This window comes from Coregonus lavaretus (genome assembly GCF_964263955.1).
Source record: "Coregonus lavaretus genome assembly, chromosome: 34".
NCBI lineage: Eukaryota > Metazoa > Chordata > Actinopteri > Salmoniformes > Salmonidae > Coregonus > Coregonus lavaretus.
In genome coordinates, this window is record NC_140021.1 from 22532844 (window position 1) to 22677022 (window position 144179).

General features: G+C 43.8%; 1 protein-coding gene across 1 annotated transcript; it reads left to right on the top strand.

Moving 5' to 3' along the window:
- Positions 1-7946: 7946 nt before the first annotated feature.
- Positions 7947-100306, top strand: LOC311109409 (zinc finger protein 438-like). Its single transcript, XM_084152272.1, has 5 exons — positions 7947-8035; positions 67134-67234; positions 88514-88607; positions 96150-98060; positions 98680-100306. The coding sequence occupies exons 4-5, from the start codon at positions 96190-96192 to the stop codon at positions 99281-99283; spliced, it is 2475 nt and encodes an 824-aa protein (XP_084008398.1). The 5' UTR covers positions 7947-8035; positions 67134-67234; positions 88514-88607; positions 96150-96189; the 3' UTR covers positions 99284-100306.
- The last annotated feature ends 43873 nt before the right edge of the window (positions 100307-144179 follow it).

The window sequence follows — 144179 nt, forward strand, 5'->3', positions numbered from 1 at the left end:
AGGCTGCTGAGGGGAGGACGGCTAGAGATAGAAAGAGAGGTACAGAGCGAGAGAGAGCAAAAAACATTAGCCCCTGCCCCCCCTCATTTGTTCATCCCTCCAGGCCCCAGCTGTTTGAGCCTCTCTGCCATAGAAACATAATTTCTAGAATGGACATCCCCATTCAAGTCAATGGGCTGTGATGGGTGGGTGATTATATTTCTATGCTATTTCCTTCAGTACCTCTAGATCTGTTAGTTAAACGGCTCCACAGAAAATGTCTAATGCTCAACATTCCTTAACAACATGGCTTGGTTGGGACTAAACAGGCATAGAACATACTTAAAAATTCAACCATCATCTCATGAATTGTTCCACCCATATTTCTAGAGTAAATGACTTGTTCCACCCAAGTACTGAAGGATTTAATTAAAAGGGGAAAATGATGTATTTCATTGCACCTACAAAGGCCTTCCTTTCGACTTGTAAATTGCTTGCCTGACTGATGTTGTTGCTTCTGTTGTTATTATTGATTGATTTATATTTATATCCATGGTGTGGATGGCTTGGTCCCACTGAGAATCTGCTACCATACTGTCTGTATAACTCTGAGCTGTGCGTCTTGGTCCTGGCCCTCGGGACCCATTGAACCTCTCATTGGGGTTGGGTGTACTCTAATACTAGAGTAAATGGGTTGTTCCACCCATAATACTAGAATAAATGGCTTGTTCCACCCATAATACTAGAGTAAATGGCTTGTTCCACCCATAATACTAGAGTAAATGGCTTGTTCCACCCATAATACTAGAGTAAATGGCTTGTTACACCAATAATACTAGAGTAAATTACTTGTTCCACTCATAATGGTCCTCTGTAGCTCAACTGGTAGAGCACGGCGCTTGTAACGCCAAGGTAGTGGGTTCGATCCCCGGGACCACCCATACACAAAAAAAATTATGCACGCATGACTGTAAGTCGCTTTGGATAAAAGCGTCTGCTAAATGGCATATTATTATATTATTATAATACTAGAATAAATGGCTTGCTCCACCCATAATACTAGAGTAAATGACTTTTTCCACCCACAATACTAGAGTAAATGACTTGATCCACCCATAATATCAGAGTAAATGACTAATAATTGAGTGCATTACAGTATATTCCATGATGAATTATGAAAGAGGGGACAACATTTTGCCGGCCGACAAAGACCTAATAGAATGTGCATTAAGAGCCAAACATTCACATTAGAGGATGCTGAGCAGGAGAAACACTCACACAATGTGTCCAGTGAGGTGTGTTATGCACTCTCCTCATTTAATATTTCCATAAGGTTGCCTACGAGTTTACCTCAGAACTCCTATAATAAAGGGGCAATGTATTCCGCAACATTGGCATAAACATACGCCTGAAACATCCCTCACAGGAGCATGAGTTTCAACTTGACAGTGGACACATACATACATAATTAACCAATATAAAAAAATGAATATTTCATCTTAAAGCATTTCATCTCCAAACATCAAACCCCCTCACTACACTGACATAATGAGCATAGTTCTGAAGCCTAAATTATTTTGTATTTGTGGTAAGAGAGAATTGGCATGGGAATCTTTACAAGATCACCCTCTATCTCCATAAAGCTGCAAAAAAATGACTAAGAAATGTAACCCCTTGTTTTGGGTCAAATTAAATGACATGAATGGCTGATTGCATATACAGTTGAAGTCGGAAGTTTACATACACTTAGGTTGGAGTTATTAAAACTCGTTTTTCAACCACTCCACAAATTTCTTGTTAACAAACTATAGTTTTGGCAAGTCAGTTAGGACATCTACTTTGTGCATGACACAAGTAATTTTTCCAACAGTTGTTTACAGACAGACGTTTTCACTTATAATTCACTGTATCACAATTCCAGTGGGTCAGAAGTTTACATACACTAAGTTGACTGTGCCTTTAAACAGCTTGGAAAATTCCAGAAAATGATGTCATGGCTTTAGAAGCTTCTGATAGGCTAATTGACATAATTTGGGTTAATTGGAGGTGTACCTGTGGATGTATTTCAAGGCCTACCTTCAAACTCAGTGCCTCTTTGCTTGACATCATAAGAAAATCTAAATAAATCAGCCAAAACCTCAGAAAAAAAGACCTCCACAAGTCTGGTTCATCCTTGGGAGCAATTTCCAAACGCCTGAAGGTACCACGTTCATCTGTACAAACAATAGTATGCAAGTATAAACACCATGGGACCACACAGCCGTCATACCGCTCAGGAAGGAGACGCGTTCTGCCTCCTAGAGATCAACGTACTTTGGTGCGAAATGTGCAAATCAATCCCAGAACAATCAAATCAAATCAAATTTTATTGGCCACATGCGCCGAATACAACAGGTGCAGACATTACAGTGAAATGCTTACTTACAGCCCTTAACCAACAGTGCATTTATTTTTTAACAAAAAAGTAAGTGTTGAGAAAAAAAGAGCAGAAGTAAAATAAAATAACAGTAGGGAGGGTATATATACAGGGGCGTACCGGTGCAGAGTCAATGTGCGGGGGCACCGGCTAGTTGAAGTAATATGTACATGTGGGTAGAGTTAAAGTGACTATGCATAAATAATTAACAGAGTAGCAGCAGCGTAAAAGGATGGGGTGGGGGGGCAGTGCAAATAGTCCGGGTAGCCATGATTAGCTGTTCAGGAGTCTTATGGCTTGGGGGTAGAAGCTGTTGAGAAGTCTTTTGGACCTAGACTTGGCACTCCGGTACCGCTTGCCGTGCAGTAGCAGAGAGAACAGTCTATGACTAGGGTGGCTGGAGTCTTTGACAATTTTGAGGGCCTTCCTCTGACACCGCCTGGTATAGAGGTCCTGGATGGCAGGAAGCTTGGCCCCAGTGATGTACTGGGCCGTACGCACTACCCTCTGTAGTGCCTTGCGGTCGGAGGCCAAGCAGTTGCCATACCAGGCGGTGATGCAACCAGTCAGGATGCTCTCGATGGTGCAGCTGTATAATTTTTTGAGGATCTGAGGACCCATGCCAAATCTTTTCAGTCTCCTGAGGGGGAATAGGCTTTGTCGTGCCCTCTTCACGACTGTCTTGGTGTGTTTGGACCATGATAGTTCGTTGGTGATGTGGACACCAAGGAACTTGAAGCTCTCAACCTGTTCCACTACAGCCCCGTCGATGAGAATGGGGGCGTGCTCAGTCCTCTTTTTTTTCCTGTAGTCCACAATCATCTCCTTTGTCTTGGTCACGTTGAGGGAGAGGTTGTTATCCTGGCACCACACGGCCAGGTCTCTGAGCTCCTCCCTATAGGCTGTCTTATCGTTGTTGGTGATCAGGCCTACCACTGTTGTGTCGTCGGCAAACTTAATGATGGTGTTGGAGTCGTGCCTGGCCATGCAGTCATGGGTGAACAGGGAGTACAGGAGGGGACTGAGCACGCACCCCTGAGGGGCCCCCGTGTTGAGGATCAGTGTGGCAGATGTGTTGTTACCTACCCTTACCACCTGGGGGCGGCCCGTCAGGAAGTCCAGGATCCAGTTGCAGAGGGAGGTGTTTAGTCCCAGGATCCTTAGCTTAGTGATGAGCTTTGAGGGCACTATGGTGTTGAATGCTGAGCTGTAGTCAATGAATAGCATTCTCACGTAGGTGTTCCACTTGTCCAGGTGGGAAAGGGCAGTGTGGAGTGCAATAGAGATTGCATCATCTGTGGATCTGTTGGGGCGGTATGCAAATTGGAGTACACGTCCTGGTAATCCGTCTGGCCCTGCGGCCTTGTGAATGTTGACCTGCTTGAAAGTCTTACTCACATCGGCTACGGAGAGCGTGATCACATAGTCATCCGGAACAGCTGGTGCTCTCAACAGCAAAGGACAGCAGCAAAGGACCTTGTGAAGATGCTGGAGGAAACAGGTACAAAAGTATTTATATCCACAGTAAACCGAGTCCTATATCGACATAACCTGAAAGGCCGCTCAGCAAGGAAGAAGCCACTGCTCCAAAACCTCCATAAAAAAGCCAGACTACGGTTTGCAACTGCACATGGGGACAAAGATTTACTTTTTGGAGAAATGTCCTCTGGTCTGATGAACCAAAATTGAACTGTTTGGCCATAATGACCATTGTTATGTTTGGAGGAAAAAGGGGGTTGCTTGCAAGCCGAAGAACACCATCCCAACCATGAAGCACGGGGGTGGCAGCATCATGCTGTGGGTGTGCTTTGCTTCAACTATCTCAACTAGCCGGTGCCCCCGCACATTGACTCTGCACCGGTACCCCCCTATATATATAGCCTCCCTACTGTTATTTTATTTAACTTCTGCTCTTTTTTTCTCAACACTTTTTCTGTTGTTGTTTTATTTTTTTATTTTTTTGTTAAAAATAAATGCACTGTTGGTTAAGGGCTGTAAGTAAGCATTTCACAGTAATGTCTGCACCTGTTGTATTCGGCGCATGTGACCAATAAAATTTGATTTGATTTGAAAATTTGATTTGATTTGACTGGTGCACTTCACAAAATAGATGGCATCATGAGGAAGGAAATGTATGTGGATATATTGAAGCAACATCTCAAGACATCAGTCAAGAAGTTAAAGCTTGGTCGCAAATGGGTCTTCCAAATGGACAATGACCCCAAGCATACTTCCAAAGTTGTGGCAAAATGGCTTAAGGACAACAAAGTCAAGGATTTGGAGTGGCCATCACAAAGCCCTGACCTCAATCCTATAGAACATTTGTGGGCAGAACTATTATTCTGACATTTCACATTCTTAAAATAAAGTGGTGATCCTAACTGACCTAAGACAGGGAATTTTGACTAGGATTAAATGTCAGGAATTGTGAAAAACTGAGTTTAAATGTATTTGGCTAAGGTGTATGTAAACTTCTGACTTCAACTGTATACTGCATTCAGCATAAGTAGCGGGGCTGCAGTTGGGCTGAGACACAAGCTCCAGATTGGAGAGAGATATACAGTAGTGGTGAGATAAAGAGCAGAGAAAGATACACTGCAAGATGGTGCTCTATCAGTCGGCTATGTACAGTCGTGGTCAAAAGTTTTGAGAATGACACAAATATACATTTTCACAAAGTCTGCTGCCTCAGTTTTTATGATGCCAATTTGCATAATCTCCAGAATGTTATGAAGAGTGATCAGATGAATTGCTATTAATTGCAAAGTCCCTCTTTGCCATGAAAATGAACTTAATCCCCAAAAAACATTTCCACTGCATTTCAGCCTTGTCACAAAAGGACCAGCTGACATCATGTCAGTGATTCTCTCGTTAACACAGGTGAGAGTGTTGACGAGGACAAGGCTGGAGATCACTCTGTCATGCTGATTGAGTTAGAATAACAGACCGGATGCTTTAAAAGGAGGGTGGTGCTTAAAATCGTTGTTCTTCCTCTGTTAACCATGGTTACCTGCAAGGAAACACGTGCCGTCATCATTTGACATATTGCTGCTAGTAAGATTGCACCTAAATCAACCATTTATCGGATCATCAAGAACTTCAAGGAGAGAGGTTCAATTGTTGTAAAAAAGGCTTCAGGGCGCCCCAAGAAAGTCCAGCAAGCGCCAGGACCGTCTCCTAAAGTTGATTCAGCTGCGGGATCGGGGCACCACCAGTGCAGAGCTTGCTCAGGAATGGCAGCAGGCAGGTGTGAGTGCATCTGCACGCACAGTGAGGCGAAGACTTTTGGAGGATGGCCTGGTGTCAAGAAGGGCAGCGAGGAAGCCACTTCTCTCCAGGAAAAACATCAGGGACAGACTGATATTCTGCAAAAGGTACAGGGATTGGACTGCTTAGGACTGGGGAAAGTGATTTTCTCTGATGAATCCCCTTTCCGATTGTTTGGGGCATCCGGAAAAAAGCTTGTCCGGAGAAGACAAGGTGAGCGCCACGATCAGTCCTGTGTCATGCAAACAGCAAAGCATCCTGAGACCATTCATGTGTGGGGTTGCTTCTCAGCCAAGGGAGTGGGCTCACTCACAATTTTGCCTAAGAACACAGCCATGAATAAAGAATGGTACCAACACATCCTCCGAGAGCAACTTCTCCCAACCATCCAAGAACAGTTTGGTGACGAACAATGCCTTTTCCAGCATGATGGAGCACCTTGCCATAAGGCAAAAGTGATAACTTAGTGGCTCGGGGAACAAAACATCGAAAGCAGCAAACTTTGTGAAGACCAATACTTGTGTCATTCTCAAAACGTTTTACCACGACTGTAGGCATGTATGTGACTCGTAATGGGTAAGGATTACCTGACTAAATGGGCAAACCACATGTCTGTCTGTCTCACTCCTCCTTCAAATCAAATCAAATCAAATCACCCTATCCCTCCATCCATGGAAGCCGCTTTGTGATTACCAGCCTGAAAGGGTTTCTGTGAGCCGATCAATACTGTCATTACTGCCACAGCACAGCCCATTCTTAATTCTATTTAGTGATGAAGGTAAATAGAATTAACTTTACCTAGCGGTTAAGAGCGTAGGGTCAGAAAATCGAAAGGTCTCTGGTTCGAATCCTTGAGCCGACTAGGTGAAAAATCTGTCGATGTGTGCTTGAGCAAGGCACCCTAATTGCTCCTGTAAATCGCTCTGGATAAGAACATCTGCTAAATGACAAAAATAAAAAAATGAAGCAAAGATTAAGGTATTGATCCCAAAAAGTAGAGAAGTGCCACCTACTTTTCAAATTGTTTAAGTCTATTGTTCATTGGCACAGGACCTCTATGCCAGGTCCTGCTCAAAATGGTAATAGTAACCTAGAATTACATACTAGAACATATTAGTAATTTAATAGGATATCTGTGAATAGTTATCTATTCAATGTCAATAATACAGTATGTCTGAGGGAAAACTGTATGCTTCCTCAGTATTTCATTAGAAGCTAGTCACCTATGTTTTTCCCTTCCTGCTTTGGGAGCTGTGAAATATTGATAAGCTGCCTCTGGTCCGCAATCAGCATGAAAGATAACAACACAGCACCACATCATTCATTATACACTACCTGTAACTGTGTTGCACCAACACTAACAACATCCTATAGGAAGAAAACCATGCAACAGCATGTAATATGTGTATTCGATAATAACATCTGTAACACAATATTTTGCATGTTGGATAGAGCGAGAGAATGTCTGTGTGTGTGTGTCTGTGAAAAGCCCCCTCTCTCTGCCTCACTACAAGGCCACAGCAGTGAGCAACACCACCTGCTTTCAGAAGCAACATGGTGTGCTTCTATAATGGAAAGTGTCATCAGAATAGCCTACTACTATACTACTACTACTCCTACTACTACTACTATTACTTGTATTACTAATGTAACACAGAAAAATATGGCTTCTCATAATTTGATAACCTACTGTATTGAGTAATTTAAAAAACAATGACAGAGAATGATGACGCCCAAACTGTTTGCGGTCCAACTACAGTCCATGCCTATGTGAAACCCACATCTAACTCTAAGATAGGACAGCATAGGCTATTTATTATATTGTGTGTGCACAGATCTTGACCGGGAGCACAGAGCATTGCAGAGCTGTTCATCATGGTAAATTCAAATACTGATTGAAGATTTTAAAAACGGTCTGAAACGTATTCTCATCATACCTCTACTGTACTTGCAAGCGTCAAATCCCCTTTCTCTTGACAATATTGGAGGGTTACATTTCAACGCCGCTGATTGGCTACATTTGACGGGATAACCCAGTATTCTAAGAGTCATACCATTTCACTCAAAAGGGGGTTTTTGTGAACTATGCGATTGCAACACATTCCATTCTTTACAAAATGCATGAAAAATATCGTAATGAAATCATACTAGATTTTCAGTTTCTATTTGTCTCACTATTACCAACAGAAATTTGACTAACATTTTGATTGAAAGTGCAGCGACTTATTACTCTCTCCCCCGCCGTTCTTGGCTCGAGGTCCAGCTCAAAATGGCTGTAGAGAAACAGTTATGAAGATCCGCGGTTGTACAAGAAATGAATATGTCGCAATTGACAAATTAACAAAGAAGCCTCCAAAACAACCCGGGATACAGGTGAGATGTCTGAAAGTAACTCTGCAATTTCGTCAAAGCCTTTCACCGTTGGCTATAGAAAATAAAGCCCAATAGCAACGAACTTGCTGTGCAATGATATTACGATGGTAATTTCAGCCAATAGGAAAGTAACGATACAGAGGGAGCGATAGCAGGCTTTGGCCTTTTCATAACATTGCATATCAGGAAAAACACAAGCTACCGGTGTTCAACCAGTGTGTTTAGGTGTGTGAAATAGCTGTGAATGTGTGCTTTCCACTGATTTGCAAACACGAAAGTCGTGCATCTATTTTTTGGGCCATGCATTTAACTACAGTAGACTAAGTAATGTATCAGCCCATGTCATTATGTATATTATAGTTACCACAGCCACAATGCCAAAATTGGCTATATCGTAAAATTTCATGAAAACTAAAATGTTTGGTCTTAATTTTAGGTTCGGCATAAGGTTAACAGTGTGGTTAATGTTAGGTTTAAAATAAAATGTTAAGAAGATAAGTTGTAGAAATAGGCGGGGGATTATGGCTTTGTGGCTGTGGTAACTAGTGACGACGGTCATATATGTCAGTGTGTTGTCCTTGACACCTTCACGATCAGCCAACATAAGAAAACGACTAGCTTTATTTTGTCATTCGTAGTTGCAATTGGAAAAGCAATATGATAGGAATCATGTAACTGCGTAGATGTATACAGATGCTACATCTACCTGTCCAGGTGCCACAGAGATACAGTGGCACTGATAGTGGCCTGTAGACAAATCCCCTGTGCCACGGTTGAAAAGGGATAATTTAATCATTTGTTGAAAAATTAAACACAGAAACGTTCCCTACTTGTACCAAAAATAGTTTTCTAAGAAGAAGAGAAAATAGGAAGTACACCTGTTTTATGGCCTTTCTCGTGTGATGATTTCACTTTCTCACTTCAGCTCAGGCTCAATTAGTGAGGACAAGGTTACTTTTCAAACATTGTTGGATGTTCTCTTAAAGATTGTTTTAAGGTGTACTGCTATTTGTTAGCGCAGTGTTATTATGATGCACTAGTGGTGGTAAATCATTGGATCTGATCAATTAGATTAATAGCAATTCAATGTTTGAAATACATTTACATTTTAGTCATTTAGCAGACGCTCTTATCCAGAGCAGACGCGCTTAAACATTATTTTTATTTATTTATTTCATACTGGCCCCCTGTGGGAATCGAACCCACAACCCATGCTCTACCAACTGAGCTACATCCCTGCCGGCCATTCTCTCCCCTACCCTGGACCAATTGTGCGCCGCCCCATGGGTCTCCCGGTCGCGGCCGGCTACGACAGAGCCTGGATTCGAACCTACTTGTACTGTTAAATACAGTACAAGTATTTATACTTATTAATAAGCCATTGTCAACTTACCGTCTATGGTTATTTTGCTCACTGCTCAATGTCAATTGCTCGCTGTCAACCTATGTTTACATTTTATTGATTTTGTACATAAAAAAAATATTTGTTTACAAATGCAACTGGGGCCATGTAAATAACTGTTAGGCTACTCATTTTGAAACCACCGGTGGCACCTTGTGTGACCATAAAAGTCTGTGTGAAACTGGGCGGGCACAATAAAATAATTTGGTTGCAAAAGTTACTGACCTGCCCTACACCTTAGAAAGCCTTTGCCTTCACCATAGAATAATACTATTATGATGCATTGGTCTCCCGGTTGCGGCCGGCTACAGCAGAGCCTGGATTCGAACCAGGATCTCTAGTGGCACAGCTAGCACTGCAATGCAGTGCCTTAGACCACTGCGCCACTCCTTCAAGACTGTTGGAAAAGCATTTCAGGTGAAGCTGGTTGAGAGAATGCAAAGAGTGTGCAAAGCTGTCATCAAGGCAAAGGGTGGCTATTTGAAGAATCTCAAATATAAAATATATTTTCATTTGTTTAAAAAAAAAAACTTGAATGAGTAGGTGTTGTAAAACTTTTGACCGGTAGTGTACAAGGATGTCTCGCAGCTAAAATGGCAAGGGAACTCCTCACTCAGTGCAAAACATGGATTTAATATCTCTGAGTTTTCGCAGTTTTTTGTAGAACTACCTGCAACTGGACACACACATTAATAAGATGCTTTTTTTCAACGATTCCTTGCGAGGCTTTCCATTAGCGAACCTGTAACAGGTATGGAGAATCACATATCCTGTTAACAATTCTGTAGCAAGGTTAATGTAGCCATCATTCTACATATTCAAAATTGGCCCACAAACGCTTATATCAATTGCATTATGACAGCTGAATCTCCCATAATAACCGTGCCATTCCAAATACAAAAACCGGAAAAAACATAATAAATACAAAACACAGCCCATTATAAAGTGGCCAGTGGAATGTAAGAGGATGGCACGCTTCTTTTGATTCTAAAATGAAGGAAATCGGCGCAAAATTATAGAAGTAGATCCTCCCGCAGCTTAGAATGCCCAGCATATTATAATATAGATGTTGTAAACATGTTATTGTTAAACATGCTCCCCTTAAAACATTGCATTTCCTATTTCATGATGACAGAGAAAAGAACTGCATGCAGTCTGATGAATGGCAGTTGGCCTAAATGTGAAGAGAAACACTGAATATGCACACTCAGTGTTTCTGAGGACACACCAAGGCATGGAGTCCTATGAAGTGATTCACTGAGGTGGATTTATGATGGCAGGATGGAAAGGGGGGAACATTCCACTAAGGAAGAGCCATTTAAAATCCTAGCCCTAGACAAAATGATGAAGATGTCTGCTTCCATGTTTGTGTTGTGTTCTAGGGTGATTTCCTTACCATATCACATTTATTTTGCTTTCCCTGAAGCAGCATATGGACAAATACAGTGGCTTGCGAAAGTATTCATCCCCCTTGGCATTTTTCCTATTTTGTTGCCTTACAACCTGGAATTAAAATGGATTTTTGGGGGGTTTGTATCATTTGATTTACACAACATGTCTACCACTTTGAAGATGCAAAATAGTTTTTATTATGAAACAAACAAGAAATAAGACAGAAAAAAAAGAACTTGAGCATGCATAACTATTCACCCCCCCCAAAGTCAATACTTTGTAGAGCCACCTTTTGCAGCAATTACAGCTGCAAGTCTCTTGGGGTATGTCTTTATAAGCTTGGCACATCTAGCCACTGGGATTTTTGCCCATTCTTCATGGCAAAACTGCTCCAGCTCCTTCAAGTTGGATGGGTTCCGCTGGTGTACAGCATTCTTTAAGTCATACCACAGATTCTCAATTGGATTGAGGTCTGGGCTTTGACTAGGCCATTCCAAGACATTTCAATGTTACCCCTTAAACCACTCGAGTGTTGCTTTAGCAGTATGCTTAGATTGCACACAGGTGGACTTTATTTAACTAATTATGTGACTTCTGAATGTAATTGGTTGCACCAGATCTTATTTAGGGACTTCATAGAATAGGGGGTGAATATATATGCACGCACCACTTTTCCGTTATTAATTTTTTAGACTTTTTTTAAACAAGTTATTTTTTTCATTTCACTTCACCAATTTTGACTATTTTGTGTATGTCCATTACATGAAATCCAAATAAAAATCCATTTAAATTCCAGGTTGTAATGCAACAAAATAGGAAAAACGCCAAGGGGATGAATACTTTTGCAAGGCACTGTAGGCCTACTCCGATCTCTATCGAATCGACCACAGCCTGTATGTTTTTCATAGCAACGAATAGCATGTGTTGCTAATGATACACTATATATGCAAAAGTATGTGGACACCTCTTCAAATTAGTGGATTCAGTTATTTCAGCCACACCCGTTGCTGACAGGTGTATAAAATCGAGCACACAGCCATGCATTCTCCATAGACAAACATTGGCAGTAGAATGGCCATACTGAAGAGCTCAGTGACTTTCAACGTGGCACCGTCATAGGATGCCACCTTTCCAACAGGTCAGTTCGTCACGTTTCTGTCCTTCTAGTGCTGCCCAGGTCAATTCTAAGTGCAGTTATTGTGAAGTGGAAACGTCTAAGGAGCAACTATGGCTCAGCCGCGAAGTGGTAGGTCACACAAGCTCACAGAACGGGACCACTGAAGTGCGTGGCGCGAAAAGATCATCTGTCCTCAGTTGCAACACTCACTACCGAGTTCCAAACTGCCTCTGGAAGCAACGTCGGCACAAAAACTGATCATCGGGAGCTTCATGAAATGGGTGTTCATGGCCGAGCAGTAGCACATATGCCTAAAATCACCATGCGCAATGCCAAGCGTCGGCGGCTGGAGTGGTGTAAAGCCATTGGACTCTGGAGCAGTGGAAACGCGTTCTCTGGAGTGATGAATCACGTTTCACCATCTGGCAGTCCGATGGACGAATCTGAGTTTGGTGGATGCCAGGAGAACACTACCTGCCCTAATGCATAGTGTCAACTGTAAAGTTTGGTGTAGGAGGAATAATGTTCTGGGAGTGTTTTTCATGGTTTGGGACCCCTAATTCCAGTGAAGGAAAATCTTAACGCTACAGCATACAATGACATTCTAGATGATTCTGTGCTTCCAACTTTGTGGCAACAGTTTGGGGAAGGCCCTTTCCTGTTTCAGCATGACAATGTCCCCGTGCACAAAGCGAGGTCCATACAGAAATGGTTTGTCGAGATTGGTGTGGAAGAACTTTACTGGCCTGCACAGAGCCCTGACCTCAACCCCATCAAACACCTTTTGGATGAATTGGAACGCCGACAGCGAGCCAGGCCTAATCGCCCAACATCAGTGCCCGACCTCACTAATACTCTTGTGGCTGAATGGAAGCAAGTACCCGCAGCAATGTTCCAACATCTAGTGGAAAGCCTTCACAGAAGAGTGGAGGCTGTTGTAGCAGCGAAGGGGGACCAATTCCATATTAATACCCATGATTCTGGAATGAGATGTTTAACGAGAATGTGTCCACATACCTTTGGTCATGTAGTGTAAGGTATTCTTGATTAGGCTTAATGCATTTCTTATGTATCATGTAACACTAAAAAGGAATTCCCTCTGTTTTATTTTATTAAGCAAGTCCAATACATTACAGTGATATCCAGTGGAAGTGTGGGACTCTGATCTAGTGTAAACACACTCTGTTTGAAAGATGTGGAGCGCTTACTTTGGCATGTTAGGAGCTACAGTGTGGTTTCACATGTGGTGTGAGGAGAAGACGGGTGAGGAGAGAGGGGTGAGGGGGGTGAGGGGTGAGGAGGAGGGGTGAGGAAGAGGGGAGAGTGGTGAGGATGGGGGGGAGAGAGGGGTGAGGAGGAGGAGGGGAGAGAGGGGTGAGGAGGAGGAGGGGAGTGAGGAGGAGGGGAGAGAGGGGTGAGGAGGAGGGGAGAGAGGGGTGAGGAGGAGGAGGGGGGAGAGGGGTGGGGGGGGGGAGAGGGGTGAGGAGGAGGAGGAGGAGGAGGGGGGAGAGGGGTGAGGAGGAGGGGGAGAGACGGGTGTGGAGGAGGGGAGATGGGGGAGAGAGGGGTGAGGAGGAGGGGGGAGAGGGATGAAAGAAACTTCCGGTCAATTATAATCATGTCGGTATCGCTCATTTGTTGCAAGAGAGAAGAGATGGAGATAGTGAATTAATGCTTAGCTCTACTCATCTCAATTCTGTAGACTTTTAAATTATAAAGCTCACCCTTGTGTTTATTGTTGAAAGAACAAGAAGGTATGTTAGACATGTGCCAAGTCTTTATGATAGAAGATAGGAGGTCGGTTCTGGAGAATAGTTAGGCTGTACAGGATAAGTATAATATCATGGTATAAACTGAGAGCTGCTATGCAAGGTGAGACTAGGCCTACATGCCAAAGGATACACATCCATATACAGTACATACTGTATTTCATGTGTAATGTATTCTCAATGTTATGGTCATTGAGGTTGTAATCTTGCTGTCAAAAGGGATATCCATTTTTGATGAAAACATCTGTAAAAGAACTTGACCAACCTGACCTACCTCAAAATGTATAGATTATCCTGGAAGGTGTTTCATGAAACATTATAGTGACTCAGCCCTACCTTAATCAGAGGGCCTTAATATCTATTCAGACCTGCAGAAGAACAGCTTGTAAGAGGAAAAGGAACAGTGCATACCTATTAAGGAAAGTGCATATAAGTCTGAATAATGAATAAGGTCCATATTGTGGGTGGCTGGATGTGGTACAGGTACAGAAATAGGCTAGTGAATGTTTCAGTCACTGGTTAGGCCGTGGTTTAACTTTCTGACAAGAACGTGGCTGTTTTTGATGCGCACTTTTAGTAGAGTAGCCTTATATACTGAGTATACAAAACATTATGAACACCTGCTCTTTCCATGACAGACTGTCCAGGTGAATCCAGGTGAAAGCTATGATCCCTTATTGATATCACTTGTTAAATCCAATTAAATCAGTGTAGATGAAGGTGAGGAGACCTGTTAAAGAAGGATTTTTAAGCCTTGAGACATTTAAGACATGGATTGTATATGTGTGCCATTCAGAGGTTAATGGGCAAGACAAAATATTAAAGTGTCTTTGAATGGTAGTAGCAGGGTTTCTGTTAGGAAAATGTTGCGCCGGACGTTTGACTGGCAACATTTTAATTTACCGGAAATTTTAGAAATCTGCCGGACCTTAATGCATTGGGTGCATAACCTGATTAGAGCAACCACCCACGGTGCTCAGAATGACAGAAATCACATTTAGATTATAGTAATTAATATTAACAGAACATGCAAGTCGAGGATGCAATGATGTGCGGTCCTTCTTTCTGAATTCTAATGTGCCCTTTGAAGATGTTAGAATAACTGTCCATATTTACTTTTCCTCAGCCAACAAGACGAGTAACGAACAGCAAAATCACTAGCCTATGTCAATCTACTATCCCCCATAGTAGAAACGTTTACCTATTCTGTTGGTCAGCATGTCGAGAAAGAAACTGCCTATTCCAAACAGACTCTGGGACAGTTGTGGGAAGATGGATCCTACATTCATCCAACCAGTAGGCCTAGGCAATATCAAAAATAAACTTAAAAAGCAATGAGTCTGATGCAACAGATCAGAACGTTTAGCTTAAAATGTTGGTAAACTTTTTTTTCTTAACATTATAAGCACAGCAATGCAGTAGGCTACGCACAAATGTTCGTTCCATAATGCAATTAGTGAGAAAACACCATTGTCAAAGGGCACTGCACATGCAAGCGGTTTCATGTGAAAGAGCTGAAAATATCCGTTAGAAATTTAGAAAGAGAGGAGATCTAAAAGGCTACTTTGAAACAAGGTAAGACATGCCTCAGCTCTCACACTGTCTGACAAATCAAATACATTACGAATATACTATAGACTAAACACGTGCCAATTTAATTCCACTACATAATGCAAATTAACCTATAGACCGATAAGCATGACCAGTGAAATGTATTTACATTGACTGGCATTTCCATCAATGAGTAGGCTAAAAAGTATTATTTCGCAATGGGATTTTTTTATCTTCTCCCGGACAATTGGGCCGGCGGCAATTTTATTTATCGGCTTTTCAAATTTGTTATAGGCCAAAAGCTGGCTATTACTGGCTAACGGAAACCGTCGGTAGTAGGTGCCATGCACACCGGTTTGTGTCAAGAACTGCAACACTGCTGGGTTTTTCCACGCTCAACAGTTTCCCGTGTGTATCAAGAATGGTCCACCACCCAAAGGACATCCAGCAAACTTGACATAACTGTGGGAAGCATTGGAGTCAACATAGGCCAGCATCCCTGTGGAAAGCTTTCAACACCTTGTAGAGTCCATTCCCCGACGAATTGAGGCTGTTCTGAGGGCAAAAGGGGGTGCAACTCAATATTAGGAAGGTGTTCCTAATGTTTGCTATACTCAGTGTATATGAGGCGTTATGCTTAGTAAGCCATTTGTTATTCATCGTTATTTCAGTGGTTAATTGTCCAGTTATAGGCTGAACATACTGTATTTCAATGTAATAATCACGTTCTCTGGCGCCAGTTCTGAGCCACAGTCAGTTGATGAGAGGGAAACCGTGTGTCCGGTGTTCAATAATGAAGTTGTAATAATAACACGAGAAAGCTGAAATGACGCCGACTCACGACCTCATGATATCCTGTTTCAGTCATAAAGGCACCTAGCTGGACTGATGGCACGTGAAATGAAACCATCTTTCATAATGTAAACGGGAAGCTGTGTTTAGTAAGGAAGCAGTCAAGGGAAACGCTGTAATAATGACAGAAAAGAGAATACCTTGTTTAGTTAGGATACGATAAGAAAGACAGAGGTCTAGACTCAGGTCGACATTGGTCCATATAGGCTGGTAGAGACGCACATTAATAGCCTACACGTGCTGGGCTTTCCCCCTCTAACTCCTCATAGTTTTATTTATTCATATTTTTCAAATCTATGCACTTAATTGCGCAAGCGTTGGAGAAAACGTAGATCTAGCTTGTTTCATGTGGGCTTTTTGTATTGAAATATGTCCATGACATGGCATGCGGTAAGGTTGAACTCCAAGCCCACTCCCTGTCATCTCTCGGTGTAACTCCCTAGCCCAGCAGTGGGTGTGGCACATGCGTATCCTCAGAGGCAGGAGGGAGAAGTTTAGTTTACTTTTATCCTCCTGTCTCCAGGCCTCCCAATCTCTCCCTCCTGTTCCCTCTCTCCCCCTCCCTACCGCCTTCCCTCTGGCTGGATCAGGTTACCCTGCCATTACTCAGATGTTCCCCAGCGCGGGTGCTCTGTGTCAGGGGCGGGGAGGCGGGCGGGGAGCCTGCCCTGCCGCAGTGCCTCACCGGTCCAGTCCTAGACCCAGACCAGGCTGACTGCCTGGCGCACAGAGCAGACCACAGACGCCCCTGGTCAGTGGAGCCGCTCCAGCTATGGCATAGGCTCAGAGGAAAATGACACAGTCGGGTGAATGGTGGCTCAGCTGACTCTCCATAAACCCCAGAGCTGTATTTCATGCTCTATTACAGAGTAGGATGTGGACCTAGGAGCTAGCTAGGTTCTTTCATCCTGCAGTTTAAGAAATTATGATCTTAGATCTCTTGGATGGTTTTATTTTATTTGAAAGATACTTTTTGTTCTTGAATATAATTTTCTGGGTTCATTGTTAAAACTCCTAAAAATGTATTTTCTTATTTTGCTAGATATTTTGCAGCTCATGTAGGCAACCAAGAATCTTGGCTCCAGTATTCTATTTAGAGGCAATGCCGTACATCGAGGACCCGAATGCACAACAAGGCCTGCTTGCAACGTCAGACAGAGATTTGTGGACCTCATCGTTTTATGGTTGTGTAATGTCGGGTCTCTTGACGAGTAAAATGTCTTGTTAAACCTTACACCACCCTACTCCCATAAAAGTGAGTGATGTAGGCCATAGATGCGGGCCTTCCTGCCACTGTGTTAAGGATGACCCTGCTGTAGTGCTGCTGCTGTGGGATGTGGGAACTGGGAAGGGATGGGATGTGAGTGGTCGGACGGTCTGGACAGAGGCTTCTTGGTCAAAGCATGACGCTGCAGGATTTTCACTGGCTGATATTTATCGGCTGATAAATGGATGCTGAATGAAACTAAAAATCTGAGAAGCTGTCTGGAGAATATTGTAGTGTGTGTGTGGGATCTCTGGTGTGTGTGTTTGCTTGCATGTCGTGATCGTGGGTGTTACTAACAAGACTTCCAGGTCAGGCTAGACCTGGGCCATTCCATTCCTCCATTCCTTATTCTAGTCTATGATTGACAAATGCCTATGCATTATAGTCTCCCTAGGCAGATGGTTACCTAGGGTGGGGTTCACCAGACTATATGCATTATGTCAACAGCCAAGTTGAGCCAACCGCATCACAAGACACAGTAGCTATAGCAGCATCTGATGACACAGGTCAGCCAGCCTATCAGAGGTAATCCAGTGTAATTGAGAAGGGAAGCCATGTCGTCGGGGAGGTGGAGGGCTCGGGGCAGTGATCTGTTCGTTCCTCATCTCTCTAGTTGTTTTATAGTAATTAGACATCTGTGCTTGGGAATGATTGTCTAGTAGCAAGGGAGCGAGGGACGGCTCCTGTGCCTGAGGGGCTGTTGTTCTGTCACAGACAAAACAATGGGGCTGCAGACAGACTCTTGTTTATTGCAGCCTGTTTCATTGCCTTCCACTCTGTCCTCCCTCCCTGTGCAGTGTGTGCTTGCATTCATGCAGCATAATGTATGGCACAGCAGCATTATTTGCACAGGAGAGATGTTTTATGTGATATTTTTTTCTCATGTAGAATTATAGATGGGGTTTGGAATATTTAGGACAACCTATATCCAGGGCGTCTTTTTGCCCTGAAGAGTTCAATTAGACAGCAGGATGATTATTCTCTCTCTCAGATCTTAGAATTTATAGGCAACAAGGAGATCTTCTATTTCTCTGATCTTATTCCAGAAAGTCTTTCTGATTACGGTGCATCTTTCTGCTGATGTTTTGAAATCAGGCTATTAATGTCACTAGGAATGAAGCGGACAGTTTAATAGATACAAACTGCTGCATCTGAACATTTTGGTGATGAATTTTGAGATGAATAGTCCCTTGCCTTGTTTTGTTAGAAGCGGGAGATCCCACTCTTGGGGCCTCATTTATCAACCGTGCGTAGGCACAATCTGTGCGTAAACCATGCATGGGATCATTTCCACGCAAAGTGTGAAATATCAATATGAATGTTTGCTTGAGAGTGTGCGTAAATTTACGAACAGCCATGACCATGCGTAACACAGTGCCATGTGGTGGAATATGGGAACTGCTTGTCAAGCATAGAATGGGGAAATTATATGTTGAAAATGTATGAAATTGTGAGAGTAATAATTAAATGATTTTTCGATTTCATTGTATTTCCATTGTGAATTGAACATAGTGTATCTTTTTTATTTATTTTTATTTTTAGGGGGTAGATCAGCTCTAATATTGCAGATATATTGTAACTTCCATCAATGTAATTGTCTGCATCACTTCCAATCCCCCATATGTTTTTTTGTCTCGCAAATATACAGCTGTCGAAAAAATTAAGAGACCACTTCAAAATTATAAGTTTCTCTGGTTTTACTATTTATAGGTACAGTGAGGGGAAAAAAGTATTTGATCCCCTGCTGATTTTGTACGTTTGCCCACTGACAAAGACATGATCAGTCTATAATTTTAATGGTAGGTTTATTTGAACAGTGAGAGACAGAATAACAACAACAAAAATCCAGAAAAACGCATGTCAAAAATGTTATAAATTAATTTGCATTTTAATGAGGGAAATAAGTATTTGACCCCTCTGCAAAACATGACTTAGTAATTGGTGGCAAAACCCTTGTTGGCAATCACAGAGGTCAGACATTTCTTGTAGTTGGCCACCAGGTTTGCACACATCTCAGGAGGGATTTTGTCCCACTCCTCTTTGCAGTTCTTCTCCAAGTCATTAAGGTTTTGAGCCTGACGTTTGGCAACTCGAACCTTCAGCTCCCTCCACAGATTTTCTATGGGATTAAGGTCTAGAGACTGGGTAGGCCACTCCAGGACCTTAATGTGCTTCTTCTTGAGCCACTCATTTGTTGCCTTGGCCGTGTTGCCTTGGCCGTGTGTTTTGGGTCATTGTCATGCTGGAATACCCATCCACGACCCATTTTCAATGCCCTGGCTGAGGGAAGGAGGTTCTCACCCAAGATTTGACGGTACATGGCGCCGTCCATCGTCCCTTTTGATGCGGTGAAGTTGTCCTGTCCCCTTAGCAGAAAAACACCCCCAAAGCATAATGTTTCCACCTCCATGTTTGACGGTGGGGATGGTGTTCTTGGGGTCATAGGCAGCATTCCTCCTCCTCCAAACACGGCGAGTTGAGTTGATACCAAAGAGCTCGATTTTTGTCTCATCTGACCACGACACTTTCACCCAGTTCTCCTCTGAATCATTCAGATGTTCATTGGCAAACTTCAGACAGGCCTGTATATGTGCTTTCTTGAGCAGTGGGACCTTGCGGGCGCTGCAGGATTTCAGTCCTTCACGGCGTAGTGTGTTACCAATTGTTTTCTTGGTGACTATGGTCCCAGCTGCCTTGAGATCATTGACAAGATCCTCCCGTGTAGGTCTGGGCTGATTCCTCACCGTTCTCATGATCATTGCAACTCCATGAGGTGAGATCTTGCATGGAGCCCCAGGCCGAGGGAGATTGACAGTTATTTTGTGTTTCTTCCATTTGCGAATAATCACACCAACTGTTGTCACCTTCTCACCAAGCTGCTTGGCGATGGTCTTGTAGCCCATTCCAGCCTTGTGTAGGTCTACAATCTTGTCCCTGACATCCTTGGAGAGCTCTTTGCTCTTGGCCATGGTGGAGAGTTTGGAATCTGATTGATTGATTGCTTCTGTGGACAGGTGTCTTTTATACAGGTAACAAACTGAGATTAGGAGCACTCCCTTTAAGAGTGTGCTCCTAATCTCAGCTCGTTACCTGTATAAAAGACACCTGGGAGCCAGAAATCTTTCTGATTGAGAGGGGGTCAAATACTTATTTCCCTCATTTAAAATGCAAATCAATTTATAATATTTTTGACATGCGTTTTTCTGGATTTTTTTGTTGTTATTCTGTCTCTCACTGTTCAAATAAACCTACCATTAAAATTATAGACAGATCATTTCTTTGTCAGTGGGCAAACGTACAAAATCAGCAGGAGATCAAATACTTTTTTCCCTCACTGTATGTGTTTGGGTAAAAATAACATTTTTGTTTTATTCTATAAACTACTGACAACATTTCTCCCAAATTCCAAATAAAAATATTGTCATTTAGAGCATTTATTTGCAGAAAATGACAACTGGTCAAAATAACAAAAAAGATGCGGTGTTGTCAGACCTCGAATAATGCAAAGAAAATAAGTTCATGTTCATTTTTAAACAACACAATACTAATGTTTTAATTTAGGACGAGTTCAGAAATCAATATTTGGTGGAATAACCCTGATTTTCAATCACAGCTTTCATGCGTCTTGGCATGCTCTCCACCAGTCTTTCACATTGATGTTGGGTGACTTTATGCCACTCCTGCCGCAAAAATTCAAGCAGCTCGGCTTTGTTTGATGGCTTGTGACCATCCATCTTCTTCTTGATCACATTCCAGAAGTTTTCAATGGGGTTCAGGTCTGGAGATTGGGCAGGCCATGACAGGGTCTTGATCTGGTGGTCCTCCATCCACACCTTGATTGACCTGGCTGTGTGGCATGGTGCATTGTCCTGCTGGAAAAACAAATCCTCAGAGTTGGGGAACAATGTCAGAGCAAAAGGAAGCAATTTTCTTCAAGGACAACCTTGTACGTGGCTTGATTCATGCGTCCTTCACAAAGACAAATCTGCCCGATTCCAGCCTTGCTGAAGCACCCCCAGATCATCACCGATCCTCCACCAAATTTCACAGTGGGTGCGAGACACTGTGGCTTGTAGGCCTCTCCAGGTCTCTGTCTAACCATTAGACGACCAGGTGTTGGGCAAAGCTGAAAATTGGACTCATCAGAGAAGATTACCTTACTCCAGTCTTCTATGGTCCAATCCTTATGGTATTTTGCAAACCTCAGCCTGGCTCTTCTTTGCTTCTCATTGATGAAGGGCTTTTTTCTAGCTTTGCACGACTTCAGCCCTTCCCCTAGGAGCCTGTTTCGAACTGTCCTCGCCGTGCACTTCACCCCAGCTGCCGTTTGCCATTCTTATTGTAGGTCACTTGATGTCATCCTACAGTTGTTGAGTGACATTCGAATGAGTTGGCGGTCATCCCGGTCAGTAGAGAGTCGTTTTCACCCTCTGCCGGTCTGTAGCTTTGTTGTCCCCAATGTCTGCTGCTTGACCTTGTTCTTATGAACCACCGTCTTTGAAATGTTAAGGATGGAAGCAACCTGACGCTCACTGTATCCCTCTGCCAGTAAAGCCAGAATTGAACCCTTCTTTTCCTCACTCAAAACTTTCCTTTTCAACTCTTTTGGCATGGTCAATAGTTATTTTTTGATTAATTTTACTTTTGAGGTACTATTAGCACTGTTTTTGCCATCCAGCTGGTCCTATTGCAAGAGGGTAGTGATGACCACAGCAGTGGTTTTTATACTTTTCCTCGTTAAATAAGATTTGGTTCATGTGATCACCTAATCAGTACCTAATTCAGTAGAATGAGGTGTGCCTGTGTTGGAATTCAACAGACACTGGAATGGAATGGCTGTCATACATGTAGAGATGCTGATTTAAGAAATATTTGCAGTGGTCTCTTACATTTTTCCCAGAGTTTCGGGTATTTCGGGTATTTCTAATTGTACTATTTCACTGTAGTTCCCCCAGCCCAGCTAAACCTGCCTTAGATAGCTCCTTTGTCCCACCCCCCATACACGCCGAGACTGACTCAATTGGTGCCTCCAGAGATGCTATCTCTTTCATTGTTACCCAACGCTTAGGTTTACCTCCACTTTACTCATATCCTTCCATATCCTTGTCTGTACATAATGCTCTGAATCTTTTCTACAACACCCGGAAATCTGCCCCCTTTATTCTATGTACCCAACGCACTAGAAGACCAGTTCTTAAAGCCTTTAGCCGTATCCTTATTCTAGTCCTCCTCTGTTCCTCTGGTGATGTAGAGGCTAACCCAGGCCCTGCAGCCCTCAGTATCACTCCAACTCCCCAGGCGCTATCATTTGCTGACTTCTGTAATCGCAAAAGTCTTGGTTTCTTGCACGTAAATATCAGAAGTCTACTTCCTAAGTTTGAGTTATTCACTGCGTTAGCACACTCCGCCAACCCTGATGTTCTAGCAGTGTCTGAATCCTGGCTCAGGAAGGCCACCAAAAATTCTGAAATGTCCATCCCCAACTATAACATTTTCCGTCTAGATAGAACTGCCAAAGGGGGTGGAGTTGCAATCTACTGTAGAGATAGCCTGCAGAGCTCTATCATACTATCCAGGTCTGTGCCCAAACAGTTTGAGCTTCTACTTCTAAAAATCCACCTTTCCAGAAATAAGTCTCTCACTGTTGCCGCTTGCTACAGACCCCCCTCAGCCCCCAGCTGTGCCCTGGACACCATATGTGAATTGATTGCCCCCCATTTATCCTCAGAGTTCGTACTGCTTGGTGACCTAAATTGGGATATGCTTAATACCCCGGCCATCCTACAATCCAAACTAGATGCCCTCAATCTCACGCAAATTATCAACGAACCTACCAGGTACAACCCTAAATCCGTAAACATGGGTACCCTCATAGATATCATCCTGACTAACATACCCTCTAAATACACCTCAGCTGTCTTCAACCAGGATCTCAGCGATCACTGCCTTATTGCCTGCGTCCGTAACGGGTCCGCGGTCAAACGAACACCCTTCATCACTCTCAAACGCTCCCTAAAACACTTTAGCGAGCAGGCCTTCCTAATTGACCTGGCCCAGGTATCCTGGATGGATATAGATCTCATTCCGTCAGTAGAGGATGCCTGGTTGTTCCTTAAAAGTAATTTCCTCTCAATCTTAAATAAACATGCCCCATTCAAAAAATACAGAACTAAGAACCGATATAGCCCCTGGTTCTCCTCAGACTTGACTGCCCTTGACCAGCACAAAAACATCCTGTGGCGTACTGCATTAGCATCAAAAAGCCCCCGCGATATGCAACTTTTCAGGGAAGTTAGGAACCAATATACACAAGCAGTCAGGAAAGCAAAGGCTAACTTTTTCAAACAGAAATTTGCATCCTGTAGCACTAACTCCAAAACGTTTTGGGACACTGTAAAGTCCATGGAGAATAAGAGCACTTCCTCCCAGTTGCCCACTGCACTGAGGCTAGGAAACACTATCACCACCGATAAATCTACAATAATCGAGAATTTCAACAAGCATTTTGCTACAGCTGGCCATGCTTTCCATCTGGCTACCACTACCCCGGCCACCAACTCTGCACCCTCCGCTGCAACTTGCCCATGCCCCCCCCCCGCTTCTCCTTCACACAAATTCAGACAGCTGATGTTCTGAAAGAGCTGCAAAATCTGGACCCCTACAAATCAGCTGGGCTAGACAATCTGGACCCTTTCTTTCTAAAACTAGCCGAAATTGTCGCAACCCCTATTACTAGTCTGTTCAACCTCTCTTTCATAACGTCTGAGATCCCCAGAGATTGGAAAGCTGCCGCGGTCATCCCCCTCTTCAAAGGGGGTGACACTCTAGATCCAAACTGCTACAGACCTATATCCATCCTGCCCTGCCTTTCGAAAGTATTTGAAAGCCAAGTTAACAAACAGATCACCGACCATTTCGAATACCACCGTACCTTCTCCGCTATGCAATCCGGTTTCCGAGCTGGTCATGGGTGCACTTCAGCCACACTCAAGGTCCTAAACGATATTATAACCGCGATTGATAATAGACAGTACTGTGCAGCCGTCTTCATCGACCTGGCCAAGGCTTTTGACTCTGTCAACCACCGCATTCTTATTGGCAGACTAAATAGCCTTGGTTTCTCAAATGACTGCCTCGCCTGGTTCACCAACTACTTCTCAGATAGAGTTCAGTGTGTCAAATCGGAGGGCCTGTTGTCTGGACCTATGGCAGTCTCTATGGGGGTGCCACAGGGTTCAATTCTTGGGCCGACACTTTTCTCCGTGTATATCAATGATGTCGCTCTTGCTGCTGGTGACTCTCAGATCCACCTCTACGCAGACGACACCATTTTGTATACATCTGGCCCTTCATTGGACACTGTGTTAACAAACCTCCAAACGAGCTTCAATGCCATACAACACTCCTTCAGTAGCCTCCAACTGCTCTTAAACACTAGTAAAACTAAATGCATGCTTTTCAATCGAACGCTGCTGGCACCCGCACACCCGACTAGAATCACCACTCTCGACGGGTCTGACCTAGAGTATGTGGACAACTACAAATACCTAGGTGTCTGGTTAGACTGTAAACTCTCCTTCCAGACTCACATTAAGAATCTCCAATCCAAAGTTAAATCTAGAATCGCTTTCCTATTTCGCAACAAAGCCTCCTTCACTTCTCATCGACGGGGCTGTAGTGGAACAGGTTGAGAGCTTCAAGTTCCTTGGTGTCCACATCACCAACGAACTATCATGGTCCAAACACACCAAGACAGTCGTGAAGAGGGCACGACAAAGCCTATTCCCCCTCAGGAGACTAAAAAGATTTGGCATGGGTCCTCAGATCCTCAAAAAATTCTACAGCTGCACCATCGAGAGCATCCTGACTGGTTGCATCACCGCCTGGTATGGCAACTGCTTGGCCTCTGACCGCAAGGCACTACAGAGGGTAGTGCGTACGGCCCAGTACATCACTGGGGCAAAGCTCCCTGCCATCCAGGACCTCTATACCAGGCGGTGTCAGAGGAAGGCCCTCAAAATTGTCAAAGACTCCAGTCACCCTAGTCATAGACTGTTCTCTCTGCTACCGCACGGCAAGCGGTACCGCAGTGCCAAGTCTAGGTCCAAAAGACTTCTCAACAGCTTCTACCCCCAAGCCATAAGACTCCTGAACAGCTAATCATGGCTACCCGGACTATTTGCACTGCCCCCCCACCCCATCCTTTTTACGCTGCTGCTACTCTGTTAAGTATTTATGCATAGTCACTTTAACTCTACCCACATGTACATATTACCTCAACTACCTCAACTAGCCGGTGCCCCCGCACATTGACTATGCAACGGTACCCCCCTGTATATATAGCCTCCCTACTGTCACTTTATTTTATTGTATATATAGCCTCCCTACTGTCACTTTATTTTACTTCTGCTCTTTTTTTCTCAACACTTTTTTGTTGTTGTTTTATTCTTACTTTTTTGTTTAAAATAAATGCACTGTTGGTTAAGGGCTGTAAGTAAGCATTTCACTGTAATGTCTGCACCTGTTGTATTCGGCGCATGTGACCAATAAAATTTGATTTGATTTGATTTGATTCACTCATGCTGCCAAACATGCCCTCGTAAAACTGACTATCCTACCGATCCTTGACTTCGGCGATGTCATTTACAAAATAGCCTCCAACACTCTACTCAGCAAACTGGATGTAGTCTATCACAGTGCCATCCGTTTTGTCTCCAAAGCCCCATACACTACCCACCACTGTGACCTGTACGCTCTTGTTGGCTGGTCCTCACTACATGTTCGTCGTCAAACCCACTGGCTCCAGGCCATCTATAAATCACTGCTAGGCAAATCCCCGCCTTATCTTAGGTCATTGGTCACAATAGCAGCACCCACTCGTAGTCTGCGCTCCAGCAGGTATATCTCACTGGTCATTCCCAAAGCCAACACCTCCTTTGGCCGCCATTCCTTCCAGTTCTCTGCTGCCAATGACTGGAACGAATTGCAAAAATCTCTGAAGCTGGAGACTCTTATCTCCCTCACTAACTTTAAGCATCAGTTGTCAGAGCACCTTACCGATCACTGCACCTGTACACAGCCCATCTGAAATTAGCCCACCCAACTACCTCATCCCTATATTGTTATTTATTTTGCTCTTTTGCACCCCAGTATCTCTATTTGCACATAATCTCTTGCACATCTAGCATTCCAGTGTTAATACTATTGTAATTATTTTGCACTATAGCCTATTTATTGCCTTACCTCCATAACTTGCTACATTTGCACCACTGTATATATATTTTCTGTTGTATTTTTTGACTTTATGTTTTTTTTACCCCATATGTAACTCTGTGTTGTTTTTATCGCACTGCTTTGCTTTATCTTGGCCAGGTCGCAGTTGTAAATGAGAACTTGTTCTCAACTGGCTTACCTGGTTAAATAAAGGTGAAATAAAAAATAAATAAAATAAATAAATAAAAGAGCTGTGTGTGTGTGTGTGTGTGTGTGTGTGTGTGTGTGTGTGTGTGTGTGTGTGTGTGTGTGTGTGTGTGTGTGTGTGTGTGTGTGTGTGTGTGTGTGTGTGTGTGTGTGTATGTATGTATGTATATGTGTGTATATATATATATATATATATATATATATATATATATATATATATATATAATGCAATAATAAAATAAAAAGCAAATTAATTACTTAAAAATCATACAATGTGATTTTCTGGATTTTTGTTTTAGATTCCGTCTCTCACAGTTGAAGTGTACCTATGATAAAAATTACAGACCTCTACATGCTTTGTAAGTAGGAAAACCTGCAAAATCGGCAGTGTATGAAATACTTGTTCTCCCCACTGTATATGTGTGTATATATATATCAAATCAAATCAAATTTTATTGGCCACATGCGCCGAATACAACAGGTGCAGACATTACAGTGAAATGCTTATTTACAGCCCTTAACCAACAGTGCATTTATTTTTAATAAAAAATTAAACAACAACAAAAAAATTGTTGAGAAAAAAAGAGCAGAAGTAAAATAAAATAACAGTAGGGAGGCTATATATACAGGGGGGTGCCGGTGCAGAGTCAATGTGCGGGGGCACCGGCTAGTTGAGGTAGTTGAAGTAATATGTACATGTGGGCAGAGTTAAAGTGACTATGCATAAATAATTAACAGAGTAGCAGCAGCGTAAAAGGATGGGGTGGGGGGGCAGTGCAAATAGTCTGGGTAGCCATGATTAGCTGTTCAGGAGACTTATGGCTTGGGGGTAGAAGCTGTTGAGAAGTCTTTTGGACCTAGACTTGGCACTCCGGTACCGCTTGCCGTGCGGTAGCAGAGAGAACAGTCTATGACTAGGGTGGCTGGAGTCTTTGACAATTTTGAGGGCTTTCCTCTGACACCGCCTGGTATAGAGGTCCTGGATGGCAGGAAGCTTGGCCCCGGTGATGTACTGGGCCGTATGCACTACCCTCTGTAGTGCCTTGCGGTCGGAGGCCAAGCAGTTGCCATACCAGGCGGTGATGCAACCAGTCAGGATGCTCTCGATGGTGCAGCTGTAAAAATTTTTGAGGATCTGAGGACCCATGCCAAATCTTTTCAGTCTCCTGAGGGGGAATAGGCTTTGTCGTGCCCTCTTCACGACTGTCTTTGTGTGTTTGGACCATGATAGTTTGCTGGTGATGTGGACACCAAGGAACTTGAAGCTCTCAACCTGTTCCACTACAGCCCGTGTTGAGGATCAGTGTGGCAGATGTGTTGTTACCTACCCTTACCACTTGGGGGCGGCCTGTCAGGAAGTCCAGGATCCAGTTGCAGAGGGAGGTGTTTAGTCCCAGGATCCTTAGCTTAGTGATGAGCTTTGAGGGCACTATGGTGTTGAATGCTGAGCTGTAGTCAATGAATAGCATTCTCACGTAGGTGTTCCTCTTGTCCAGGTGGGAAAGGGCAGTGTGGAGTGCAATAGAGATTGCATCATCTGTGGATCTGTTGGGGCGGTATGCAAATTGGAGTGGGTCTAGGGTTTCTGGGATAATGCTGTTGATGTGAGCCATGACCAGCCTTTCAAAGCACTTCATGGCTACAGACGTCAGTGCTACGGGTCGGTAGTCATTTAGGCATGTTATCTTAGAGTCCTTGGGCACGGGGACTATGGTGGTCTGCTTGAAACATGTTGGTATTACAGACTCAGTCAGGGACATGTTGAAAATGTCAGTGAAGACACTTGCCAGTTGGTCAGCACATGCTAGGAGTACACGTCCTGGTAATCCGTCTGGCCCTGCGGCCTTGTGAATGTTGACCTGCTTAAAAGTCTTACTCACATCGGCTACGGAGAGCGTGATCACATAGTCATCCGGAACAGCTGGTGCTCTCATGCATGCTTCAGTGTTGCTTGCCTCGAAGCGAGCATAGAAGTGGTTTAGCTCGTCTGGAAGTCTTGTGTCACTGGGCAGCTCGCGGCTGTGCTTCCCTTTGTAGTCTGTAATAGTTTTCAAGCCCTGCCACATCCGACGAGCGTCAGAGCCAGTGTAGTACGATTCAATCTTAGTCCTGTATTGACTCTTTGCCTGTTTGATGGTTCGTCGGAGGGCATAGCGGGATTTCTTATAAGCGTCCGGGTTAGAGTCCCGCTCCTTGAAAGTGGCAGCTCTACCCTTTAGCTCAGTGCGGATGTTTCCTGTAATCCATGGCTTCTGGTTGGGGTATGTACGTACGGTCACTGTGGGGACGACATCATCGATGCACTTATTGATGAAGCCAGTGACTGATGTGGTGTACTCCTCAATGCTATCTGAAGAATCCTGGAACATGTTTCAGTCTGTGCTAGCAAAACAGTCCTGTAGCTTAGCATCTGTGTCATCTGACCACTTTTTTATTAACCGAGTCACTGGTGCTTCCTGCTTTAGTTTTTGCTAATAAGCAGGAATCAGGAGGATAGAGTTATGGTCAGATTTGCCAAATGGAGGGCGAGGGAGAGCTTTGTATGCGTCTCTGTGAGTGGAGTAAAGGTGGTCTAGAGTTTTTTTTCCTCTGGTTGCACATTTAACATGCTGGTAGAAATTAGGTAGAACGGATTTAAGTTTCCCTGCATTAAAGTCCCCGGCCACTAGGAGCGCTGCATCTGGATGAGCGTTTTCCTGCTGATTTATGGCCTTATACAGCTCATTCAATGCAATCTTAATGCCAGCATTGGTTTGTGGTGGTAAATAGACAGCTATGAAAAATATAGATGAAAACTCTCTTGGTAAATAGTGTGGTCTACAGCTTATCATAAGATACTCTACCTCAGGCGAGCAAAACCTTGAGACTTCCTTAGTATTTGATTTTGTGCACCAGCTGTTGTTTACACAGACCGCCACCCCTTGTCTTACCGGTCAGCCGTTCTATCCTGCCGATGTAGCGTATAGCCCGCTAGCTGTATGTTATCCATGTCGTCGTTCAGCCACGACTCGGTGAAACATAAGATATTACAGTTTCTAATGTCCCGTTGGTAGGATAACCGTAATCTTAGGTCATCCAATTTGTTCTCCAATGATTGAAGATTGGCTAATAGGATTGATGGAAGAGGCAGTTTACTCGCTCGCCGTCGGATCCTTACAAGGCACCCCGCCCTACGTCCACGATATCTCTGTCTCTTCCTCACGCGAATGACGGGGATTTGGGCCTTGTCGGGTGTCTGTAGGATATCCTTCGCGGCCGCCTCGTTGAAGAAAAAATCTTCGTCCAATACGAGGTGAGTAATCGCTGTCCTGATATCCAGAAGCTCTTTTTGGTTGTAAGAGACGATGGCAGAAACATTATGTACAAAATAAATTACAAATAACGCGGAAAAACACACATAATAGTACAATTGGTTAGAGGGCTGTAAAACTAATTGGAGTAAACTAGTGAACAACAATGCTTAGGCCTCTACTTCCAGGTTATACATACTATATAAATTTTATGGACACAGTCAATTTTACAATAATTATATTTTGTTTGTTTTTACTCCTGAACTTCCTCTACCCTCAACCTCTCCAATCATTTTCATGATGTCCATCCGGTTTCCTTCTATATACCATATCTTTCTGTGCTCTTTCACAAAAGCTCTCAACTTATAACCTATATACTTATTATGGACACAGTATGCTTTACATTAGTTAACTTGTTGTTATTAGTTCCATCCTTCAACTTCATTCAACACCACCCATCTATCTCTTAACACCATCCATATTGGATTTCTATTTGCTATATATTTTTCAACTGTACTGTGATGTTTTACAAAAGTTCTGGACCTTTCTATTCTCATTGTTTCTACAGATTGTAAATTGAAAATAAACATTTTTGCTAAAAGTATTATTATATTATTGATCGATTGATTATGACTTTTCAGATCACCCAGTAGTGCTATCTGCATGGTTAGCTCCAGGTAAATATTGCAATCCTTTAGCCAGTCCTGGACCTGTGTCCAAAAACAAGCTACAAATGGACAGTACCAAAACAAATGATCTAATGATTCTGTCTCTTCGCAGCAAAATCTGCAGAGCTGGGAAGATTGTATCCCCCATATAAATAACATTATATTGGTAGCAAGAATTTTATATAATTTAAATTGAAAAATTATACGTTCTGAATCCAGTGTCGTTTTGCACATCAGTTCATAAACACTATGCCATGGAATCGGTATGTCAAAAATCTCTTCCCAACTATTTTTCAAACTATATGGGACGGCTGTCAATCCTTTGGTCCTTAAATGAAACTGGTATACTTTTTAATTTATCACAATTTTCTTTAACCAATTATGTTATTTAATGCAGGGCCGACAGACAAGTTCCTTACTTTTCCCCCTTCCACTTTCCTCTTCCATTTTTGCGGTAATGCTGCAATTATTTGGTTGTAATTTTGGGTATAGCAGACATTTTCATATGTTTTTGTTAGCTGCATGTGCGACATAACTCCACCAGTCCTAACTATAATCATCATTTATGAAGATTATACCTTTTTTAAACATTTTGTCAAATTTAAAAAAAATTTAATCAATTGGTATATTTGAGTTTAACCACAATATTTGTTGCATTATTTGTTCTGTCATTTCTGGAGGATTAAATAGAAATTGCAACCAACATTCTATGGCTTGTTTTAGAAATAGTGATATTTGGGAGATGATTTCCTTTTCAAATGCCTGATAGTGAGAGGTTGTAATCTGAATAAAGGGAAAAAGGCCATTCTTGAACATTGGGTGAGACAATCTTACTAATTTGCTAGAGAACCAGTTCGGATTTAAGTATAACTTTTGTATGACTGAAGCTTTTAGTGATAGGTCTATTGCTTTAATATTTAATAATTTCTGTCCTCCGAATTCATATTAATTATATAAATAGGCCCGTTTAATTTTGTCTGGTTTGCCGTTCCAAATAAAATGGAATCTTTTTTTCTCATATAATTTTAAAAACTGTTCGCTAGGCGTAAATACTAAAGAGTTAATCAGGGTGATTTTTCCTTTCCATGGTAGCAAGATCTTATCTATTTTTACTAACTTTCTATTAAAAGTTATTGGAGTGAGATCATTTATTTCATTTGGGATATGTACTCCGAGTATATCCACATCACCATCAGACCATTTTATTGGTAAACTACTTGGTAATGTAAAAATTGTATTTTTTAATGATCCAATATGTAATATAGTACATTTATCATAATTTGGTTGTAATCCAGAGAGGTTAGAACATGTATCTAGATCCTCTATTAGGCTGTGGAGGGATTCAAGTTGTGGATTTAAAAGAAAACATAAATCATCAGCGTACAATGACACCTTTGTTTTTAAACCCTGGATTTCTAATCCCTTGATATTATTATTGGATCTGATTTTAATAGCTAACATCTCGATGGCCATAATAAATAGATATGCCGATAGTGGACAACCTTGTTTCACTCCTCTTGACAGTTTAAAACTTTCTGAGAAATAGCCATTATTTACTATTTTACACCTAGGGTTACTATACATGATTTTAACCCAATTTATAAGAGATTCTCCAAAATTGAAATGCTCCAGCCATTTATATATAAACCCCAGTCGTACTTTATCAAATGCCTTTTCGAAGTCTGCTATGAATAGCAGGCCTGGTTTCCCAGATTTCTCATAGTGTTCTATTGTTTCCAGTACTTGCCTTATATTATCTCCAATGTATCGTCTATGTAAAAAACCTGTCTGATTAGAATGAATAATGTCCGACAATACCTTTTTAATTCTATGCGCTATACATTTTGCTAGAATTTTTGCATCACAACATTGAAGTGTAAGGGGCCTCCAATCTTTTAAAAGGACTGGATCTTTATATTTTCCACTTGTATCCTGTTTCAGTAATAATGAAATCAGACCTACTTCTTGAGTGTCTGATAATCTACCAATTACATAGGAGTGGTTAAAACATGCTAATAACGGTCGTATATGCCATCCAACCCTTGAGTTTTCCCAGACTTAAAGTCTTTAATTGCATCCAGAAGTTCCTCCTCTGTAATTTCACCTTCACGTGAGTCTTTCTGTATGGCTGTTAATTTTACATTATCAATAGAAAAAAAATCTCTACAATTTGCTTCAGTTAGAGGAGATGGAAGGGACTGAAACGAAAACATATGCTTAAAGTACTTTGTTTCCTCCTTCAAAATATCATTTGGTGAATCATGGGTGACTCTGTCATTTGTAACCAGTTTCAGTAAATTATTTTTGGTAGCATTTCTATGTTGAAGATTAAAAAATAATTTGGTGCATTTTTCCCTGTATTCCATCCAGTTTGCTTAATTTTTATAATGTATTACACTTGATCTTTCTTGAATAAGTTTCTCCATTTCTTTTAGTTTTTCCTCTAATTTATTCTGAGCCTCTATGTTACAGTTTTTATTGCTATCTATCTGTTCTGTTAGACCTTCTATTTCCTTTGTTAGTATGGACTCTTTTGACCTAAATAGCTTTTGTTTTCGAGATGAGTACTGAATTGCACGGTCTGTAAAGGCATATTTAAAGGTGTCCCATACAATAAGGGGATTTGCTGTACCTATGTTATGTCGGAAAAAATCAGTTATAAATTCCTCTGTCCTAGTTAAAAACAAGTTATCATCCAATAGGCTTTGATTAAATTTCCAATATCCTCGCCCACGTGGAAATTCAGTAAGAGTAATGTATAGGCCAATTATATGATGGTCCGACCGCATTCTGTCCCCTATCAACACTTTTTAAACTTTTGGTGCCAACGAGAATGACATAAGAAAGAAGTCAAGACAACTAGCTTGATTGAGTCATAGTGTATCTTGACATGCTTTATAATCTGACCACATCAGTGCATTTGTTACAATAATAATCCATATAAAGTACAGTCATTTGTTAAATGAGATGTACCTGTGGAAGTGAAACCATTGTTGAAATACTATAAAAGATTGAGATAATGGGAAATCGAATGAGAGGTGGCTGGTCTTGCTCTGTTTAAATATTTGGCCAAAGCTGCATTTTGGAGAGAGCACGTTTTCAGAGACAGTTGGGAGTTTTTCTGCAGAAAGTACAGATTGGCTCATCAGATATCGTTTCCAAAAACCAATCTTATAGGATTTTTGCAAGGATTTCAGAAATACCTACTTTAAAAAGGCAAATGCCATTCCGGTTCACATCCAAGTGCTATCCACCCTCGGGTATTTGGCAACAGGCACTTTTCAGCAGGATCTTGCTGACCGGGGCTGAGCCAATGTTTTGGATGCAATCATTAGTAAAACAAACAGTAACACATACAATTTCCATACACCATCGCACAACAGGTTAAAGTCAAGAGGTATTTCTTTGCCATGATGCCATCAATGGGTTCCCAAATACGAACGGAGCAATAGACAGCACCCACATCTCCATATAATCACCATCCCAAAACGATTTCAATTATGTGAACAGAAAAGGCTTCCACTCTTTGTGTGCAGATGATAGGTTATGTGATGCACAAAAGACGTTGCTGAATGTGGTGGCCAGGTGGAACGCAATGTTGGCCTATATGCCTACAGGAGGGAGCTGTTGAGAATGGATGGCTTATTGTTGACTGTTGCCTACTCATTTGAAGTATATTTCCCATTGCTAAAGTAACTTGAAATGGTCCTCTCTTTTTAGTGTTTTTATTTTTACTCGTCAAGCCACAACTGAGCGAGCCAACTAAAACATTTTGGTTGTACTCAATCTCTGACACTAGCACCTCTATTTCAGTTTTGGAATGTAACATTTTTCGTAGCTTTTTTTGGTTGCGCTGTTGTATTTCATGGCCTTTGTATATTCCCCACGGGTTAAAGGGATTATTTTCACCATAAATGGTTAAGGTCGTGCACGAGCACTGAGGCTGAGAACAATTGTTATTTACCAATGGTTATCTCCTACCAGTGTGCGTATGACACTCGTAGGATTGTTTGATAAATCACACTTTTTCTATGCATACGTACGACCATTCTAAATTCCATTCGTAAGTAGTATTTTAGAATAGTTTCTACGCAATATTTTTAAGTGAGGCCCTTGGCCTCTTGTTGTGATGAAGTGTGATCACTCCCTAGTTGTGGTTAGACTCATTCACCCAGCACTGTGGAGAGAGCAACTGAATAGTCCCTCAGATCCAGTACCTGGCATGATAGCTCAGCCTCTCCCTCCTTAAAGTGAGAGACCTGGCAGTGCATTAAGGTAGGCTTTCAGCTACACCCCAGGTCAAGTTGGACACGCTAAGCCTTCTACAGCTCAAATGAGACCTCTAAATTACTGCTTTTCACGACCAGAAAAGTGATTCAGATGTTTTAGTAGTTTTTGTCTGTTATGTTTTTCCTGTCTCAGAGGCTCCCGAGTGGCACAGCGGTCTAAGGCACTGCATCTCATTGCTAGAGGCGTTACTACAGACCCTGGATCGATTCCAGGCTGTATCACAATCCGGCTGTGATTGGGAGTCCCATAGGGCGGCGCACAATTGGCCCAGCGTTGGCCGGGTTTGGCCGGGGTAGGCCGTCATTGTAAATAATACTTTTTTCTTAACTGACTTGCCTAGTTAAATAAAGGTAAAAAAAACAGACTCTTATAGCGTGCGTACACACACACACACACTGTAAAGGTATGAGACCAACCTTGAAAAAGGGTTAATGTTAAACTGCTGTAATAGATTATTTGGTATGTTTTAGAGCAGAGATGGCGAGGCTCATCATGTACCTGTCAGTACTAAATGATGCTCATTTCCTGCGGAGGGGGAATGGGGTAATAGCATGCAGCTGGCTCAGCTGGACCTTACCTTTCCTTCTCCTGCACTCTCTCTATCTCTCTCTCTCTCTTACAATGCATTTACACATAACATGTTGGGTGCGATGAAACAACGGCACCCCATTCATTTTCAATAGGGGGAAGTGGAGTGGGCAGGAGGACCGTTCGGCAATGCGAGCATGGGCGAGGGAGCATGAACAGGGCGGGACCAAAGTTGGGGAAAGCTGAACTTTATGCACATACTCTGCGATATCGCGACGCTATTGACCAATCGAAACTCATAACTTCCAGAAGCGACTGGATTGGCTGTTGATACAAGCACTACCTAGCCTGCTTCCTAGCACCCACATGAATTATGGTGTTATGTGGAAATCCCCTCTTACTCCTTCTCATTCTCTTGCTCTCCGCTTGTCTTTCCCAGTCTTTCCAGTCGTTGGTAGCTCTCACCATAGCAGGCCATGTGACCAAGCATGGCACACCTCTTGGTCAGGTCTTTATTGGAAAAGGGAATGTTTTCTCAATAACCTTCCTGATTTTAAGTAAAGGTAATAAACACCTGTCTCATGCTAATGGTGTATGCTGCTAGTCTGTGACCAACAGACATGGTCAACTTACTGAGACAAGTAACGTTGTTTTGGCCTGAGAAAGGTAACTCAACCTATCCATCTGGTCCGTTTATCCAATGAATAATAAACCAATTTAGATTTACTTAACACCGATCGCTCCAAGGTCTCATGCCTTTCCTTATTCTTCCTACTGCCACTTTCCTCTTGATTAGCTAAATGCTTCATTGATCCGCCAGGCGAGAAGTATGTGTGGAGGAGGAACCATATTTATCACAAGCAGTCCTGAGCAGCATACAGGAAGGATGTTGTCTGCCTCTCCACAAGCCGGCCCTTTTTCATCAGAAAACGATCAACGTAAATCCAGGGAATGTGACTGTCCTATAAGTCTGCAGTACTGAACAAGTAAAAGCTGATCCGTTCACATTTCTACCCACTGGAATTAGAGATGGGCTATTATTACAGAGCTTGTATGTGCTGAAGGTGGGCTTTTTCCTCCAAATGTCAGCAAAAGACAGACTTGATAATCAGTGTCAAGTGTGAATCTCAGAGTGAGGATGTAGTACTAGGCTACATTTTCAATGTCCTATGATTGTGTAAAAGCAACATGACTTGCGTTTTCCCTGAGAATCACAGCTAATTAAGAAAGTAATTAAGATTGTAATCTTTGCAGAGACAGAGAGCAAAAGCCCCAAATTGTCTATATATTCAAATCAACCTTCAAAAGTAAATCCCGGCTCCATTCATGAAAGGGGGCAGAATTCAACCGTAACAATCCCATTTTCTCTTTTTATATTCTGCCCTTTCCTGTGTCACCCGGGACATCTGTTGGAGAGCGCAATGTTACGCCGAGTAAAAATCCTGTCTATGCACTCTCTGAATGATTGTTCATTATGCATTCGCTATACATGTATCAAGCAACTGAATTTATTTCAATAAATGATGTCACTTCAAGGACACACTTCAATATATACTGAACAAAAATATAAACGCAACATGTAAAGTGTTGGTCCAATTTTTCTTTGGCTGAAATAAAAGATCCCAGAAATGTTCCATACGCACAAAAAGCTTATTTCTCTCAAATATTTACATCCATGTTAGTGAGCATCCACCTAACGGTTGTGGCATATCAAGAAGCTGATTAAACAGCATGATCATTACACAGGTGCACCTTGTGCTGGGGACAATAAAAGGCCATTCTAAAATGTGCATTTTTGTCACACAACACAATGCCAACAGAGCTGTTGCCAGAGAATTGTTAATTTCTCTACCATAAGCCAACGTCGTTTTAGAGAATTTGGCAGTACATCCAACCGGCCTCACAACCGCAGACCACATGTAACCACGCCAGCCCAGGACCTCCACATCTGACTTCTTCACCTGCGGGATTGTCTGAGGGGGGGTGCTCAGGAGTATTTTAGTCTGTAATAAAGCCCTTTTGTGGGGATAAATTCATTCTGATTGGCTGGGCCTGGCTCCCCAGTGGGTGGGCCTATGCCCTCCCAGGCCCATCTATGGCTGCGCCCCTGCCCAGTTATGTGAAATCCATAGATTAGGGCCTATTGACCTTTTTTCAATTAACTGATATCCTTCTATGAACTGTAACTCAGTAAAATCTTTGAAATTGTTGCATGTTGCATTTATATTTTTGTTCAGTATATATCACATAGTCCCATATACTTTACCCTAAACCGTCTTAAAGCCCAACCACATTATCTCACCCATTTCTCATGTGGTAAATGATAGATAAACAAACATTTCTATAAACTGTCCATAGAGCATGTCCACACTTTTATCACCGCTAAGCTCTGCCAAAATAACCTCTTCTTTTTTTTTCTGAGGGATTCATGGATCTGGTTACAGTTTTTCTCATAGTGCTGTAGTGTAGAACTCAGGCTGTGTCCCAAATGGCATCCTATTCCCTTCTAGGGCACTACTTTTGACCAGGACCCACACGGCTCAGGTCAAAAGGAGTGCACTAGCCTATATAGGGAATACGGTGCTATTTGGGTAGGAACCTAGATTCTCTCTGTAGGGATCTACTTGATCATTAAAAACTACGTCTATGCTATGCTACGTATTTGGCATGATGGCATCAATGATGCAAAATGTGATGGTACAAATCATCTTTGTTGTGATGTTGTCTAATGCAATGTGATTAAAACAGTAAATGCTCCCTTACAAAGTCAATACTTTCTGGCTCCTTTTTGGAGCATCCAGCGTGTTTTGCTTAGAAATGTGCCATGGACACTCAGTTAGGTTGTCTATATTTGACATCACAGTTAGTGGTTTGACCTTCTCATTATTCGACTTTATCCTGTAGTTCATTCGTCTTTATTTTAAAGTCTGTTGAAATCATCTAGACTGGACATTCATCATGATGACTGCCAATTTCTATAAATTATTCTGTTTTGGTTTTCTTGTCTGTTGCACACACTAGGCTCCCCCCCAGTCATGTGACTTCCATAGCATAGGGCTACTTAAAGCAGGACTTACTGGTGATGTGTTCTCTGCCTGGGTTACAAAGAAAACCTCTGTTTCCTGAAAAGCTTTATGTATCCTGAAGAAAAATATAAATGCAACATGTAAAGTGTTGGTACCATGTTTCAAGAGCTGAAATAAAAGACCCCAGAAATTTTCCATAAACACAAAAAGCTTATTTCTCTCAAATGTTCAAATTTTGTGCACAAATTAGTTTACATCCCTGTTAATAAGCATTTCTCCATTGCCAAGATAATCCATCCACCTGACAGGTGTGGCATATCAAGAAGCGGATTAAACAGCATGATCATTACACAGGTGCACCTTGTGCTGGGGACAATAAAAGACCACTCTAAAATGTGCATTTTTGTCACACAACACAATGCCACAGATGTCTCAAGGTTTGAGGGAGCGTGCAATTGGCATGCTGACTGCAGGAATGTCCACCAGAGCTGTGGCCAGAGAATGTAATGTTAATTTCTCTACCATAAGCCACCTCCGTCATTTTAAAGAATTTGGCAGTACGTCCAACCGGCCTCACAACCGCAGACCACGTGGATGGCGTTGTGTGGACGAGCGGTTTTCTGATGTCAACGTTGTGAACAAAGTGCCCCATGGTTGCAGTGGGGTTATGGTATGGGCAGGCATAAACTACGGACAATGAACACAATTGCATTTTATCGATGGCAATTTGAATGCACAGAGATACCGTGACGAGATCCTGAGTTCCATTGACGTGCCATTGTCGTGCCTTTTTTTTTTTAAAGGTATCTGTGACCAACAGATGCATATCTGTATTCCCAGAGATGTGAAAATCCGTAGATTAGGGCCTAATTTATTTATTTCAATTGACTGATTTCCTTACATGTAACTCAGTAAATACTTGAAATTGTTGCATGTTGCGTTTATATTTTTGTTCAGTATACATAAATACAAAATGTTTAGACATCCTCTCTGATGTAGGTAGAGGTCTGTTTAATGTATGTCTAACTTAAAGTGCTAACCCACCTCAATTTCTATATCCTATTTTCTTTTTCTTTCTACAGTTTGTACCTATAAATGCCTACAATGCTTTCACTCACATTAGTTTGGATCAGGAATAAGTCAAATTCCCAATAGCCTTCCTCCTGGTTTTCCGTTCTTTCCTCTGGCAGACAGGAAAGGGTTACTCTCCATGTTTCCTGCGGTATTCCCAGTGCTCTTGCTATGTTCTGATTGCCTTCTTGATGTTAAACATTCCCAGGCTCCTATAACCTTCTAGTTAGCCTGCACCAGCCAAGAGTTGTCCCAGGTGAACAAGTGGGCGAACCTCCTGTGTTTTAAGGATAAAATCTCTTCAGTGTTTTATTTATTTATTTTGTGGGTGGTGGGAAGGTTGTGAAAGCATTCTCTCTTTTTGCATGAATTCCTTAGAACCACGCAATGGGAAAGCATGTTTCCTGAACCATGTTTTGTTGAATTGGCTAAGGTGTATAAAACCATACTGTATGTATGCAACCCTTACATTTGAGTGGAAACAAGCAATGCTGAACCTCACTTGTAGCCTACACTGTGTCTGATACGGTAACCCAGGGTTCCCCAACTGGGTTTTCAGAGCTATATATATATATATATATATATATATATATATATATATATATATATAAATACACATTCATTTTATTGTTGTTCATGAAAGATTGTAAAAACACCAGCAAATCAGCTCCAAGTGATATCAATTTTGGAAATCTGTTCCAAAGTATTCCCACGCATAATAGAGAGATATACATTATGTGATTGACCATCCGCTCAAGAAAAAATGGTCACGCGGCTTAATCTAGTTGATGATCCCTGCAGTAGCCTATACATTGCACAAAGAGTTAGGTTTAAGAACTTTTAGGGTTTGTGAGGTAGCTAAGCCCAATGATGGAGTCCACTCATTGACCCAGCCAAGAGATGTCAAAATTAAGAATGTGTTCCATTGACTACCTTAACTAGCCTAGCTGAGAGGTTCTTCTGACATAGCAGAAACACATTTTTGCATATGTCCGTCAATAGAAAATTGACAAACGTATGAGCATGAGGTATGGCTATGCTAAATTACAATAGATAATCTACTCCAATTGGACTAAAGATCAGATCATCGTTGAGAATTTACAAGCGCATATGGATTCCTCCTCTGCAATTTGAGACAGTTATTGTTTGCCAAACAAAAACAATTCTGCATCCCAAAATTTCCTGCGGTCTCATTCCCACGTTCTTTCTTTCTTTCTCCCAACACATTTTTTCCCACGCCGGTCCATCTCTCTCGGGACACCTGGTAGATGGACCGACGGACATGTTTGGGCTGTGATCACGATGTCTTGTCCGACTGAACGGAACGTCTAGTGATTCGCGTGATTGGTATAAAATACATCAAGCCCAGACTGGATAAACAACATTAAGGACTTCTTGTCATAGACCTCACCCAGGACCCAGGATCAGACCTGCCAAGGAAGCCCTATATTTAGACCAGTGATGCTCCAGATAATTGCCCTCCGAGGCCTAATCATTTCCAGGCTCCCAGAGCAGCAAACAAATGATTGCAGAAGCCAGAACACTGACTGCTACCCTGATGTTAAGTTCCCAACATCAACCATGATGTCAGGGCTCTGCAAACATGAGGCAAATTAGGGTGGTCTTTAGCCCATATAAGCTGATTAAACGGCATGATCATTACCCAGGTACACCTTGCGCTGGGGACAAGAAAGTACCACTCTAAAATGTGCAGTTTTGTCACATAACACAATGCCACAGATGTCTCAAGTTTTGAGGGAGCGTGCAATTGGCATGCTGACTGCAGGAATGTCCACCAGAGCTGTTGCCAGATAATTTAATGTTCATTTCTCTACTATAAGCCACCTCCAACGTTGTTTTAGAGAATTTGGCAGCTACGGACAACGAGCACAATTGCATTTTATCGGCAATTTGAATGCACAGAGATACTGTGATGAGATCCTGAGTCCCATTGATGTGCCATTGTCGTGCCTTTTTTTTTTACGTATCAGTGACCAACAGATTCATATCTGTATTCCCAGTCATGTGAAATCCATAGATTAGGGCCTAATGAATTTATTTAAATTGACTTATTTCCTTATGAACTGTAACTCAGTAAAATCTTTGAAATTGTTGCATGTTGCGTTTTATATTTTTGTTCAGTATAAGTAACATTATAAAAAAATCGGCATCAAAATACATCAGTTTAAGGTATAGATATTTGTTTGCGTGGGCTGCATCTCAATCCACCGCATCCGTCTATGTCGGCCTTCCACATCTGCGGTGGAAGGTGGCCTTGCTACAGAGGTGTTTGTCAGACCGTGAGACATCCCAAAAATCTGTCGTCTCACAAAAACATCTGTAGCGTCCGAACCGTTTGCGCTACAAACTAAAATGACAAAAATAAGTGGGTTAATATGTGTCCAAAAAAACTACAATATTTCCTGAGCTTTCTTATATCTCTTAGCAGATGTTATAGCGGGTGTAGCAAAATGCTTGTGCTTCTAGCTCCGACAGTGCCGTATTATCTAACAAGTAATATCTAACAATTTCACAACATATACCCAATACACACAAAACTAGTAAGGAATGGGATTTAAGAATATATACATATATGGACAAGCAATGACAGAGCGTCTTGGACAGACTTCAAAACCTTATTCCTTATGATACATGTTTTTGTTGTCTTTTTTGCCATTTATGAATGTGTTATTCAATACGTTTCTATGCGCTATAGTAGTAATAGTCCCACTAAGCACCCCCACCCTCAAATATATAAATAATATACACAACTTAAATGTTTAATTATTTCGTAGTAATTTCCTATTTTTCTATGTTGACCTGGCAATTGAATGTTCACTATTTTTGGCTTTGGAATTTCCATAAAAAAGCTCTAATCATTCATGTTAAAATAAATGGTTGAAACCAAAAACCGTGAGAATTTTTTTTTTGAACCGAAACCAAACCAACCTCAAAAATCATTATCGCTCAGCACTACAGACTATAGGTATACTTCAACAGACCAGTCCAGTGAAACACACTGTAACTGTACCAACACCTGCCAGCAGCACTAACCCTCAAAGCTCTATCACAGCTTTCACACAGGAAGCATCTCCCATCCACCGGATAGCTGCACCACGTGGGCTCCATTAGGACTGATGGTAGGCCAGGCCAGGCAGTATGGGGTTGCCCAACCCTTGCTAGCTGAGTTTGTTGCCAACATACAATGTGGTGGTGTGCTGGTTCTGGTTGCAAAGTCTACTTACCGCTCCAGGTGTTTTCACCCTCCTCCGTGTGTTGGGTTACAGCACTGTTTCCTGTGTGGTTCCTGTCCCCGCTCTCGCCCCGGTGAAGCCGCGGACACATGATCGTCAGGGTCAGGGGGTGAGGAGTTGTGGTAGGAAGAGCGGAGAGGGAGAATTCTGAGAGGCGGCCCTGCCTTGAGCCTTCTAAAGCCCCAGGAAAGAGGCTTTCCTTCCTGGTTGTTCTCTCACAGGAACTCTGGGAAACCTGTGGCCTCCCAGGCCTTTCCATGGGAATTTCCATCACAGTTGGATACCTAAAATAAAATAAAACGTTATTTGTCACATGCTTAGTAAACAACAGCTGTAGACCCAATGGTGAAATGCTTACTTGACAACAATGCAGAGAGAAAAATAGAAAAATAATAACACAAGGAATAAATACACAATGAGTAACGATAACTTGGGCTATATACTCGGGTACCAGTACCTAGTCGATGTGCAGGGGTACGAGGTAATTGAGGTAGATATGTACATATGGGTAGGGGTAGAATGACTAAACAACAGGATAGATAATAAACAGTTGCAGCACCGTATATGATGAGTCAAAAGAGTTAGTGCAAAAAGGGTCAATGCAGATAGTCCGGGTAGCTATTTGGTTAACTATTTACAGTAGAATTCATATTGCATGGGGGTAGAAGCTGTTTAGGGTCCTGTTGGTTCCAGACCTGGTGCATTGGTACCGCTTACCGAGCAGTAGCAGAGAGAACAGTCTATGACTTGGGTGGCTGGAGTCTTTGACAACTTTTAGGGCCTTCCTCTGACACCGCCTGCTATAGAGGTCCTTGATGGCAGAGAGCTCGGCCCCAGTGATGTACTGGGCAGTATTACCCTCTGTAACACCTTATGGTCGGATGCCAAGCAGTTGCCATACCAAGCGGTGATGCAGCCAGTCAAGATGCTCTCAATGGTGCGGCTGTAAAAAAAAAAAAAGAGGATCTAAGGGCCCATGCGAAATCTTTTCAGCCTCCTGAGGGGGAAGAGGCATTGTCATGCCTTCTTCATGATTGTGTTGGTGTGTGTGGACCATGTTAATTCCTTAGTGATGTGGACACCGAGGAACTTGAAGCTCTCCAACCCGTTCCACTACAGCCCTGTCGATGTGGATGGGGGCATGCTCGGCCCTCCGTTTCCGGTAGTCCACGATCATCTCCTTTGTCTTGCTAACGTTGAGGGAGAGGTTGTTTTCCTTTTTTTTCTTCCTAGGGGGTAGATCAGCTTTAATATTGCAGCTAGATTGTGGCTTCCATCAATGTAATTGTCTGCGTCATTTCCAATCCCCCATACATTATTTTGTAAATATATACAGTACCAGTCAAAGGTTTGGACACACCTACTCATTCAAGGGTTTTTCTTTATTATTATTATATTATTATTTTTTACATCGTAGAATAATAGTGAAGACATCAAAACTATGGAATAACATATATGGAATCATGTAGTAACCAAAAAAGTGTGAAATAAATCAAAATATTTGTTCTTCAAATAGCCACCCTTTTCCTTGATGACAGCTTTGCACACTCTTGGCATTCTCTCAACCAGCTTCATGAGGTAGTCACCTGGAATGCATTTCAATTAACAGGTGTACCTTCTTAAAGGTTAATTTGTGGAATATATTTCCTTCTTAATGCATTTGAGCCAATCAGTTGTGTTGCGACAAGGTAGGGGGGTATACAGAAGATTGCCCTATTTGGTAAAAGACCAAGTCCATATTATGGCAAGAACAGCTCAAATAAGCAAAGAGAAACAACAGTCCATAATTACTTTAAGACATGAAGGTCAGTCAATACTGAACATTTCAAGAACTTTGAAAGAGTGCAGTCGCAAAAACCATCAAGCGCTATGATGAAACTGGCTCATGAGGACCGCCACAGGAATGGAAGACCCAGAGTTACCTCTGCTGCAGAGGATAAGTTCATTAGAGTTACCAGCCTCAAAAATTGCAGCCCAAATAAATGCTTCACAGAGTTCAAGTAACAGACACAGCTCAACATCAACTGTTCAGAGGGGACCGTGTGAATCAGCGCTTCATGGATCGAATTGCTGCAAAGAAACCACTACTAAAGGACACCAATAAGAAGAAGAGACCTGCTTGGGCCAAGAAACACGCGCAATGGACATTAGACCGGTGGAAATTTGTCCTTTGGTCTGGAGTCCAAATTTGAGATTTTTGGTTCAAACCGCTGTGTCTTTGTCAGATGCGTGTGGGTGAACAGATTATTTCCGCATTTGTATTTCTCACCGTAAAGCATGGAGGAGGAGGTGTTATGATGTGGGGGTGCTTTGCTGGTGACACTGTCTGTGATTTATTTAGAATTCAAGGCACACTTAACCAGCATGGCTACCACAGCATTCTGCAGCGATACGCCATCCCATCTGGTTTGGGCTTAGTGGGACTATCATTTGTTTTTCAACAGGACAATGACCCAACACACCTCCAGGCTGTGTAAGGGCTATTTTACCAAGAAGGAGAGTGATGGAGTGCTGCATCAGATGACCTGGCCTCCACAATCCCCCGACCTCAACCCAATTGAGATGGTTTGGGATGAGTCGGACGGCAGAGTGAAGGAAAAGCAGCCAACAAGTGCTCGGCATATGTGGGAACTCCTTCAAGACTGTTGGAAAAGCATTCCAGGTGAAGCTGGTTGAGAGAATGCCAAGAGTTTGCAAAGCTGTCATCAAGGAAAAGGGTGGCTATTTGAAGAATCTCAAATATAACAAATATTTTGATTTATTTAACACTTTTTTGCTTACTACATGATTCCATAGGTGTTATTTCATAGTTTTGATGTCTTCACTATTATTCTACAATGTAAAAAATTGTACAAATAAAGAAAACCCCTTGAATGAGTATGTGTGTCCAAACATTTGACTGGTACTGTGTATTTTTAAACAATATATATTTTCCTTTATTATTTTCCCCTAACCCTACCATCCCTCCCCTAATTGGAGTAAACTAATGGACAACAACTCTTAGGCTTCTACTTCCAGCTTAAACATTTCACGGGCACAGTATAGTTTACAATAGTTATCTTTTGTTTGTTTTTAGTCCCATCCTTCAGCTCCACTCAACCCCTCCTATCTATCTCAGAACCCCATCCAGTTTTTTTTCTATTTGCCATACATTTTTCAACTGTGCTGTGATGTTTCACAAAAGTTCTGAACCTTTCTATTCTCATAGATTCTACATATTGTAACTTAAAGATTAACATTTATTGGTAAGAGTATTATATTATTAATCGATTGACTATGACTTTTAAAATCATCTAGCAGTGCTATTTACAGAGTTAGCTCCAGGTAAATGTTGCAATTCTTCAGCCATTCCTGAACTTGCGACCAAAAACAAGCTACAAATGGACAGTGCCAAAACAAAGGATCTAATGATTCTGTTTCTTCACAGCAAAATCTGCAGAGCTGGGATGGTTGTATCCCCATATATATATATATATATATATACACAGTGGGGAAAAAAAGTATTTAGTCAGCCACCAATTGTGCAAGTTCTCCCACTTAAAAAGATGAGAGAGGCCTGTAATTTTCATCATAGGTACACGTCAACTATGACAGACAAAATGAGATAAAAAATTCCAGAAAATCACATTGTAGGATTTTTAATGAATGTATTTGCAAATTATGGTGGAAAATAAGTATTTGGTCAATAACAAAAGTTTCTCAATACTTTGTTATATACCCTTTGTTGGCAATGACACAGGTCAAACGTTTTCTGTAAGTCTTCACAAGGTTTTCACACTCTGTTGCTGGTATTTTGGCCCATTCCTCCATGCAGATCTCCTCTAGAGCAGTGATGTTTTGGGGCTGTCGCTGGGCAACACGGACTTTCAACTCCCTCCAAAGATTTTCTATGGGGTTGAGATCTGGAGACTGGCTAGGCCACTCCAGGACCTTGAAATGCTTCTTACGAAGCCACTCCTTCGTTGCCCGGGCGGTGTGTTTGGGATCATTGTCATGCTGAAAGACCCAGCCACGTTTCATCTTCAATGCCCTTGCTGATGGAAGGAGGTTTTCACTCAAAATCTCACGATACATGGCCCCATTCATTCTTTCCTTTACACTGATCAGTCGTCCTGGTCCCTTTGCAGAAAAACAGCCCCAAAGCATGATGTTTCCACCCCCATGCTTCACAGTAGGTATGGTGTTCTTTGGATGCAACTCAGCATTCTTTGTCCTCCAAACACGACGAGTTGAGTTTTTACCAAAAAGTTCTATTTTGGTTTCATCTGACCATATGACATTCTCCCAATCCTCTTCTGGATCATCCAAATGCACTCTAGCAAACTTCAGACGGGCCTGGACATGTACTGGCTTAAGCAGGGGGACACGTCTGGCACTGCAGGATTTGAGTCCCTGGCGGCGTAGTGTGTTACTGATGGTAGGCTTTGTTACTTTGGTCCCAGCTCTCTGCAGGTCATTCACTAGGTCCCCCTGTGTGGTTCTGGGATTTTTGCTCACCGTTCTTGTGATCATTTTGACCCCACGGGGTGAGATCTTGCATGGAGCCCCAGATCGAGGGAGATTATCAGTGGTCTTGTATGTCTTCCATTTCCTAATAATTGCTCCCACAGTTGATTTCTTCAAACCAAGCTGCTTACCTATTGCAGATTCAGTCTTCCCAGCCTGGTGCAGGTCTACAATTTTGTTTCTGGTGTCCTTTGACAGCTCTTTGGTCTTGGCCATAGTGGAGTTTGGAGTGTGACTGTTTGAGGTTGTGGACAGGTGTCTACTTATTTTCCACTATAATTTGCAAATAAATTAATTAAAAATCCTACAATGTGATTTTCTGGATTTTTTTCTTCTCAATTTGTCTGTCATAGTTGACGTGTACCTATGATGAAAATTACAGGCCTCTCTCATCTTTTTAAGTGGGAGAACTTGCACAATTGGTGGCTGACTAAATACTTTTTTTCCCCCACTGAAAGTCATTATGACTATGGTGCAAATGATAAAGACATCTAGGGCAAGAACATGGAGGGTAATGGGAAAATGGGTTTGTCCCAAATGACACCCTATTATTTCCTATACAGTGCACTTCTTTTGTCCAGGACCCATAAATGTGTGACGGTTGCATATAGCGGAAACACTGCAGCTCATACTTTTAGGAAGTTGTTTGAAGTTCAAGTTATGGTTAGAAGAAGAAGTATTGAAGTAGTCAAGAGAAGTATTGTACGTGGTGTTCTCAAGTCAACCACATTTCCAACCAAATCCCCCTACCACCAGAACATTCAGGCTCCAGACATGTTACAAAATACTTTCTACACAACTTGTGGAGTATCCCATGGCCCTGCTGTAGTAGAGACTGAACTTTTTATTTAGCGGTACAGAAATCTCACACTATGGAGAATAGAGATATGTACTCGCAACAGGCTGCATCCCAAATGGCACCCTTTTCCCTATATAAGTGCGCTACTTTTGACCGACCGGAACCCTTTGGGCTCTGGTCAAAAGTAGTGCTCTATAAAGTACTTTGCTTCTTCTTTCAAAATATAGTTTGGTGAATAATGGGTGACTCATTTGTAACAAGTTTCAGTAAATTATTTTTGGTATCATTTCTATGTTGAAGATTTAATATTTTGTTTTGCGTTTTTCCCCATATTCCATCCAATTTGCTTTATTTTTATAATATATTACACTTGATCTACTTGAATAAGTTCCTCCATAACTTTTGTATTTTTACCGCTAACGTATTATGTGCCTCTATGGTACTGTTTTATTGCTATCTATCTGTACAGTTAGTCCCTCTATTTCCTTTAATAATATATATATATTAAGAAATCTTGCATATCTTAATTTATTTCCGCAATTAACGAATAATATGTGTAATAATGTTGGCAGTTCATATGAAGGATTGTTACTTATAACCAGGATTGGCATTACAAAAATTACATTTTCTGGCAAGCAATCATTATTTTGGCAAACAATTATTGTGATTCATCCTGTATTGTCCCTAACATAATTTCCCCATAGCAACAGATGTGGGATGCACACAAACACACTCCCCACCCTTCCCCCACAAACAACCACAAGCTTAGATGTTCAACAGTTTTGCATATACAGTTGTAGCTGTTTGAGAAGGCATGCAAAATTGAGCAAGATTGGGGAGATTTGATTAACCAATTTCAAGTTCTAGCTGATGGCGCTCAGATACACCCCCCTACCCTGAAACACACACACACACACACACACACTGGTCCCCCGTTGTGACCATTTTCCCAAGCATCTCTGTGCAGTCAGACCTTTTGATTATTTTGTGCCACCAGGGCCACAATCATTTGCCCCCTCTCTCTGATTGTCTGAGTGTGACTCCCTCCCCATGGGTTACTGCAGCAAGTGTTGCCAGCACTGCCACTACCTGGGTGGGGGCACCCCACCGGAATCCCCACCGGCTAGGTACAAGGTCATCAAGGTTCTCATTAGCAGCTTTGAGAAATTCCTTGTATATTATGCTCACCCATCCGGGGGCTTTGGCTTTGTTGGGCAGTGCTGCTTTAGTGGGTCTCTGACCGCGTTTATCTTTCTGTCTTGGCTGCATATAGGCTACTTGCAGTAGACCTATTAAACAGATAAGGATTTCTCTTTAGTGTGTGGGTCGCTCAGGTGGCACCACACTTTAAGGTCACTGACCTCCTCCCTATAGGCTGTCTCATCGTTGTCGGTGATCAGGCCTACCACCGTCGTGTCGTCAGCAATCTTGATGGTGTTGGAGTCATGCGCAGCCACGCAGTCGTGGGTGAACAGGGAGTAAAGGAGGGGACTAAGCGCGCACCCCTTCTGGTCTCACGTGTTGAGGGTCAGTGTGGCGGATGTGTTGTTGCCTACCGTCGCCACCTGGGGGTGGCCAGTCAGGAAGTCCAGGATTCAGTTGCAGAGGGAGGTGTTCAGTCCCAGGGTGCTGAGCTTAGTGATGAGCTTGGAGGGCACTATGGTGTTGAACGCTGAGCTGTAGTCAATGAACAGCATTCTCACGTAGGTGTTCCTCTAGTCCAGGTGGGAGAGGGCAGTGTGGAGTGCAATAGAGATGGAGTCATCTGTGGATCTGTTGGGGAGGTATGTGAATTGGAGTAAGTCCAGGGTGTCTGGGATGATGGTGTTGTGAGCCATGACTAGCCTTTTAAAGCATTTCATGGGTATAGATGTGAGTGCTACGGGGCGATAGTCATTTAGACAGGTTACCTTGGTGTTCTTGCTCACAGAGACTATGGTGGTCTGCTTGAAACATGTAGGCATTACAGACTGGATCAGGGAGAGGTTGAAAATGTCAGTCAAGACACTTGCCCAGCTGGTCAGCGCATGCTCTGAGTACACGTCCTGGTAATCCATCTGGCCCCGCGGTCTTGTGAATGTTAACCTGTTTAAAGGTCTTACTCACATCAGCTATGGAGAGCGAGATCCCACAGTCATCCGGAATAGCTGGTGCTCTCATGCATGGTTCAGTGTTACTTGCTTCGAAGCGAACATAGAAAGCATTTAGCTCACGTCACTGGGCAGCTCGTGGCTGGTTTTATCTTTGTAATCCGTGATAGATTGCAAGCCCTGCCACATCCGACGAGCGTTCCCCGTTCCCCCTTCCCTCTTCAAAAGGATCACAATGGAAATAAGCTGTTAAGCTTTATTGTGTTACAGTTTATTAATATCATCAAGGATATGTGGAGGTGACACCGGCTGGAGTGCCCTTATGTATGTATTTACAAATTGTCAAATAAATTCAATCAATCAATCATGCATAGTAGGATTCAAACTTAGTTCTATATTGACGCTTTGCCTGTTTGATGGCTCATTGGAGGTCGTAGCGGGATCTCTTTTAAGCGTCCAGATTAATATCCGGCTCCTTGAAAGCGGCAGCTCTATCCTTTAGCTCAGTGCGGATGTTGCCTGTAATCCATAGCTTCTGGTTGGGATATGTCCTGTACGTACGGTCACTGTGGGGACAACGCCATCGATGCACTTTATTAATGAAGCCGGTGACTGATGTGGTAAACTCCTCTGATGAATCTAGAACATATTCCAGTCTAGCAAAATAGTCCTGTAATTTAGCATTCGCTGCATTTTTCCTGATGAAGTCACGTGGTTGGGAACATTCCTCACCCTATTTTTATGATAGGCTATTATGTGATACATACAGTATCATATCTAGCTTCCCCACCTCCCCTCATTCTGTACTCTGTGGTACTTTGGGGATGTCAAGAAGAGGCGCTCTTGCGGCCGAGTGAGGGAGGGAGAGAGTAAACTGTGTTTGTCAGCTTTTTAAACCCCAGAAATGTTTTCTATTCTCCTCTGCTCCTCATCCTAATGACAAGCTAATCCTGTTCCTTCTCTCCTCCACCTATATCTCTTTCTCTATTTTCTCCCCTGCTCTGCCCGCTTTGCACGGAAAATTAGCCGAGATGATGAGTCTGCTCTTTCAAGCAATCAATTCTCTGTGCTAAATCCCTCAAAAGAAGGTTAACTGTGGCAATAGAGACCCAGCCAGCCACGTAACCCCAATCCTGCCAATTTTCTATTCAACTAATTTAAAAAAAGCATTGGCCTGGAGAGTGAGCTGAATGAAATGTCAAAATATTGATGTTAAATAGTGATGTGATGTGATTTTAGGGCGTTTGTTATGGGGAGCGACAGGCAGGCAGGCCGTAGCTGTAGAAGCTGTGTGGAGGAATTAGGAGTGGCTGTGCCAACCAGGTGGTACTTTAATGATATTAGTAGTGATCTAGTTATTTATGAGGCTGTAAGTTATTCATGCCCCGTGCTGGCTATCTGACACAGCTTGAGCTGAGTGCTTTGACTGGAGCCAATTATAGTCTGGCTAAATACTGGCGGTCGCTACGCTGCGCTACTTGAAAGTCTTAAAAATTATTTACTGTCTTAAGTGTCTTCTTCACCCCTCTGCCCCTGGTGGTGGCCTTAAGTACTACAACCAGGTGGTGTTCAGTAGGGAGGAAACGTTTTGAAACTTTTATTACCTGATATTGTCCAATTAGGAGATGCTCCATTGGACTCCATATTTGTACAAGTGCAGAGTTCGATACTGCGACCAATACAGTCGCATTTGCGACCGTTTTAACTTGGCAGTGCGACACACATTTTTAATTAGTCGCAAGGGTGCCAGTGAATCTTTTTTTACCTGGTCACATTAGTTTCACAATTTGCTTTTAAATTTTTAATTATCATGATTTATTCAAACAGTAATGTGCAATTGACCAAAAATAAACCAACTTTCTAAGGAGGAAACAACGTCACGGGAATTCCCGTCTGTGTGTGTGCAGTGCGCGTACTGCCTAGATGTCTACCACTTTGTATAGCCGTACCGTCTTCGGGTAGATGGAAATGCAAATAAAAGGTAACTACAAAGCAGCCTATGCCTGCCTGGAAGAATCATGATTATTTGCATCAATCCAGTGGCCATTTGTTTTGAAAACTCCATCACAAGTGCACTACAGACATAGGTGCCGCGTCCATCAGCTAAGCTTCCCCTAAAGTAAATTGAATTAAATTGGCAAAATTATATATACTAATTAGCCTACTCCTGTCTATACAGAAATATATAAAATCATTCAAAATAGGCTACTACACCAGAAAGCATGATTTGGCCACCGAGGATCATTAGCTTCTTTTAAGAAATAAGCAGTGGATGTTTTTTATCACATTGCCTACAGTCGGAAGGGCCTGCAATTTGGGCAGCGTGTGGCAAATACCACATAGATGATTGTTGAGTTGCGACTGTCAGTGAAAAGTAGAGTTTAGAAAGCAAATGGCTATTGCTGTAAAGAGAAGACAATAAATGGACTAATCTGTCTTTTTATAGTTCTACAAATGTGTATCTTAATTGATTGAACAGTATACCCTATCGCATTGGTACCAGCGGAGAGCATCGGCCATATCCCCGTGAGTGCGCATATTCACTCTTTATCATTGTTGGGCCAGTGCCACTTGAAAGTTTTAGTTTTTGGACAACAATTTCCTCCTCCAGGTTAAATGGATGTCATATTGTAGGCTACTTGTTTCTCCCCTTCTCTTAGGCCTATTATATTGATCAGACAACGTTGTTTTAATATATCTGTTTGTCAGTGTCACCAGAGTAGGCTACCCGGTAATTTTTGTTGTATTAAAAAAGATTCGGCTAATGTCTCCATGCCTATAAAGTGTAGGAGAATTGCATTAAATGTCGTTATAATAGGCAAAGGAATGTATCTGATATACATTGCATTCGGAAAGTATTCAGATCCCTTGACTCTTTCCACATTTTGTTACGTTACAGCCTTATTCTAAAATTACATTAATTTTCTTCCTCATCAATCTATACACAATGCCCCATAATGACAAAGCGAAAACAGGTTTTTTAAACGGATACTTATTTACATAAGTATTCAGACCCTTTGCTATGAGACTTGAAATTGAGCTCAGGTGCATCCTGTTTACATTGATCATCCTTGAGATGTTTCTACAACTTGATTGGAGTCCATCTGTGATAAATTCAAAGGAATGGACATGATTTGGAAAGGCACACACATGTCTATATAAGGTCCAACAGTTGACAGTGCATGTCAGAGCAAAAACCAAGCCATGAGGTCGAAGGAATTGTCCATAGAGCTCCGAGACAGGATTGTGTCGAGGCACAGATCTGGGGAAGGGTACCAAATAATTTCTACAGCATTGAAGGTCCCCAAGAACAGAGTGGCCTCCATCATTCTTAATTGGAAGAAGTTTGGAACCACCAAGACTCTTCCTAGAGCTGGCCGCCCGGCCAAACTGAGCAATCAGGGGAGAAGGGCCTTGGTCAGGGAGGTAACCAAGAACCCAATGGTTGACAGAGTTCCAGAGTTCCTCTGTGGAGATGAGAGAACCTTCCAGAAGGACAACCATCACTGCAGCACTCCACCAATCAGGCCTTTATGGTAGAGTGGCCAGACGAAAGCCACTCCTCAGTAAAAGGCACATGACTGCCCGCTTGGAGTTTACCAAAAGGCACCTAAAGGACTCAGACCATGAGTAACAAGATTCTCTGGTCTGATGAAACCAAGATTGGACTCTTTGGCCTGAATGCCAAGCGTCACGTCTGGAGGAAACCAGGCACCATCCCTACAGTGAAGCATGGTGGTGAGAGCATCATGCTGTGGGGATATTTTTCAGCGGCAGGGAGACTAGTCAGGATCGAGGGAAAGATGAACGGAGCAAAGTACTGAGAGATCCTTGATGAAAACCTGCTCCAGAGTGCTCAGGACCTCAGACTGAGGCGAAGGTTCACCTTCCAACAGGACAACGACCGTAAGCACACAGCCAAGACAACGCAGGAGTAGCTTCTGGACAAGTCTCTGAATGTCCTTGAGTGGCCCAGCCAGAGCCCGGACTTGAACCTGATCGAACGTCTCTAGAGAGACCTGAAAATAGCTGTGCATAGAGTAGGCCAAGGTATAGTCCTGGATGGCAGGGAGTTTGACCCCAGTGATGTACTGGGCTGTACACACTACCCTCTGTAGTGCCTTGCGGTCGGATGCCGAGCAGTTGCCATACCAACCTGACAGAGCTTGAGAGGATCTGCAGAGAAGAATGGGAAAAGCTCCCCAAATACAGGTGTGCCAATCTTGTAGCGTCATACCCAAGAAGGCTCTAGGCTGTAATCGCTGCCAAAGGTGCTTAAACAAAGTACTGAGTAAAGGGGCTGAGTACTTATGTAAATGTCATATTTTTCAGTTTTTTATTTTTAATACATTTGCAAAAATGTCTAAAAACCTGTCATAATGGGGTATTGTGTGTAGATTGATGAGGGGAAAAAACTAGATAATCCATTTTAGAATAAGCCTGTAACATAACAAAATGTGGAAAAGGTGAAGGTCTGAATACTTTCCCAATGCACTGTACGCTGTAGCCTTGGCCTACTCTATGCCACTACGTGCTCAGCCATGCAGTGAATGGTCTTTTTTGCAAACAGTGATTTGTTATATTATTAGCCTAAATTATGACAATCCAATCTACTCATCACATTAAGAATAGTAGGCTATCTTACATACATTTGCAAATGTGATGATGCATGGAATTATTTATTGTAGCAGTGCATTTCTATGGTGAAAATTTGCTTCCCCAAACTTGAAACTCACGCGCCGCCTATGGCTACAGAAACACGACTATCCAAACACAACAGTCTGGCTGGTGTGCACCTGAATTAAAGGGTAACTACAAAAACATTGAATTTCTCAAAAATGGTCACCTGATGTGGTTTAAGCATTGTTGTGGACTTAGAATATCCAATGTTTGTTTTTCTATGAAACAAAGTGCGAAAACCAGGAAAAAAACGGGGAAATCACAGTCCTTCTCTCCGCTTTTTTGGTGGGGTGGGGTTTGAAAGTATCGTTTTGGTATAAAGTATTGTTTTTCCTAATTCTGCTCTCTAGAGGATTTAGCAGAAAATATGGCACTTTTGTAATCTGCAATAATTACATTTTAACAGTCTCTTTGCTGTTACAGTAAATCGATCCAAATCAACATAAGAACACAAGGGCATTCTAATTTAAAAGAAGGCTAGTCATTATTAGCCTGGTTCTGTATAGAATGCAGGCACATTATGGGAGTCATTATACATTTTTGAAAGAACATTTGTGTGACCAAATCATGTGCAGGTGCCACCAACTGAAAAAGTTAGTGTAGAACCCTGAAGTGGACAAGCTATCCTCTCTTTCTTTTATTTCCAAGGTATTGTATTGAATCATTCTAATTATATGGATGGATCCTCCTGTATTGCATTTACCCATAACCCTCCTCTCCTCTCCTCTCCCTGTTTGCACTCCCCCTCAAACTGTAGTTGACCTGGCTGGCAGGCCTACATCTAAGGCTCCTGTAAGTCGCTCTGGATAAGAGCGTCTGCTAAATGACTTAAATGTAAATGTGTGTTGGAATGCTATAGATTACTTTTGCTAGCTCCCCCTTACCTCAACTCCTGCTTCTCACCTCTCAACTCCCCCCGGCTCACCTCTTCTCGTCCTGTAAGGAGACTCTATATCTCAGAGGCACCTCTAAGGCCAGTGGAGACAGTGCATGTGTTTTAGTGTGGAGAGGGCATGTAAAGCCTTTACAGTGCCTTCAGAAAGTATTTATACCCCTTGACTTTTTCCACATTTTGCTGTTGATTTAATTGTCATTTCTTTGTCAACGATCTACATAAAATACTCTGTCAAACTGGAAGAAAAATCCTAACATTTGTAAAGAATGATGAAAAATAAAACACTAATATACTGTATCTTGATTACATAAGTACTCAACCCCCTGAGTCAATACATGTTAGTTTTTCTGGGTACGTTTCTAAGAGGTTTGCACACCTGCATTGTACAATATTTTCACGTTATTATTTAAACAATTCTTCAAGCTCTGTCAAGTTGGTTGTTAATCATTGCTAGACAGCCATTTTCAAGTCTTAACATAGATTTTCAAGCCGATTTAAGTAAAAACTAACTAGGCCACTCAGGAACATTCAATGTCGTCTTGGTAAGCAACTTCAATGTATATTTGGCCTTGTGTTTTAGGTTATCGTCTTGCTAAAAGGTGAATTTGTCTCCCAGTGTCTGGTGGAGAGCAGATTGAACCAGGTTTTCCTCTAGGATTTTACCTGTGCTTAGCTCTAATCCATGAATTTGTATCATAAACTCCCTAGTCCCTGCCAATGACAAGCATACCCATAACATGATGCAGCCACTACCATGCTTGAAAATATGAAGAGTGGTACTCAGTGATGTGTTGTGTTGGATTTGCCCCAAACATAATGCTTTGTATTCACGACATAAAGTTAATTTCTTTGCCAAATCTTTTCTGTTTGACTTTAGTGCCTTATTGCAAACAGGATTCATGTTTTGGAATATTTGTATTCTGTACAGGCTTCCTTCTTTTCACTGTGTCATTTAGATTAGTATTGTGGAGTAACTACAATGTTATTGATCCATCTTCAGGTTTTTCCTATCACAGCCATTAAACTCTGTAACTGATTCTTTGTAGTGACTACCAATAGGTGCCCTTCTTTGCGAGGCATTGGAAAACCTCCCTGATCTTTGTGGTTGAATCTGTATTTGAAATTCACTGCTCGACTGAGGTACCTTACAGATAATTGTATGCGTGGGGTACAGAGATGAGGTAGTCATTCAAAAATCATGTTAAACACTATTATTGCACACAGTGATTCCATGCAACTTATTAAGCAAATGTTAACTCCTGAACTTATTTAGGCGTGTCATAACAAAGGAGTTTACATTTTAGTAGACACTCTTATCCAGAGCAACTTACAGTTAGTGCATACATTATTTTTTAATTTTATTTTTCATACGTGGGAATCGAACCCACAACACCATGCTCTACCAACTGAGCTACATCCCTGCCGGCCATTCCCTCCCCTACCCTGGACAAATTGTGCGCCACCCCATGGGTCTCCCAGTCGCGGCCGGCTATGACAGAGCCTGGATTCGAACCAGGATCTCTAGTGGCACAGCTAGCACTGCAATGCAGTGCCTTAGACCACTGCGCCACTCGGGAACTTAGTTGAATACTTATTGACTCAACACATTTCATCTTTTCATTTTTTATTAATTTGTACACGTTTCTAAAAACATAATTCCACTTTGACATTATGGGGTATTGTGTGTGTAGGCCAGTGACAAAAAAAAATCTAAATTTAATCAATTTTTAAATTCAGGCTGTAACAGCAAAATATGGAAAAAATCAAGGGGTGTGAATACTTTCTGAAGGCACTGTACCTAATAAATTGCCTCCACCAAGATGTAGTTACAACACATACTAGCTTTTGACCCTTCACCTCTCTGAAAGGTAGGCTTCATGTGTCTACAGAGAGAGAGAAAGCGAGGGAGGGAGAGAGAGAGAATGAGATCTTTATAGCAAGCAGCTAGAGAGATCAACAACTGAGTACTGTATCACCTTTATTAATGCAATAAAGGAATAAGACTAGCGAAAACGGATAGGACACACACAAAAAACGGACACACACACACAGCAAAGTGTGTCTGAGCCGATGTGTTGGTCACCGGGCAGGCTGTGTTGAGAGTCTGGGAGCATGTTGGGTCTCTGGGCTGAAGTGATACCATTGTTCCCTCGAGCTCCATGCTCAGGGGGATTAAACAGACTGGTGTGGTCCAGAGTCTGATCTCAGACCTTAATGAGACAAGGCTTAATCTGCCAGAACAGGACAGAGTAAATAGACACTTGCTGCTAAAGTACATCATCAGGACATGTAACATTGGTTAGTTTTGATAGTTGATACTCCAGAATCCGTGTCTGTCTTTTGGCATCATATCCAGGGAGGGCTTGGATCGGACGCTGTCTGGATACACATTGACTGACTGACTAACTGACTGCCCCAGAGACTGAGGTCAGCTCTTTGTTCTGTTCTCTGTCTCCACCCTGCTCTCTATCCTAGCCTCAACTCTGTCTTCTCTCACTCTTTTTTTCCTCTCTCTCTCCCTCTATCCCTCCATCTCTCTCTATCCCTCCCTCTCTCCGGTGTCTCTTCACCGAGTCTTCTCAGATCCGTGGGGCTTGGAGAGTTGTTATATCTCCTGAGTCAAGGGTAACCACCATCAGGGTCTCTGTGGGATCAATTTAAAAGGGAAGCGCTTGTCTCTCCTCCTCTCCTCTCCTGGCCGGGCCCTCCTGGCTGATTGGTTCCGCTCGCCAGGAACACACAGGCTTTTGATCTCTCCCTCGTTAAGTTTTGGGAGCTTGGCGCTCAAAGTTCCACTTTACAGAGTATCTGTGTCTCTGGGTTTGCACCTGTGTGAGTTGTTTCAATCTTTTCAACGTTTTCTTTTGTACCAACCTATTGGGTTGTACATATTTAGTGAGTCTACTGCTGTTTTTCAATGTAAGAATAAAATGCCTCCCCCTGGTTGACTTCTGTAGGCACTGAGCAGCTTGCTTCTTGACACACAGTACTGTTACTCTGGTTAGAAGTGGCTCACAGCTCCAATGTATTCACACATTGTGGATCTACTTTTCTCCCGTCGGTCACAAAGAGAAGGAAAGGAACGCTGCTGGCACTTGCGAGCAGTCTCTGTTGTCCCTGGCTGAACAGTTGAACTGTGTCTCTCGCTCAACCATGGCAGGTGGACCCTATGGGCTCTGGGAAAAAGTAGTGCACCATAGGGAATAGGGCTGGGAATTGCCAGGGACCTCATGGTACGATATTATCACGACACTTAGGTGCCGATACGTATTGCGATTCTCTCGATTCTGTATGTATTGCAATTCGATATTGCGATTTGATGTTCCAAACATATTGCTCACCATATGTCTGCTGCAGAGAGACGAGAGCCATGAGAAAACGAGTTTTGATCAGTCATGGAAATAAAAGTACTGAAAACAAATTGGCTCACTATTTAAAAAGAAGATGGAGAACAAGCTTTAGGATGAAAAATACTGGAGTTTTGGCTCCGGTACAGCCGACTAGTGCTAGCAATTGCTACCTACTGTAGCAAAACATATATCTTTTTTTTTACAAATCGATACTTGGAGTCAAATATTGATATATAATATCCAAAAATAAAATTGCGATATGTAACTATCGATTTCTTTTTTCTTCCCATCACTAATGAATAAGGTGCCAATTGGGACACAGCCATGCTCTATTCAGTTAGTATGATACGATATAGGGCCACCCTGCTTTCTTTTCTCATATAGCTCTCACACATATGGGACGGGATATGTTATGGGGTGAGTTCTGTTCGCTTCTAGAGAGCCAAGCTGTGCTAGAAAATGCAATGTGGAAAGAAAATATCTGAATGCCCAGCACAGTACAGCATGGTGGGCAGTGTGAGAGGCCTTACTAATACAGGGCCTGTGTATGTGTATTCTAGTAGTTGTTAATATAGGGTTAAAATGGGGGCAGAAGTAGAGAGGAGAGACAGACAGGAGCCAGCCAGGACTCTCCCACTCGTCTCCAGTAGGATCAGAGCAGGTCAAACGGAGTGTGTGTGCATACGTGTGTGTGTGTGTGTGTGTGTGTGTGTGTGTGTGTGTGTGTGTGTATCATACCAAGTTTTTTATATACACAGGGCTAAACATGTAGACTAGGCCTAGTAGTAGGAGCCCAAATGGTGGTGATTGAATGATTACATTTGAACTGTACGTTGTGTCACCATGTGAGGCAGCATGACAGGCCAGTTCTTGCCAGTTGGATGGGATGAACAACTTTCTTTGAACTACCCATAAGCCAAGGCTTGGCCTACACTAGCCCTCTACACACAAAGTTAACAAACTAACTTTAGAGGTGTTTTTAGATGCGAGTCTATTTAGTGAAGCACCCTGCCTTGGCAACAACAGAACCCCTTATTCTCTCACTGGTGACATCACTGCTGTGCTCTAATTGAGGTTTTATACCAAGGCACGGAGTGGAGGGGTGTAATTTTCCTCCCCTACCCGAAATGGAGACGGCAGGTTTTCATGTGGTCGAGGTTAATTTGGGATTCGGTGGTACGGTGCAGCTGTATGTGATTTTACAAAAAAACACCTTGCTCTTTGTTTTTGTCTCCAAGTTTAAGACTTTAGCATGACAGGTGAGGGAAGGGAGCTTGGACCACCTGCCGATGGGCCATTTTGTTTGATAATGAAAACAATGACAAGATGAAATGATCTGTGCTATAGCATAAAACTAACATCAGGGGACTAAGGTCGGACCAAGTAATTTTTTTAATAACCAGAGATTGTGTGCCAAATGGCACCCCATTCCCTATATTGTACACTTCTTTTGACCAGGGGCCGGGTATAGGGTTCCATTTGGGATGCAGTCAGAGATGGTGAACCAAACAGTTTGGACTTTAATCAGTTAACCAATCTACATTTGTGAGTAAAATGGAACTGAAGTGAAAATGGTTTCAGGAGCTTTTAGATTCATTTAATCTATAAAACAAAAGGCAATCCATTTCCTCTGTCACCTCCATCTAAAGAAACTTAATCATTTTGAATTCAAATCCACATATGCCATTGCCATTCCACTGCCCTGCGGCTGAGTTGATGTTGAGTTTATAAGCTAGCAGAACGAGAGGCATGGCCCTGTAGTATGTAGATAGAATGCCATTATGAATAACATACACACACAAAGCCTCGGCGTAGGCTAATGACATTCAACACCCCCAGGAAAACACACAAAACAGAGGAAAACACACATCTCTATGGCTCTAGCCGTTGCTCTTTATCTCTCGCTATATCAAGGGCCTGTATAAACAGCATGTTTGAAGTGGAAAGCTTGAATCACAAATGTAATAATTTACATTGCAAGGTTACTGGTTACAGCCCTGGTCTGGATGGTGATGGTGGAGGGAGGGAGTGGCAATGTAAATGCCAGCCCAGCCCTGTGGAGGGAAGATGAACCTGATAGCTGCATGGGATGGTGGGAGGAAAAACAGAATGGAAGTTTTAACTGTTTATTTGAACATCTTGGTACATAAAATGTAATGTCATAGAATATATAAAACACCAGTAGCATAACTTTTTACCTCCTTCTGTACATACTGTAGCAACCTTGCGCCACTAACCAATAGCGAAGTACACACAGCAGTATTTTAGTGTGTGGAAATTATATTAGCTACTTGGGTAGTAGCTGTCAGAAGTATGCTCCGGTCATCCTACAAAGCCTGAGAGGCTATTTGGAAAGGATTGTGGTTTAAGAGCTGACCCCTTTCACTGCTCCTCAGCACAATGTCTCACACACACTGTCTCATGGGCCTCTCTGCCGGGGCCAAAGCCTGTTAGCTCCAATTCGTACTGTGTGAGTTGATAATGAGGAGTGTCGGTCAGTTGACTTAAAGCCTCACAGCCCTGGGACTAGCTCTCTCTCTCTCTCTCTCTCTCTCTCTCTCTCTCTCTCTCTCTCTCTCTCTCTCTCTCTCTCTCTCTCTGTCTTTCTTTCTCGCTCTTTTCAAGGTTATTTTCTCTCTCTCTCTCTCTTTCTCTCTCTGTCTGTGGAAAGAACATGCATATTACTCTTCAAGGACTTTCTGTACTGTGGAAAGAGAGTATATACCGCAGTGGAGGCTCCTCAGAGGATGAAGGGGAGGACCATTCTCCTCAGTGAATTTCAGATTAACATTTAAAAAGTTATCCTTTTTAGATCAAACTATATTTTAAATATATTAATGTCACCAAATGATTGATTAAAACACTGTTTTGCAATGACGGTCTACAGTATCCTCGACAGCACTCTGTAGGGTAGCACCATGGTGTAGCCGGAGGACAGCTAGCTTCCGTCCTGCTCTGGGTACATTGACTTCAATACAAAATTTAGGAGGCTCATGGTTCTCACCCGCCTTCCATAGATGTACACAGTAACTTCCGGAGGACGTCCTCCAACCTATCAGAGCTCTTGCAGCATGAACTGACATGTTGTCCACCCAATCAAAGGATCAGAAAATGAATCTAGTACTGAAAGCATAAGCTACAGCTAGCTAGCACTGTAGTGCATAAAATGTAGTGAGTAGTTGACTCAAAGAAAGAGAAAGACAATAGTTGAACAGTTTTGAACAAATTCATTTCTTCCAAAATGAAAGAGAAGCTAGAGAGAGATAGAGATTTCATCATTTTCTTTCAGTTTCACTTACTTAGCTAGCAAATGCTGCTAGCTAGTTTAGCCCCTGCTCAAACAGAGGGATGCTATGTTAGCTAGCTGGCTATGACTATCCAACACAACACGGGAACTCTTCCAAGTCAAGGTAAGCTTTTGGTTTTACAAATGTATTGCCACTAGTGCCTGGCGGTGTCAGTGCTAAACTGCTTACTGACTGTACACTGTAACGTCACTGCATGTTTGTAGCGGGTTTACTAACGCTTTAGTTCTATTTGCTATGTTGACTATGACATTACTTTAGCTAATATGGTGACAACGATGTAGGCTGTGTGTAGCGGTTATGATATGGTTTGGCTTGTAAAGGTTGTTTTGACTTGTCACATACGGCTGATGTGTTGTGCATTGAAGTCCACAAGCGAATGGAAAAGCTGAGAGAAGGAGAGTGCATAGATGCGAGAAGGAATACAACGTGGCTGCTATGAAAGTGAACTGTATTTACGCGTGATAAGGGGTGTATTCATTCCGCCGATTCAGTTGAAAAACATTTCTTAAAAACGGAAGCAAATGGAACGAAACGGTAATAAACATACCTGAATTTGTCCAATAGAAACTTATGTTTGCAACTATTGAACTAATAATTACACCCTAGATCAGCTAGATGCAGGCAAGAGTGTGCATGGCAGTATTGCATATGTCAGTGTCTGTCACCTCAAATTTATCTCTCGACCTGTGTGCACCTACGTTGTAAACTTTCATTTTAAGGCTAGGTTGTAGCATGATGGGTATAGGGAATGATGGGTATAGGGAAAATTAGAGTAACATGTAGTAGCCTAAACCTATCGCTGTTACATTGATACAATGCTTGTTTACCATGTGACTGACATTTCTTACTCACAATACCTGAAACTGGAGCCTAGACTTACCTTTCCAGCTGCATATGCATATTTCCAGTGCATTATGGTAATAGATCAACCAGATCGCGTTCATCGTTTCGCCCGTTAGATAATTGTTCATTTATGAAGGTTTCCCAAAACAGTGGTTTGAACCAGTTACGTGTGTTTGTTTACAAAGAAGCACAACGAGCAAAATGGGAGCTTCCTGAGATGAGTCACTCCTGCAGTGCAACTTAAGTGAGGTGATCAAGTGAAATTATGAAATTCAATACTGTTTGCCAGCTATATATCTTAACTATTAAGTTAACTATCTAAGATCTGCCAAATAAATCCTCTCCAGCTGGGTTTTGCTAACTTGCTAATGACTCCCGAGTGGCGCAGTGGTCTAAGGCACTGCATCGCAGTGCTAGCTGTGCCACTAGAGATCCTGGTTCGAGTCCAGGCTCTGTCGCAGCCGGCCACAACCGGGAGACCCATGGGCGGCGCACAATTGGTCCAGCGTCGTCCAAGGTAGGGGAGGGTTTGGCCGGCAGGGATGTGGGTTCGTTTCCCACGGGGGGCCAGTATAAAAAATTTAAGAAACGTATGCATTCACTAACTGCAAGTCGCTCTGGATAAGAGCGTCTGCTAAATAACTAAAATGTAAAGAAAAATGTAAATGTCATGTAAATGTTAGCTATGTGGCTGATGTTAGCTTGCAAGATCAAGCTTGGTAATAGCAGCAGAGACAATCCCCTCCTGGATTAAGATCCCTGCTGCCTAATATTTGTTTTGTGCGTGCTGCAAACTGCGCTTTGAGATACTTTATGAGCTGGGTTGTCTGCCCTAGTAGTAAATGTTTGCATGCGCTCATTAGCATTTACCTAGCATCCGCTATGAGAATTCCTTAGTACTGGTTAGAATTTTGTTAGCATTCTGGTAAGTGACGTCTTTTTAGTTTGTTTTTTTTGTTTACCCCCAAAAAAATATCACCCTTGTGTGCATTACCGGTAATACCGTATATCCCTCGATGGCACAGGCACGGTATTAAGGTATGGAAATCTGGATACCGCCCAACCCTAAAGCATTTTAATTGATATTCTCCATAGATCTAGCTTTTAAATCCAGGACGAGGCTCAATCTGTATCTGGGAAACCGGCCCTGTATGTTTAAAGTTTAGTGTTCCTTTCCTATATACTGCAACATATGTACACTACCGGTCAAAAGTTTTAGAACACCTACTCATTCAAGGGTTTTTCTTTATTTTTACTATTTTCTACATTGTAGAATAATAGTGAAGACATCAAAACTATGAAATAACACATATGGAATCAGGTAGTAACCAGAAAAGTGTTAAACAAAGCAAAATATATTTGAGATTTGAGATTCTTCAAATAGCCACCCTTTGCCTTGATGACAGCTTTGCACACTCTTGGCATTCTCTCAACCAGCTTCATGAGGTAGTCACCTGGAATGCATTTCAGTTAACAGGTGTGCCTTCTTAAAAGTTAATTTGTGGAATTTCTTTCCTTCTTAATGCGTTTGAGACAATCAGTTGTGTTGTATCAAGGTAGGGGGGGTATACAGAAGATAGCCCTATTTGGTAAAAGACCAAGTCCATATTATGGCAGGAACAGCTCAAATAAGCAAAGAGAAACGACAGTCCATCATTACTTTAAGACATGAAGGTCAGTCAATCTGGAACATTTCAAGAACTTTGAAAGTTTCTTCAAGTGCAGTCGCAAAACCATCAAGCGCTATGATGAAACTGTCTCTCATGGGGACCGCCACAGGAATGGAAGACCCAGAGTTACCTCTGCTGCAGAGGATAAGTTCATTAGAGTTACCAGCCTCAGAAATTGCAGCCCAAATAAATGCTTCACAGAGTTCAAGTAACAGACACATCTCATCAACTGTTCAGAAGAGACTGTGTGAATCAGGCCTTCATGGTCGAATTGCTGCAAAGAAACCACTACTAAAGGACACTAATAAGAAGAAGAGACTTGCTTGGGCCAAGAAACACGAGCAATGGACATTAGACCGGTGGAAATTTGTCCTTTGGTCTGGAGTCCAAATTGGACATTTTTGGTTCCAACCGTCGTGTCTTTGTGAGACGTGGTGTTGGTGAACGGATGATCTCTGCATGTGTAGTTCCCACCGTAAAGCATGGAGGAGGAGGTGTTATGGTGTGGGGGTGCTTTGCTGGTGACACTGTCTGTGATTTATTTAGAATTCAAGGCACACTTAACCAGCATGGCTACCACAGCATTCTGCAGCAATACGCCATCCCATCTGGTTTGGGCTTAGTGGGACTATCATTTGTTTTTCAACAGGACAATGACTCAACACACCTCCAACAAGTGTAAGGGCTATTTTACCAAGAAGGAGAGTGACAGAGTGCTGCATTAGTTGACCTGGCCTCCACAATCCCCCGACCTCAACCCAATTGAGATGGTTTGGGATAAGTCGGACAGCAGAGTGATGGAAAAGCAGCCAACAAGTGCTCAGCATATGTGGGAACTTCTTCAAGACTGTTGGAAAACCATTCCAAGTGAAGCTGGATGAGAGAATGCCAAGATTGTGCAAAGCTGTCATCAAGGCAAAGGGTGGCTATTTGAAGAATCTTTTTTGGTTACTACATGATTCCATATGTGTTATTTCATAGTTTTGATGTCTTCACTATTATTCAACAATGTAGAAAATAGTGAAAATAAAGAAAAACCCTTGAATGAGTAGGTGTTCTAAAACTTTTGACCGGTAGTGTACATATGTTGCATATGGGTTGACTTAAGCATTTCTCTATGTGTTTTAAAACTGCAGAAGAACAGAGGCATCATTCCCTTATGTAGGCCCGCGGACAAATAAAACATTTGTATGGATGTGGGTACGCAGACCCACGAGCCACTGCGGCCCCTCATGATGAGTTCCGTTTTTTTGTGGCCCCCACCCCCATCAAAGTTGCCAATCCCTGATCTAGAGCCATTATTCCCAAGTGGCGCAGCGGTCTAAGGCACTGCATCTCAGTGCTTGAGGCGTCACTACAGACCCCTGGTTCGATTCCAGGCTGTATCACAACCGGCCGTGATTGGGAGTCCCATAGGGCGGTGCACAATTGGCCGGTGTAGGCCGTCATTGTAAATAAGAATTTGTTCTTAACTGACTTGCCTAGTTAAATAAAGGTAAAATAAAAATAACATATGTACTGAAAACAATGTTCTGTGTGTGTGTCTGTGTGCACACGCACGTGTGTTACCGTTACTCTGAAACAATGGAGGTGTCAGGGTGAATTATCTCTCTTCTCTGGCTGAGTACTCCGAGAGCTTAGAGATGTACCCAGAGTTTTGCTGAGTTGCAGGTGAATGATGGTGTCTGAGTTGTATTGCTTATTTTCCTTCCCTTGTCTTTTTTCCCCTCCCTTTCATCCTGCTTTTCACTCTTGAGGTTCTCTAACAAGGTTGTTTGAAGAGGATAAGGTGTGTTAACTGAATAATTTACACAGTAGAATGCTCTTGGTTTATTGAATATAGAGCCTGACAGAGTGGCCAGGGGTCCCCAATCACCCGCCTGGCTGGTAGCCTGGTATGTTAAACGAAACGTCCCTTTGGCTAATGTTGGGGCAGCAGGCGCTCGGCCGTGCGTCACCACAATCTGTGTCTAATGGATGCCTTAAAAAGACTGTCAGAAATAATGTGATTTTACAGTAGTATATTTAGCTTCATTCAGCCTATATGTACTGTGTTCCAGGGGCCCGTGGAGAGGGTCAGGGAGAGGAGCAGACCTCTGGCACCGGCCCTGGGAGAGAGGAGGGGCCACAACAGAGGGAGGAGGACGGAACAAGCACATTGGTAATGATGTTTTTATTTTTTTATTTTTTTTATTCTGCGTGTTTGAGATAGGGCTGGGCCATATGGCAAAAACATAATATCACTGTATTTTTCGAATTTTACACGGTATTTGACGGTATTTTATGTTTTTGAATAATAAAAGTTCTAAATTTGCTTTGAGTAGTGCATGACCCTAGGTTGGAAACACATACATTCTAAGTGATTTCAATCGGTCTCTCTCAATTCTGATTGTTTTATAATGTTCAGTTAAACTTAAACACAAAAAAACTATCCTAGGGGACCATATAATCTTTGGCTACATTCAATGTTTTCTCTTAGCTACTTCGCCTATTCCTCTTTGATTTAGAAGATATTGTTGCACAAACAACATGCTGATTCAGGCCTACACCATCACTGGTACCAGGCTGTATAACTAGCTACATTTACTCTGACTCAGTACATTTATTAGCTAGCCAGCTAACTAGTGATTAGCATTAGCGGCTAACAGGTCAGCAGCATGGATGGAGCAAGAGAGCGGAGAGAGATGACTCCAGTAGCGGTGTAAACTATAAAAATTGACATTACACACAGCGTATCACATTTAACAAACCAAACATTCAAATACCGTGATAGAAGGTAAGTAAAAACCCAAACCGGTCCGTGCATCAATACCGGTATATAGTAAAATACGGTATACAGCCCAGCCCTAGTTTGAGATAGACCTGCACAGAATATTGTTATATCATAGGAAATTGACAGGTTAAACGCTTCTCCATGCATCACAAAGATCTGTCGAGGTAAAGGGGGAGAAACTCCCAAAAGCCTGCCATTTCCTCTCCTCGCTCCTTATCATGTCCTGTTTACACAGACAGCCAGAGCAAAAGAGCGCCAAACGAACGTATCCACATCTCATCTCCTGTGTGTGATCCTCCTCTCCTCATCCCAGGAGAGTCAAATCCCTCAGCCATCATTGATCTCGTTATAAAAATAGATAATCTAACTAAGCGATCACATCTTTTACCATCTATCTCCCTTTTCCTCCATTTTCTCTTTTCATCAACTCTGTACTGTAATGGCTGACAGGACTGGATGAGTTGATCCTCAATGGCCTTCTCCTGTCCTGGCCATGACAGGTTGGGGGTCATGGAGGAAAGGACACAAGGAAAGGAAGCTAGCTGAAGAAAGGACACAAGAAAAGGAAGATAGCTGTCTCGATTGAGACACTGCCACTGTTTTCCCTCTGCTTTATGCCTCTTCTTTCGAAGCCCATTAAAACTAGCTAGTGAGGGTAAGGTTGTGTCTGTCTGTCTGTCTGTGTGTGTGTGTGGTTAATTTAACAGCATCACTGAAGGTAACTACAGTAATTACCCAGGGTTCCCTTTGATCCTGCCAGACAATGTTTCCCAGGTTCTAATGCCCATCAAAGAATTAGTGCAGTAACCTTTTCTAACTCTGCTGAGACAAAAGAGAGACAGACAGGCTTTCACCTTTCTCTCTCTATAACTCAGGAATGAGCACTGTGTTTTTGGTTCAGCGCTAACTAACCAGACCTGGGTTCAAGTGGTATTAGATTAATTTTCAAATACTTTTCAGCATTTGATTGGAGTGCCTAGACGTGTGGGTTTGCAGTTTCTGGACTATTCCATTGGTTCCATTGCGCCAGGCAAGCTCAAACAAATACAGTTAGTCCTTGAAATATTTAAAATACGTTTTGAATCCAGTGTGTGCTTAGTCCCCTCCTGTACTCCCTGTTCACCCATGACTGTATGGCCATGCACGACTCCAACACCATCATCAAGTTTGTTGATGACACGACGGTGGTAGGCCTGATCACCGACGACGACGAGACAGCCTACAGTGAGGAGGTCAGAGACCTGGCTGTGTGGTGCCAGAAAAATAACCTCTCCCTTAACGTGAGCAAGACAAAGGAGCTGATCGTGGACTACATCGACGGGGCTATAGTGGAGAAGGTCAAGAACTTCAAGTTCCTTGGTGCCCACATCACTAAGGACTTAAAATGGTCCTCAAACCAGCACAGTCATGAAGAAGGCATAATAGCGCCTCAGGAGGTTGAAAACAATTTGCATTGGCCCCTCAGATCTTCAAAAAGGTTTTACAGCTGCACCATTTAAGAGCATCTTGACTGGCTGCATCACCGATTGGTATGGCAACTGCACCGCCTTCAGTCACAAGGCGCTACAGAGGGTGGTGCGGACGGCCCAGTACATTACTGGGGCCGAGTTCCCCACCATCCAGGACCTCTATACCAGGCGGTGTCAGAGGAAGGCCCGGAAAATTGTCAAAGACCCTAGCCACCCAAGCCATAGACTGTTCACTCTGCTACCGCACGGCTAGTGGCACCGGAGCGCCAAGTCTGGGACCAAAAGGCACCTGAACAGCTTCTACCCCCAAGCCATAAGACTGCTGAACAGTTAATCAAATGGCTACCCATACTATTGCATTTACCCTTTTTTGCACTGACTCTACTCACACATACACACACACAAAACACACACACACATGCATATTGATGCCACACACACACACACACACACACTTTCACACCACATACGTTGCTGCTACTCTGTTTATTATCTATCCTGATTGCCTAGTCGCTTTGTGAGTTTTAGTGTATGTAATTTGAGCTAAGCTTTTATCTGTAAACAGGTGCTCAAACATAGCCGGAGTCAGACTCCAGCCACCCAAGTCAGAGACTCTTTTCTCTGCAACCAACAGAACCCTGAACAGCTTTTACCCCCAAGCCATAAGACTGCTAAATAGTTTGTCCGGGTAGCAATTGGTTAACTATTTAACTATCTGCATTGACCCCTGTTTGTACTAACTCTTTTGACTCAACACATACGCTGCTGTCACTGTTTATATCTATCTACTTTATCCCTACTTAGATGTACATACAGTGCCTTTGGAAAGTATTCAGACCCCTGGACTTTTTCCACATTGTGTTACTTTACAGCCTTATTCTAATTTTATTTTATTTTTTATTCTCATCAATCTACACACAATACCCCATAATGACAAAGCAGAAAAAATTTAATAAATACCTTATTTACATAAGTATTCAGACCCTTTGCTATGAGACTCGAAATTGAGCTCAGGTACATCCTGTTTCCATTGATCATCCTTGAGATGTTTCTACAACTTGATTGGAGGCCACCTGTGGTAAATTAAATTGATTGGACATTATTTGGAAAGGCACACACCTGTCTATATAAGGTCCCACAGTTGACAGTGCATGTCAGAGCAAAAACCAAGCTATGAGGTCGAAGGAATTGTCCATAGAGCTCCAAGACAGGATTGGGTCGAGGCACAGATCTGGGGAAGGGTACCAAAACATTTCTGCAGCATTGAAGGTCCCCAAGAACACAGTGGCCTCCATCATTCTTCGTGCTTTGTTGACTTTGTTGACTATGAACTTGCTTGTTTACCCAACTGTGGGACAGACTATGTTTGTTCCCACACTCGGGACTCTGACTCTCTATTGGGTACACAGACTCTTGGCCTCCCATCATATTCTAACCACCTCTTGCCGGCTTCGTATTCATGTTACCTAATGAAATTGCTGTACAATATGATCTTGTTGCCATCTGATGCACATTCAAATGTCATAAAAAATTAACATTGCAGAGCTCTCCCTGTCCTCTGCCGTGCCCTGATTTTATTACTGCTGATGATATCTGGAAATGTGCATGTACACCCTGGCCCGTCTACTGTTGCTAGCCCCAATTCTGACTTGTGCTCTGATATGTTTCACTGATTTCTGCTCTTGTAAAAGCATGGGTTTAATTGATCAATTGAAAGTGTGGGTTCACAGCTCCAATCCAGATGTGTTGGTCATTACTGAGACGTGGTTAAGAGAGTGTTTTGAACGCTGATGTTAACCTTTCTGGTTATAACCTTTTTCGGCAAGACATCTTCCAAAGTGGGTGGAGTGGCAATCTTTACCAAGGAACACCTTCAGTGCTCAGTTGTCTGTCTCCAAACAATTTGATTTGCTGGTTTTAAGCATTGAACTTTCAAATAGATCTTTGTTGACTGTTGCTGGGTATTATCGTCCACCATCAGCACCGGCCTGTACCCTACCTGCCCTAAGCTCTCTCCTGGCCCATTACACTAAGTCTGAATTTGTCCTGCTAGGTGACCTAAACTGGGACATGCTTAAACCACCTGACCAAGTCCTAAAGCAATAGGACTCCCTAAATATTTCTCAGATTATTACCAATCCCACAAGGTATGACTCCAAACAGCCAGAAAAGGCTACTCTCCTTGATGTTATCCTCACAAATAATCCTGATAGGTATCAGTCTGGTGTTTTCTGTAATGACCTTTAGTGATCACTGTTTTACAGCCTGTGTTCCTAATTGGACCTGTCCTGATTTGTCATAGACGCTTGCTAAAAAACTTTAATGAGCAAGCCTTCCTTCATGTCCTGGCCTCTGTAAATTGGTATAGAATCAGCTTGATCCCTTCTGTCAAAGACACTTGGATCTTCTTTTTTTTATATTTTCAGTGGTATTGTTAACAAACACGCCCCCATAAAGAAAACGAGAATTAAAAACAGGTTCAGCCCCTGGTTCGACCGTGATCTGGCAGAGTTACTCCACCTCAAGAATTCCATTTGGCGAAAGGCTCGGCACATGCATACTCAGGCTGACTGGCTCTCGTTCAGGCAAATGAGAAATAAGTGCACTCAGGCTATCCGGAAGGCCAAAGTTAGTTACTTTAAGGAGAAGTTCTCTCTCTGTGGGTCTAACCCCAAGAAGTTCTGGAAAACGGTTAAAGACCTGGAGAATAAACCCTCCTCCTCACAGCTGCCCATGTCCCTTAATGTTGATGATCTGGTTGTTACTGACAAGGAGCACATGGCTGAGCTCTTTAATCACCACTTCATTAAGTCAGGATTCCTATTTGACTCAGCCATGCCTCATTACCCATCCAACATTTCCTCATCTCCCAGCCCTTCTAATGCGACTAGCCCCGATGCTCCTCCCTCTTGTTCCCCTGCCCCGCTACAAAGTTTCTCCCTGCAGGCAGTCACAGAGTCTGAGGTGCTAAAGGAGCTCCTTAAACTTGACCCCATCTGGGTCAGATGGTTTAGATCCTTTCTTCTTTAAGGTTGCAGCCCCTATCATCGCTAAGCCTATCTGACCTTTTTAACCTGTCTCTCCTCTCTGGGGAGGTTCCCATTGCTTGGAAGGCAGCCACGGTGCGTCCTTTATTTAAAGGGGGAGATCAAGCTGATCCTAACTGTTATCGGCCAATTTCTGTTTTGCCCTGTTTATCAAAAGTGTTGGAAAAACTTGTCAATAATCAACTGACTGGCTTTCTTGATGTCTATAGTATTCTCTCTGGTATGCAGTCTGGTTTCTGCTCAGGTTATGGATGTGTCACTGCACCCTTAAAGGTCCTAAATGATGTCACCATTGCCCTTGATTCTAAGCAATGTTTTGCTGCTATTTTTTATTGACTTGACCAAAGCTTTTGATACGGTAGAGCATTCCATTATTGTGGGTCAGCTAAGGAGTATTGGTGTCTCTGAGGGGTCTTTGGCCTGGTTTGCTAACTACCTCTCTCAAAGAGGGCAGTATATAAAGTCAGAACATCTGCTGTCTCAGCTACTGCCTGTTATACTCAGCTGGCACCTCCCCGGATTTTGTGTTAAATGCTCTACAAAAAAGCTTTCTTAGTGTCCATCAAGCTTTCTCTGCCCATAACCTTGTTCTGAACCTCCAAAACAAAGGTAATGTGGTTTGGTAAGAAGAATGTCCCTCTCCCCACCGGTGTGATTACTACCTCTGAGGGTTTAGAGCTTGAGGTAGTCACCTCATACAAGTACTTGGGAGTATGGCTAGACGGTACACTGTCCTTCTCTCAGCACATATCAAAGCTGCAGGCTAAGGTTAAATCGAGACTTGGTTTCCTCTATCATAATCGCTCCTCTTTCACCCCAGCTGCCAAACTAACCCTGATTCAGATGACCATCCTACCCATGCTAGATTACGGAGACGTAATTTATTGATCGGCAGGTAAGGGTGCTCTCGAGCGGCTAGATGTTCTTTACCATTCGGCCATCAGATTTGCCACCAATGCTCCTTATAGGACACATCACTGCACTCTATACTCCTCTGTAAACTGGTCATCTCTGTATTCCCGTCGCAAGACCCACTGGTTGATGCTTATTTATAAAACTCTCTTAGGCCTCAATCCCCCCTATCTGAGATACAGTGAGGGAAAAAAGTATTTGATCCCCTGCTGATTTTGTACGTTTGCCCACTGACAAAGAAATGATCAGTCTATAATTTTAATGGTAGGTTTATTTGAACAGTGAGAGACAGAATAACAACAACAAAAATCCAGAAAAACGCATGTCAAAAATGTTATAAATTGATTTGCATTTTAATGAGGGAAATAAGTATTTGACCCCTCTGCAAAACATGACTTAGTACTTGGTGGCAAAACCCTTGTTGGCAATCACAGAGGTCAGACGTTTCTTGTAGTTGGCCACCAGGTTTGCACACATCTCAGGAGGGATTTTGTCCCACTCCTCTTTGCAGATCTTCTCCTAGTCATTAATGTTTTGAGGCTGACGTTTGGCAACTCGAACCTTCAGCTCCCTCCATAGATTTTCTATGGGATTAAGGTCTGGAGACTAGCTAGGCCACTCCAGGACCTTAATGTGCTTCTTCTTGAGCCACTCCTTTGTTGCCTTGGCCGTGTGTTCTGGGTCATTGTCATGCTGGAATACCCATCCACGACCCATTTTCAATGCCCTGGCTGAGGGAAGGAGGTTCTCACCCAAGATTTGACGGTACATGGCCCCGTCCATCGTCCCTTTGATGCGGTGAAGTTGTCCTGTCCCCTTAGCAGAAAAACACCCCCAAAGCATAATGTTTCCACCTCCATGTTTGACGGTGGGGATGGTGTTCTTGGGGTCATAGGCAGCATTCCTCCTCCTCCAAACACGGCGAGTTGAGTTGATGCCAAAGAGCTCCATTTTGGTCTCATCTGACCACGACACTTTCACCCAGTTCTCCTCTGAATCATTCAGATGTTCATTGGCAAACTTCAGACGGGCCTGTATATGTGCTTTGTTGTACAGGGGGACCTTGCGGGCGCTGCAGGATTTCAGTCCTTCACGGCGTAGTGTGTTACCAATTGTTTTCTTGGTGACTATGGTCCCAGCTGCCTTGAGATCATTGACAAGATTCTCCCGTGTAGTTTTGGGCTGATTCCTCACCGTTCTCATGATCATTGCAACTCCACGAGGTGAGATCTTGCATGGAGCCCCAGGCCGAGGGAGATTGACAGTTCTTTTGTGTTTCTTCCATTTGCGAATAATCGCACCAACTGTTGTCACCTTCTCACCAAGCTGCTTGGCGATGGTCTTGTAGCCCATTCCAGCCTTGTGTAGGTCTACAATCTTGTCCCTGACATCCTTGGAGAGCTCTTTGGTCTTGGCCATGGTGGAGAGTTTGGAATCTGATTTGGATCTGGATTTTTTTGTTGTTATTCTGTCTCTCACTATTCAAATAAATCTTCCATTAAAATTATAGACTGATCATTTCTTTGTCAGTGGGCAAACGTACAAAATCAGCAGGGGATCAAATACTTTTTTCCCTCACTGTACCTACTGCAGCCCTCATCCTCCACATACAACACCCGTTCTGCCAGTCACATTCTTTTAAAGATCCCCAAAGCACACACATCCCTGGGTCGCTCCTTTTTTCAGTCAGCTGCAGCTAGCGACTGGAAAGAGCTGTAAAAAACACTCAAACTGGACAGTTATCTCCATCTCTTCATTCAAAGACTCAATCATGGACACTCTTACTGACAGTTGTGGCTGCTTCGCGTGATGTATTGTTGTCTCTACCTTCTTGCCTTTGTGCTGTTGTCTGTGCCCAATAATGTTTGTAACATGTTTTGTGCTGCTACCATGTTGTGCTGCTGCCATGTTGTGTTGCTACCATGTTGTCATGTGGTGTTGCTACCATGCTCTGTTGTCATGTGTTGCTGCCATGCTATGTTGTTGTCTTAGGGCTCTCTTTATGTGGTGTTGTGGTGTCTCTCTTGTCGTGATGTGTGTTTTGTCCTATAATTTTATTTTTAATCCCAGCCCCCGTCCCTGCAGGGGGCCTTTTGCCTTTTAGGCCATCATTGTAAATAAGAATTCGTTCTTAACTGACTTGCCTAGTTAAATAAAGGTTAAATAAAATACAAAATAAAATATAATCTTAAATGGAAGATGTTTCGAACCACCAAGACTCTTCCTAGAGCTGGCCGCCCGGCCAAACTGAGCAATCGGGGGAGAAGGGCCTTGGTCAGGGAGGTGACCAAGAACCCGATGGTCATTCTGACAGAGCTCCAGAGTTCCTCTGTGGAGATGGGAGAACCTTCCAGAAGGACAACCATCTCTGCAGCACTCCACCAATCAGGCCTTTATGGTAGAGTGGCCAGACGGAAGCCACTCCTCAATAAAAGGCACATGACAGCCCGCTTGGAGTTTGCCAAAAGGCACCTAAAGGACTCTCGGACCATGAGAAACAAGATTCTCTGGTCTGATGAAACCAAGATTGAACTCTTTGGCCTGAATGCCAAGCGTCACGTCTGGAGGAAACCTGGCAACATCCCTACAGTGAAACATTGTGGTGGCAGCATCATGCTGTGGGGATGTTTTTCAGCGGCAGGGACTGTGAGACTAGTCAGGATCGAGGGAAAGATGAACGGAGCAAAGTACAGAGAGATCCTTGATGAAAACCTGCTCCAGAGCACTCAGGACCTCAAGCTGGGGCAAAGTTTCACCTTCCAATAGGACAATGACCCTAAGCACACAGCTAAGACAACACAGGAGTGGCTTCGGGACAAGTCTCTGAATGTCCTTGAGTGGCCCGGACGAACCCGATCGAATATCTCTGGAAAGACCTGAAAATAGCTGTGCAGCAACGCTCCCCATCCAACCTGACAGAGCTTGAGAGGATCTGCAGAGAAGAATGGGAGAAACTCCCCAAATACAGGTGTGCCAAACTTGTACTGACATACCCAAGAAGACTCAAGGCTGTAATCGTTGCCAAAGAATAATTATGTAAATGTGATATTTCAGATTTTTGTTTTTAATAAATTAGCAAACATTTCTAAAAAACTGTTTTTGCTTTGTTATGATGGGTTATTGTGTGTAGATTGATGAGAGAAAAAAAACGATTTAATCAATTTTAGAATAAGGCTGTAACGTAACAAAATGTGGAAAAAGTCAAGGGGTCTGAATACTTTCCAAATGCACTGTATCTCCCTCAGTTTCCTCATACTTCTGCACATCGACTCGGTACCGGCACCCTGTGTATATAGCCAAGTTATCGTTACTCATTGTGTATTTATTCCTCGTGTTATTATTTTTATATTTGTTCAAAATAAAATCTCTCTGCGTTGTTTGGAAGGGCCCGTAAGTAAGCATTTCACTGTTAGTCCACACCTGTTGTTTACGAGCCAAGTTACAAATATGTTTGATTTGATTTGAGCCACAAGACCCATTTTAATACTAGCATCAGGCTCTACATAATAAGTACTAATACTCCAGGCTACTTACAGTGGGGAGAACAAGTATTTGATACACTGCCGATTTTGCAGGTTTTCCTACTTACAAAGCATGTAGAGGTCTGTAATTTTTATCATAGGTACACTTCAACTGTGAGAGACGGAATCTAAAACAAAAATCCAGAAAATCATATTGTATGATTTTTAAGTAATTAATTTGCATTTTATTGCATGACATAAGTATTTGATCACCTACCAACCAGTAAGAATTCCGGCTCTCACAGACCTGTTCGTTTTTCTTTAAGAAGCCCTCCTGTTCTCCACTCATTACCTGTATTAACTGCACCTGTTTGAACTCGTTACCTGTATAAAAGACACCTGTCCAAACACTCAATCAAACAGACTCCAACCTCTCCACAATGGCCAAGACCAGAGAGCTGTGTAAGGACATCAGGGATAAAATTGTAGACCTGCACAAGGCTGGGATGGGCTACAGGACAATAGGCAAGCAGCTTGGTGAGAAGGCAACAACTGTTGGCGCAATTATTAGAAAATGGAAGAAGTTCAAGATGACGGTCAATCACCCTCAGTCTGGGGCTCCATGCAAGATCTCACCTCGTGGGGCATCAATGATCATGAGGAAGGTGAGGGATCAGCCCAGAACTACACGGCAGGACCATGGTCAATGACCTGAAGAGAGCTGGGACCACAGTCTCAAAGAAAACCATTAGTAACACACTACGCCGTCATGGATTAAAATCCTGCAGCGCATGCAAGGTCCCCCTGCTCAAGCCAGCGCATGTCCAGGCCCGTCTGAAGTTTGCCAATGACCATCTGGATGATCCAGAGGAGGAATGGGAGAAGGTCATGTGGTCTGATGAGACAAAAATATAGCTTTTTGGTCTAAACTCCACTCGCCGTGTTTGGAGGAAGAAGAAGGATGAGTACAACCCCAAGAACACCATCCCAACCGTGAAGCATGGAGAAGGGAAACATCATTCTTTGGGGATGCTTTTCTGCAAAGGGGACAGGACGACTGCACCGTATTGAGGGGAGGATGGATGGGGCCATGTATCGCGAGATCTTGGCCAACAACCTCCTTCCCTCAGTAAGAGCATTGAAGATGGGTCGTGGCTGGGTCTTCCAGCATGACAACGACCCGAAACACACAGCCAGGGCAACTAAGGAGTGGCTCCGTAAGAAGCACCCTCAAGGTGCTGGAGTGGCCTAGCCAGTCTCCAGACCTGAACCCAATAGAAAATCTTTGGAGGGAGCTGAAAGTTCGTATTGCCCAGCGGCAGCCCCGAAACCTGAAGGTTCTGGAGAAGGTCTGTATGGAGGAGTGGGCCAAAATCCCTGCTGCAGTGTGTGCAAACCTGGTCAAGACCTACAGGAAACGTATGATCTCTGTAATTGCAAACAAAGGTTTCTGTACCAAATATTAAGTTCTGCTTTTCTGATGTATCAAATACATATGTCATGCAATAAAATGCAAATTAATTACTTAAAAATAATACAATGTGATTTTCTGGATTTTTGTTTTAGATTCCGTCTCTCACATTTGAAGTGTACCTATGATAAAAATTACAGACCTCTACATGCTTTGTAAGTAGGAAAACCTGCAAAATCGGCAGTGTATCAAATACTTGTTCTCCCCACTGTATATGTAAATGAGGAGAGTGTTGCCTTGCCTTGAGGTGACCTGCTTTTAGAAACATCATATCACCTCTTAGAGGAGGAGAACCTGTGGGATGATCTACATATTCCTTTGATCTCCATCAACCAGGTCTCAGGGAGAATCATCATCATCATCATCATTAAAGAAAAGAGGATGGTGAGACAGACTGGATGCCTCTTACGCTAGCCCTTCTGCTACCTGGTGCTGCTAGCACTACCACTCCCCCACCGCAAGATCGCCCTTCTCTGAAGCATGAAGCTGCCCTTCACTTCAAACAGCTCCTCGAGGTGCGGTCAAAGCCGCTCTGTCCTTCACCACCCAGTCCACTGATAGAGGTGTATTGCCCTTGGATGGAGGGATGTTTCCTCCTTTCCTTCCTCCTCTCTGTTTATCGGTCTCTCCGTTCGTCACGTCCCTGAACTGGCTCTAATTAGCATCACACAGACAGAGCTGTGTTTATACATACACACACAGACAGACAGAGAATTTCCCCACCTCTCTGACTGCGCCCCACGTTCTACCGTTTCATCTGCTCTGTGTACACATTACATAGTGCCTAAAATTAGAAAGCCACAAGATCCCTTCCTTCCCTGCGGAGCCCCATTAAACAAGTTCTCCCATAGCACTGTGATTTGCTGTGTTGTGTGGTCATTAAGGTGGGACTAGAGAAACAGGTGTTTTCTTAGGCCCTATTCCCACTACGAGATATGAAAGAGAGTCTGAGGAGCGGGGTGGCGAAAAATAATTATACTTTTCAATTCACATTACAGTACATCCTTGCCTTTCCTTATGTAGTGGCTGGCAATGTGCCATTCTTAGTGTGCAGCTCAAATTGACCCTAAATATCACAGTAGCCACTAGCCAGTAAGCACAAACTATTCAACAATGACAAACTTTTCTTCTAAAACATATTACACGATTGAATAATGCAACAATTCACAAGCATATACTGTATGTGCAGACAAACAGTTTATTGTCTCGTCTGTAGGCTACACTCATTACATTTGAGCTTCAAGACAAAGCACAGAGTTGCTATAACAGCATGTCTTCAACGTTAGCCTATCAAAAATGAACGATTAACCCTCTCATACAAATATAAAAGTACAGTAAGCCTACCTTACAACATTACAATGGCATTGAGGAGTACACCACATCAGTCACTGGCTTCATCAATAAGTGCATCGATGACATCGTCCCCACAGTGACCGTGCGTACCCCAACCAGAAGCCATTGATTACAGGCAACATCCGCACTGAGCTAAAGGGTAGAGCTGCCGCTTTCAAGGAGCGGGACTCTAACCCGGACGCTTATAAAACATCCCGCTATGCCCTCCGACGAACCATCAAACAGGCAAAGCGTCAATACAGGACTAAGATTGAATCATACCACACCGGCTCCGACGCTCATCGGATGTGGCAGGGCTTGCAAACTATTACAGACTACAAAGGGAAGCACAGCCACGAGCTGCCCAGTGACACGAGCCTACCAGACGAGCTAAATCACTTCTATGCTCGCTTTGAGACAAGCAACACTGAGGCATGCATGAGAGCATCAGCTGTTCTGGACAACTGTGTGATCACGCTCTCCGTAGCCGATGTGAGTAAAACCTTTAAACAGGTCAACATTCACAAGGCCGCAGGGCCAGATGAATTACTAGGACGTGTACTCCAAGCATGCGCTGACCAACATGCAAGTGTCTTCACTGACATTTTCAACCTGTCCCTGACTGAGTCTGTAATACCAACATGTTTCAAGCAGACCACCATAGTCCCTGTGCCCAAGAACACTAAGGTAACCTGCCTAAATGACTACAGACCTGTAACACTCACGTCTGTAGCCATGAAGTGCTTTGAAAGGCTGGTCATGGCTCACATCAACACCATTATCCCAGAAACCGTAGACCCACTGCAATTTGCATACTGCCCCAACAGATCCACAGATGATGCAATCTCTATTGCACTCCACACTGCTCTTTCCCACCTGGACAAAAGGAACATCTACGTGAGATTGCATTTCATTGACTACAGCTCAGCGTTCAACACCATAGTGCCCTCAAAGCTCATCACTAAGCTAAGGACCCTGGGACTAAACACTTCCCTCTGCAACTGGATCCTGGACATCCTGATGGGCCGCCCCCAGGTGGTAAGGGTAGGTAACAACACATCTGCCACGCTGAACCCCCCCCCCCCCCTAAAAAAAAAAAATGCCTCATGATTTGTCAACGTGCACAATTAGTCTGTGCTTCAGTCTGATAACCACAGCTGCAGGTAGCCAAGAGAAGCCTATGCGCTCTGATCCCATCTGGGCCAGGGGAAAGGTAACATCTGCATCCTTCAATATCTGTAGCCGACAGTATTTTTACAAAAAGTGTAAGTGTGAATAGGCTCTTGGTGGCCCTCTCAAGGTTGGTATTACTTTCCCCTACTGGGAGGCTAAATTAAAATAGTTTGTGAGCCAGCGCTGGCGGAGAGGGTGTGTGTGTGTGTGTGTGAGAGAGATTGTGTTTGTTTGTTAAGGAATGTGTTTGTGTGCCTTTGGGAGGGAGAGAGACAGAGGGAGGGAGAGCAAGAAAGAAAGGGAAAGCCACTTTGTAAGGAGAGCAACGCATCACTTGTTACTTCCTTCCTGTGCTTTCTCATCTTTCTATACTAGTTAGGCTTACATCTATATATTTTCTCTGACAGCCAGGGGCGGTGTGTTCAATAGGGCGATATGGGCGACGCACTGCCAAACGGGAAAAGGAAGGGATTTTTTTTCTAATCAATTATATCACGGCAACAGTAGTTATCAGTGTTCTAATCTGATCTGACTGCCACTAAATGTCCAATCAGGCTAAAGTCGTGCTTCAAATGGCCCCCCCCCCCTTTTGGGGCGATTTCAGTCAGGTTGAAAATCGCCCAGAAGTCTGTCATAGACTCCCATGTAAAATCTATTTTTTTCAAATTTCAGAGCTTTCAATACAATCTCTATGGGTTTCTGAGGGCTTGCACTTACGCGCTTTCGTCATACGTAACGTAACCATGAACGTAACTAAGAAAATAGCGGGTAGCAGCGTCTCTGTTGCGACCTGCAGTGTGGCGTTATCTTATGTTTTTAATTTGTACACTTAGTGGCGTTATTTTATGTTTTTAATTTGTACACTTAGTTTACAAACATTCTGCCAACCATGGATTTCCAGTGGTGGGTTTTGGACTGATCTTGTTGATCGTGTACATACCCGCTACGAACGGACTAAATAATGAAAACGCTGCTGGCAGCGGAATCCAATACAGCAGAACAAACTTCCCTTACCCACCACCTTGCTGATTAATGCCCAGTCACTGAGGGGGAAAGCGGATGAGTTGTCAGCGAATCTGCGCTTCCAACACGAATATCGGGAGGCCTGTTTGCTGGCATTTACTGAGACTTGGCTGGATGACAGAGTCCCGGACAGAGAAGTGGAGCCGGCCGGCTTCACCCTGGTCAGAGCGGACCGCGATCTGACAGTCACAGGGAAAATCGATCCTGGTAAGAGAGCGACTCTGTACCCCCGACATTGAACTGCTTTCTGTGTCACTGCGACCTTACTATCTGCCCCGTGAGTTCCCCCAATTGTTTGTTACCGTTGTGTACATTCAACCAAAAGCTAATATAACAAAGGCATCAGAGATTATTTATAATCTGTCACAGAAACTGGAATCCATCTCCCCAGATCAGTCAATAAATGCTTCTGGTATTGACTTATATGCTGCCCCTGTCTTCATGTTGTTGCTGGACATATCTTTTTTTAAATGTGTGTAGGTCACCTAAATCATCAGAAAAATTGCCCCCCCTGAGAATTTTTTCAGGAGCCGCCACTGCTGACAGCACAACCCCCCCCATCCCCCCTCTCTTCCTTCTTACCACGCTTTAGTTATGTTTGACCTATTCTGCATCTGCGTCCCAAATGGCACCCTATTCCCTCGTACACTACTTTTGACCAGAGCCCTACAGTGAAATGAAAGGGCAGGTAAAGGTTTAGTGTGGAACACAGTAAGATGACCAGCACACACTTCCTGCTCCGTGACCCTCTGGGGATGTTAGTCTCATCCAAAAGGCTGTGTCCCAAATGGCACCCTATTTCCTTTATAGTGCCCTATACATCCAGAGAGCTGAGACAGGAACACTACACTGTTACAAGCGCTCCTATCTGACCTCTAACCTGGAGGTGACAGTGACATCACCTAGGCCCAGTGACAGATAGGGACAAATATGTCTGTAGAGTGATCATTCTGAAGGAGCCACTGTGGACAGAGAGGTATTCATTTCCTGTGTTGAAGAGAGAGGAGAGGAGAAAGGCAGGATGCTGTAAACCAGCCAATCACCTTTGACCTGGCGTAGCTGTTGACGAGGCTGTGAGGGTGTCATTTCCATAACACTACCAGGGTTCTGTCACGGATACACACGCACGCTCGCTTGCACACACACGGCTTCGTGTGTGTGTGTGTGTGTGTGTGTGAGCATGTGTAGCTGTGACTGAACCCTGGTAGTGTTATGGAAATGACACCCTCACAGCCTCGTCAACAGCTACGCCAGGTCAAAGGTGATTGGCTGGTTTACAGCATTCTGCCTTTCTCCTCCACTCTGTTCCACACAGGAAATCTCTGTCCACGGTGGCTCCTTCCGACAGAATTATCACTCTATGGAAGTCTACAGCCATATTTGGCCTGAGAATGTTGGAATAAATCACATACAGTGAGGGAAAAAAGTATTTGATCCCCTGCTGATTTTGTACGTTTGCCCACTGACAAAGAAATGATCAGTCTATAATTTTAATGGTAGGTTTATTTGAACAGTGAGAGACAGAATAACAACAACAAAATCCAGAAAAACGCATGTCAAAAATGTTATAAATTGATTTGCATTTTAATGAGGGAAATAAGTATTTGACCCCCTCTCAATCAGAAAAATGTCTGGCTCCCAGGTGTCTTTTATACAGGTAACGAGCTGAGATTAGGAGCACACTCTAAAAGGGAGTGCTCCTAATCTCAGCTTGTTACCTGTATAAAAGACACCTGTCCACAGAACCAATCAATCAATCAGATTCCAAACTCTCCACCATGGCCAAGACCAAAGAGCTCTCCAAGAATGTCAGGGACAAGATTGTAGACCTACACAAGGCTGGAATGGGCTACAAGACCATCGTCAAGCAGCTTGGTGAGAAGGTGACAACAGTTGGTGCGATTATTCGCAAATGGAAGAAACACAAAAGAACAGTGAATCTCCCTCGGCCTGGGGCTCCATGCAAGATCTCACCTCATGGAGTTGCAATGATCATGAGAACGGTGAGGAATCAGCACAGAACTACACAGGAGGATCTTGTCAATGATCTCAAGGCAGCTGGGACCATAGTCACCAAGAAAACAATTGGTAACACACTACGCCGTGATGGACTGAAATCCTGCAGCGCCCGCAAGGTCCCCCTGCTCAAGAAAGCACATATACAAGCCCTTCTGAAGTTTGTCAATGAACATCTGAATGATTCAGAGGAGAACTGGGAGAAAGTGTTGTGGTCAGATGAGACCAAAATCGAGCTCTTTGGCATCAACTCAACTCGCCGTGTTTGGAGGAGGAGGAATGCTGCCTATGACCCCAAGAACACCATCCCCACCGTCAAACATGGAGGTGGAAACATTATGCTTTGGGTTAGGTTTTTTACGTTTTTCTGCTAAGGGGACAGGACAACTTCACCGCATCAAAGGGACGATGGACGGGGCCATGTACCGTCAAATCTTGGGTGAGAACCTCCTTCCCTCAGCCAGGGCATTGAAAATGGGTCGTGGATGGGTATTCCAGCATGACAATGACTCAAAACACATGGCCAAGGCAACAAAGGAGTGGCTCAAGAAGAAGCACATTAAGGTCCTGGAGTGGCCTAGCCAGTCTCCAGACCTTAATCCCATAGAAAATCTGTGGAGGGAGCTGAAGGTTCGAGTTGCCAAACGTCAGGCTCGAAACCTTAATGACTTGGAGAAGATCTGCAAAGAGGAGTGGGACAAAATCCCTCCTGAGATGTGTGCAAACCTGGTGCCCAACTACAAGAAACGTCTGACCTCTGTGATTGCCAACAAGGGTTTTGCCACCAAGTACTAAGTCATGTTTTGCAGAGGGGTCAAATACTTATTTCCCTCATTAAAATGCAAATCAATTGATAACATTTTTGACATGTGTTTTTCTGGATTTTTTTGTTGTTATTCTGTCTCTCACTGTTCAAATAAACCTACCATTAAAATGATAGACTGATCATGTCTTTGTCAGTGGGCAAACGTACAAAATCAGCAGGGCATCAAATACTTTTTTCCCTCACTGTACAGAGATTGGCTTAAACTGATCTGATTTTTTCACAAAGTAGCCAGAATATCCCGTCTTTACTACTGTAACAATTAAAGGTAGACTCAGCGATAGGACGTAGATGCAGAACGTAAACGGCATAGTGGGTCAATTTCCGCAACAACTAAGAGCGTTGAAGCGCAAGGCTCAACTTCTCAGCTGTTTTGTTCCCCTGGCTACCATGCTGTAACAGCGTGAAGTGAACCCATGCACATGCGCAGATACTGTGTGTGGCTGTGTGAGAGCCGCAGTCCTCCTTGCGTCTCGTTCATCTCAATATCTGCGGTGCTTCTCGTGGCAATGTCATTTCGGTGAGTCTACATTTAAGCAAGATTTTGCTTAATTAACAAATTAGCTGAATGGAATCCTTTCTAGGTTTTTTGGGGGAAATCTGAACGATGACAAACATACTCAAACAAACACACACTTCTCTTTTTTTGCTTTGAGATGGATATTGATTGATCCACATCCCTATTTAGAGCCAAGCGGCTAGATCGTAATTGGAATGGATTTCTCTCATTGATCTGTTCAGGACAGGTGACAGCTAACGACATACGGTGGTGTGCTTCTGTTCCTGTGTGTCCACTCTGCATGGCGCTGAATACCATGGGCTACGTCACAAATGGCACCCTATTTCATATGTAGTGCACTACCTTTGATACAAAGTAAACTCAGGAAAAAAAAGAAACGTCCCTTTTTCAGGACCCTGTCTTTCAAAGATAATTAGTAAAAATCAAAATAACTTCACAGATCTTCATTGTAAAGGGTTTAAACACGGTTTCCCATGCTTGTTCAATGAACCATAAACAATTAATGAACATGCACCTGTGGAACGGTCGTTAAGACACTAACAGCAATTAAAGTCACAGTTATGAAAACTTAGGACACTAAAGTGGCCTTTCTACTGACTCTGAAAAACACCACAAGAAAGATGCCCAGGGTCCCTGCTCATCTGCGTGAACGTGCCTTAGGCTTGCTGTAAGGAGGCATGAGGACTGCAGATGTGGCCAGGGCAATAAATTGCAATGTCCGTACTGTGAGACGCCTAAGACAGCGCTACAGGGAGACAGGACGGACAGCTGATCATCCTCGCAGTGGCAGACCACGTGTAACAACACCTGCACAGGATCGGTACATCCGAACATCACACCTGCGGGACAGGTACAGGATGGCAACAACAACTGCCCGAGTTACACCAGGAACGCACAATCCCTCCATCAGTGCTCAGACTGTCCGCAATAGGCTGAAAGAGGCTGGACTGAGGGCTTGTAGGCCTGTTGTAAGGCAGGTCCTCACCAGACAGGACTGGCAAAAAGTGCTCTTCACTGACGAGTCGCGGTTTTGTCTCACCAGGGGTGATGGTCGGTTTCGCGTTTATCGTCAAAGGAATGAGCGTTACATCGAGGCCTGTACTCTGGAGCGGGATCGATTTGGAGATGGAGGGTCTGTCATGGTCTGGGGCGGTGTGTCACAGCATCATCGGACTGATCTTGTTGTCATTGCAGGCAATCTCAACGCTGTGCGTTACAGGGAAGACACCCTCCTCCCTCATGTGGTACCCTTCCTGCAGGCTCATCCTGACATGACCCTCCAGCATGACAATGCCACCAGCCATACTGCTCGTTCTGTGCGTGATTTCCTGCAAGACAGGAATGTCAGTGTTCTGCCATGGCCAGCGAAGAGCCCGGATCTCAATCCCATTGAGCACGTCTGGGACCTGTCTGATCGGAGGGTGAGGGCTAGGGCCATTCCCCCCAGAAATGTCCGGGAGCTTGCAGGTGCCTTGGTGGAAGAGTGGGGTAACATCTCACAGCAAGAACTGGTAAATCTGGTGCAGTCCATGAGGAGGAGATGCACTGCAGTACTTAATGCAGCTGGTGGCCACACCAGATACTGACTGTTACTTTTGATTTTGATCCCCCCCCCCCCCTCCCTGTCTCAGTTGTTGAATCTTGTTATGTTCATACAAATATTTACACATGTTAAGTTTGCTGAAAATACGCAGTTGACAATGAGAGGACGTTTCTTTTTTTGCTGAGTTTCTATTGAAAGCAGGTGTTTCCACACAGGTGTGGTTCCTGAATTAATTAAGAAATTAACATCCCATCCCATGGGTAGGGTCATGTATAAAAATGCCCAGTTGCCCATTATTTTGGCTACCATGTCTAGAAGAAATCATCAAATAAGACACTTTATGTTGGTGTTTCCTTTATTTTGGCAGTTACCTGTATATGTACTGTATATAGGGAATAGGGTGCCATTTGGGACACTCGGTATGTTCTGTCCTCCCCCACTACACTACACCTCTGTGTCTGCTGTAAGAGTTACAGCTGAAGAACCCCCTCCTTTCTTTGTCTCTTCCTCCCAATGCGGTCGCTACCTCCTTGTCCCTCTCTCCTCCCTCCCTCTATCCTCTCTGGGATAAAACAAGTAGTTCTGCAAACACTGATTTAATTTTCCCCCTGACCGCCCTGCGCTCCTCAGAGAGACCGCAGAGATCCTACTCTACACACACAGACACACCTCCACCTCTGGACGAATCCCTAGCCTCCACGGGAGAAATTAGTGCTTAGTATGCATGTAAGAAAAAGCAATCGACCACAGAGACATCTTGAGTGAACTCACGACACAAACAAATATGGAATTATCTGATTCCTTCCCACTGGTGGATACGTAGAATGCAGCTCTGTGTTTTGATACTGAAATGGCATGTGCTGTCAGATCTGTTTTACTGTAGATAATTCCCGATACCTAGTGTACACACTCATACTAAATACCGCACAGATCCTAATATAATTGAAGTTCTGGTATCACACGCACTCAGAGAGCTTTAGATGTGAGGTGTTGTAGAGGAGAGTACCGTGATTATGGAAGGGTGGCTGGGAACATGCTTGCTGGACATGGCTGGCTATGGAAGCTGGCCCCGACCACCCGCATCCTGCCCTTATCTAGCAGAGATCCAGAGCTTTCATCTGGGCTAAGACCTGCGGGAGGTTGGCCTGGCCTCCACTGGGCCGGCTGCTGCTGTTGTGTTCCCCCCCTTCCCTGTCCCCCTGACCCTCCATTCCAGACCCCCCTCCATCCTCCACCTCCACCCGTCCTCCTCCAGCCTGTGTTTACGTCCCAACTGGCACCCTATTCCCTATATAGTGCACGACTTTTGACCAGATAATAGTAGTGTACTATATAGGGAATAAGGTGGCACTTGGGATGCAGCTCTTATCTTTCAGCTCCAGATGAGCACTCTCACCTACAGGAGGGATTACAGGTCTCTCACCAGGCCTAGCTCTTTGTGTGGCTGCTGTACGGCTCTCTCTCTGTCAGTCCTCCTGCTGTTTGAAAGTTCTGTTTGTTCTAGCTCTGCGTGAAGCACCAGGTTTTCTTGATGGATTTTTTACTACAAAAAGAAGCAGAGAATTAAGAGAAGCCTCCTCTCTCTTTATTCCACTGACTGAGACAAGACCAGCACTGCTCCATCTGGGACTGTATGTATCAAGCATATCAGAGTAGGAGTGCTGATCTAGGATCAGGTCCTTACTGTTGATGTAATCTTATTCATTGTGATCTAAATGAAAAGCTGATCCTAGATCAGCACTCCTACTCTGAGACGCTCAGTACATACTGCCCCTATTTATCGGTTGTCTTGTGGAATTGGATGAAGATAGAATTAACACAATTCAGTTAATTTCATTCTCCGTAATGTCTTGTACTGTTTGTTCTTGTTTATGCAGGATATCTGCCTTGGGACAGAGCCATGACCAGTCTTGAGCCGGATAGAAGGCTGGACTCCACACTCTGACTGAAACCTCCAACCTCAAGCACAAAGTAAGTAGGGCCAAAACCATAATACGATCAAGGGCCAAAACAGTAGAGAGAGAGTGGAAATGCATGCTCCTAGACCACAACATTGTGCTTGATATGCCCGTTCTTAACTGGGTTGTCATTACAACAAATTATAGGCCTATGTTCCCACATGTCAACCAATCAGGGAGACACCAGATCAGCGGCCGGTCAGTGTATTGTTTGGGCTACTGGCTGCTCTCTCTGTCTGGCTGCGTCTCAAACGACACCCTATTCCCTATATATTGCACTACTTTTGACCAGGGCTCATTTGGGGATCATTGAGGACTCAGCCTCTGTCTATCTGGCTGCAGCACAACCATGCTTACATGACCTATTGACCGCTGGGCCTTATCCATCCACCATCCATCTGATCCATCCGGCCTCCTCAGCACATTCCATTCCACGCGGATGGATACGTCAAGTGAACCGGTCCGACTACAGCACTGCCCTGGCCCTACCGTAACCCTGGCGACCTGGCTGTTAACGTAAACACCAGGCCTGACCTTTCACCTCTCGGCCTTACCTACTTATCTGGGTAACCCTGGGAAGGTCTGGCCTGGCTCGGACGTCATAGCCACGGTTTCCTGGTCTCTCTCTCTTTCTGTCTCTGTCTGTCTGTCTCTCTGTTTCTCTCTCTGTCTGTCTCTGTCTCTCTCTCTCTCTCTCTCTCTCTCGCTATATATATATATATATATATATATATATATATATATATATATATATATATATATATATATATATATATACATACATACAGTGAGGGAAAAAAGTATTTGATCCCCTGCTGATTTTGTACGTTTGCCCACTGACAAAGACATGATCAGTCTATAATTGTAATGGTAGGTTTATTTTAACAGTGAGAGACAGAATAACAACAAAAAAATCCAGAAAAACGCATGTCAAAAATCACATACAGTGAGGGAAATAAGTATTTGACCCCTCTGCAAAACATGACTTAGTACTTGGTGGCAAAACCCTTGTTGGCAATCACAGAGGTCAGACATTTCTTGTAGTTGCCCACCAGGTTTGCACACATCTCAGGAGGGATTTTGTTCCATTCCTCTTTGCAGTTCTTCTCCAAGTCATTAAGGTTTCGAGGCTGACATTTGGCAACTCGAACCTTCAGCTCCCTCCACAGATTTTCTATGGGATTAAGGTCTGGAGACTGGCTAGGCCACTCCAGGACCTTAATGTGCTTCTTCTTGAGCCACTCCTTTGTTGCCTTGGCCGTGTGTTTTGGGTCATTGTCATGCTGGAATACCCATCCACGACCCATTTTCAATGCCCTGGCTGAGGGAAGGAGGTTCTCACCCAAGATTTGACGGTACATGGCCCCGTCCATCGTCCCTTTGATGCGGTGAAGTTGTCCTGTCCCCTTAGCAGAAAAACACCCCCAAAGCATAATGTTTCCACCTCCATGTTTGATGTTGGGGATGGTGTTATTGGGGTCATAGGCAGCATTCCTCCTCCTCCAAACACGGCGAGTTGAGTTGATGCCAAAGAGCTCGATTTTGGTCTCATCTGACCACAACACTTTCACCCAGTTCTCCTCTGAATCATTCAGATGTTCATTGGCAAACTTCAGACGGGCCTGTATATGTGCTTTGTTGTACAGGGGGACCTTGCGGGCGCTGCAGGATTTCAGTCCTTCACGGCGTAGTGTGTTACCAATTGTTTTCTTGGTGACTATGGTCCCAGCTGCCTTGAGATCATTGACAAGATCCTCCCGTGTCATTCTGGGCTGATTCCTCACCGTTCTCATGATCATTGCAACTCCACAAGGTGAGATCTTGCATGGAGCCCCAGGCCGAGGGAGATTACAGTTCTTTTGTGTTTCTTCCATTTGCGAATAATCGCACCAACTGTTGTCACCTTCTCACCAAGCTGCCTGGCGATGGTTTTGTAGCCCATTCCAGCCTTGTGTAGGTCTACAATCTTGTCCCTGATATCCTTGGAGAGCTCTTTGGTCTTGGCCATGGTGGAGAGTTTGGAATCTGATTGATTGATTGCTTCTGTGGACAGGTGTCTTTTATACAGGTAACAAGCTGAGATTAGGAGCACTCCCTTTAAGAGTGTGCTCCTAATCTCAGCTCGTTACCTGTATAAAAGACACCTGGGAGCCAGGAATCTTTCTGATTGAGAGGGGGTCAAATACTTATTTCCCTCATTAAAATGCAAATCAATTTATAACATTTTTGACATGCGTTTTTCTTTTTTTTGTTTGTTGTTATTCTGTCTCTCACTGTTCAAATAAACCTACCATTAAAATGATAGACTGATCATTTCTTTGTCAGTGGGCAAATGTACAAAATCAGCAGGGGATCAAATACTTTTTTCCCTCACTGTGTGTATATATATATATATACTTTTACTGCCAGGGAAGCCCTGTCCGTCTGTCCTCAGCCCATCCCTGACCCCTGACCCCTGAACCCTGGTAGATTTTGAAGCCTTGCACCAGATTAAGTGTCTCCGTCTGTGACCTCATGTTCCCTTTGAGGCTTGGGTAGAGACGTCTACTGGGAAAGACAAGGAATATGATGCTGATGTAAAAAGCTTATTAAATACAAAAGTAGTATATTGAGGTTAATTCAAACAGTATAAACACATTATCAGATACAAATAAATGGATTGCTGGCATATTTGTTTTATGTTAAGAGCCACTGCTCATACTCATGTCACATGACCCTAACCTGCCCTGTATTAACATTGATCTCCTCCTTGTATGTGTGCTCAGCCAATCAAAATGCTCTCTACTGCAATAATAACAGCAGAAACAACAACAATGAAGCTATCTGATATGAGTCCAGGTTGGAAGGAGCAGTCAGAAATCTGTGGGGTGGGATTCATGTTGGTAAAACCCCTCCCTCGTCTTCTCCCCTCCTGCTCTCTCGCTCCAGTTAACCCCACCAGCTTGCCTCTGGGCCGACCCCGTGTATGTCTCTGCTGCTGCTCAATGCTGTACTCATATCATTATCATCCGACGCAGGTGTGCTGGGGATGCCGGCCCTACTATAACACCACCCCCTAATGCACAATACATACCCCCTTATTCACCACTACACCACCTACCATACACTGAGAGAAAGGACCATTTGTTACAGGGGTTTACTACCTATTCACTATCTTTCTCTTTGTCTCTCTCTTCCTCTGTATTTCTCTATCTATATTTTCATGTCTATCTTGCTTGCGCTCTCATTCTTTCTCATCATCATCTGAAGTGTAGCTAAAACGTGATTGACACTAGGGGCCTAAACAGTAAGGCCCATCCCCCCCAGGGCAGGTCGATATGTGGCGAAAGGGGGGCCTCAACAGTGAGGTCCCTCCCCCCAGGGCAGGTCGACATGTGGCTGAAGTGGGGAGGAGGGAGGGAGGGTTTTTGGCATCCTCATTATGCAGATAGGGACACACACTGAGAGGAGAATCCCTATACGAGAGAGAGTGGGAAACAGAAGGAGAGGGAGGGGCCTGAAGAAAGGCAGAGGAGGAGAAGAAATGAGGGAGCGGTACATGATGGACAGAAGAGAGCGGTGGGGGTGGGGGGGGGGGGGGGTATTTATTGAGGGGGTGAGGAGTAGGGTGCAAAGAATGAAATATAAGGCGGGGAGAGATGGAAAGATGCAGTTCTAGTATTTTGATTTTGAATTTGTGGTTTAAACACACACACACACACACACACACACACACACACACACACACACACACACACACACACACACACACACTGACTGGACAACAGGATGTAGCTAGCCTGAGGCTATAGTCTTCATCAACAGCACTCCAGTCCTCCTGTCTGTCTGTCCCACCAGTGTACTTCCTGTGGCAGCCCTGGGCCTTGTCTAGGAGGTCATCTGATGGGTTTTACTAAAGCAGCGCACACAGCCTCTGGAGACTAGGGCTGTGTCTCAAATGGCATCCTATTCCTTATATAGTGCACTACTTTTGACAAGGGTCCATAGCACTGAGGGATAAAAGAACTGGAGACTGCGTCCAAGATGTCCGACCGTTGTTGTCAACGTAATCTACTCGCATTCGCATACACCGTCTATATCCGGGTTGCATCCAGTTTACACGGCCCAACTTCACATGCGCACTAGCACTCAGTGTGCACAGGGAGCAGCGTGAGCAGCGACGACGTCATCCAAAAACATGGCAGACATTGGATGAATATAAAATGTTAATATCTTCGGCTGTGAGTGATGGAAAAAAATTGTCCTCAGCGACAATTATTTGAATAATTCAATGGATGTTTTGTGCACAATGGTGATGACTAAAGTGTCTTATTAGGAATTTTCTAATCTGACTTCTCTATGTGGCTGTCTATGGAAATTGTCTTTCTGGGCCGGACATCAATTCAACTGCAGTACTGAAGCAAGAACCGTGCTTCTAGACCGGAACCCTGGCCCCTTGGTCGATAAGACTCAGGTCAATTAGGGAATAGGGTGTCATTTGGGACGCACTCTAGGAGCATAGCTGCAGCTACTCCTCCTCAGTAATTTTTTGTTATTTTACCCACTTTTTCTCCCCAAATCTGTGATATCCAATTGGTAGTTACGATCTTGTGTCATCGCTGCAACTCCCCAACAGGCTCGGGGGAGGCAAAGGTCGAGTCATGCGTCCTCCGAAATATGACCGCGCTGCTTCTTAACACCTGCTCACTTAACCCGGAAGCCAGCCACACCAATATGTCGGAGGAAACACTGTTCAACTGACGAATGAAGTCAGCTTGCAGGCACCCGGCCCACCACACGGAGTCGCTAGAGCGCGATGAGCCAAGGAAAGCCTCCCGGCCAAACCCTCCCCTAACCCGGACGACACTGAGCCAATTGTGCGCCGCCCTATGGGACCCCCGGTCACGGCCGGCTGTGACACAGCCTGGGATCAAACCCCAGGCTGTAGTGATGCCTCAACACTGCAATGCAGTGACTTAGACCACTGCGCCACTCGGGTGGCCTCTTCCTCAGTTATAACACAACAGCTGCAGTGGTGTAACACTGCTATCAATTATGATCAACTCAGAACACTGGACAGTTACAGTGTCTACTCATTTTTCTCTCATTCTCCATTCCATCTCATCATTGTCTTTGTTCTCACTCAGTCTTGCGACCCAGTCTTTCCCGTGAGAAGTCATCAGTCTGATTTAAGCAGACAGCAGGCCCACACGCTGCCTGTGGTTGGTTGGTTGCTTGGCTTCGTCTCAGCAGCATAGCTTTCATAGTTCTATGAGGAGTGTTCGGGAGGGAAGGTGTGAGGCCCAATTCTCCTTTCTGTGGGGGGTAGGCTTGGTGTCAACAGACATCTTTGCTTTGTGCCAAACCGAGGGAGAGGGAATGGGGAGAGTAAAGGGGTGAGGAGGGGTGTACAGTCCATATCGTGCGCCCCTTTATACACTCCCTCCCTTTATACACTCCCTCCCTTTATACACTCCCTCCCTTTATTCACTCCCTCCCTTTATTCACTCCCTCCCTTTATTCACTCCCTTTCTCCTCTTGGGGTTCAACTGTAAACTCAGAGTTGATGGGAGGAACCTCCTGGGTAGCCTTCCACTGCCAAAATCACTCTCACATGAACACACACACACACACACACAGACACCATTTATACCCCCTTCATGTCCTGGGAGCATTCTTGGTATCCCACCGCTCTACTCTACTGAACGCCCGGCCAAACAGCCAAACTCACAGTTGAATTGGAATCGACTATCCACACAGAGAGGGAATACTTTCAGTTGCATGGAGTTAAGATGCTGTGTGGACAATGTATACATATTCTGCTCTCACTCAGAAATACTTCCAGGTGTTGAACGATGTGCTTTTGGCTCTTTTTTTTGTGTTTCCCTCTTTTGAAATGAATGCAACCTTTGGTTCCGCCCAAGTCCTTTGAAAGTCGATAGAGTGGTTGGGTGTAGGTTACGTGAGAGAAATGATACAGTGAAATGTAGCCTTTTATTATTTTTTTTATTTTTTTTATAGAGAGCCTGGTGGTTATTCTGAATGTGGCTGGTATCATGCACAGAACTTGGACAGAAGCCCACGATAAGACTGGTATTGGTATTGAAAGTTGTATAAAAAAAAATGAAATTCAACTCCTGTCAAAATCAGCTGTTGACAATCACGTCCATTTGAAACATTCCACTGTAATCTTTATTTTTAAGCAGGTATGTGGATATTTGTTATATTGAAGTGTTTTTTTAGGCTTGAATGTTTATTTCGTTTTTACAAGATACACTTTACACAGAGTTGAAATGGAACTACAGTACAGATGTCAAAAAGCTCAGATAAAGTTAATGTCCGTTCTTCACCTTTTACCTGGACGCCACTTAAAGCTTGTTCAAACCTTTCTTGGGATTTTTATCTTCGACATCCAGAATTACAAGGCTACTTTAAAAGCATAATCCCTGGTGTTGTACTGTGAAATATCATTACTCAGTATGGGGCATTAGGGTCTGAGAATGGGGGGCTTTGTCAGTAAGGCTGTTTTAGCCCCACAGCCAGACTTTACTAATGCTGGTCAGGAGAGGATAAGGAGTGAATATCAGAGGTAACCCTCACACACACCCTGAGGTAACCCTCACTCACTCACACACACACACTCACTCACACACACACACACACACACACACACACACACACACACACACACACACACACACACACACACACACACACACACACACACACACAGAGGTAACTCACACACACACACACGCACAGACACACAGACAGAGAGAGTAACCCTTAATGTGGTGGTAAAGCTCCTGTCTGTCTTGCCCTAGGGCAGCTTTCACGCTCTATTGACCAATCTTTCCAGGAAGTACATGGGGTACAGGGGGGAGGAAGGGGGTACAGGGAGGGTGGTGGGGGGTACAGGGAGCACCCCGCCGAGCCACAACGGTAACCAGGCTGCACGCTGGGCCCAAATCAAAGGGGGCACTCTGTCTGTTCCTGGGGGTAGTTTGTGTGTGTTTGTGGGGGGAGGTTCAGTGTGTGTGTGTGTGTGTGGGGAGGGGGTTCCGTGTGAGTGCAGGAGGAACCACAGGATAATAGTTTTCTTGTGGAAGCCTTAGACATGTTTGTGTAAGTGACAACGTCTGTCTACCTCTGTCTGTCTCTCATCTCAGGATGTATCCCAAGTGGCACCCTATTCCCTATATGGCGCACTACTTTTGACCAGGTCCCATAGATAAGGTCAAAAGTAGTGCACTATGTAGGGAATAGGGTGCCATTTGGGATGCAACCTGTGTCTCATCTCAGACTATGAACCGCTGTGTAACGACACCATTAAGAACACTAAGGTCAACCCTCCTGCTGAGAACATAATCACTGGGGACTGGAACCAAAAATATACAAGGATGTTACGTTGGTGACGGGGGGAGGGTTATCTCTACCAGTATTGTTGTTTTTACAGACAAATGTAGACCTCCTTGCCAGATGATGGCATGCAATCATTAGGGTCTGTGACCAAAAATGCTACAATGTTATGTTGCGGAATACTTCTCTAACTTGACTGTTGTTGTTGTATTGATAGACTGAGACAGGTCTGGGTCTAGACCTCCATACCAGGCCAGATGATGAAGAGCCTCCAGTTCAGAAGCATCGCCCCCAAGGCCCCAGCAGCGTTGGTTCCCTCCCCGGCCGCCGTCCTGTCCTGCCAGCACCCCTCTGCCCTCCCGGAAGCAGCCTCCACAGCCGTCAGCTCCAAGTCTATCCTGGTCCCGGCCCAGAACTATGCCCTGATGCAGGTGGCAGGGCAGGAGGGTACCTTCTCTCTGGTGGCCCTACCGCCCTCCGTATCCCCTCAGTCGCCACAGCAGCAACAACAGCAGCAGCAACAGCCAATCCAGAAGAACCTGAAGCTGCCCATCCCCAGGTACCAGCCAGTGAGGACCAAGAACACCCCGGAGAAGGTCAAATCAGTCACGCCCACCGCTGGCAACGCCAGGGGGGTGAAGACACCCACCAAGGTTGCCATGACATCCTGGGAACAACGGTCAATAGCAGCAGTAAAGAAGAAGTTGTCATTGCCTGAGCCCAAGGAGGAGCCATCAGAACAGGTCATACTGATCGACTCTTCAGCCTCCTCTGAGATCTCAGCCCTCACAGCCCTGCTCCCAGACAACGCCGTGCTCTACTCTGGCTCTCCGCTGGAGCGAATAGCAGTGGTGGACACCACCACCGACCACCGGTCCACTCCTGCCCACGCCCCCGGCCCTGTCACCAGCATGCTGCAGAACCTCCACTACCCATCTGGTGGCGTTACTAAAAGCTCCCCAGTCAAACCATCACAGGAGGAGAGCAGCGGTAAGGTTGCTATCAGGCCGTGCCAACCCAAACCTACGGCCCAACAGCCCCAGCCCCATCCACAGCCAGCTAGTAGCAGCATCACCGTCCTCTCTCCAGCCATCTTCAGCAAAGCTGTCCAGATCATCCCCTCCCCACCCAAGGGCAAGCTGCCCATCCTGCCCTACTCCAAGATGAAAAGCACCCTCATACCCGCCGCCAAACTCAACCTCAACGCCATGTCCCCCAAGAAGGCTTTCCCTAGCCAGCCCGGCCTCTCCCCTTATCCCTCTGATCCCCAGTCCAAGACCCCGGAGACTGCTGAGGCCCTATGTCAGAACCACATGCCAAACTCCCTGCTGCAGAACCAGGCTCAGGCCAAGACCACAGGCACCCTGTCGCTGCTGGGAATGCTACAGATCCAGAAACCACCGGGCAAGAAGAGGGGGAGGAAGAGGAAGACAATGGAGGACATTCTGGCCTTCGAGGCGAGGAAGAAGAGGTCGTTGTCGTTCTTTCGGAGGAGGGTGCCAGAGAAGCCTTCTCCCTCAGCCGTCATCTCCTCCCCGCTGTATAAACAGCAGAGGGAGGTGGACATCTCTAAGAAGTACCGCAGCATCAGACCCAAACCTCACCACATGCTGCTGATGGAGACTGTACCCCAGCTGGTCAGCCTGCCCTCCCTCACCTCCTCTGACAGCCTGGATCCAGAGCTCCTCGTGGGGCATCAGCTCTCTGCCGAGGTCCTGGAGCCTGGTCCTCCCCAGCCCCAGCCAGCCTCTACCCCGCTATACCTGAAAGGGGGCCCTTCTCAGAGGGTCTACCTGGGCAGTAGCCAGCCCCTCCATCGCTGCCCTACCTGCAGCCGCTGCTTCCAGTTCAAACACCACCTCCAGAGCCATATGAACAGCCACACAAACAGCAGGCCTTACTTGTGTCCTGTGTGTCGTAAGGCCTATGCCCACTCTGGATCCCTCAGCACCCACATGAAGCTGCACCACTCTGACGGGAGACCACGGCGGACGCTTCGCTGTGAGTTCTGTGAGAAGGCGTTTGGCTACGTGGGAGTGTACTTCAGCCATTTGAGGGAGGTGCATAAGGTCATCCTGACCGTGGAGCCGTCCATCAGCCAGCATGAAGATGATGTGCCTGTGGAGGGGTGAGTACTTAAATATTCAGCATTATAAACCTACATACCTTTTAGAAATTGAAAACCAGTCAAGGTGTGGAGAAATGCTAGATGCAAAAAATAAGGTGAACAACTTCTATATTTAAAGGTTTAACAGATGTTGACAGACATAGACAGACATATGCATATGGGAAGACAGACACGTTCCTCTAAGAGGTTTGCAGAAAGTCTCACCCCCTCCAGCGGGGAGAGCAAACCTAAATACTCCTTATCTGTTGGTTGTCTCATCCTTCCCTGTCCTGAGTCAAAACATTCAATCAAGGCTGAGACCTAGGGGTTGAATAGACTATACATTTGAAACGTCTTAATTGCTTAAGGACACCCATGGCCAATGTTATGGCTCAAGGGCCCAGATCTCAGTTACTAAGACCTGCTTTATGTTGGCCTCCAGGTACCCTCTCTAGGGTACCTGGAGGCCAAATTCCAATAGGGAATAATCAGCAGATGATCGTTCTTAACAATACTGGTATACTCATCTCATCCATAGGACTTGAGTCTTGACGTTTGAACATTCTGGCCCTTCACTTTTCATAAAACACCACAGTTCTTCCTCCCATCATGTCTGTCTCCATGTTGTTTGTGTCTCCAGGGCCATGTCTCCAGACCTGGGGGATGAGCAGGGCCAGGAGGAGCGAGAGGACCCTGTGGAACTCCAGATCAAGTGTAGCCGCTGTCAGGCCATCACCCCCACCTTCGCTGACATGAAGCTGCACCTGCTGTACGTGCACGGAGAGGAGGTCCAGGTGCGCCTGCGGGACGGGGCTGGGGGGGTGGGAAGGTCACTGCGGGGGGGCCGGGAGGCAGAGGACGAGCTGGTGAAACACGCCGCCCACTACTGGCGCCAGCTCAACGAGAAGAGGAACCTAGTCCGGTGCGGGAGCTGTGATGAAGAGTTCTTCTCCTTCTCCAAGCTGAAGCGTCATATCCTCTCCCACCACCAGGGGGGACCGGAGAATGATGGAGATGGAGAGGGGGAGCCGACCGGCCGCTCAGCCCGAGGAGGGAGAGGGGTCCTGAGGCAGGGATTGGTGTTTAACTGTGTGCTGTGCAGTCAGGTCCTGGACAGTAAGGAGGAGGTGATGGAGCACTGGATGGGCCACCACCACTGTGAGGAGACCGAGGTACTCTGGGAGGCCCTCGGCTCCTACTCGGGGGACAGGGAGATGGACTCGCCCGACCACAGCACACGTTAACATGGCACTGGACACGTTCCAGGTCGTCTCTGTTGCAGTCACGTTGCACATCTCAGAAGATTGACTTTACCTATTCCTTCTAGCTTCTAGGGAAGCGAAGGGCCTGAACTGTGCATCAGAAGATTGCTATACCATATCAACGTGGTTTCTGAGATGTTAAAAAATATTTCTCCAGGCGTCGTGGGATCTGATAATAGGGGCAGCCTGATTGCAATAAATATGACCTGAAACGTACCCACTATCTGTGTCTGTCTGAGACGATCCTGCACTGTGGGCTGCTCTCAAACACACCAAGTTAGTCCCTATTCACACTATCCAGCCGACCCCAACGATGCAATGGGGACTTTCAAGTGGTCCTTTCTAGTACATTTCCAGCAACTATGGTGGATGGGTAACCACTAACCAGGCAAGTACAGCTCAACTCAGTATGGTGAAAAGGGTATTAGTCCATACAGAGGTCAGTTATAGCACAGGTTAGTTTGTTAGAGAATCCACTTGATACATTACAAATTATTATTTTGGTATTTTGTGGACTGCACAGTTTTTTGTTTTGTGTCGTGTGTTGATTTAGTTTTTTGACGTTTCATATTTTTGTTTAATAAAATGGAAAGGATTGGATTGTTTTGTATTGCATACAGTGCCTTGTAAAAGTATTCACCCCCCTTGGCGTTTTTCCTATTTTGTTGCATTACAACCTGTAATTTAAATGGATTTTTATTTGGATTTCATGTAATGGACATACACAAAACAGTCCAAATTGGTGAAATGAAATGAAAAAATTAACTTTTTTCAGAAATTTCTAAAAGATAAATAACGGAAAGGTGGTGTGTGCATATATATTCACCCCCTTTGCTATGAAGCCCCTAAATAAGATCTTGTGCAACCAATTACCTTCAGAAGTCACATAATTAGTTAAATAAAGTCCACCTCTGTGCAATCTAAGTGTCACATGATCTGTCACATGATCTCAGTATATATACACCTGTTCTGAAAGGCCCCAGAGTCTGCAACACCACTAAGCAAGGGGCACCACCAAGCAAGCGGCACCATGAAGACCAAGGAGCTCTCCAAACAGGTCAGGGACAAAGTTGTGGAGAAGTACAGCTCAGGGTTGGGTTATAAAAAAAGATCAGAAACTTTGAACATCCAACGGAGCACCATTAAATCCATTATTAAAAAAATGAAAGAATATGGCACCACAACAAACCTGCCAAGAGAGGGCCGCCCACCAAAACTCACGGACCAGGCAAGGAGGGCATTAATCAGAGAGGCAACAAAGAGACCAAAGATAACCCTGAAGGAGCTGCAAAGCTCCACAGCGGAGATTGGAGTATCTGTCCATAGGACCACTTTAAGCCGTACACTCCACAGGGCTGGGCTTTACGAGTGGCCAGAAAAAAAGCCATTGCTTAAAGAATAAAATGTTTTAAAAAATAAGCAAACACGTTTGGTGTTCGCCAAAAGGCATGTGGGAGACTCCACAAACATATGGAAGAAGGTAGTCAGATGAGACTAAAATTGAACTTTTTGGCCATCAAGGAAAACGCTATGTCTGGCGCAAACCCAACACCTCTCATCACCCCGAGAACACCATCCCCACAGTGAAGCATGGTTGTGGCAGCATCATGCTGTGGGGATGTTTTTCATCGGCAGGGACTGGGAAACTGGTCAGAATTGAAGGAATGATGGATGGCACTAAATGCAGGGAAATTCTTGAGGGAAACCTGTTTCAGTCTTCCAGAGATTTGAGACTGGGACGGAGGTTCACCTTCCAGCAGGACAATGACCCTAAGCATACCGCTAAAGCAACACTCAAGTGGTTTAAGGGGAAACATTTAAATGTCTTGGAATGACCTAGTCAAAGCCCAGACCTCAATCCAATTGAGAATCTGTGCTATGACTTAAAGATTGCTGTACACCAGCGGAACCCATCCAACTTGAAGGAGCTGGAGCAGTTTTGCCTTGAAGAATGGGCAAAAATACCAGTGGCTAGATGTGCCAAGCTTATAGAGACATACCCCAAGAGGCTTGCAGCTGTAATTGCAGCAAAAGGTGGCTCTACAAAGTATTGACTTTGGGGGGATGAATAGTTATGCACGCTCAAGTTTTCTATTTTTTGTCTTGTTTCTTATTTGTTTCACAATAAAAACTATTTTGCATCTTCAAAGTGGTAGACATGTTGTGTAAATCAAATGATACAACCCCCCCCAAAAAATCCATTTTAATTCTAGGTTGTAAGGCAACAAAATAGGTAAAATGCCAAGGGGGGTGAATACTTTCGCAAGCCACTGTATATACAGTGGGGGAAAAAAGTATTTAGTCAGCCACCAATTGTGCAAGTTCTCCCACTTAAAAAGATGAGAGAGGCCTGTAATTTCCATCATAGGTACACGTCAACTATGACAGACAAAATGAGAAAAGAAAATCCAGAAAATCACATTGTAGGATTTTTTATGAATTTATTTGCAAATTATGGTGGAAAATAAGTATTTGGTCAATAACAAAATTTTCTCAATACTTTGTTATATACCCTTTGTTGGCAATGACACAGGTCAAATGTTTTCTGTAAGTCTTCACAAGGTTTTCACACACTGTTGCTGGTATTTTGGCCCATTCCTCCATGCAGATCTCCTCTAGAGCAGTGATGTTTTGGGGCTGTCGCTGGGCAATACGGACTTTCAACTCCCTCCAAAGATTTTCTATGGGGTTGAGATCTGGAGACTGGCTAGGCCACTCCAGGACCTTGAAATGCTTCTTACGAAGCCACTCCTTCGTTGCCCGGGCGGTGTGTTTGGTATCATTGTCATGCTGAAAGACCCAGCCACGTTTCATCTTCAATGCCCTTGCTGATGGAAGGAGGTTTTCACTCAAAATCTCACGATACATGGCCCCATTCATTCTTTCCTTTACACGGATCAGTCGTCCTGGTCCCTTTGCAGAAAAACAGCCCCAAAGCATGATGTTTCCACCCCCATGCTTCACAGTAGGTATGGTGTTCTTTGGATGCAACTCAGCATTCTTTGTCCTCCAAACACGACGAGTTGAGTTTTTACCAAAAAGTTCTATTTTTGTTTCATCTGACCATATGACATTCTCCCAATCCTCTTCTGGATCATCCAAATGCACTCTAGCAAACATCAGACGGGCCTGGACATGTACTGGCTTAAGCAGGGGGACACGTCTGGCACTGCAGGATTTGAGTCCCTGGCGGCGTAGTGTGTTACTGATGGTAGGCTTTGTTACTTTGGTCCCAGCTCTCTGCAGGTCATTCACTAGGTCCCCCCGTGTGGTTCTGGGATTTTTGCTCACCGTTCTTGTGATCATTTTGACCCCACGGGGTGAGATCTTGCGTGGAGCCCCAGATCGAGGGAGATTATCAGTGGTCTTGTATGTCTTCCATTTCCTAATAATTGCTCCCACAGTTGATTTCTTCAAACCAAGCTGCTTACCTATTGCAGATTCATTCTTCCCAGCCTGGTGCAGGTCTACAATTTTGTTTCTGGTGTCCTTTGACAGCTCTTTGGTCTTGGCCATAGTGGAGTTTGGAGTGTGACTGACTGAGGTTGTGGACAGATGTCTTTTATACTGATAACAAGTTCAAACAGGTGCCATTAATACAGGTAAAGAGTGGAGGACAGAGGAGCCTCTTAAAGAAGAATTACAGGTCTGTGAGAGCCAGAAATCTTGCTTGTTTGTAGGTGACCAAATACTTATTTTCCACCATAATTTGCAAATAAATTCATTAAAAATCCTACAATGTGATTTTCTGGATTTTTTTCTCTCAATTTGTCTTTCATAGTTGACGTGTACCTATGATGAAAATTACAGGCCTCTCTCATCTTTTTAAGTGGGAGAACTTGCACAATTGGTGGCTGACTAAATACTTTTTTCCCCCACTGTACAGTACATATATATATTTTTAGATATCATTTACCACAGACACAGTGAAACTGTTTGTTAAAACTATCTGAGTAAACATAATACTGGTAGTAACAGTCAAACTGTACCTAAAATCTATTGGCCTTGAAATTGCTTGTTTTTGAAAACAATCATCCCTTCTATGGTAAATGATTGACTGAAGTCTAAAGTCTCGGTTGTGACTTTAGGGACGAAACTTTCCAATTCAACTGTGTGTTACAGTAGCAGGGTCCTCTCTAGCTACACCAACACCTGACTGTAACGTCTGAGGCCTTCTGAAAAATACCAGTCTAGAGATCTACCCATACATCTGGCTCATAACCAACATCGACTTATAAACAGATGATATATTATTATGTACACTGAGTGTACAAACATTAAGGACACCTTCCTAGTATTGAGTTGCACCCCCTTTTGCCCTCAGAACAGCCTCAATTTGTCGGGGCATGGACTACAAGGTGTCGAAAGCGTTCCACATGGATGCTGGCCCATGTAGACTTCAATGCTTCCCACAGTTGTGTTGAGTTGATTGGATGTCCTTTGGGTGGTGGACCATTGTTGATACACACGGGAAACTGTTGAGCTTGAAAAACCCAGCAACATTGCAGTTCTTGACACACTCAAACCAGTGCACCTGGCACCTACTATCATACCCCGTTTAAAGGCACAATTATTTTGTCTTGCCCATTCACCCTTTGAATGACACACACAATCCATGTCTCAATTGTCTCAAGGCTTAAAAATCCTTCTTTAACCTGTCGCCTCCCCTTCATCTGTACTGATTGAAGTGGATTTAACAAGTGACATTAATAAGGGATCATAGCTTTCATCTCGATTCACCTGGTCAGTCTTATGTCATGGAAAGAGCATAATGTTTTGTACACTCGATGTATATTTGTTTGTGTACTCTGTGGTAATGGAAAGGGTGAATGATTGATAACCACTGACAAAACTACCGTAATTTTCGGACTATAAGCCGCGTCTTTTTTCCCATTTTTCGACCCTGCGGCTTATATAACGGTGCGGCTAATCTATGGATTTTTACAGCTAACGGCCACTAGAAGACCTCCTCAATCTATGGATTTTACAGGTTACAGTCCACCAACTTTAACTCTATGGGCTCTATGACCGGTCCGCGCCCCCCACCTTTAAGCGGCGGGCTCCAGCAGGAAAAGCTGGAGGCCGGAAAAGAGTGAGACAGGTAGCGCGCAAAAGTAAAAGTGGAACCAAGTGGTACGAGAGACAGAACGAGAGCAAGACAGACAGACATTACGAGAGCGAGACAGTTTGTGCAAAGGAAGTTTTCAAGCAGCCATTTCTTTCCCGACAATCCCCTCTGTGCACAAACCCTTACATATGGTAATTAAACATTAAAACACCTGCGGCTTATAGTCCAGTGCGGCTTATATATGTACACATCATTCAATTTAGCTGCTGCGGCTTATACTCCGGTGCGCCTTATAGTGCGGAAAATACGGTAGATCTATTTGTTACTATTACATTATGAAGAAGTTATGAAAGCATTGAACTAATGCTGCTAGCTATTATTCAGTATAAACCTGTGGAATTGGTGCATCTGAGGTCTGTGATAAAAAAAATGTTATAGAGACTGAAGTAAACTTTTATGCATGTTTTATGCCTATTGGTAATTGGAAACCCAGCAGAAAAGCCTGTTTTTGCTTCTGTTTGCTTCTTACAATGGGGGATGTTCAGTGTTGTGTTTCCTGGTTGGGATAGTAAATTGTAAAGGGGGAGTAGATGTGGTTTAAACATTTGTCAGACTGTAACCTTTTCATGTGAAAAAAGTCACAGGGTAAGTTAAGTGAATGTACCTTGAATGTTTTAAAACCCTACCAAATTCTCTCTATATATTGAATATAAACTACTATAGATAGATAGATTATATATAGCCATGTATAAATACAGTATATTGAGAATATATATTTGCATAGAATATATAGTGAATATTCTGCTTTGTTTTAATGGAGGAAACAAAACTAGAAAGGATTTGATTGTTATTATCGTCAAACCGGCAACTTAAGCTGAGCGTAGCTCTCCTTGCTTATGTCTGACACAAGCCAGGCTGCGTTCCAAATGGCACTGTATTCCCTATATACTGTAGTGCACTACTTTTGACCAGGGCCCCTAGTGCTCTCGTCAAAAGTAGTGCACTATGTAGGGAATGGGGTGCCATTTGGGACACATATCAGGAAGAAGCAACAATGAGAAAGAACTCACCTCCCTTAGTGAAACTAGGCTAGACTTGCAGCACAAACAAATCAATGGTGTGAAAAGTAATCACATAGCTAATATGTCTGTTTCACAAAATGGTGACTGTGTTGACTGGCTGAAGGTGTTTGTGATTGTGGCTATTCGTGAACCTGAAAACCTTACCTTTCTCAGAATAAAACAAATATATGCTTTATTGAATATGACAAGAGGACTGTGTGACATATCTAACAAGATAAAAAATAAATGCATATTTATTTCCAGTAACAGTATGTTTTCCCTGCTCAGGTAACTGTAAAACCAACCCTGTTGTACGTAACAATAAAGTTGGAGGATAGATCCATGCTCATGTTGTTTCCTGTTTCCTGTTTATTTTCCTTCTAGGTGTCGTTGTCTCCCTATACTCCACACACACCGCACTGACACTCCATTCTAGCAGATAACCCCATCACAGACCGAGAGAATGTGGGAGAAGGTGTATGTGTGCATCTGTCAAAAGATGCTTGGAATGGAACTAATTGAGTGACACTGTGCAGTGAGGGTTCTAGGGGTGGGAGGAGTGTTTGTGTTTGTGTCTGGACCATGTTAACTAGGGTTGCCTGAGGGTTATCAAGCGCCTACACATGCCTTACCTCAATACCTTCACGGTGAAGTACCCTCCCATCTGTCTGACAGAGGGCATCTTCCTACCGTAACCTCCAATCTCCCCATGATTAAATGTGTGTGCGTCGGGGAGGGGAGTATGTTGGAATGGTTGTATTGTGAACCTGAGAAAGGTATGGTCACATAAACATGTAACCTTGGGAATCTCTTTGAATGTATCTTGCCCACTTCCCACACAGACAGACACAATCATCTAACTACTAAGAATAACATGACTTCTTGCTACATCACACCATCAGCCATTGGAGCCATTTTCCAGAAACATCCTATTGAGGTTTAGCAGAGGAGTAGGATGTTGTGTGCATGAATGAGATGTGAATCAAAGCAATAATCACACGCCTCATGATGGATTCATATTTAATGGATGGGAATGATAATTCAACTGTGGAGTTTACTCCCCCTCTTTTTCCCGCTCCCTCTCTCCTGTTCTGTCATATGACCTTTCTCCGCTATGAGGCCGAACCAGGTGGAACTTCTGGAAATTCCTGGCTCCTGTTGTGTTTCTATTGCAATGGATTGCTTAGTTCTAGGAATCAACAATGACTTACTCCAGAGCTGGTTCCGCTTCCTCCTGGTTCTTCCAATGAAGAAAGGTCATTACTCTCTCTAAACTCAAGTGTGATACCCTTCTGTAGTGCTTTTGTCACTGCCTTGTGGAATGCGGGCCCTCTGCTGTAATTGTGTTGGGGGAACATGACCTCAGGTTAAAGGGTCAGAGGTGAACTCTGGTGTGATTTCAGGTGCTCGGGACAAACCTGCCAACATTAATTACACAGAGAGAGTCTGACACATACACAATACAAAACATCCACGTTCACATCAAGTACAACCCATGTTTTGAAAAGCATTGCAGCTTTACTGTGTAACACCTCTGTCAGTGTTACGACTCAAAATGCTATCAACCCCAATCTACATACTGTCGTCTTTGCCATGGTGAGAGCAGCAGATACAAAGGAAAACTCTATAACGCTGTGTGATGCATATTTCTCTTTAATCAGAGTGAACATGTACCACAGCCGTCACACTGACTACCTCCTGCCTCCCACCTCTACAGGAGAGAAGCCCCTCCACAGGGAAGAGATCAAAGATTCAACTCTCCCCCACACCCCGCCCCCTCCCACATCTAACAGGATCAGTCAGATAGACAGAGGTACCACACACACGCACATGCACAACACTAGAGGTATCGGGGACTGCCTGTTCCTGCTACAACACATCAACGTCTCTAAGCACCCTTATCAGAAAAGAGAACATGGACTCAAGAGTGTTCAGAAATAGATTTTGCTCTCTGTGGTGCCCCATTTGATGGCTCTCAAATTTAGGACCAACGGGTAAGGATTTGTTCTCAATCCCTAGTAGTAAGCTTGGTGAGAAAACTGAGACTGATGTGACTGGGAGGAGCCAGTAGAGTAGTAATGCAACCCCTTAAACACCACCCAGGGGGTCCTGGGCTGGCTTAACAATGCTGACCTCACCAGGGGAGCACTGGGACAGATTTATGGGCTAGTAAAATGTGACCCGTACTGACCACAGATGTCCTGGCCAACAAGGTAGAGGGGTGAAACCTGAGGAAAACACCCAACCCTTGGACTGGACAGGCCTTCGGTCAAGTATTCCTTTTATGCTCTCTCTCGCAAGATATTGACATATACTGAACAAAACTATAAAAGCAACATGCAACATGCAACAACGATTTTAATGACTTACAGTTCATATAAGGAAATCAGTCAATTGAAATCAATGAATTAGGCCCTAATCTATGGATTTCACATGACTGGGCAGGGGCGCAGCCATGGGTGAGCTTGGGAGCCAGGCCCAGCTAATCAGAATGAGTTTCTCCCCAAAAAAGGGCTTTATTACAGACATAAATACTCCTCAGTTTCATCAGCTGTCTGGGGGGCTGGTCTCAGACGATCCCGCAGGTGAAGAAGCCAGATGTGGAGGTCCTGGGCTGGTGTGGTTAAACCTAGTCTGCGGTTGAGGCCGGTTGGACGTACTGCCAAATTCTCTAAAACAATGTTGGAGGCGGCTTATGGTAGAGAAATTAACATAAAATTATCTGGCAACAGCTCTGGTGGGCATTCCTGTAGTCAGCATGCCAATTGCACGCTCCCTCAAAACTTGAGACATCTGTGGCATTGTGTTTTGTGACAAAACTGTACATTTTAGAGTGGATTTTTAATGTCCCCACCACAAGGTGCAACTGTGTAATGATCATGCTGTTTAATCAGCTTCTTGATATGCCACACCTGTCAGGTGGATGGATTATATTGGCAAAGGAGAAATGCTCACTTACAGGAATGTAAAAATGTTGTTCATATGGAAACTTTTTGGGATCTTTTATTTCAGCTCATGAAACATGGGACCTACACTTTACATATTGCGTTTATATTTTTGTTCAGTATATATGCTAGATTATGACCCTCATATTTGTCTCAAAACTTAACATCTGTGACACACCAATATGCACAAGCACAAGTTGGATCAATCAGTCTGTCATAATCAAAGCAGGTCTTTGGTTTCTCTAAAAGATTTATCATAACTGGACGTGTGGCGGCTACACTTTGTAAAACTGCTCCAGTGTTTCACAGATCACACACACTTATGGAGCCCACTGAAGGGTCTAATTTTCCTTCTGGTCTGCTCTGCTCCGTCTTAGTCTTCTCATGTTTCAAAGCTGTCCGGCTCTCTGCTCTCCGCACCCTCCCATATTATCCAGCTAATGAGCAGCAAGAGAGACCAGCGTGAATAATAGATGACAGACGGGAGACTGGAGAGAGAGAGATGGAGAGAGAGAAATGGAAAGGCTGGATGGAGAGAGAGACGGATGGACAAAGGGATGGAGAGAGAGCGAGAGAAAAAGAGAGAAAGCGAGGGATGGAGAGAGAGAGGGATGGTGAGAGAGATATGGAGGGTGAGAGAGAAAGGCTGGTGAAAGAGAGATGAAGATAGAGAGGGATGGAGAGAGAGAGAGAGAGATCCATCTACCCAGTGTCTAAATGGAGCTCAGTTGGAGAAAGAGCGAGAGATGGATGCTGGCGGTACAGGTACAGTTGAAGTCAGAAGTTTACATACACTTAGGTTGGAGTCAGTAAAACTTGTTTTTCAACGACTCCACAAATTACTTGTTAACAAACTATAGTTTTGGCAAGTCGGTTAGGACATCTACCTTGTGCATGACGCAAGTAATTTTTCCAACAATTGTTTACAGACATATCATTTCACTTATAATTCACTGTATCACAATTCTAGTGGGTCAGAAGTTTACATACACTAAGTTGACTGTGCCTTTAAACAGCTTGGAAAATTCCAGAAAATGATGTCATGGCTTTAGAAGCTTCTGATAGGCTAATTGACATCATTTGAGTCAATTGGTGGTGTACCTGTGGATGTATTTCAAGGCCTACCTTCAAACTCAGTGCGTCTTTGCTTGACATCATGGGAAAATCAAAAGAAATCAGCCAAGACCTCAGAAAGAAATGTGTAGACCTCCACAAGTCTGGTTCATCCTTGGGAGCAATTTCCAAATGCCTGAAGGTACCACGTTCATCTGTACAAACAATAGTACGCAAGTATAAACATCATGGGACCACACAGCCGTCATACCGCTCAGGATGGAGACGCGTTCTGTCTCCTAGAGCTGAACGTACTTTGGTGCGAAAAGTGCAAATCAATGCCAGAACAACAGCAAAGGACCTTGTGAAGATGCTGGAGGAAACAGGTACACAAGTATCTATATCCACAGTAAAATTAGTCCTATATCGACATAACCTGAAAGGCCGCTCAGCAAGGAAGAAGCTACTGCTCCAAAACCGCCATAAAAAAGCCAGACTACGGTTTGCAACTGCACATGGGGACAAAGATCGTACTTTTTGGAGAAATGTCCTCTGGTCTGATGAAACAAAAATAGAACTGTTTGGCCATAATGACCATGGTTATGTTTGGAGGAAAAAGGCCGAAGAACACCAGGCCCTGCAGCCCTCAGTATCACTCCTACTCCCCAGGCGCTATCATTTGTTGACTTCTGTAACCGTAAAAACCTTGGTTTCTTGCATGTTAATATCAGAAGTCTCCTTCCTAAGTTTGAGTTATTCACTGCGTTAGCATACTCCGCCAACCCTGATGTTCTAGCAGTGTTTGAATCCTGGCTTAGGAAGGCCACAAAAAAATCTGAAATTTCCATCCCCAACTATAACATTTTCCGTCTAGATAGAACTGCCAAAGGGGGTGGAGTTAGCCTGCAGAGCTCTATCATACTATCCAGGTCTGTGCCCAAACAGTTTGAGCTTCTACTTCTAAAAATCCACCTTTCCAGAAATAAGTCTCTCACTGTTGCCGCTTGCTACAGACCCCCCTCAGCCCCCAGCTGTGCCCTGGACACCATATGTGAATTGATTGCCCCCCATTTATCCTCAGAGTTCGTACTGCTTGGTGACCTAAATTGGGATATGCTTAACACCCCGGCCATCCTACAATCCAAACTAGATGCCCTCAATCTCACACAAATGATCAACGAACCTACCAGGTACAACCCTAAATCCGTAAACATGGGGACCCTCATAGATATCATCCTGACTAACTTACCCTCTAAATACACCTCCGCTGTCTTCAACCAGAACTAAGAACAGATATAGCCCCTGGTTCTCCTCAGACTTGACTGCCCTTGACCAGCACAAAAACATCCTGTGGCGTACTGCATTAGCATCAAATAGCCCCCGCGATATGCAACTTTTCAGGGAAGTTAGGAACCAATATACACAAGCAGTCAGGAAAGCAAAGGCTAACTTTTTCAAACAGAAATTTGCATCCTGTAGCACTAACTCCAAAAAGTTTTGGGACACTGTAAAGTCCATGAAGAATAAGAGCACTTCCTCCCAGCTGCCCACTGCACTGAGGCTAGGAAACACTATCACCACCGATAAATCTACAATAATCGAGAATTTCAACAAGCATTTTGCTACGGCTGGCCATGCGTTCCACCTGGCTACCACTACCCCGGCCACCAGCTCTGCACCCTCCGCTGCAACTTGCCCATGCCCCCCCCCCCCCCCCCCCCCCCCCCCCCCCGCTTCTCCCTCACACAAATTCAGACAGCTGATGTTCTGAAAGAGCTGCAAAATCTAGACCCCTACAAATCAGCTGGGCTAGACAATCTGGACCCTTTCTTTCTAAAACTAGCCGCCGAAATTGTCGCAACCCCTATTACTAGCCTGTTCAACCTCTCTTTCGTAACGTCTGAGATCCCCAGAGATTGGAAAGCTGCCGCGGTCATCCCCCTCTTCAAAGGGGGTGACACTAGATCCAAACTGTTACAGACCTATATCCATCCTGCCCTGCCTTTCGAAAGTATTTGAAAGCCAAGTTAACAAACAGATCACCGACCATTTCGAATCCCACCGTACCTTCTCCGCTATGCAATCCGGTTTCCGAGCTGGTCATGGGTGCACTTCAGCCACGCTCAAGGTCCTAAACGATATTATAACCGCGATCGATAATAGACAGTACTGTGCAGCCGTCTTCATCGACCAGGTCTTCATCGACCTGGCCAAGGCTTTCGACTCTGTCAACCACCACATTCTTATTGGCAGAGTAAATAGCCTTGTTTTCTCAAATGACTGCCTCGCCTGGTTCACCAACTATTTCTCAGATAGCGTTCAATGTGTCAAATCGGAGGTCCTGTTGTCTGGACCTAAGGCAGTCTCTATGGGGGTGCCACAGGGTTCAATTCTTGGGCCGACTCTTTTCTCCGTTTATATCAATGATGTCGCTCTTGCTGCTGGTGACTCTCAGATCCACCTCTACGCAGGCGACACCATTTTGTATACATCTGGCCCTTCATTGGACACTGTGTTAACAAACCTCCAAACGAGCTTCAATGCCATACAACACTCCTTCAGTAGCCTCCAACTGCTCTTAAACACTAGTAAAACTAAATGCATGCTCTTCAATCGAACGCTGCTGGCACCCGCCCACCCGACTAGAATCACTACTCTTGATGGGTCTGACCTAGAGTATGTGGACAACTACAAATACCTAGGTGTCTGGTTAGACTGTAAACTCTCCTTCCAGACTCACATTAAGAATCTCCAATCCAAAGTTAAATCTAGAATCGGCTTCCTATTTCGCAACAAAGCCTCCTTCACTCATGCTGCCAAACATGCCCTCGTAAAACTGACTATCCTACCGATCCTTGACTTCGGCGATGTCATTTACAAAATAGCCTCCAACACTCTACTCAGCAAATTGGATGTAGTCTATCACAGTGCCATCCGTTTTGTCTCCAAAGCCCCATACACTGCCCACCACTGTGACCTGTACGCTCTTGTTGGCTGGTCCTCACTACATGTTCGTCGTCAAACCCACTGGCTCCAGGCCATCTATAAATCACTGCTAGGCAAATCCCCGCCTTATCTTAGCTCATTGGTCACCATAGCAACACCCACCCGTAGTCTGCGCTCCAGCAGGTATATCTCACTGGTCATCCCCAAAGCCAACACCTCCTTTGGCCGCCATTCCTTCCAGTTTTCTGCTGCCAATGACTGGAACGAATTGCAAAAATCTCTGAAGCTGGAGACTCTTATCACCCTCACTAACTTTAAGCATCAGTTGTCAGTGCACCTTACCGATCACTGCACCTGTACACAGCCCATCTGAAATTAGCCCACCCAACTACCTCATCCCTATATTGTTATTTATTTTGCTAATTTGCACCCCAGTATCTCTATTTGCACATAATCTCTTGCACATCTATCATTCCAGTGTTAATACTAATTGTAATTATTTTGCACTATAGCCTATTTATTGCCTTACCTCCATAACTTGCTACATTTGCACACACTGTATATATATTTTCTGTTGTATTTTTTTGACTTTATGTTTTTTTTTACCCCATATGTAACTCTGTGTTGTTGTTTTTATCGCACTGCTTTGCTTTATCTTGGCCAGGTCGCAGTTGTAAATGAGAACTTGTTCTCAACTGGCTTACCTGGTTAAATAAAGGTGAAATAAAAATAAAAATCACAACGTGAAGAAAGGGGGTGGCAGCATCAAGCTGTGGGGGTGCTTTGTTGCAGGAGGGACTGGTGCACTTCACAAAATAGATGGCATCATGAGGAAGGAAAATTATGTGGATATATTGAAGCAACATCTCAAGACATCAGTCAGGAAGTTAAAGCTTGGTTGCAAATGGGTCTTCCAAATGGACAATGACCCCAAGCATACTTCCAAAGTTGTGGCAAAATGGCTTATGGCCAAACTCAAGGTGTTGGAGTGGCCATCACAAAGCCCTGACCTCAATCCTATAGAACATTTGTGGGCAGAACTGAAAAAGCGTGTGCGAGCAAGGAGGCCTACAAACCTGACTCAGTTACACCAGCTCTGTCAGGAGGAATGGGCCAAAATTCACCCAACTTATTGTGGGAAGCTTGTGGAAGGCTACCCGAAACGTTTGACCCAAGTTAAACAATTTAAAGGCAATGCTACCAAATAGTAATTGAGTGTATGTAAACTTCTGACCCACTGGGAATGTGATGAAAGAAATACATTCTGAAATAAATAATTATCTCTACTATTATTCTGACATTTCACATTCATAAAATAAAGTGGTGATCCTAACTGACCTAAGACAGGGAATTTTTTACTAGGATTAAATGTCAGGAATTGTGAAAAACTGAGTTTAAATGTATTTGGCTAATGTGTATGCAAACTTCCGACTTCAACTGTAGCTAGAAGAGAATATTATATTAGCACCGAGCTTTGGCCTGTTAATGTACGTGTCTCAATTAAGAGCAGTTTTGGGAGACAGGAGAGATGGAAGCTACTATATACTCAAACAAATGATGAATGTATATTAACTAAAGACGGTTATCCAAAAGAACAAAAGCAGAGCAGAAAAATCTGAAAAATCTTGATCACGACAGAATGGCGATGTGCTAGGCGGAGAAGACATCATGTTTGATTCCAGGATGAACCAGGAAGAATATTCTGGTACAGTACACACAGATAACTCAGAGTACATGTTAAAGTGAAATGACACTATTACCCATGTGATACAAAAAACGAATGACACTGTCCTGTGTGTGGAGCACATTATCCCCTTATGGATGGGTTAGATGTAACCAGTGAACAGTACTGTATGTTTCTTTGTGGGACTTCAACCATCTGCTCAGGGTCCTCAGAGTTAGACACATAACTCAATCTTCCTGAGCCCTGATCTATCTGTCACTCACTTAACAAAGGGTTACACAGCAGCAACACAAGGGGCTACACAGGGTTACACAGGGTTACACAGAGGGTTACACAGGAGCTACACAAGGGGCTACACAGGGTTACACAGGAGCTACACAAGGGGCTACACAGGGTTACACAGGGGCTACACAGGGTTACACAGGGGCTACACAGGGTTACACAGGCTTACACAGAAGCTACACAGGGTTACACAGAGGGCTACACAGGAGCAAAACAAGGGGCTACACAGGAGCTACACAAGAGCTACACAGGGTTACACAGGGGCTACACGGGCTTACACAGGGGCTACACAGGGGCTACACAAGGGGCTACACAGTGTTTCAAGTCATGACAGCCCTGAAGGGTTCTGTTCTGTCCAGCCCCATCCCTCCCTCTCTAGCTGCCCATCTCTTTTCTCAGGCCAGATACACAGCTATTTGCAGCTATTTCAACCCCTCTGCCACTAATGCGTCCGGCTGTATAGAAAGCAGAGGAGACGTGGAGCATGTTTCCCTAGTCATAGTCAGAGCGATGCTCCACTCTGCTCCGGGGACTCTACAGAGATAACAGGATTCTAATATCTCTCTGCCTTTGGGGAATTATGTCTGCCTGAGTGGTAACCTACATTTACTGAGCAATCTTACAAATAAGGTTAATGAACTAACCCTGCAGGAGGATGGATGGACGGATGGACACACACTCGCACGCGGAGACACACACACACACAAAAGGGCTCTGTCTGCTGTGGCGCAAAACTAACATGGTTAGTGAGTAGCCATGTTTAACCAGGCATTGCTGCATCTGAATAGGTAATATATTTATTTAGGTAGCTACTGTATGGTTGGCCCTCTGCCCAGCCTTATGTAAAGCATCAGTGTGTGTGTGTGTGCTCGTACGTGTGCTTATGTGTGTTTGTGTGCACGTACAGTACGTGGGCTTCTGTGTGTGCGTGTGTGCGTGTGTGCGTGTGTGCGTGTGTGTGTGCATGCTCATATGTGTGCTTGTGTGTGTGCGTGTGTATATGTGACTTTGATGGAGGAGCAAGGTAAACTCTGTCTCACACCCATCTTCCCCTCATCCCTCTAAACCCCCACCTGCAATTACACAGACAAGCTGGGAAATTCCCCTGGCTGATTTGATAGGTTAATTAGCTCCTGCATACAGTAGAACTTGTGATGGTGTCATTGAATAATGATGATGATGGCAGGGATAAAGGAGGTGTTGGAGGGGGAGGTGGCATTCAGGATCATCCATATACACTCTCATCGTTTCAATCTGTCATAATTCACTGTCATTAATTTCACTAAGAGAGGCGTGTGTGTTGGAGAAGATAATAGAACCATGTAGCTAGATATTAACCGATCAAACGCCACTTCACAAGTATGACTGTTCTTTTGTGCACTAGTGTGTGTGTGTGTGTGTGTGTGTGTATGCATGTATGACTAATGAGTAATACTACACACCTCAACCTCCAGACCTCCACCCCCCTCCCCCAACCTAGCCCCATCCATCCCCCACACGGGTGAGCTCTAACTGGGCTTCATGCACCGTCCCTCCCTGGATAGTAGTCAGAATCAATTAAACTCATCAAGTTTTCTCTGCAGCATTTAGATGAGTCACATTTTTTTCAGGCTCAGCGAGCTCTCTCCCCCCTCCTTCCCTCCACCTCTTCCTCCCTCCTTCCCTCTCTCCCTCCCTCCATCCACACTCCCCTGACTGCACACCTCTCTACCCCCCTCACCCCCCACTCCTAACACCCCTGGGGGCTTCCGTGCTCCTCCTGTCAGTGCCCAGGAATAATTCTCCTCCTTTTCAGTGCTTTCGGGAGAGAAACGCAGAGAGGTGATGAATCTACAGTGATGTAAAGAAAATGAAATTGACGAGAGGAGAGGAGAGGAGAGGAGAGGAGAGGAGAGGAGAGGAGAGGAGAGGAGAGGAGAGGAGAGGAGAGGAGAGGAGAGGAGAGGAGAGGAAAGGAGAGGAGAGGAGAGGAGAGGAGAGGGGAGGGGAGGGGAGGGGAGGGGAGGGGAGGAGAGGGGAGGGGAGGGGAGGGGAGGGGAGGGGAGGGGAGGGGAGGGGAGGGGAGGGGAGCCGAGGCTCGCTGCTGCTCATTTGCTCAGGACAGCAGAAACATGCACAGCCCTTGAGGGAGGGACAGAGAGAGGGAGGGATGAGTGGAGAGAGGAAGGGAGAGAAGGAGAGACAGTGAAAGAGGGTAGTCACTTTGGGCGCCTGGACAGATGATCCTGAGGTGGTTCTGTTGGGTATATTCTCTCTCCTTCCCAAATGGCACCCTATTCACAACCTCTTTTATGTGGACATAGCAGTCAATCTCTGGTAATAATCCCCTCAACAGACAGTACCTTCCCCCTGTGGTGGCGTGGATCCAAAACACTTTATCTCCATCCTGCCTGCCTGGGTCCTACTGAATAGAAAATAATATAACCTTACAGAGTGCTGCTTCTTACACAGGCCTGACATGCAATGCTTTTTATGTCCATCAACATAATCAATATCATGTTATGCTGCAGAGCAGAGTGCGAGAGTGAGAGAGTGTGAGAGAGAGAGAGAGAGAGAGAGAGAGAGAGAGAGAGAGAGAGAGAGAGAGAGAGAGAGACGAGAGAGAGAGAGCGAGGGGAAGAGAGAAAGAGAGAGAGAGACGAGAGAGAGAGACAAGAGAGAAAGAGAGAGAGAGAGAGAGAGAGAGGGAAGGAAGGAAGGAGAGACAGGGAGAAAGCGTGTGAGAGACAAACAGAGAGAGAGAGAGAGGAACTGCTGTTCAGAGCACTCCTCATATTAAATGGCTGACTGGTTTTAACTGCTCTCTACCACACCTTGCTATAGCAGGCCGTTTATACACTCTGGGGGATGTTATACCATCTCACCAACCATGTGCCGAGGGAGAACGGGCGAGCGAGCGCCTCTAAAACACATTGGAAGCTATTATAAATCTGGAGCGCTAGCTACCTGTTCGGATTAAATGAATATACACCAACAGTACATTGCGTCTGTAGGAAGGAAAAAAGAATACGGCAGTCTGAGTATAATTGGCATCGATGCTGTTTAAATCTACAGACTGAGATCTGGGAATTTGTTCAATAGTAATTTCAATTATAGTGGTGCTTTGTTGTTGAATCCCAGACTGTAGCTTTAATAAAGATCTCCTCCTCCCAGTAAACACCTGTTAGCAGCTTTATGAAACACACACAATAACCTCCCAGGGGAAATCACACATTAACATCTCAATGTTTAATTCGTCTGATAATCAGAGCCGAATACTTCAATAATACAACACCGGAACCAAGCGTTGTTACGCAACACTGAGAGAGAGACAGTCAGTCAGCCTGCCCACTCACTCACTCTACTGAGAGAGTTATTTCAAAAGCTTCTGTTGTGATTGAAAAACGTTTAATGGTGCATTTGCCAGAATGGTTTTTGATCTCTGAAAGAGGTGAGATTGACTGTGAGGCTACCTCTCCTCATTTGACCTCCTCTAATATCCTTTGTGGTTACTGTGTTGTTAACATCCTGTGTTTAGTCAGTCGGTGTTGAGAAATCACTGAAATCACCATAAACACTACCACCAATGCTGGCCGAAAAGAAACCAGGCAGCAACCTCAATGATTTAGTAATCAACTCAGTGCCAATTCTGGCAGTGGTAGAGCGGCTGACGGACAATAGCCAGTTGTAGTGGATGGTGAGGTCGGCATATTAGGACCGTAAATGTAGCTACCTACTTCCTAGAATAATAACCCAGTAATAATGAATCTCCTATGTTATGAAGCTTTACGACATTGTTATGAAGCTTCATAACACTGTTATGAAGGTGTTTTAGAGGTGGGTTCAAGTAAAGTGTTACCGATCTTCTCTGGCTAATGTGCTTCAAGGCAGATCAGATTAGGTACTGTGTGAGAGACTTAATGGTGCTTGGATGGAAAACCCCAGCTTGCCATACCAATCCATCACCTCAACGCTAGGCCTCTCTGACGCCAACGTTTGTGTGTGTGTGTACGTGTGTGTGACGCCAACGTCTCTTGCTACACTCTCTGCTTGATTCCTGGAGCTTGGCAAGCCTTTCAGTGCTTTGCAGGATCGAGCTCACAGGAAATGACCTACTGTTCTGAGATAATGTGAAAAAGAATGTTCTCCAGCTAGAGGCTCTTGGAAGGAGGCACGCTGCCCATCGCCACCCCCTGCCCCCTGACCTGAAAGCTAGTTCCATGGCATCGCTGCGGGCAACGGGAGACGCCAGGAACTAGAACCTGCCAAGTAGAGCTGGCCTGTCCATCAGATCAGCAAAAGAGAGGAGGAGCAAAGCATGGTGTTTTTATTTTTTTTATTTTTTTTGGGGGGGTGGATCAGCTTAATATTGCAGATAGATTGTATCTTCTATCAATGTAATTGTCTGCAGCACTTCCAATCTCCCATGTTTTTTATATATATACTCCCCTTTATTACTTTTGAACCCCGCCATCCTTTCCCTACTTGGAGTAAATTAGTGAACAACAATGCCCAGGCCTCTACTTCCGGTCTATACTTACTATCTACACCTTATGGACACATATATATATATATATATATATATATGTTTATTTTTTTTGCTCCTGAACTTCTTCTACTCTCAACCTCTCCGATCATTTTCATGATGTCCATCCGGTTTGCTTCTATATGCCATATCTTTCTAACTGTGCTCTTTCCCAAAAGCTCCCAACATACAACCTATATACTTATTGTATTAAGCATGGTGTTTTACTGTTTTACTGCAGGCCAAAGGGTTGAAACCTCCAGGGAGCTATAGGAAAAATGTTGAGTCTCCACCTTCGCAAAAGAAAGTCTCAGCCAAAGCCCCTTCAGATCGCGGCAACGCACTCGAGGCAAAGCAGTTTAAGCACCTCCTTCACCCAATCCTGATACGTCCAAATAACCAGTGACGAAACCCCCAAAAACGGAACTACTGCTACTCCTGATCTCATGCATCCCTTTCAGTCCCGACAGGTTCTTTGGTCTACATGCAGAATCTGACCACGAGAGATTATGGGAAACTAAGTCTTACATTTTGGGGAAACAACAAGTGGATTTAAAAGTATTAGGATCAACGTGAGTCTCTTTCATCCAATCCATCAATAAACACTGATGAGATGTGCTCTCATCATCTGTATCCAAATGATGAAACAACACTAGATGTATGCCTGAGACATTGTTTCTGCTGCATTGAACTGATCTTGACTGAAACACACTAACTGTAACAAATTACATATTTTCCATATGGGTTGAAATGAGTGGTGTGATGTGTATGTGTGTGTGTGTGTGTGTGTGTGTGTGTGTGTGTGTGTGTGTGTGTGTGTGTGTGTGTGTGTGTGTGTGTGTGTTCGTGTGCGTGTGGGTGTGGGTGTGGGTGTGGGTGTGGGTGTGGGTGTGCGTGTGCGTGTGCGTGTGTGTGTGTGACCACACAATGTTTTCCATGACGAGGCTAGCTAGGTAGTTAGATAAGCTCACTTATCATTACTCCACTGCAGAGGTATTGCTGTTGGGGTAACAGTCAGAGGATTGCTGAATCTAACACAACACATGCCATGGCACAAACTCACAAATATCCCTGGATTAGAAAATAATGGAGTATAGTAAGGAGCAACATTAGTGCCAAAATAAATTAAATTAAATTACATTTGTTGTGATTTAAAATTATATTTATTTAGGCTTTAATATAGAATAGTCCTTATCATCAAATGCTGAGACATGTGCATCACTGTAATGTACATACAAATACATAGATTTGATATACAGTATACAGTAACCTGTTTCTGGCTTTGTCCCATATGACACCCTATTCCCTACATTGTGCACTACTTTTGACCACAGTCCCTGAATATGCACAAAAACAATCTGCCATTCGATTGAACTGAACCATTAACTGCTTTGCTCTCCTGTCTGTGTCTGGTCCCCACCAGCACCATGCAGAGTGCCCCAGAACAAACAGGTTATTACTGTCATCCACAAACTCCAAAAAATTATACCTTGCGAAGGGGTAATTGTGTGGCTCTTCCATTGATGTCTGGAGGGAGGAGGGATATTCTGAACCATTAATATATTCAGTCAGAAAACCAAAGGCTTTATTCTGGAATTTAAACTCATTGGGTTATAGGAGTTTAAGCTCAGGCATATGCCTTCACTTAAGAGAGCATGTCACTTCTTTGTGTGTCTAAAGACAATTTGGTTATGTTGTGAGATAACCAGATCCTCCTTAGGGAACGCGTCACATCACATTGAAACCAGAGCTAAAGTCACCATTATAGAAGGGGAATCCATATAAAGGAGGAGACTTCAGGTAATGAAAGAATGAATATAAATATGTCAGATTAGCTACAAAATATTAGGCTCTGTGGATTAAGAGCAGGGTAGAGGTATGACAAGGTCTTAAAATTACCTTTCTCCCTACACTCAGAGTCCCTTTACTTCCTACATCAATAATGACTAAAAAGTGACTTGGAGAATCACCAACATACAGTGCTAAGATTCCTCTGGCATTCTCACTGGAGCGTCAAACGTATGGAGGTGTAGCGCCTACTGTTCCTTTTCCTTCTCTGTCTCATTCTTACAGAGACAACATCTGTCATTGTACAGAGAAGGACACTCTCTAACCCTTCTCAAACCAAAGACAACAATTGAACTTCACCCAAAGGCCAATCTGTTTCTATTCAATAGCAAAATGAAGAGTTTCCATTTCAATACAAAATAATATACTTCCGCTCTCAGTTATGATGCTGCTGCTAACAAAGGCCTCAAAGGGCCAATCAGTGAGTCAGAGGAGAAGGCAGAGAAACATAGCAGAGCTGGAATTTGGTATTTTATTAGGATCCCCATTAGCTGTTGCAAAAGCAGCAGCTACTCTTCCTGGGGTCCACACAAAACTTGAAACATGACATAATACAGAACATTAATAGACAACAGCTCAAGGACAGAACTACATAAATTAAAACATATATATATTTTTATTTTTACAAAAGGCACACGTATCCTACATATCAATACATACACACAAACTATCTAGGTCAAATAGGGGAGAGGCGTTGTGTCGTGAGGTGTTGCTTTATCAGGTTTGCTGTTCACTTGAGCAATATGAGATGGAATGGAGTTCCAAGCAATAATGGCTCTATATAATACTGTACGCTTTCTTGAATTTGTTCTGGATTTGGGGACTGTGAAAAGATCCCTGGTGGCTTGTCTGGTGGGGTAAGTGTCTGTGTCAGAGCTGTGTGTAAGTTGACTACGCAAACAATTTGGGATTTTCAACACGTTAATGTTTCTTATAAAAAGAAGAAGTGATGCAGTCAGTCTCTCCGCAACTCTTAACCAAGAGAGACTGGCATGCATAGTATTTATATCAGCCCTCTGATTACAATGAAGAGCAAGACGTGCCGCTTTGTTCTGTGCCAGCTGCAGCTTAATTAGGTCTTTCCTTGCAGCACTCGACCACACGACTGGACAATAATCAAGATAAGACAAAACTAGAGCCTGCAGGACTTGCTTTTTGGAGTGTGGTGTCAAAAAAGCAGAGCATCTCTTTATTTCGGACAGACCTCTTCCCATCTTTACAACCATTGAATCTATATGTTTTGACCATGACAGTTTACAATCTAAGGTAGCGGCAAGTATTTTAGTCTCCTTAACTTGTTCAACAGCCAAACCATTCATTACCAGATTCAGCTGAGGTCTAGAACTTAGGGAATGATTTGTACCAAATACAATGCTCTTAGTTTTAGAGATGTTCAGGCCCGGTTTATTACTGGCCACCCATTCCAAAACAAACTGCAACTCTTTGTTAAGGGTTTCAGTGACTTCATTAGCTGTGGTTGCTGATGCGTATATGGGTGAATCATCCGCATACATGGGCACACATGCTTTGTATAATGCCAGTGGTAGGTCATTGGTAAAAATAGAAAAGAGTAGAGGGCCTAGAGAGCTGCCCTGCGGTACACCACACTTTACATGTTTGACATTAGAGAAGCTTCCATTAAAGAAAACCCTTTGAGTTCTATTAGATAGATAGCTCTGAATCCACGATATGGCAGAGGTTGAAAAGCCATAACACATATGTTTTTTCAACAACAGGTTATGGTCAATAATATCAAAGGATGCACTGAAATGTAACAGTACAACTCCCACAATTTTCTTATTATCAATTTCTTTCAACCAATCATCAGTAATTTGTGTCAGTGCAGTACATGTTGAGTGCCCTTCTCTATAAGCATGCTGAAAGTCTGTTGTTAATTTGTTTACAGATAAATAGCATTCTATTTGGTCGAACACAATTTTTTTCAACAGTTTGCTAAGAACTGGCAGCAAGCTTATAGGTCTGCTGTTAGAACCAGTAAAGGCCGCTTTACCACTCTTGGGTAGCGGTATACTTTGGCCTTCCTCCATGCCTGAGGACAAAGACTTTCCTCTAATCTCAGATTAAAGATATGACAGATAGGAGTGGCTATAGAGTCAACTACCATCCTCAGTAGCTTATCATCTAAGTTGTCAATGCCAGGAGGTTTGTCATTATTGATCGATAACAAAAAAAAAATCCACCTCTCCCACAATAACTTTACAAAATTGTAACTTGCAATGCTTTCTTTCATTATTTGTTTTTTTTTATGCATGAATACGATGGCTCACTGTTCATTGTTGGCATTTCCTGGCAAGTTTGCCCACTTTGCCAATGAAGTAATCATTAAAATAATCAAATGGTTGAATTTGTCTTTCTGCCCATCATTTCATTTAAAGTACTCCAAAGTTTTTTTCCATAATTCTTTTTATCATTTTTAACTTTGCTTCATAATACAGTTCCTTCTTCTTTTTGTTGAGTTTAGTCACACAATTTCTCTATTTGCAGTAAGTCAGCCAGTCAGATGTGCAGCCAGACTTATTAGCCACTCCTTTTGCCCCATCTCTTTCAACCATAACGTTTTTCAATTCCTCATCAATCCATGGAGCCTTAACAGTTCTAACAGTCAGTGCAGGGTTGGTAAAGAAGAGATCAGTGTGTGTGTGTGTGTGTGTGTGTGTGTGTGTGTGTGTGTGTGTGTGTGTGTGTGTGTGTGTGTGTGTGTGTGTGTGTGTGTGTGTGTGTGTGTGTGTGTGTGTGTGTGTGTGTGTGTGTGTGTGTGTGTGTGTGTGTGTGCGTGCGAGAGAGAGAGAGAGAGAGGAACAGAGGCTCTTAGTGCCGCAACCCCTTTCTCTTTCAGACGGTCAACTCCAGTGTAATTACTGGTCTCCACAGCACAGTGCAGCTCAGCTATCTAAGATTATAGGAGTGTTTTACACCTGATGCCAGAGAAAGTACTCCATACTTTCAATATTTAATCAGCCCCTTCATCATGAAGCAAATGAGGTGTACCTCGGAGGGAGGGCTGCAGATCACAAGGGGCTGACTTGGCTGCATTTGTGAACACACACGTACATGCAGGCATGCCGCAAACACGCATGCACACACACACACACACACACACAGACACACGTGTCTACATGCGTGCGTGCGTACATGTTTGTGTGCGTGCATACTTGTGTACGTGTATGAGTGTGAGTGTGTGTGTGTGTCTAGGGGTGGGTTGCACACCTGCCCAGGATCACGGCCAAGGTGGCTATGGGGTCCTAGAGGCTCAGCCATAACAACAAGCTAGCCGTGAGGAAACAAAGAAGGAATTCTCCCTCAAACTAAGCCTGTTAGAGTCAAATACATGTTTTGTTGTTGAGTGGGGGAAGTGACACAGGCTGCGTCCCAAAAGGCACCCTATTCCCTATATGGTACATTACTTTCGACCAGAGCCCTATGGGGCCTGGTCAAAAGTAGTGCACTTACATAGGGAGTAAGCTGCCATTTGGGACGCAGCCTGTGTCAATTCCCCCACTCAACAACAAAACGGCACAATCAGGTGTCAGGTCCTAAGTGCACTGTATGTTCAAGTGTCCATGAAGCCAACCATGCAGGCTGGGTTAAATTAAAGGGTTACATGATAGCTTGAAGAAGATCTGTGTTACAGATCGGCCTTTTCTACTGAGGGGAAACTTAATGACATGCATGAGGCCACAATACGATGAATGCAGCACGGGAATGTGCGATGCCTGCAAAGTGTGAGGTGAGGTGTGGGTGATGTATACACCAAGTGATGTCAGGTATTTTTATGTCAGGCTCGTCACCTGAGTTGATTTTTGACTTCAGGAAGCAGAGGATGGAACACGCCCCGATCCACATCAACGGGACTGCAGTAGAGAGAGTCAGCAGTAAACGTTTCGTAAGCAGTTCGTTGGACGCTGTACAGTATACCATGTGTATCCTGTAAGTACGACTAATAAAACTTGAAACTTGATTTGGTTATAATTCCCTGCTTCACAACATTTCTAATAGGGGAAATGACGGGTACTAGTGTGCCTTGTAATGCCTGACTTATTATGGAATTCTTGGTGACATCACACACTGACATCACACCCCGTGTGTACCGGAACACCTCATAGAGCATGTGTACGTCAAGCTGACACCATCACAGATTACGTCATCACAGCTGACATAATCACAGCCGACATTGACATCATCATCACCACAGCTTCACTTCTCTAAAGAAGTATTCTGTAGAGAAGTCATGAGAGAGCCGTAGAAAGGAAGAAAGGTTGAGGAAGAGGGCGTTTCAGGGACTTAATAGTTTAAAATCAAATCCTGAAGGTTGAATGCCAAAATAATTCTGAAATCCTGGACACCTTGGTTGTACTGCATAGCTGTAAGCTTTAAAACAGATAATACAGAAGGGAAAGTAGGAATGATTAGCCAAAATATATGGTTGTCTTGTAGGCCAGATGTTATTTTTGGCTAAGGTATGAGAAGCACCTTTGACACCAAATAAAAGGAAGGGAAAGCAATTTCCATTTTCAGCAATTAGCAATCTGGCGACTATTTCTCCTGGGGGAATATAGGCTAACCCTCTCGATCAGTTGCCTACTGCTATAACAGAGAAGCGATACCACTGATAGATGCTACTGGCCACTGGGGAGGTGTAGAGCGGACGAGACAGAGAGAGGAGAGAGAGCAGAATGATGTGATGTCTCTCAGGAGTATCTACCATCAGGCAGCGATGTTGCCAGGACAGGCCAGTTAGAATGTGTTCCTATTCCCTTTCTAGTGGACTACTTTTGACCAGGACCCGTAGTAAACTTTATAGGGAATAGTGTGTCATTTGGGACACACCCTTAGAGTGCTGCCTACACTGATACACTATCGCTCTCTGGTGAGGAGAGAAACAGGGCAATGCAGTCTCTAATGATCTCATTGAGTCCTTGCTAGGATCAAGAGTTTTCACTGGGATCTGTGAGCTCTCTGATACAAGCACCTTTACCAAGTTACACTGTTTTCTTTTCTGTTTTCTTTGTGTTCTTGTTTGTGGCACGGTATGTCAGAGGGAGGAAAAGGCATCGTTTCTTTACAGAAATACTGTATGATTAATGTTTCTTCTGCTTTGATCTGGGAACTCTGTTTGAAAAGCCTCAGGATAAACCATTTCAGGTTGTCTAAACAATTTCCAATCATGGTTTCCATATTTAGGTTTTTGTACAGCGGGTGAGAGGAAAAAGACTCGCATGCAAGCGTGCTCGTTTCAAAGGAGAAGCAGGGGGAGGAAAACATGATCCCATCCATTAAGGGGGAAAGCAGACATTGGTTTGTGCAGACGGAGAAGCGCTGCCCCTGTTATTCTGTTCTCCTGCATAACCAGACTGGTCTCATAGACGTAAATCCGGGACACTCAAATTAGTATGATATGTTAAGTTTGGTATGGTTACATAAGATAGAAGGTTGATTAAGGCAAAAATGTAAGGTGGGTGGGGGTATAATGCAAACGTATAGCAACCCTGAGGTTGCTTGTTCGAATCTCATCACAGACAACTTTAACATTTTAGCTAATTATCAACCTTGCAACTACAGTACTTACTACTTTTTAGCTACTTTGCAACTACTTAGCATGTTAGCTAACCCTTCCCATAACCCTAACCTTAACCCTTTTAGCTAACCCTTCCCCTAACCTTAACCATTTAACCTAACCTTAACCCCTAACCATAACCCCTAGAGCTAGCTAACGTTGGTGTTAACCACTAAGCCACCTAGATAATGTAAGCCACAACAAATTGGAATACATAACATATCATACGTTTTGCAAATTCGTAACAATTTGTACGAATTGTAATTCATAACATATCATACGAAATGGATGATAGCAATCCACAAATTAATACATACCATAAGAAACGTAACATATCATACTAAATTAAGTGTCTCAGATTTACTTACAGAATAATACGAAATGCTCAGAGACCACATTGGCATAAAACACACACACAGAGGTGCACGTTCATCGCATCCTCCTGTATCCCCTCACACACACGCACCTACAGTATGTGCACGAACGCACACACACACCTGCCCCACAGAGTCAGGTTACAGCCCGTGATGGACCCCTGGCCCATAAAGTTGGGTGTATTATGGCATTAGTGATGACCACAGCACAGCAGGAGAGGGGGGAAACGCACCCCTCTACTCCCCTAATGGCTCCTGTTCCCCCCTCTCTTCTTCTCTCATCCCTCCATCTCTCATCTCTCCCTCCAAACTCACATCTGCTCCACGATTTCTCTCCTCACCTCACATCTCTTTCCAACTCCCCCACCCATGCCCTATCTTGTTTCACATTCGCAACCCATCCTCTACTTTTCTTACATCTACCACCAACCCAATTATTAAATGTCTCTTTCACTCTTGAACTCCAAAAATATGTACATGTTTGAAGTGAATAATCCATATATGCAGTAGCCTATGTCATTTCTTGCACGCTGTACATTTCATGGTGTCGCACGACACCGGCTACACACGTAACAACTGCTAAAAGTTTCTCAAGGCCATGCAGTGAGCCCCAACTGTAAGTGGACAGAAATCGCTCTCTACAGTATATGACATCATTCAGCTGTTTTTCTAGCAGTGTAGTCCACCACAATGCCATAAAGGAGGGAGTGGAGGCCACATTCCACCAGCCACGAAATACAAATTCTTAAAACTCTAAGCCGTTGGGGGGAGGGGGGTTCTGACATATTGAATTGTTTTTAGAAGGTCATTCCATGAATCACTTAGTTATTTGGGTACCCCCAAAAAATATGAAACAAATTATTTGATAAAATATTGAATTTGGCCTTTACTACTATAGCCCATAGAAACGCATTAAATAACACATTTTCGGGATGTCTCCTGGTCTGACAAAGAGCGCTGTAGCTCTGCCACTTTCCACCACAGATGCGGAAGAGCGACATAGGCGGATGCGTAGATTGAGACTTAGCCCATGAAAAAAATATTTCGCTAATTTAAACTGACCGATTTTGATGGGGATTTTTTTATTATGTTACTTAGATTGACGCACCGGTACGTCAATAGGGGTTTTAAGCAATATTAAGTCACCACATCTGTCAGCCCCTCTGTCCCCCCTCCTCCCCTTCCTCCCCTTCCTCCCCTTCCTCTTTGTCCCTCTATCCCTCTTTCTCTGTTCTTTCTTGGTCTCCCTCTCTCTAGCAACGCGCATGCTCCGCCCACCCGAGGATCTGTCTTTTTCAGCCATCTTTTTCCTGTGTTTGAGGGGTGCAAAATCCACTTGTCACTTAAATCTCAATGGATTAATTGCTTTCATTTTACTCTTGCGACTCTTTTATACTCTTGCCCGTGCCTGTTGTTTTTTCCCGTTAACAATACGACTGCGGACATGTTTGTAATGACCTGTCAAACACACCCGGATAATGCCTGAAATGGGCTCAATAGAGCCACACAGTGGAGGTGTCATAATACCCATAAAACCTAGCGGTCAAACAGGCAAATGGTTCCAAATCGTTTTTACACCATTCATTTTTTCCCATTGGAGATTTTAGAAACACTTAAAATATAGGCTTACCCTGGAGTGACATTTGATAACCATATACAGTTGAAGTCGGAAGTTTACATACACCTTCGCCAAATACATTTAAACTCAGTTTTTCACAATTCCTGACATTTAAATATTCCCTGTTTTAGGTCAGTTAGGATCACCACTTTATTTTAAGAATGTGAAATGTCAGAATAATAGTAGAGAGAATGATTTATTTAAGCTTTTATTCATTTCATCACATTCCCAGTTGGTCAGAAGTTTACATACACTCAATTAGTATTTGGTTGCATTGCCTTTAAATTGTTTAACTTGGGTCAAACATTTCAGGTAGCCTTCCACAAGCTTCCCACAATAAGTTGGGTGAATTTTGGCCCATTTCTCCTGACAGAGCTGGTGTAACTGAGTCAGGTTTGTAGGCCTCCTTGCTCACACATGCTTTTTCAGTTCTGCCCACACATTTTCTGTAGGATTGAGGTCAGGGCTTTGTGATGGCCACTCCAATACCTTGACTTTGTTGTCCTTAAGCCATTTTGCCACAACTTTGGAAGTATGCTTGGGGTCATTGTCCATTTGGAAGACCCATTTGCGACCAAGCTTTAACTTCCTGACTGATGTCTTGACATGTTGCTTCAATATATCCACATAATTTTCCTTCCTCATGATGCCATCTATTTTGTGAAGTGCACCAGTCCCTCCTGCAGCAAAGCACCCCCACAGCATGATGCTGCCACCCCCGTGCTTCACGGTTGGGATGGTGTTCTTCGGCTTGCAAGCCTCCCCTTTTTCCTCATGGTCATTATGGCCAAACAGTTCTATGTTTGTTTCATCAGACCAGAGGACATTTCCCCAAAAAGTACGATATATGGCTCCATGAGCAGTTGCAAACTGTAGTCTGGCTTTTTTATGGCGGTTTTGGAGCAGTGGCTTCTTCCTTGCTGAGCGGCCTTTCAGGTTATGTCGATATAGGACCTGTTTTACTGTGGCTATAGATTGATTTGCACTTTTCACAACAAAGTACGTTCATCTCTAGGAGACAGAACGCATCTCCTTCCTAAGCGGTATGACAGCTGCGTTGTCCCATGGTGTTTATACTTGCATACTATTGTTTGTACAGATGAACGTGGTACCTTCAGGCATTTGGACATTTCTCCCAAGGATGAACCAGACTTGTGGAGGTCTACAATTCTTTTTCTGAGATCTTGGCTGATTTCTTTTGATTGTCCTATGATGTCAAGCGAAGAGGCACTGAGTTTGAAGGTAGGCCTTGAAATACATCCACAGGTACACCTCCAATTGACTCAAATGATGTCAATTATTCTATCAGAAGCTTCTAAAGCCATGACATCATTTTCTGGAATTTTCCAAGCTGTTTAAAGCCACAGTCAACTTAGTGTATGCAAACTTCTGACCCACTGTAAACAATTTTTGGAAAAATTACTTGTGTCATGCACAAAGTAGATGTCCTAACTGACTTGCCAAAACTATAGTTTGTTAACAAGAAATTTGTGGAGTGGTTGAAAAACTAGTTTTAATGACTCCAACCTAAGTGTATGTAAACTTCCGACTTCAACTGTAAATCTCTCTCAGACAAGGTGACTTTAATCAATATATTTGGTTCTATTTACTCTCATATTCGAAATTGCTAATTAGTATCTAAGTAGACACCATGCAAGACTACAAATCCCTGCAAGCTCCTGCATGTCATCTCGAGCTGAAACCTTTGCTAAACAGGTATTGTGTCAATTTAAAACTTGCACAAGACAGTTCACAGAATTGTCAATTTAAAGAACTTTAGCCAATTTATTTTTGCATTTAGCTAGCATCAGATAGCTAATCCAGAGATTCTTACCTTTGCCTTGATTCGGCAGGCTCGTCCAGATCACCATAGTATTTGTAGTTCTTTATGATAGCCACATTAGCAGCTAATTATGATTTCATTTTTTGTGTGTAAATACAGGCGAATATATTGATAAAAGTCACCTTGTCCTAGAGAGATTTACACGGTTAACAAAACGTCACGCCAGGGTAAGCCTACACGAAACACAGCCCTTATTTTAAGTGTTTCTAAAATCCCTATGGGAAAAATGTATTGTTTAAATATTTGAACCAATTCCCTATTTGACTGCTAGGTTTTATGGGTATTGTGACTCATACTGTGGTACTCCATTTAATACATTATCTTACCGTTGCTTCTATAAGAACGTTAAAGCTTAGTCCGGGATTTAACGCATTGTCTTGACACTTGCATCACAAGAAAGAGAAGAAAGATAACTTTATTTTGATTGGTGTAAATTCTTTTGCAGAATTGAAAAAACAAAAAATGTAGTACAATTGAAACGTTTACAAATTAGATGCACTGAAATGAAAGCAACTTCCTAAAATGAATACTCGGCTTATAGTGATATTATGTCTGATCTTGCAAACAATGTAAAGTATGTATACAGTGCATTCGGAAAGTATTCAAACCCCTTGACTTTTCCCACATTTTGTTATGTTACAGCCTTATTCTAAAATTGATACAATTATTACTTTTTCTCAGCAATCTACACACAATACCCCATAATGACAAAGTGAAAACAGTTTTTTAGAAATGTTTGCAAATGTATAAAAAACTTGAAATACCTTATTTACATAAGTATTCAGACCCTTTGCTATGAGACTCGAAATTGAGCTCAGGTGTCCATCTGTGGTAAATTCAATTGATTGGATATGATTTGGAAAGGCACACGCCTGTCTATATAAGGTCCCACAGTTGACAGTGCATGTCATGGCAAAAACCATGCCATGAGGTTGAAGGAATTGTCCGTAGAGCTCCGAGACAGGATTGTGTTGATGGAGAAGCAATCGGGGGAGAAGGGCCTTGGTCAGGGAGGTGACCAAGAACCCGATGGTCACTCTGACAGAGTTCCAGAGTTCCTCTGTGGAGATGGGAGAACCTTCCAGAAGGACAACCATCTCTGCAGCACTCCACCAATCAGGCCTTTATGGTAGAGTGGCCAGACAGAAGCCAATCCTCAGTAAAAGGAACATGACAGCCCGCTTGGAGTTTGCCAAAAGGCACCTAAAGGACTCTCAGACCATGAGAAACAAGATTCTCTGGTCTGATGAAACCAAGATTGAACTCTTTGGCCATTTGCCAAGCGTCACGTCTGGAGGAAACCTGGCAACATCCCTACGATGAAGCATTGTAATATAATAATAAATAAAAAGAATATGCCATTTGCAGACGCTTTTATCCAAAGCGACTTACAGTCATGTGTGCGTACATTTTTACGTATGGGTGGAACCCACTACCCTGGCGTTACAAGCGCCATGCTCTACCAATTGAGCTACAGAGGTGGCAGCATCATGCAGTGGGGATGTTTTTCAGAGGCAGGGACTGGGAGACTAGTCAGGATCGAGGGAAAGATGAACGGAGCAAAGTACAGCGCGATCCTTGATGAAAACCTGCTCCAGAGAGCTCAGGACCTCAGACTGGGGCGAAGGTTCACCTTCCAACAGGATAACAACCCTAAGCACACAGCCAAGACAAAGCCGGAGTGGCTTCGGGACAAGTCTCTGAACGTCCTTGAGTGGCCCAGCCAGAGCCTGGACTTGAACCCGATCGAACATCTCTGGAGAGACCTGAAAATAGCTGTGCAGCGACGCTCCCCATCCAACCTGACAGAGCTTGAGAGGATCTGCAGAGAAAAATGGGAGAAACTCCCCAAATACAGGTGTGCCAAGCTTGTAGTGTCATACCCAAGAAGAGTCAAGGCTGTAATCGCTGCCAAAGGTGCTTCAACAAAGTACTGAGTAAAGGGTCTGAATACTTATGTAAATGTGATATTTCCGTTTTGGATTTTTAATACATTTGCAAATATTTCACCAAACATTTTTTGTTTTTTTGTCATTATGGGGTAGTGTGTAGATCAGGGGTGTCAAACGTACGGCCCACGGGCCGGATCAGGCCCGCAAACGGGTTTAATCCGGCCCGCGAGATGATAAAAACAAAAAAACAAAACAAAAACAAAACAATTTGTAAAGTATAAAAATGCGCTGCAATTTTTCAAGAAAATAAACTGCTGTTCCAATTGCGTCCACTGGATGGCGCAATAGCAATTGTGTTAAGCAAGCAAACTGTTTATACCGGGGCAGAGCAAGTAGGTCAAGCACGTGCAGCCAATGAGCTACTTTGTTTTGCCCGCGATATTTATTACGGCTTCTACTTTTAACATTATGTGCTTTGGCACCCTCATTGCCCCAATATGTCTCTATCAAAAAAGAGAAAAGTGGACGCAGAGTGCAGAGTGTTCCAAGAAAAATGGTCATCCTATTTAATCCCGGAATTGAATGGGAAAGCTGTATGTTTGGTGTGTTCAGAGCATGTTGCAGTGCTGAAAGAATATAACCTTCGTCGCCACTATGTGAGTCATTTATTGCGTTTTCGGTTGCAATTGATGAAAGCACGGACATTACAGGTGTTGCACAACTGGCCATTTTTTCATCCGCGGAGTTGATGACACATTGACCGTCACCGAGGAGTTCGTGGAGTTGGTGCCGATGACAGATACAACGACAGCAGCTGATATTTTTACCGCACTCGTCGGCGCGCTGGACAGGGTCGGAGTGGACTGGTCCCGCGCTGTCAGCCTGGCTACAGATGGTGCGCCCTCAATGATCGGGAAAAAAGCAGGCGTTGTGACAAAGTTCAGAGAGAAAGTGCAATCTGCAAATGGAGGACGTGATTTTTTGACTTTTCACTGTATTTTACACCAGGAGGCTTTGTGTTGCAAGTCATTAAAGATGGATAACGTAATGAAGGTGGTCATCCAAACTGTTAATTTCATCCGATCCAGAAGCCTGAATCACCGTCAGTTTGACAGCCTTCTCAGAGAGAAAGACCACATCTATGGCCTGCCATACCACACTGAGGTAAGATGGTTAAGCCGAGGTGCTGTGCTGAGGCGTTTCTTTGATTTACGAGAAGAAATTGAACAGTTCATGGAAGAAAAGGGCAAACCAGTGTTAGAATTTCATTCCGCAGAATGGATGCCGGACCTTGCATTTATGGTGGATGTTACAGAGCACCTGAATAACTTGAACAAACAGCTGCAAGGGCGCAACAAAGTTGTCACGCAGTATTATGACAGCATACGTTCTTTCAAGTTGAAGCTGTCATTGTGGGAGACGCAACTTGCCGGTGGTGATGCAGCTCACTTCCCCTGTCTGAAAAATGTGTGCGCGACCCAACATGTGGCAGACATGAAGCGGTTCAAAGATAAAATAACGGGACTGTTACGGGAGTTTGAGCAACGCTTTCAGATTTATGTTTATATGTTTTTATGTTGATGTGCTATTGTTTTTAATTGATTTTATTTTATTTGTATATTTAACCTATTCTTGACTCTGTGGTTCTTGCACTTGTTTGGGGAACAGGATTTCATTATTTTTATCTACATTTCTGCCTGAGAAATGACACCCTGATATAGTTCTGTGATCTGTGAAACAGTTCTGTTAATCACTGAGGCATTGTGTGTTTGTGTGTTCTTTGTCCTCAGAACTTTCAAATAACTTGAGGTGTTTTATGATTAATAGTGATGTTGTGCTTTTGGACACTGTCCTCAGGCTCCAGCTTTATGTTTATATGTTTTTATGTTGATGTGCTATTGTTTTTAATTTATTTTATTTTATTTGTATATTTAACCTATTCTTGACTCTGTGGTTCTTGCACTTGTTTGGGGAACAGGATTTCATTATTTTTATCTACATTTCTGCCTGAGAAATGACACCCTGATATAGTTCTGTGATCTGTGAAACAGTTCTGTTAATCACTGAGGCATTGTGTGTTTGTGTGTTCTTTGTCCTCAGAACTTTCAAATAACTTGAGGTGTTTTATGATTAATAGTGATGTTGTGCTTTTGGACACTGTCCTCAGGCTCCAGCTTTATGTTTATATGTTTTTATGTTGATGTGCTATTGTTTTTAATTTATTTTATTTTCTTTGTATATTTAACCTATTCTTGACTCTGTGGTTCTTGCACTTGTTTGGGGAACAGGATTTCATTATTTTTATCTACATTTCTGCCTGAGAAATGACACCCTGATATAGTTCTGTGATCTGTGAAACAGTTCTGTTAATCACTGAGGCATTGTGTGTTTGTGTGTTCTTTTTCTTTAGAATTTTCAAATAAACTTGACGTGTTTTATGATTAATAGTGATGTTGTGCTTGTACTATTTTGGACACACTGTCATCAGGCTCCAGCTTTATGTTGTATGTTGATCGTATTAAAACAAAGAAAACAATATGAAGTTGTTGTTTTTAAGTTATATATACCATGATTTTTCCAGTCCGGCCCACTTGGGAATAGATTTTCCTCCATGTGGCCCCTGAGCTAAAATGAGTTTGACACCCCTGGTGTAGATTGATGAGGAAAAAAACAATTTAATCAATTTTAGAATAAGGCTGTAACGTAACAAAATGTGGGGAAAGTCAAGGTGTCTGAATACCATCCGAATGCACTTTAGATAGATGTAATCTAGAGCCAAGCGTGTTAATTTTTAATCCGAGGGTATCCTGCTATTGACACACTTGTTGAATTATGCAACAGAACGTGACAACAACAGTAATTAATGCAGCAGTCTAGACAGTGCAGGTGAGTGCAGGTAGGCCCAGACAGAGCAAGTTTTTGGTGCAGCCCCGTTCCACCCCTTTATGATAATGTTTCATATATGCAAATACACCCAGTATATTTTATTTATTTTAGCACAAAATATTTTTACAAAAAATACCGGATACCATTACAAAATGTATATATGACTGCATTCTAAGAGAAAAAAGTTAAATTTGACAATAAATTGAATACCTGAATTCCCACCCAAATCCCTGAACTCCATTCATTATATGTCCATGCCAGTAAAAATGTGCTATAATTTGTTTTATTTAATTTGGGAGTATCTTCATCCATTGTCCAACTTTTGCATTCATTAGAATCGTTTTTAAAAACCTTTAACAATTTTGATGACCGTTGCTACTCTCTCTGTCTTTCTCTCTATACCTCTCTTCGCTCTCTTTCTCCCTCTCTCTCCCTCTGTCTCTCTCTCTCTCACCTCTTTGTCTCTCTCCTCCAGCTGAGTGGTCATCTCTGTGCTATGTATGCAGCAGGTGGCTACATGCTGTCGTCCTCTCGGAGTTGCAAGGCAGAGGAGGCCAGGGATCTGGTTTCGTCTCCCCCGTCTGTCTCTCCCATCCACATCCCCACGGACCCCCATTAAACATGACATCAGACCCCCCGTGCACAGCTGTGCCCAGAGTTAAACCAAACCCACACACCTCATCTCCTCTCCACCCTCCATAATTTACACAGTATCAGCTAGCTGTGATTCTAGTATAGTCCATTTATCACAGTCAAGATAAAGGGCTATTATCAAGGGTATAAAATTGAATTTGCATTTTTGTTTTCATGTTACAGTTATAGGTGTTGAAGATGTTGTTATTCTTCTTAAGGGCTGGTTTGTGTTTTCCTGTGGAAGAAGTGAGAGATGTGGACAGGTGTTGGCTTGGCTCCCCTCTCAAAACCCCAAAGTCTTGCTAGGACAAAGAACAACTGGTGAGACTCAGCACCTGTTTTCAATGGAGCTTGGAAACAATATCCCAACTTACGCCTGAGAGTCAATCAAAAACAAAACCCAGCTATGGTATCCATGTTATGAAGGTTTGGTCTATCCCAATACAAGAGAAGATCGAACCATTTTCTCATGCATTCAGAGTCAGACATCTTTCTGCTCGCCGTTCAGCTGTGTTTATGCGGACCCTTTCCATACATTAATCCCAATCCCTTTTACTCAATGTAGAATAAGTTCTTCATAGTTTTTAAAGACAGCAATAGACTCTTCACTGTAACACCTCTCTGGACAGACAGCACCACAGAGACCTCCAGTGGTGACACAACAAAACCTTGAGGAACCCCAACCCTGACCCTAGCCAAACTAATCCATTCTTCACATTATAGGAGTATTGCACACACAATGTATTTCTATAGTATGTTTCCAGGTGGGTTTCAAACTTAATAATGACAATTCTTCCCTGAGAGCCTGACTGGGAACATCTTGTTCTTCTTCCTTCTCCCCATCTTCTTCCTTTTCCGCCCCTCCTCCTCCCCCTCTTCTTCCTCCTCTGTCACACCCTGGCTCTGGGGACTCTAATATGTTGAGCCAGGGTGTGTAGAGTCTATGTGTTTTGGTTCTACGTTCTATTCTAGTATTGTGTTTTCTATGTTGGCCAGTGTGGTTCTCAATCAGAGGCAACGATATAGTTCTGTGATCTGTGATATACTTATGTGAATCACTGAGGCATTGTGTGTTTGTGTGTTCTTTGTCCTCAGAACTTTCAAATAACTTGAGGTGTTTTATGATTAATAGTGATGTTGTGCTTTTGGACACTGTCCTCAGGCTCCAGCTTTATGTTTATATGTTTTTATGTTGATGTGCTATTGTTTTTAATTGATTGTATTTTATTTGTATATTTAACCTATTCTTGACTCTGTGGTTCTTGCACTTGTTTGGGGAACAGGATTTCATTATTTTTATCTACATTTCTGCCTGAGAAATGACACCCTGATATAGTTCTGTGATCTGTGATATACTTCTGTGAATCACTGAGGCATTGTGTGTTTGTGTGTTCTTTGTCCTCAGAACTTTCAAATAACTTGAGGTGTTTTATGATTAATAGTGATGTTGTGCTTTTGGATACTGTCCTCAGGCTCCAGCTTTATGTTTATATATTTTGATGTTGATGTGCTATTGTTTTTAATTGATTTTATTTTATTTGTATATTTAACCTATTCTTGACTCTGTGGTTCTTGCACTTGTTTGGGGAACAGGATTTCATTATTTTTATCTACATTTCTGCCTGAGAAATGACACCCTGATATAGTTCTGTGATCTGTGAAACAGTTCTGTTAATCACTGAGGCATTGTTAGTTTGTGTGTTCTTTTTCTTTAGAATTTTCAAATAAACTTGACGTGTTTTATGATTAATAGTGATGTTGTGCTTGTACTATTTTGGACACACTGTCCTCAGGCTCCAGCTTTATGTTGTATGTTGATCGTATTAAAACAAAGAAAACAATCTGAAGTTGTTGTTTTTAAGTTATATATACACCATGATTTTTCCGGTCCGGCCCACTTGGGAATAGATTTTCCTCCATGTGGCCCCTGAGCTAAAATGAGTTTGACACCCCTGGTGTAGAGGCACGGCGAGAGGTACTGGGGTGTGTTACCAGTCCGGTCCGGCCCGTTCCAGATCCCTGCGTAGGGCCAGTGGTGTGTGTCCCCAGTACGGTCCGGTCTGTTCCTGCTCCCCGCACCAAGCCTATGGTGCGCGTCGCCAGCCCGGTCCGGCCCGCTCCTGCTCCCCGCACCAAGCCAATGGTGCGCGTCGCCAGCCCGGTCCGGCCCGCTCCTGCTCCCCGCACCAAGCCAATGGTGCGCGTCGCCAGCCCGGTCCGGCCCGCTCCTGCTCCCCGCACCAAGCCAATGGTGCGCGTCGCCAGCCCGGTCCGGCCCGCTCCTGCTCCCCACACCAAGCCAGTGGTGTGCGTCGTCAGTCCGGCACGGCCCATGCCTGTTCCCCACACCAAGCCAGTGGTGTGCGTCGTCAGTCCGGCACGGCCCGTGCCTGTTCCACCGGTGCCGGTCAGCTGCTCCACATCGGAGCCTAAGCAATCCGCTCCACCGATGTCCAGTCCAGCTCCAGCCAGCGGGGCCAGACCGGACCAGGGGCGCTACGGGGGGATTGTTGGAGGGTGGTGGTCAAGCCCGGAGCCGGAACCGCCTCCGAGGAGGAATGCCCACCCAGCCCTCCCCTGTTTGGTTATGTTTAGGCGCGGTCGCAGTCCGCGCCTTTGGGGGGGGCTACTGTCACACCCTGGCTCTGGGGACTCTAATATGTTGAGCCAGGGTGTGTAGAGTCTATGTGTTTTGGTTCTACGTTCTATTCTAGTATTGTGTTTTCTATGTTGGCCAGTGTGGTTCTCAATCAGAGGCAACGAGTATCAGCTGTTGCTTGTTGTCTCTGATTGGGAGCCATACTTAAGCAGCCAGTTTTCCCACAGTGTTTGTGGGATCTTGTTCCTTTTGGTTTGTACCGTAGGACTGCACGTATCGTTTGTTGTTTTGTTCGGGTGATTACTCTATTAAATAAAATATGTTCACCTTCAACGCTGCGCCTTGGTCCTCTGTTCCCGACGATCGTGACATCCTCCCTGTACTCCTCCTATTCTTCCTCCTCCTCCTCCTCCTTCCTCCTCTTGTTGGGGTTGTGTTATGCCAAAGATGATCTATTATATTGACAAGATGGTCGCTCGAACAATGGAAATACATGGAAATGCATGTCCTCAAAGATGGAAGGCAGGCGAGAGGAGGTGATATCAGGTGGGACCATTCTAGCCAATGAGAGGGCAGATACGCGTGTGAAGAACAGGCACAACTTCGATATAAAGTTGCCGAAATGCCACGTGCACCCACTTATATCAGTGCCTTCATAACAACCTAACCATTACAAAACGTATATTTGAGCAAATTAGCAATTCATATTTTTGTTGACTAAATTCAACACTCTCTCATTGACCTCCATACAAAAATTACTCACTTCTTGGTCTTATTTTCATGGACAGATTTTGGGCAGAGTAAACCCTCTAGCTTTGCCTCTTCCTCTCTGGTCATTCTCTCTCCTCTCGCTATGGGTGACCCCTGAACGCTCCCCTGGTGATCACGCCTCGGACATATGAACTCTGATCCTGGCCTTTGTCTCAGCTCTTCCGTGAGAGGGGAGGGGGTTCCTCAAACTACAAAATGCAGAGGTCCACCTTGCTGCTACTGAGGCATGCCTCTAGCTCTCTCTTTCTCCCTCTCCCTCTTTCTCTCCTCCATTACGCACACCACCATCCAGTTAGATATGAAAGAATTTGCACATTTATCAAAGCATGTCAACCATGCACCATTGTTTTGGACTGTGACATTATCTGGAGTTTCAGTCTTCCTCCCACTCTCCTTGCTGATAGAGCAGAGAGGCATGGTTGGATATGAGCTATCTGTTGTTGTGTCTGGGAGTAAGGTCAGTCTCTGTGGTTACACCTTATGAGTAGATGTGTGTGTGTGTGTGTGTGGTCATGGGATTACATATCTTAATCTGTCCCAGCATCTCTCTCTCCCTCTTTAAAAATAAATGAAAAGATATATAGTCATTGCATAAGTATTCAGCTCCCTGAGTCCATACATGTTAGAAACACCTTTGACAGCAATTACAGCTGTGAGTGTTCTTGGTTAAGTCTCTAAAAGATTTCCGCACCTGGATTGTGCAATTTTTGCCTATTAATTTTTCATAATTCTTCAAGCTCTGTCAAGGTGTTGGGGATCATGGCAAGACAGCAATGTTCAAGTCTTGCCATAGTATTTCAAGCAGATTTAAGTCAAAACTGTAACTTGGCCAGTTAGGAACATTCACTGTCTTCTTGGTAAGCAACCAGTGTAGATTTGACCTTGTGTTGTAGGTTATTGTCCTGCTGAAAGGTGAATTCCTCTCACCCAGTGTCTGGTGAAAAGCAGAATGAAGCAGGTTATTCTCTTGAATATTGCCTGTGCTTAGCCCTATCCCGTTTCTTTTAACCTCCCCTCTCCTCTCTCTCTCCCTCTCAAGCTAACCCTAATCATTAGGCCAGCGTCTATATGACCAGCTCTAACCCCTGACTCCCAGGGGCCTGTAGTGGGATTAAGGCATTTGTTTGTTTCCGTTTGGGTGCTCTCTCCGATACCCCTCCAGGCCCTGTCCCACCGTATGTCACCCTCCCAGCCATGTCACAGTCACAGGGAGCTTGCAGTGATGCGTACTGCAGAGGGCTGATAGGAGCTGGCGGACAATTAGGCAGCTTGTTGTTAACAATGGTCACAATACCAGCATGGGCATGTAGAGGGGGATCTCAAAGCACAGGGCATCCCTTCACAGGGCATAGATTCACCAATAGCAGCTCTGGTGGTGGGTATTAAAAGCAAAATGGTGTGTGTGTGTGCGTGCGCCTATTATTTGTCCTACCCCTGCTCTTTCAGAGTGGTCTGGTGTCCCTCTCTCTGTGAGCCACATCTCCCTCTCTGTGACACACCAGATGGCCCCAGATTGACAAATCAATTACCGCAGGCTGAGGCTCCACCTCAGAGACAACCAGAGGGACTTCACTAACAAACCTCCCCACGTACACCGCCTCCACCCTGGGACCAAGCCCCCCTCCTCTACCTCCTGCCTCCAATAATCAGGGCCTGGCATCACATGAATCACCTGGCATCAATATGGCTGACTTACATGGAGAGCTAGAAGAACTGAACCAAACCAAACCGCAGTGAGTGGGTGTGTTGTGTACCCACCTGGCTACACCAGAAAGGATTTAGCTTGCGTTGGAGAGCACTGCTGCCAGCTCTATCTGGTGGTGTCTCAAATGGCACCTTATTCCATATTTAGTGCACTACTGTTGACCAGGGCCCCTTGGGCTCAGGTCAAACGTAGTGCACTATGTAGGGAATAGGGTGCCATTTGGGTCGCAGGCTCTGTCTGTTGCGGAGGAGGACGGAGGTTTGAGGAACTTAATCCGAGGAGAATAAACAACAGCACAGCCTGAGGCAGGTACTGAGAAAGAAGCATCTGGGTCGACTGACTGGAGATGATGGCTAAAATGTGTACTTCACTACCCCCTAGTGGTGAGATTAAGACATTACAGGGAGGAGGACCAATGATAAAACGTGGTTTCTCTAGTAGGTTTTTAGAAATAAGTTGTTGTGACCATAGTTATTTTTCAATCACAGATAAACCTACACCATATTGAGCGAGAATGAAGTGGTTGTATTTTATCTTTTCATGCCCTAAGCAACATCCCTGCTTGTACTGTAATAAAGAAACTGAATGATGACATATTGACTCAGTCCAAAGATTTCATGGCCTTTCCTTATTAGCAGTCATCTTAAGGTTTGTGGTGCATTCAATTTAGAAACATTCCATTCAGGATGAGGAAGGGGGTGGGATGCATAATGTTTCATTCAGAGTGGATATAAAAACCTGTGGATATAAAAACTGGGTGATTTCATTGTGACAGTGGTGGCAGATTCTAAAAGCACAAAGTATAGGCCTACATTTAGTGGAAGTCTCTCTCTCTCTCTCGAAAGAAGTAGATGTACCGAGAAAGATGTGTGGGTGCCCTAGCTCCTATATCCCTCGATTACTCATCCCTCTATCCCTGCCTTCCTCATACTACTCCTCTTTTACTCATCCCTCTATCCACCCTGCAGCCAGCCAGTGACAGCAGAACGGATATCCCTGTTGAGAGATTAGACCGCTGACAGCACAACAAAGAAGAATTATACCTCTTATACTGGGCTTTGCCAGTGCTGCACTGCGTTGCGACAAACTCAAATGTAATGTATAGGTTTAACTGGAGCCAAGGAGGATCAACATAATATATGACCAACCCACTTTGCCTGCGTAGTTCCCTGACAGTGATGTAAAAGTGATTTATATATGTCCGTAAAAACGTGTGAGCTAATGAATTAAGACGACACGGAGGCAAAACGCAATGAGCTTATGAGAGAGTTGGCAAGGCAAGCAGCGCAGTGTGGCCTCCAAAGAGAAGAGCCTACCTGTGGCTGAGAGAGAGAGTGGGGGGAAGAGAGAGACTAGAGAGGGAGTGAGAGGAGGAGAGAGGATGGCAGGATGCAAGCCGAGGGAATTGAGAGAGAGTGCTTCTGCATTTTTCTGGAATCAATATTTATTGTTTCTGAATCAAGGAGCGGCACAGAGGGCAGGATAGATTGAAGTAGAGTACCAGGTGCAGTGATTGTTGAAGTATTACTAGATAGTTGATCTACTCAGGTTGTTTTGGGTTTCTTTGAGGTTTCTGGCTAGCTAAAACACACACGCACAGACACACTATTCATTATTAAATAGGTTTCTCCTAAACAGCATGTTCAAAACGCTCATCAAGTTGGCCTAATTAGTATCTAACTCACTAGAGCCAGGGACTCCATCAGGGGAATTCATGCGCTGTTAGCTAACAGGTTTTGCTAGTGTGTGTATGTGCAAGCTACTAGATTCTATAGCCAAAATTAATGAGAGGTTGTAAAACAGCTATCTCTTCCATCTCCCAAATTAATCAGAACACCTTGTTCTCCTCCACACAAACACACTCACACACACGAACTCTGTGGGAATTATCAGATCACATCCGTGCTAACATGCTACCTCTAATCTCAGATGGTTTCTTCTCTGTTCCTTCACGTTTCACAGGCTAGTGTAGCACATTGGGATGTGTGAAACGTACTCCTCAGCCTTAAGTGTCCCGCTTACATCGCCTTATTAGCTAGCTTTTGATCGGCTAAGACGCTTGAGGAGGGCGGTCATGTGTGTTTGTAAGGCAGAGGTCCCGAGTTCGAGACAGGTATGGGCCGAATTGGGAGGAAGTGGTACTTGCTAAGGAAGCAGCATGATGTCCTTTACACTAGCTTTACCTAATTGTAGGCGACATACTATTAATCATTTTGTTGAATCCTGTTGCATGAGATGGGGTTGTTTGCCTACCATCCCTCTGTTTTTTAAATTAGGTACAAAAATAGAAAGAAAAGACATGGAGGGCATTGATTATAGACCATCTATTGCATGGTGGCCGAAGGCCTTGCACTGTAATGGCTTACCTTGCTTGTTCATATTTAGGTGATAAACCACATTGGAAGGAACTAGGGTTAGGCTGCAGGGGGAGGTGGTGGGAGTAGTTGTTATGATATGTATGTGTTGTTGTAGTGTGTACAGGTTGGGGGTTGTTGAGTAAGTGAGTAGGCTTAGCGAGCACTACTTTTGAACAGAGCCCTATGGGAATAAGGTGCCATTTGGGAATCAACCTCTGTGTAAGGTTATGACATCACCACAAACAAGCCTCGTTTTCACCCACAGCGAGGAGAGGGCTGGAGTCAATGGGGAGGGCGTTAGGGTGTGTGTATGCTGGCAGGGAGAGGTGACATGCACGCTGCCATTTTAACATCCTCTCTGAGGATGAGGAATGTGAAACAGAGTGAGGTTGGTTCCTGGATCTCTCTGTTCTGTCAGGGCGTCTGTCTGCTCTATGTGTGTGTGTGTGCGTTCGTGCGTGCGTGAGAGTCTGTGCATGTGTGTTTAGTCCACCTCCTGAGATCAGAGACTCCTCGTTGATGTCCATTTTAGTTGGTTTCCCTCAAACTCTTGCCTACATTAGGGTAACTGCCAAAATAAAGGAAACACTTGGGTAAATAGAAAGCAGGTGCTTCCACACAGATGTGGTTCCTGAGTTAATTAAGCAATTAACATCCCGTCATGCTTAGGGTCATATACACTACATGACCAAAAGTGTGTGGACACCTGCTCGTCGAACATCTCATTCCAAAATCGTGGGCATTAATAAGGAGTTGGTCCCCCCTTTGCTGCTATAACAGCCTCCACTCTTTTGGGAAGGCTTTCCACTAGATGCTGGAACATTACTGCGGGGACTTGCTTCCATTCAGCAACAAGAGCATTAGTCGGGCACGGATGTTGGGTGATTAGGCCTGGCTCGCAGTCGGTGTTCCAATTCATCCCAAAGGTGTTTGATGGGGTTGAGGTCAGGACTCTGTGCAGGCCAGTCAAGATCTTCCACACCGATCTCGACAAACCATTTCTGTATGAACCTTGCTTTGTGCACGGGGGCATTGTCATGCTGAAACAGGAAAGGGCCTTCCCCAAACGTTTGCCACAAAGTTGGAAGCACAGAATCGTCTAGAATGTCGTTGTAGCTGTAGCGTTAAGATTTCCTTTCACTGGAACTAAGGGGCCTAGGCCGAACCATGAAAAACAGCCCAGACCATTATTCCTCCTCCAACAAACTTTACGGTTGGCACTATGCATTAGGGC

Coding starts and splice junctions, on each gene's coding strand:
- LOC311109409 (XM_084152272.1), top strand. CDS start 96,190: ATGATGAAGAGCCTCCAGTTCAGAAGCATCGCCCCCAAGGCCCCAGCA. Junction 98,061..98,679: donor GATGATGTGCCTGTGGAGGG/GTGAGTACTTAA, acceptor TTGTGTCTCCAG/GGCCATGTCTCCAGACCTGG.